This window comes from Hyperoodon ampullatus (genome assembly GCF_949752795.1).
Source record: "Hyperoodon ampullatus genome assembly, chromosome: X".
NCBI classification, from domain to species: domain Eukaryota; kingdom Metazoa; phylum Chordata; class Mammalia; order Artiodactyla; family Ziphiidae; genus Hyperoodon; species Hyperoodon ampullatus.
In genome coordinates, this window is record NC_136913.1 from 35,104,050 (window position 1) to 35,248,228 (window position 144,179).

A 144,179-nucleotide genomic window follows, 5' to 3' on the forward strand; every position below is an offset into this window, starting at 1 on the left:
AACATTGACAGTGTATTCTAAGAATGGAAGTGGTAGATTTTACCAGAAAATATAGTTGAGATGGGGTGGGAGGAGGGGTGTGTATGGGTAGAGAAATCATATTTGGAATCTAGCCATCAAATAATGATGTTCCAGGGTTCAAAAATAGACTTCAAATCTAAACATACTTTTATCTGGATTATAAAAGCCAAAGTTCAGCAACAGCCCACTTGGTAAACACAGACCAAGAGAGATCATATGAAATATATTTATTTAATTCAAGTGTCAGAATATAGACAAATCCATTGATATATCCTCCCAAGATCTCTGTATAGAGAGCAATAGATTTTAGTCTCCTAGTGTGAAATTATATTAACATTAGCATATGATTTAAAAATTTGAAGTTAATTTCATTTAAATCAAGTGATACGATATCAGGGATGAATATTCAAAGTAGTAAGGGCCTGATACAAAATAGGCATTTTCCCCCAACTTTCAACAAGTAATGGTGTATTCAAAGATGTCTGTACCTATAAATAAATACATAATTTTTAAGTTATAAATTTTGGCTGGAACTAGAAATGTATTAAAACATTTTTTTTGACAAAGAATCACTGTCCTCTAATTGAGAGACCAGCTCAGGAAAAGTAACTTAACTACAAGGAAGTTGTCAGTAACATGGAAAAAAAAAAAAGACTGGGATGTTCTCTTTGTAGTAGCCATGTTCCAGAAGGAAGAATTTAACCTACTTCAAACCATTCACAGCTGTCATCTAATTTTGTTGGCTATTACTGAGTTTGAGCTCTAAACACGGGAAGGTTATTTCTAAATCAGTTATACACAACAAATGAAACAGCTATTGATTTTCTTTCAAGTGAATTCCTGTTTGTCTCATTGTTTTTATGAGTAATAGTTATATATTTGCCTTTATACTTAAGCACAGTAGGATATAGCTAAATATTAGCACCACTCAGATCTACAGAATAGGTTCCTGAACAATGAAGATAAAATCCAGTGGTGGTATGTGATTGATTATAGTGTGAAAACTATTGAGCCTGGGTCAGCAAACATAAAATGTGGGTCCAGTACTGCCACCAATAATAATAGTAACTCTTCATCCTTCCTGAGGATTTCCTATGACCTAAGGACTATTCACACACTTTCCATGTAACCAAGATCATGTCTTGGTTCAGTCATGTCTCCAAGATCCGGTGTCTAACAAATTTCAGAGCCTGGATTTGAACCAGAGTCCCTATTCTGTGCCAGAGTTACCTTGGTCGAGTTAAATAACTTCTAAAGGCATTTCCCTGGGATATTTTTTTCCTGCTGCCCCAATTTTTACGTTTCTCCCTAGTTCACAGGCTCACACAATCTGTGCTGGTATCTATAAAACTGTCACTGATCTGGCCCTGTGCGCTAGTGTTTCAGGGGTTGTCATCATCTCTGTGACCTTCTGTCAGGGTGGGGATGGGGGGAGGCTGCGTTCATCATTACTCAAGGCTCTTAGGTCTGCTGGCCCCTCAGCACTTCCGGTTCCCTCAGCCATTGCTAACTCCCCTCTCCCAGCTGAGCTGCTCAGACCATCCTTGCAGTAGCCCAAGTAGCATCAGGCCCTTCCTCGCCTCATTTCCCTCTACTCTCTGCACACCTTGACCACTGCTGGAGCTTTCATGTCCTTTCTTAGCCAGGAGAAGCTGCCCCAGTGTCATCTCTTATATTCCTCTCTACACTCCTATAATAAAACTCAACATTCAGGCCTCCAAGCTTTGTTCTTGGCAGAGAGAACACATAGTTTGAGGAACATCAGAAGAGAAAGAAAACATATTGCAGGTCACCTCCCAGTGTTGTTTCCCAAACTATCTGTGCTAAAGGACCAGTTTCTTTGTTTTTAATTTTCCAAGCCACCTCAAACTAATACTTCTGTAAAATTCACTGTACAGCGAGATGAGTCCACAATGACACACTCCTTTGTCGTGCCAATGTCAAATTCCTATGAAAGTTCTTAAACGCTCTCAATTTTGCACACATCTTGCCGCAGACCAATAACTAACAGTTTATGACCAGCACCAGTCCGTGAACCACATTTAGAGTAGCATTGTCATAGAGACCTCCTTTCTTGGGAAAAAAGAACAAAAGGATCTGTGTTTACTGCAGTCCATCTTTCATTCTACAGGTGTGCCTGTATGTCCATTTTTGTATGGTCCTTTGGTGCACAGATGTGTACCCTCCAAAAGCAGGAGTGCTGGGCATTGGTATAATGTTAACCAAGACAAAATTTATGTATATATAAATTTTGTATATATATGAAGAAAAGAACATACGTGTATACATACATCTGTGTGTTATATAGTATATTGTTGTATATGTATATATATGTGTGTATGTTTATAAATGTATATATTTCATTCTACGGTACAGTATGATGATCACAAACATGGTCACTAGAGGAAGACTGCGTTAGTTTGAATCTTAGCTCCACCACTTTTGAGCTTTGTGGCACTGAGCAAGTTGTTTAACCTCCTCTGCCTTATTTTCTCTATCTGTAATAATATGGGAATAGTAAAAATAACTCAAAGGGTTGATGTAAGGATTGAATGAGTTAATATATATAAAGCAACCTTAGAACAGGGCCTGGTACTTGGATATGAGTGCTGCGTGAGTGTCTACAGTCATTATTACTGTGAGCCATAAGGAAAAGGAGTTAAGGCAGGTATAATAATGGAGCAGGAGATATTCAATCCAATATAAAATATAATACAACATGGATAATAGAACAGGTATGGTTAATTATGACTTGGATAATGTGAAGTATGTCATGATTTCTTTTGGCTTTGTATTTGATGTCTGAGGCATTCCATCGTGTCACATGGAACAAGAGTGTGTGACATGGACTGTGCTAGACATTTTGCATTAGCAGTTACTTTTTATCCCCCCAGAAACCCCACGAGATGGGTATTGTTATTATCTCTACTTTACAAAAGAAGAAACTGAGGTTCAGACAGGTTAAGTAGCTTAGCTTCTGTAACACAATAAGTAGCAAAGCTGGTGTTTGAACTCAGAGCTTTCTAACTCCAAAACCTGGAGTCCTTGCAATTCTCTACTTGAGCTGTCTATTGGAAAACTATGGGAAGTTTTAAAAATGCAATGCCTCACTCCTAAACCCAAAAATTCTTTAATTTGATTTAAAAAAATAGCCTTATCAAGATATAATTCACATACCATACAGTCCACCCATTTGGAGCATAAAATTCAATGTTTTGGGCTTCCCTGGTGGCGCAGTGGTTGAGAGTCCGCCTGCCGATGCAGGGGACGCAGGTTCGTGCCCCGGTCCGGGAAGATCCCACATGCCGCGGAGCGGCTGGGCCCGTGAGCCATGGCCGCTGAGCCTGCGCGTCCGGAGCCTGTGCTCCGCAGCGGGAGAGGCCGCAACAGTGAGAGAGGCCTGCGTACCGCAAAAAAAAAAAAAAAAGATCTTCCTGGGTTGCAAGCTACTTGCCTGAGTAGCATGGATGAGTTTCCACAAAGGACCCAGTGTCTTCTCAGCTAGGTCATGTGAATAAGATTTTAGAAGCAGGATGCCCTAGGAGTAATTGGCCATCCATATAGAGAGTTTGATTAATTGGGTAACAGTTAGCTGAACTTATGGGTAGAATATTGCTTCTTCTTGCACCAACTTTAAAGCTGCTTGGCACCGAAGGGGTTTGCTCAGAGCTCTGAACTTGCAAGAGCTCTTCGACCACGCATTTTATATATATGACATTCCTGCTTATTTTTCAACACTAGCTCACTTTGGCTCCCGTGAGAAAGACCTGCGCCACCCTCATACTAGAACCTAGATGACTCTTCACAATTCTCCTGGCTTCAAGTGGTTTCCTACACCATAACCTATTGTACAGCTTCCTCCCATATGTCCATCGTGAACTACTGTTCCCTTTGGTCTTGGTCAATGACAACTTTAGGTCTCCTAACAGATGGCTGACTTTCAGGCTATCTATCTACCTTTTTTTTTTGGATGCAAGAGCTTGTCCAATAATCAACACCCACTGCAAATAATCCTTGTTACCACAAGGCCCATAACTGTGGTCAGATTTTAATATGCTCTGGGGGGGACAAGTACAAAGTATGACCTTGAAGGAATTAGATTGTCCCCCCAAATAATTGCAAGGTTTACTAATTTATATTATTAGAAACTAGGAGAGGGTCAAGGAAGATGTGATATAACACTGGATTGGGCTGAATTTACACATAGGGTGCATTTCCAAGAGTTTCTGGCTTTAGTGTGGTACCCAGAAGCTCTGGAAGTCATGTAGCCGGAGGTGTTTGTAACAGTTTACTTGAGAGGTTAATTGAAATCTGAACATAATGGTGGCCTCCACCATTATGAGTGATAGACTTGACTCCCAGTTCATTAGACTCAACTGCGTCTTTCGCTCTGTTGATTATCCCCTCCCCCAGTCTCTTTCATCAGCTCATTTGTTTCTCTGCCTCTTCTTTAAAAATGATTGTTCCTAGGGGCTTCCCTGGTGGCGCAGTGGTTGAGAGTCTGCCTGCCGATGCAGGGGACACGGGTTCGTGCCCCGGACCAGGAAGATCCCACATGCCGCGGAGCGGCTGGGCCCGTGAGCCATGGCCGCTGAGCCTGCACGTCCAGAGTCTGTGTGTCCGGAGCCTGTGCTCCACAACGGGAGAGGCCACAGCAGTGAGAGGCCCGCGTACCGCAAAAAAAAAAAAAAAAAGATTGTTCCTCATGATCTTATCCCTGGCCGTCTTCTCTTCCTGTGTATTCTCACTTGCATGATTTCAGCCATAATGTAGGTACCAGTGATTCTCAATTAAACCCCTCTAGTGTAGACTTCTCTGATAAACTCTAGTTCCATATTCCAATGCCCTTCTGGGCAGGTCTTTGACATTTGCCTCCTAAGCTCCTGGACGCCGACATATTCAAATTTTAATTAATTTTTTTCCTCTCAACCTTTTTTTTTTTTTTTTTTTTTTTGCGGTACGCGGGCCTCTCACTGTCGTGGCCTCTCCCGTTGCGGAGCACAGGCTCCGGACGCACAGGCTCAGCGGCCATGGCTCACGGGCCCAGCCGCTCCGCGGCATGTGGGATCTTCCCGGACCGGGGCACGAACCCGCATCCCCTGCATCGGCAGGCGGACTCTCAACAACTGCGCCACCAGGGAAGCCCTCCTCTCAACCTTTTTTATCTTCTATCCTCTGTCTCTGTGAATAGTATTACCATCAACGTTCCTAGGCTTTACCCCAGTCCTCTTGAATCAGGATCTCTGGAGATGGAACCTCAGGAATCTATTTTTGAACGAACACCATAGGTGGTTCTTATGTACACTAAAATGTAAGACTCTTTGCAGTTCTCCATGCCGGAAACCTCAGAGTCACTCTCTTCCCTCTTCCTCATCAGCCACATCCTGTTGGTAACTGGACCTTATTAGATCATTCCCAAACATCTGAAAAATGACGCTTTGTTCCTTTCCCACTAACACAGCTTTAGCTCCCAATCTCTCCCTGGCCCTCCTGCCCAACCAAGTCTCTTCACTGTCCCCATAACTTCTACTCTCTCAGACAATCACTCAGTACTGATGTCTTTCAAAACACACATCTAAAATAGAAATCTGAGTGTGCTATTCCTTGGCTTAAAAGCATTCAACAGTTTGATGGCATGCGAGCAGTTTTCATACTTTTTAAGGTCATGGAACTCTTTCTTCAAATAAAATCCTGCCAGAACAGATAAAAGCAGGGCTGCTCTCTTTGAAGCAGGGATCGGCATCACAGGCTTGGCCATATAACCTACCTTGCTGTGTTTCCTAAGAAACCATTCCCACAGACACAGTTTGGAAAACACTGGATAAAGTGCAGGTGCTTTATTTGGACACAAAATTCCTCCCTGGCTGGCAGCCCTTCCTCTTACCTCTCCACCGTGAACTCAGGCCCCAGCCCTGGGATTATTCACTATTCCCTGGACTAGTCATGTGTACTTGTGACTTTTCATATTTACTCTCTTCACATTGTACAGTGACCACTTTCCTTTTACCAATTGTCCTTTTCTTTGCGTTCTCAAAGCCAAGTTGGCATTTATGACTGTGTTTTTTTGTTTTGTTTTTTTAATGTTTTTGTCTGTCTCCACTACAAAATAGACAAGTTCTTTGGGAACAGAGCCCATCATCTATGTATTCCCTAGCTCCACCAGTTTATTGCACGAACATTTCTGTGCTTTGTAACCCTTTGTATCTGTTCTTTGGTTTTGTTTTTTTCCAGACTGAAAATGCCTTAGTGAATTAAGCGTTATTTAAAAAATACATTTATTAACCACAAAGCCATATGACTCTACTACTGATTTTTTTCCCTGTTCAGCAGTCAAGCAGGATCAGTGGATATATGCATTGTGTATCATGGCATATGAAGTTGAGCTAATATGGCTAGAATATAGTTTTGACAGCAATGACATTTGCTGTTTTTTTAAACTGATTTTATAAGTAATATGTATTTATTGTAGAAACATGGAAATGAAGACAATTAGAAAGAAGAAACTAAAATACAGCTCTAATATAACTAACCAGAGATAAACTTAATATTTTGACTTATTTCCTTTCATTCTATTTTCTATAATATTTAGTTGTGTAGGTATTTCCTTTAGTACATTTGGAATCATACCGTATAAGTTGCTTTATGTCCTGAGTTTTTCCACTTACCTTCATGTTATGAACCTTCCAGCATGTTATCATATGTCAAAGAATCTTAGCATTATTAAAAATCTTATTATTTTAATAAAAATTGTGGCATTTCTAAGCAATTGCTAAGAAGTTTGTAAATTCTTAATAAAAAGTCTAGGAGGCTAGAGAGGGAGACCTTTGGGAATTTTGTGAATTGAAGGGAATGGAGGTATGTTTTTACTGATCTTTTTTAATGACATTGCTAATTTCATTGTAAGAACAGAAAGGATGGAGTGGTCTAAAATGTTTTGAGCATCTGTTAGGTGTCAGATACTGTGCTAGGCACTTTGTATACATTAATTCATTTTAAGATTCACAACAAACCAAGGAAGTGCATGTTAATATTCCCATTTTACAGATGAATAAACTGAGATAACAAAAACTTAGAATAGCTTGTCTATGTTATCCTCTCAGCGAGTAGAATGAATCCCATTAGTTTCCAAAGCCCCATGTTTTCTATGACACCAACTCTGAGAGGCTACATAGAGCCAGCCTTTGATTCTGAGGCCTTTGTATTAGCATTGCTTACCCCATGGACTGTAAAATCTTCTGGTGACTACAGTTGATGAATCCCTTAAACTGTTTGTTTATAGAAGAGTTTCAAATAATTTACGCTTCTGCTGACTGTGCTACCATTTCACTGATTTATGCATCTGTGTGTGTAAAATAATAATGACTCTTGTGTTCTTATGTCTGAACAGCTGAGCATTTCAAACCTTGCTTACTTCTCTTTGTATAGCTAAAAGTGCCTACACTTGTACCGAGCCATTAACAAAAAATAGAGTCATGGTACACATGCAGTTTTTCCATTCCCATCAAGAACTGGAAGAATGCGTGATCCTTGGTCTTCAAATTCCTGGTAACCACAAACTTCCATATCCTGTAAATGAGGAAGTATGACATGGGAAACTAAAAGGGCCACAAATTCTTTGCTACTCCCATTCCTTTGGAATCTGATTCACCCCCTTCAATCTGAGATGGCTTTTGTGATTGACTTGACAAATAAAAGATGGCAGAAGTAATGGTAAGTCCTAAGATATCTTGCAGTTTCTGCTTGGGCAGAACACTTGCTCTGGGGGAAGACAGCTGCCATGTACAAAGTCTTGACTACCTAGCAACCACCATGAGGGAGAAGCTATGTATAGGTGTTGTGGTCAACAGCCCCAGCTGTGCTCCCAGCCAGTAGCTGACATCAACTGCCAGTTATGTGAGTCATCCTTAACATCCCACCTAGTCCAGCCTTCAGGTGACTTTCAGCCCCACCTGCCCTTTGACTGCAGTCTCGTAAGAGATACCAAACGTGTGCTTCCCAGTTAAGCCCAGTCAATCCACAAAACTGTAAAAAGATGAGTTTTTGTTTTAAGCTACTAAGTTTTGGGGGTGGTTTGTTACTGAGCATCAGCTAACAAACATGAAGGAATGATTGTACATGTTGTATTTGGAGCTAATAAACTCCACTTTCATTGAAGGTTTCCAAGGAAATGCCGATCATTGGTCTTCTTCCTACATTTTGTATGATGGAGGCTTCTCTTGTCCTCATATTCTCCCTGGTAATGTTTTTTTAATTGACTGAAACAGATTTTTTTCTGTTTATTTTTCATACATCTGCTCTAAGGGTGGCAATATTTAATGAAATTCTGTAACATAGAATTATTAGAAGAAGGTTAACTCTTTGTCTGATTAAAGAGAAACTACTACAGGTTAACAAGAAGGCATCCATGGTAAGGAGGCCACCATAATGTCATGTACAGTGATGTCAAGTAGTATATTCCACTCTAAATCTACTAGCAGTGCAGTGGCTGCCACAGAGCTGGAATATTGTCCAACTTCTTCATCTCAAGCATCTGCCCAGAGTTTAGTTTCTTTTTTACACTCCATTTTGACGTAGAGCATCACCTCACGCTGAGATTTTTATTTTAGGTGTTCCTTCTCAAATGTCTGATTTTTTTCATCTCATTCATTAGAAGTCTGAAATGAGTCTTATAAAGCTAAAATCATGGGTTTGGCAGGACTGTATTTCCTCTGGAGGCTCCAGGGGAGAATCCATTTCCTTGCCTTTTCCACCTTCTAGGAGCTGCCTGCATTCCTTGGCTCATGGCCCCTTTCTCCATCTTTGAAGACCATCACTCTGACCTCTGCTTATTTCATCACACTTCCTTTTCTAACTTTAACTGTACTACCTCCATCTTGTAATTACATTAGGCCCATCTGGATGATCTAGGATAATTTCCCCATCGCAAGATCCTTGACCTAGTCACATATGCAAAGGTTCTAGTGACGAGGACATAACCATCTTGGGGGCCATTATTCAGCCTCTCACAGATACCTGAGCTAGACTAAGAGGCATTTAAGCAGATACCTGTGGATGCTTAGCAGTTAGAAAATGAGGGGAGGGGGCAAGTGTTCCAGGCAGAGAGTCTTGCTAATTGGAAGATCTGGAGGTGAAGAAGACCATGGCTTCTTTAGAGGAATGAAGTGTTGAGTGTGGTTAAAGGATAGATATGAGAGAGAGGGACAGGCAAGAGCCGGATCCTGAAGGTTTTTTTTTTTTTTTTTTAAACCATATTAAGCAAGTTTGAACTTTTAAGGGCAAAGGAAAGACACTGAAGGATTTAAGCATAGGAGTGACAATGGTCTCATTTGTGATTTGGAAGAATCTGATGTAGGAGAGCAAGAATGGAGGCGGGAAACTGTGATGCTGAAGAGTCAGGGTGGTATCACCTATTTCACAACATGTCTAAAACCAAAATCGATTATCACTCACCCAAACCCACACATCTCCCCAACTTCCCTGTTGCTGGCAGTGTCACCTGTATTCTTCTAAGATCACATTTAAAAAATTATTTTTGGCTTCTCTCTCTTTTGCTTCTAACCACACCTTATCGCTTCTTAAAAATTTTTAAAGACATAAATAATATATGATTATATGAACATGTATAAAATAAAAACCAATATGTAAATAAGCCCCCTTTCATCTCTTCTCCAACCTTTGACAATCCAGCTACCATCTTTATAGGCAACATGATGAACAGATCAGTATGTATCATCCAGTGCCTTTACCTATACATTTACATGTATTATATGTGTGTATACTGGCCGCAGTACATTACATCCGTATGCATTTAAAAGCATAAATATCTTTCTGTTTTCAACTAACAATGTAGCTTAGTTATTTACATGTCAATACATATTTTTAAATACCTCACTTCAATATGGTACCATGATATTACTATAACTTTAGGCTATTTCAGAATTTTCACTCTTGATGATTACGCTGTAATGAATATCTCTACATTATCCTCATATGTACACACAGGTATTAATTTTTCTGTAAGATAGATTCTTAAGTGGTCAAAAACATTCAAAACTTAATTTAAAAAACTTTATTGAGGTACGATTGACATAAAAAAGCTGTACGTATTTAATGTATACAACTTAATGAGTTTGAAGGTAAGTATACACCTATGAAACCATCACTACAATGCCGTAAACATATCCATCACCTCCAAAAGTTTTCCCTCATCCAACTTATGTATGTATGTATGTATTGTGTATTTATGCTAACACGTAGCAAAGTTTTAAGTAAACAGCACGGTATTGTTAGCTGTGGGCACTGGGCTGTCCTGTAGATCCCTAGGAGTTAATCATCTAGCATAACTGAAATCTTGTACCCTTTGACCAATTTTGAAAAATTCAATTCATCCTCTAAAAAGGTTGACAGGAACCATAAAGGCTGTGAGATTTTACCCTACTTTCAAGCTAAGAAGTAGGCCTGTCACTATTTTATGTTTGGTGATTGAAGACACACATTCCTGGGTCATATACAATGTATTTTATTCCTCACAGCAACTCTCATGAGCTTCACGTTTGTGTTGGTTCCCCTTGCCTGCAAGTTCCCAGGTGAAAATTGTTTATGCAGTGGATTTGCGTAGCAGCTGAGGAACCCTGAACATGTATCCAAATTTTTTACAGTGGACTATAAGCAAATCTGCCGTCTGCCCTTGAGGGAGAGTTTTGCTTTATTAAACAAATTGTAAGCAAATCTTCCCTTTGCTCCAGAGAGAGACATACTATGTCTTTTACTGGTCACTCTGCAAACATTTCTGGAAGCACTCTCCAGAACAAAAGGCCATTTAGTGCCTCTGCTCACAAGACATGTAAATATGGAAGAACCCATGGAGAATTCTCTCTCAGCTAAGGGTTGAACCTATCTCCACTCCCACCAATGGGGCATGAGTATGCCCATTTCCACGCACCCTCACCAAACACTGGATGAGAATTGATTTTTGTTTTTTACATTTTCATAATCTAATAGGAAAACTAAAAAGTGTTCTTGTAATTTGCATTGAATGACTAGTGAGCTAAATAAGCATCTTTTCATGTTTATGTGAATTGCTTGTGAATTGCTAATACTGTGGATTACGTTTTTATTTTTGCCCCTTATTTTACTGGTTTATTTTCTTGTCATTTGTAGGAGCTCTATATTTTCTAGATATTAATCCTTTTTCTGGTTTATATGGAACAAATCTTATTCTCCCAGCTTGTCTCTTGTTTCTTTTCACTTTATTTATACTGGCTTCCTTTGTACAGATATTTATAATTTATATATGGTCTGTTCTGTGAAACTTTTTCGGCAATACAGAATTGTATAGGTCTTGATAGTTAAAAAGCATGCAGGGGAACTACCAGATATTATGATCTAAGTGTGTCTTCGAATTTTTCTTTCAAATCTTTGTCTCTTGAATTTATTTAGGTTTTTTCCTAACCAGTTTTTTTTTTTTTTTAGGATAGACAGTCTTCTCTTTAAAAATATCAAAATACATGATGCCAGGATTAAGAACCAATAATGGTAAATATATTTTTCCAGACTGAGGGTTCTCTGAAAATTCACAATGAACATCAGAGCATTAAAGATTCTGAGAAGTTGTGGGGTTCTATTGTTCCATGGAGGCCCTGAGAGGCAGTAACTGTCATGGTTGGAAGCAGGGTCCTTGAAACCAGACTGTTCTGAGTTACTGACTGACTGTGTGACTTTGGGCATGTTAATTAATTTCTCTCTGTCTCAATTTTCTCATCTATAAAATGGGGGTATTAGACTTTATTTTGCGAGAGGGTCATAAGGATTAGTTGAATTCTCTAAGTATTAGCTGTTGTGGGACATTTTGAGGATGCTGTTCTTGGAGCATCACTATAAAGCTGATGGTATTGTTAGTTGACCTTCCTATTACTGTTTGGAGAATCAATACCATTTTGAAAAAAATATTCAACTACTGCACTCCCATGGAATGTGCCATGCAGACTTGTCCACGTGAGAAGAAACTGCTCTATTGAAAATAAATGCCTGGGCTTCCCTCGTGGTGCAGTGGTTAATAATCTGCCCTCCAGGGACTTCCCTGGTGGTGCAGCGGTTAAGAATCCCCCTGCCAATGCAGGGGACACAGGTTTGAGCCCTGGTCCGGGAAGATCCCACAGGCCGCGGAGCAACTAAACCCATGCGCCACAACTACTGAGCCTGTGAGCCACAACTACTGAGCCCAGGTGCCACAACTACTGAAGCCCGCATGCCTAGAGCCTGTGCTCTGCAACAAGAGAAGCCACCGCAATGAGAAGCCCACACACCACAACGAAGAGTAGCCCCTGCTTGCCACAACTAGAGAAAACCCACGCGCAGCAACGAAGACCCAAGGCAACCAAAAGTAAAAAATAAAAAAAATAAAAAAAAAAAGAATCTGCCTGCCAATGCAGGGGACACGGGTTCGAGCCCTGGTCCAGGAAGATCCCACATGGCGCGGAGCAGCTAAGCCCGTGCACCACAGCTACTGAGCCTGCGCTCTAGAGCCCGCCAGCCACAACTACTGAGCCCGCGGGCCTAGAGCCCGTGCTCCGCAACAAGAGAAGCCACCTCAATGAGAAGCCTGTGCACCGCAATGAAGAGTAGCCCCCGCTTGCCGCAACTAGAGAAAGCCCGCACACAGCAACGAAGACCCAATGCAGCCAAAAATGAATAAATAAAATACATAAATTTATAAAAAAAAAGAAAATAAATGCCTGCAATTCTGTAGCATCTGCCTTTGAGTCTTTCAGCTTGGGATTCGTAGCAAAGGAACTATTCATTTCTCTCCTCACAGCATCTTTATCCCTCTGGCAGTTCTCACCTCTTGACAGTCATGTGTAGTCTTGCCTGCTCATCTATTTGAAAGGCACTCCCAAGTGAATTTTGCATGTGTTATTTAGCTGGTTTTTCTAAGCATCCTAAACATCCCTATAAGTGTGCTGAAAATCCATCTCAGTGTTGTGTTGTCACACAGTAACAGGCAAACAGGAAGTTAATTTTATTTGTATTAATTTCATCCTAAGAACACTTCCAGAAACATTCTATTTTTATTTTTTTTCAGTTGGTATGTAAGCATGTTTTATTTTTTTAAAGAAGGATTGTATGATACACGTTGTTCAATAACCTGATTTTTTAACTTGACATATAGTATGCATATTTCCACCTTAATAAATAGATTAAGTTATATCGGTGTGCCCATTTCCTGTTATCTGACATTGTTTCTAATTTTCAGCTCTCAAGCAGTGCTATGGCAAATCTCGCAAGTGTCTTACTAGTTCCTAAGGGTACATTTTATACTTGGAATTGGTGGGTCAAGTTCCTGCACATTTTAAAACATGATACATGTTGCCAAATCACCTCCAGTGGTAAGTCTTGGAGTTAATGTCCTTCATATTGCATTGGAAACAGTTGCCTGCAAAAGAGCTAAGTTATCATTGTCTCTGTTTCATAACTATTATAGTCCCTCTGGCATTACATTTTTTAAAATGAGCATGTTATTGTGGGGTCTTTTTGTGACTAGCTGAATTTATAACTAAGTAACAGTGCAATGAATTTTTTAATCTGTCTCATAATCTTCTTAAATGATGGAAGAAGCATAGCTAAAAACATTCTTCACAAAGATAAATCTTGGGATAAGACTGAGTTATAGCTTCCTTAGCAGTTATCACTGTGTATCTTATGGTTACTTTGTGAAGACGATAAAATGTATAGAGGATCATTTGTGACATGTCATCCTTCCTAGAGGTCTTGCGATATAAATTACCCACCTGAGATTAGGAAATGTTATTCAGTCATTTAAAAAATAATTTATAGGGGCCTCCCTGGTGGCGCAGTGGTTGAGAGTCCGCCTGCCGATGCAGGGGATACGGGTTCGTGCCCCGGTCTGGGAGGATCCCATATGCCGCGGAGCGGCTGGGCCCGTGGGCCATGGCTGCTGAGCCTGCGCGTCCGGGGCCTGTGCTCCGCGGCGGGAGAGGCCACAGCAGTGAGAGGCCCGCATACCACAAAAAAAAAAAAAAAAAAAAAAAAAAAAAAAAAAAAATAATTTATAGTTATTCTAATTTCTCTTTTTTAATATCTTTATTGGAGTATAATTGCTTTATATTCTAACTTCTAATGAATTTTTCTGTAGAAAATGATACACAGTATCTCAGTCTGTTTGAGCTGCTACAGCAAAAATACCATAGATTGGGTGGCTTAAACAACAAACATTAATTTCTCACAGTTCTGGTCAGGGCCCACTTCCTGGCTTTTAGATGCTGACTTCTTCCTGTGTCCTTACAGGGCAGAAGGGAGGAGGAAGCTCTTGTCATTCATGAGGGCACTAATCCCTTTCATGAGGGCTCCCCTCTCATGACCTAATCGCCTCCCAAAGGCTCTACCTCCAAATACCATCACATAGGGGATTAGGTTTCAGCATATTAATTTTGAGGGGACACATAATGTCTATAGCACACAGTGTAGTTGTCATAAATATAATTTTGAAGGCTTTCATTTACCATTATCACTTTCCCCATGTTTCCTTTCAATTTTTTAATGAAAATGTTCATACATAAAGAAATATTGAAAGAAGTACAGTGAACACTCATGGACTTGCCGACTGGGTTCTGCAGTTGTTAACATTTTGCCATATTTGCTTTATCTCTATAGTTAATACTTTTTTGAAATTATTTGAAAATAAGTTACAAATATCACACTTAGTAACTAAATACTTCATTATGCATCTTCTAAGAGTAAAAACATTTTAAACAATATTCTTATTAATAACCACAATATCATTGTCTTACTTAAAAGAGCTAGTAATTTCATAATATCTAATATCCGGTCCATATTTAAATTTCCTCATTGTCCTAAGAATGTTTTTTTTATAACTCTTGTTCTAAAGGATCTAATCTAAATAATCAAGGTTTATGTATTGTATTTAGTTATTTGGTTATATGGCTCTTTGGTCTCTTAGTCTACAACAGTTCCTCCATCATCATCTTTTTTTTTTACATCATTGACTTGGAAATGTATTGGCCAATCCAGAATATCAAGTACTCCCATTTTATATTTGTAAAACTCACTATTTTTAAAGCTGCATTTCAAGTACCCCATAATGAGATACATTCAGATATACCCTTTCCTTTGACTAAAATTCCAGCCCTCTATTAATTTTAGGTGTGTGTTACTCAAAACAGTTGCTTTTTAAGAAACTTGTGTCTTTGTGTGGTGCTGTGAGAATTTTTGATTATCTCATCTTGTGTGGCACTGAGCAGACTTAATGACCTGTCCTGAGCTATCTATGCTGAAAGGCGGCAGAATGACATGCAAACCATCTTGTCATCTTTTTAAACATTTTAGCTCAGTTTGGCAAGGCTACTGGCCAGAGAGGGAAAAATCTGTATCTGAAATGTTAAAGGAGAGAAATCTGTTTAAGTGAAGGTTTTGAAGAATAAAATAAAAATGAACTCATCTCTCCTGACTAGTGTTGGGCACATTTAACTAAAAGAATGAGAATCACCTCTAGATAAAATGCACTCGTGATTATTTTTACTCATTTTTTCACTTGATTAAAGTGTGTACATAGTGGGTAAGGGATTCAACAGGAGGGTCTATGAACTAGCTGAAAACAGGCACCCAAAAGTGGTACACACTGGGACTTCCCTGGCGGTCCAGTGGTTAAGACTCCAAGCTTCCAATGCAGGGGGCACGGGTTTAATACCTGGTCGGGGAACTAAGATCCCACATGCCGGAAAAAAAAAGGTGCATACTTAAGTATACTTAAGTAAACTCATCACAACCCAGATGCTGGTCCTCCAAAGGCTCAGAAATGTGATTTGGTCAGCATACAGAGGACGGATCAGACATGGGTTCAAACCAGACACAGAGGGTTCCATTGGCAGGACCAGGACATCCATTCCCTGAAGGGAGAGCTCTAGGGGAAGCCAACTTAAACCAGAAGTGTCCAGAAGGAAGTAAAAGTCAAGCAAGAGGAAACAGTTGTCTGCTTTGAGTGATTCATGGCATGAAAATTTGTCAGACTGAAGCCTCCTCACCCAACATGGAATGTGTACTACCAGGAATAAGTAGGTTATTTTCATTTTGAGGCCCAAATGCTTCTGCTCTGGTCGGAGTCTGGATGGGCACCATCAGCACCTAGCTCCTTGGAACGCCTCTCTCCCTGCCCAAGCTTATTGTCTCCTCTCCTCCACCCTGTATTTCTCCAGAAGGACTGGATGACCATCATTTCCATTCCATGTTAGTAAATTATACTCACAGTCCGGTCCTGGCTTCTGGAGGAAACATCCTGATTTTCTTGATAAAATTTTGGCTACTTCTGATCTCCTTGATCACTCATTTATAAATCGTCTCTAGCAATCCAGGTATAGATGGGTAAAAATCCATTTAGGGCTAATTTTGTTAATTAAGCTCTCACTGACTAATTTCATTTTTCTTATATCCATACTTCATTGCCCATCTTCTCTGTCACCTTCCTGTGCTACCCCCATGGTGTTACTATTCCCCTCCGTTTATTCTCATGAGTAGACTCTTGGATGTTTAGAGGGCAGACTTGCATAAACTTAAGCCCAAGGCAAGGAAAACCATCAGCTTCAAGTCAAGCATTTTTATAGCTCCCAACACTTTAAATAAATTCTAAATACAATTCTATAGAATATTCACATAGGACATTCTAAATCTGATGTTTCAAATACAAAATATGTCTTAAGTGAACCTGGCTGTGTTGATAAGATGCTCATTAACTGAGTTACCAAGTGCTTTTTCTATTTCTGCATGAAACCAGATAAGACACACAAGGGTTAGAAAAACAGCTGTGCTCTTTATCTGAGAGAGACCACAATTGACAGTGATGTAAAAACCAAACCTTTCTATGTCTGTGGGTCTATTTCTGTTAAATAAGTTCAGTTACCAAAGGAGAAGGGTTGGGGGGAGGGATTAATTAGGAGGATAGGATTAACATATATACAGTACTATATATAAAATAGATAACCAACAAGGACCTACTGTGTAGCACAGGGAACTATACTCAGTATTTTGTAATAACCTATATGTGAAAAGAATCTGAAAAAGAATACACACACACACACACTACATCACTGTGCTGCACACCTGAACCTAAGACGACATTGTAAATCAACTATACTTCAATTAAAAAAAAAGGAAAAATGAAACAAAACCCCCAAACCTTTCTGAAGAGCCCCTTTTACTCTTAACCTTGTTGTTTCCTCTTCATGTCAATCTTGAGATCCTCTGGGCCCTGTAGCCTCTAGAACTTTGGAGATGGAGGAAAGGACTGGAGTATATTTAGAGAGTCTACACTCTCTGAGACCTAGCCAGTTTCCTCCAAGGGGGATAGCTCTTGGTCTGTAGGAAGCAGTTCAGTTCTGAGTCATTTCAGCAAAGTTCTGGTTTCGTTATACAATGTAGAGAACAAACACATGGGGACTTTGGAAAGTTAAAGAGGCCCTGGACTAGAGCCTATCCTTTCAGATCTCAGCATTTGAGTCAACCTGACCTTATGGTAACTGGGAGGTCCCAAAGCAACCTTTGAGTAAATATCTAGTTACCCTTAGAAACCTGGCTAGAACCAACCAAACCAAGTGTAACCTGCATATGGATTGTAGTTCAGAGACCTGAAGGGAAGCTGAGGAACAGTGTCGTGGGATGATGCCAAATCACAAAACCCTGTAGGTCACACTAAGAGCCATCTTTCTTAAGAGGATGCGCAGAGAAAATACAGGTAGCAAGCCAATGAAAGAATGTGCCCAAGAGTTAATATGATGGAGAGGGCCTGGTGAGCTTATGTTGACAAAGGGATGGTTTTAAAACATCTATTTTGTGGTGTGTTAATACAGAGCTGGAATAACTCATAAACAACCATGTACATCATAAGATATAAACCTATATTGTGAATAAAACATCACCCAGTAGTTGAAGTTCCTGTGTTTTCCTCTCTGATTGCATCTCTCAGAATTCCCCATGAATTTCCTTATATTTATACTCCAAATGTATGTGGTCCTAAATTAGATGTAATGTCTTTGAAAATTATTTCCTTCATGCATATGCTATTATTCTGCATGAATTCTTCTGCAACTTAAATTTTTTTCATTCAACATGTTTGTGAGAGAGACTTAGGTTGATATGTGCAGAACTGGTTCATATTTGTTTTGCCGGCAGTGCTTTTTTATGTCGTGGTACTAGTTTTGGGGAGGGAGGGAGGGAGGGCATGATGGAGCCACTTAAGAGATCTGTCCTGTTGTGGACAGTCCAGACTGTGCTCTTAGAGTCCCAAAGCAGTGACCCATGGATCAGCTGCAAGGGTGGTAACGGGATCTGGCTGGTAGAGGAAGCTCATTATAATGGAAGAAGCAGAATTGACATAGAGAACCTGGAATCAATGAAATATAAGTACTCTTTGATGGTAATAAATACAATAAGTATTTCATAAATGCATGTTTACTGATTAAAAAGTGTTTTTTGAGTTAGGTACATCACTGTTTCAAAAATTAGACACTCTTACAAGTGCTCTGAGGAAAATGGCCTAATTTTCCTCTCCTTTGTTTTTTCCACCTTTGCAGTGTTTTCTGGATTCTGTCCCAGCAGATCTGTTTCCTGCTCTGTAACTTTCTGGGTTAACGTTGAGCATCATTAGGGAAACTTAGCTGCCACTGGACTGTACACCACCACGAAGGCTTTGGAGATCTTTTCAGTTAAAAGAATAATGATTTTTTTGAAATGTAATCCCAGTGGAGCTTGTTTTCTGTGTTGCCTGGAAGAATCCCTACCTACCATCAGCAGTTCTTCAGAGACCTTATAAAAGCCTCTGTACATCAAGCAACTGAGTGACTCTGGGTTGTTCCGGGAGACCTTAAGAATTGTGGATTTCAATTCACCTGGAAGATTCAACCAGTGCTACTCAGAGCTACTGCTGAAATACCATGTCTAAGAACTCGGAGTTCATCAACCTGTCATTTTTATTAGATCATGAGAAGGAGATGATCCTGGGAGTCCTAAAGAGAGATGAATATTTGAAAAAAGTAGAGGACAAGAGAATAAGGTAATGTTCTTTCATCTTGTCTGCCTTCCTTGACTGCTTTCTGTTTGTTTGAAGCAATTTAGATCAGAAATGGGGCAACTGCAACCACATTGGTGACAAGTGTTAGTCAGTGACTTCGTAGATTGCAAGCAGTAGCACAAATATTAGAAAACATCTTTGGCACTTTATCATTTATCTAGAAGGAAGGATGGGATTGAGCTGTAAATATGTTGATGAGAATGTCAATTTGCCAATGACATCATAACTCATAGGTAAGTGGAAGAACTGCTCAGGTTTGAGAACCAGCTCTGGGATGTACTAGTTGTGTGACCTTGCACCAGTGAATCAACTTCTCCATGCCTTGGTTTCCTCATCAATAAAACAGGGATAATAGTAGCACTCATCTTATAGGGTTGTTGCAAAGATTAAGGAAGATAATGTGTAGTGCCTGGTACTTAAGTGCACAATAAATGTTAACTATTATTTATTTGTAATGCCTTTCTTAGGTCAGTCTTAGTGGGAATTTGCCTTGACCAGAGCTGGGAGAGGAAGGAGATCTGGAAAGTGAAAAGTTCCCATTGTATCCCAGAAATCATCTGAATTTCTTGAAATAAGTTTCTGTGTGAGCAGAGTTGAGTAATGTGGGCAGAGTTGAGTTTCACATCAGTTGTAGGCAGGGTTGATATTTAGCTGAATCCCCAGGTGTGACCTCATCTGTCTTTCAGCCAGTATCCATTCTGATTGGTTACATCATCTGTTCTGAATGATCAGAGCATCATTCTGATTGGTTGCCACATTCATTCTGTTTGGTTGCTGCCTGTCCTGTCCTGCTTGTTAAATATATTTGGTTAGGGCTTCCCTGGTGGCGAGGTGGTTGAGAGTCTGCCTGCCGATGCAGGGGACACGGGTTCGTGCCCCGGTCCAGGAAGATCCCACATGCCGTAGAGCGGCTGGGCCCGTGAGCCATGGCCGCTGAGCCTGCACGTCCGGAGCCTGTGCTCCGCAACGGGAGAGGCCACGACAGTGAGAGGCCTGCGTACTGCACCCCCCCCAAAAATATATATATATTTGGTTATTATGTCTCACCTCTGAGTAGAGGAGCAAAAATAAACAGAGTTCCCTCCTCAGTCATTGCCTACTGTTGTGCAACATGTAGCTTTTGTACATCGTGTCTTTTGTCTACCAAAACTGCAATCAGAAGCTTATGTTTATTTTACTTGAGGAGAAAACTCATCATAAGATTATCTTTACATGTTGCAAAAATATTCAATGTGCCTAAAGGAACTAGGATCCTTAGAATTGGAAAGATATTGAAATATTCGTTTGTTTTTTTTTTTTTTTGCGGTACGCGGGCCTCTCACTGCTGTGGCCTCTCCCGCTGAGGAGCACAGGCTCCGGACGCGCGGGCCCAGCCGCTCCACAGCCGCTCCACAGCATGCAGGATCCTCCCGGACCGGGGCACGAACCCGCGTCCCCCACATCGGCAGGTGGACTCTCAACCACTGCGCCACCAGGGAAGCCCTGAAATATTCTTGATTGATTCTTATTTCATAGTGAAGAGCTCAGAATTTTTATTTCCATCATTTCAGGGTATTCCGCCAATCTTAAACAAAGGCTTTGATTAAAATTAGTGCACTTTTTCTGTGCTTAGAATTCAGGTGGCAATGAAATGCAGTTAATGATTTTCAAGAAATCAGTAATATTTTTGGCATTGGTAGTCCAGTCATGAAAAGTGACTAAATTTTCTAATGCGCTGCAAAAAGTTATATTGTTTATGGGGGGCAAGGTACAAAGCAATTATTGATAACATTCTCAGGTGAATTCAAAATCACCCTCTTTAGGAAAAAACAATTTAATAACCAGATCCCAGGAAAGACTGAAGTACAGTGAACAGGACTTTGTTCAGAATATTTGTTCCTGTCATTCTCAATAACTATTAGTAATAATAATCTGTTACACTCCTTCTTCCTTTTTCCCTATCTTCCCTTGCCTTCTTTCCTTATTCTCTGTAACAATTGTGTCATATACAACAGAGCTATCAAGAATAAAGCTGTTGATTTCCTGGCTCTTTAAACATTTAGAGGATAGCAGAAGAAAGGCTTTTTACAGATCTAAGATACTTTTATAGAAAATAGATTTTTTTTGAAAGTGGCAATGTCTTGTTCCCTTCTTTAATAAAAACACTGACTAATATTTAGTTCGTGCAGTTTTTTCCTGCACGAACTGTGTTAGATGCGTTGTCTCGTTTTGTTCTGAGCTACCAAGACAGGAGCCCAGGCCAAATGACTCAAGGCTCTGCCACTCTTCACAGCTTCCTGTATTGAGAAGCCACGCCAAGTGGGTGGCATGGGTTTAGAGTGCGTTGCTGTTGAATCACCCATCTATGTTTGTTGATTCAAATCTTAGTTACACCATGACTAAGAAGGTCACCTTCGTGTCACTTTAGACTAGTTGCCTCCATAGATCTAGGTTCCTCATTTGACAAAACAGAAATAATAACATTAGCTACCTCATTAGGCTGTTGTAAGGATTAAATAAGCTAATATTACCAAGAGCTTAGAACAAAGCTGGCCTACAGTAAGCACTTACTAATCGCTGGCTAACATCATTAGGCTTATCGTTGGTTTGTGTTGCCCTTGATTTATGAGTTGTGAATACCATCAGTGCTCCACTCCGATCCTTTTGAGCCCCTTTGTTGGATCTGTGCTGTCATCTCCCAGTTTCCACGTGCTTTACTTCTAAAGACTGGCACCTACTACCTTCTTTAGAGGACTACCTTTGGGTGGCTGGAGTTGCCCATAGGAGTAGAGAGCCACAAATGCCAGATAAACTTGAGTTTCTGTCCCTACTGGGCTGCCCCGGGCCAATGGCTGATGGGTACAGAAACCCTTGCCTCAAGGCAAGACCGACTCTACAGTGCAACTTCTGCTTCAGAGCTCCCCATGGGATCATGCTGAGTTTGGCCTTCAGGTAAAAATCACAGTCTTCCTTAGTCCCCCTTCTCTTCCCTTTCCTGCCTTCCCTACTCCCTTACAGATTCCTCCTGAGAGCACTTCATAAATCACTTGCACAGGTATCTACACCTCTGAGTTAGCGTCTCAAAAGCCCAACCAGGAGATTTGTCAGACCAGTCAGTGAACTTAGTCCATTTTCCTTAATATCCTCCAAAATCATCAACACAAAGAATTTATGGTGTAGCAGATTTTACTGCAACTGTAAACATTCGTGCTAGCTATTACAACCATTGTTTTCACTATGCTACAGAGGTGTAGGTTGATGTTTTGTGGGAGTCTGGAGGAATAAGTAAGTTATTATGGATAAGATAGAAATTGAAGGAATGGTTTCACAGAAGAGCTAACATTTGAGCTCAGCCTTGAAATGGGAAAAGGATTTTGACATTGGCAAGTATAGATCAACTGTGTTTCAGCTGTTTACCCACAAATTTGCCTTCAGATTCCACTAGTAAGTTTCAGAAGCAAGTGGAAGCCAAAGAAAATTTTTAAGAATTATGATGTGATTAACTAAGAAGAAACTGATCTGGAAAGTTAGTACACTGGAGTTTGGGAAGCAGTGGATTTCTTGTTTGTTTGTATATGTATTTGCTTTAGTAGGTTGTCCTTGGAGATAAGGAAAATAGAACAATGAAAGAGTGTAAAAATGGTATTGAATCAACATTTTAGGCCTGTCGCCCAACTGTGCTCCACAGTCCGTATAGCCACTGAAGTGTGTGGCATTAATTAAGGCGGTGAAGCCGAATCTGGCCTCTGTACTCCGACACCTAATTAAATCACGGAGACAGTTTTGGGTAAGGTAGAAAAGAATAACTTTATTGCAAAGGGGGCCACAATGGGCTAACGCCCTCAAAACTGTGTGTCCCGGTGCAGGGGGTGAGGGTAGGGGTTTGTGAGGTGTTTTGTAATCAGGGGGGCTGGGTTGCTGATAAGGAGCAGGGTGCGTGCCGGGCCTGCATTCCTTCAATCCAGAGATCATCTGGAGTCAGGTGGTGATGGGTGAACTGTGACCTTCTCTGGAATGAAGAGTGCTTCATCAAGTAGTTAACATCTTCCATTTGGTGGGGGTTTTAGTTCTGCAGAAGAGCTCAAAGATGCTGTTATGTGTATCCCCTGATGGGGAACCAGGACCCTGCCCCAAGGCTGCACTACTGTTTCTTGGCTGCTCCTCCCTTGTCTCTGCATCCCCCTCCCTTCCCTGGTTAGCAACTGTTTGAAAGGCTTTCCGTGCCCAGGAGCCCCACAGGGTCCTGCTCGGTTTCAGTGGGACTGACCTCTAGGTGCTTCTAAAGGTGCTCTGCAGCCAAAGGCACATGAAAAGTCTGATAATTACCTCCAGGCATGAATTGTAGGCTGGGAAGAGACATTTGCCAACTACCAGAGCATTCTAGGTTGATCCAAGAGGCTCAAATATATTTATTCTTCTCCTTCCGACTAAGAAGGAAGAAGAGGTAGGAGATATCTAGACACAGGTTTCAACTATTAGAAAGTACGTTTTTAAAATATTCTCTGTGAAGAACAAATCACTTAGATATATTGATGGCTTTAATGCAATGAAGAAAGAGGGAAGGACTGATGCAAAGAAAATTGAGCTATCAACAGTAATTGCAAATGGAAAAAAATACCGACCATTTGGAACCACAAAATAAAAATCTTCATTGATCATTTTGTTCCTTAGGTTTTCCTAACTTTGGAAGAACTCAGCCTAACAAATATGAATACATGCCGCATAGTATCTACTCCAAAAAAAAAACCTCATTAAAAATTTCTTACCCGGGGCTTCCCAGGTGGCGCAGTGGTTGGGAGTCCGCCTGCTGATGCAGGGGACACGGGTTCATGCCCCGGTCCGGGAGGATCCCACATGCTGCGGAGCGGCTGGGCCCGTGAGCCATGGCCGCTGGGCCTGCGCGTCCGGAGCCTGTGCTCCGCAACGGGAGAGGCCACAGCAGTGAGAGGCCCGCGTACCACAAAAAAAAAAAAAAAAAAAAAATTTCTTACCCTACTTGATCTTTCACACCTAAAAACAAATACTGTTCAATGTCTACTTTGTGGTATCGGCCTATATATAAGAAATCTTCAACTTATAAGTGACTGTGTTACCGAGTCCAAGCTCACTCTGCTCGCCGCACAACAGGCCAGTAAATCAGGAGACGAGGTGTTGAGGCAAGGAAGATGACTTTATTTGGAAAGCTGGGCATCCAAGAAGATGGTGGACTAATGTCCCAGAGTACCATCTTATCAGGGCCTGGAAGCCAGTTTCTTTTATAGAACAGAGCGGGGGAGGAGGTGAGGAAGTAATGTAAAAAGGCCATAAGTCTTGCAAAACATCTCCTGATTTGGCCAGCCTCAGAGAGGGGATGTGTTTATTTCTTCTTTCTTGGAGCCATTCACAGGTGGGCAGGGTCAGAATGTTTCCCTGTGAGCCGAGCAAAGGCACTTTAGTTTAACATTCAGGCAGAGGGGCAGGGTTCCCCAAGGGAGGCCATTGTGTATGCTAATAGCTATAGTCAACATCCTTCTGGTGATTATAGTAACAAAAAGCAGCAGAGAGCAAAGGTTAAAGTAGAAGAAACAGATCCAGCATGGAGTCAGATTTTGTTCTTCCCTGTTACAACTGTTCATTTCAGCAGTTCATTTGTGGGCTATATTGTCACTTAGAGGCTGTCATTTCCATTTAGCCACAATGCAGGAAAACATCTGGCCTTATGTTCTGTTTGGCACCTATTCTTGGACTTGTCTCAGTGGTGAACTTTATTGGTTGTCTTACTGTGTACATTTCTCTTTTCTTCATCCCTACCCAAAACTCAGTTTTGCTCAGCTCCAGCAATGGATTTTTTAGGACAGTCATCCCTTGACTGGGATTCCTCTGCCAATTATTATTGGTGGTGGTGGACATGAGACCAAAGATGACCCACTCAGACATATATAGCCTGAATTTATGGAAGGTTCTCTTTCTCACTGGATGGGTTCAATGAACCATGTCATCCTGGTTGCTGCTGAGTATAAAAGCCAGCACAATGATGAAGTGGAGCCAGAAGGTTGGCAGAAAATTGTTGTCAGCATCCTGATATGCTAGAACCTGCCACACTTCTGGCCTTATTCTTTAAGCAATATAATATATTTCAGTGTTATTTATAGCAGTTTGGATCAGATTTTCTGTTACATGCAGCCAAAAGCATCCTACAATCCCCAGAACTCAGGAGTAATCAACATTTGTTGAGCATGTTCTATGAGCCAAGCACTCTGTATTCATTGTTAGAATAATGGAGGTGAGCAGAGACACAAACTTAATGCTTGCTGGGTCCATAAACATAAAACAGTTTGCAGTCATGGATCAGGCTTTATCTGTGGTATAAACCAAGGGTCAGCAAACTTTCTGTAAAGGGCCAGATAGAGAATGTTTCAGGCTCTACAGGGCATATGCTCTCTGTTGTGACTATTTCACTCGGCCTTTGCAGGGTGAAAGAAGCAATAGACAATATGTAAACCAATGGATGTGGCTGTGTTCCAGTAAAGCTTTATTTATAAAAACAGGCAGTGGGCTGGATTTGGCCCAAGGGCTGTAGTTTGCTGACCTTTGGTGTTGAAACCAACACCTTGGTAAGTTCTAGCCTTGGGAATAGCTGCATACACCTGAAAGCTTGATAAGCCATCTTGGGGAGAAGCAGGACATTTATAGCCTAAGAGAGAAGATGGAGTTGGACTAGAAGCCGTCAGCTGTCAGAGGTAGAACATGGACTTCTGTCTGGGAGGTTAGATGATTTCACAGGGTCCTTCCATCTCTAGGAGATTTTGATGCCTCACCCAATTTGTAGTGGCTCATGTGCCGGACAGCTTTAATGTATCTCATTGCCTCTGTAGAACAACAAAATAATCTGGAGGTATAGAAAATAGCAAGAAATAGCAGGAGGTTCTGCACAATTGCAAGGGACAGATTACAACTCCATTTTCCCAATGAGGTAAGAAGTATTAATTTCCCTATTTATAGGTGGGGGAACTGAAGTGCAAAGTTAAATAACTCATCCGAGATCACACAGCTATTAAGTGAGTAGCAGAACTGTGATTTGCATTCCCCACAGTCTGGCTCCAGAGCTCACACTCCACTCTTAGGTCACTTTTAACTTCTGAGTGATGTATCTGACCTCTCAGGGGGGCTAGAATAAAAGAGATGTCAAACTCTTCAGTGCCTCCCTCACGCCGGAGAATGGATTACTCAATTCACAAATGGATACTCATTTAATCCTCACGTCATCCCTGAGGTGTATGTACTATTATAATGTAGTAGAGCTGTGGCAACTGAAACTTAGGTTAAATAATTTGCCCAACTGGTAAAGATGAGAGCCGAGATTCTCTCATTCCATGTTGCTTCCCTTTCCTCTGTGCCGGGATGCTTATGCGGTAACTGCACCTATTCCGACCCTGTTGAAAGCCCACAGCTTTATTAATAGCTGTCAGAGAAATGGAACAAAACAGAAAACATTTCTTTAGCCTGGTATTTACTGAAAGCTCTGACCTATAAGCTGTATAGCATTATCCAAAGTTACTACGACTTTTATTGAAGCGTTGCTTTCACACAATAAAAACTGACAAGAGTTCCTTATGTTGCTCTACCCTTTATGCTGACTGAGAACCAAAGTGCAAGCGTATAATGATTTGTTCCACACAGCTAGCCCAGCTGAGACGGGCCACCAAGCAAACCAGGGGTTAGTATCATCAAGAGACCACAGAGATCAGCCTGGGAACTGCCATCCACCTTATGGCTTTGTCTTTGGGTTTGATTCCATCATTTTACAGCAGGATGGGGGAAGAAAGAGAAGGAGGGAGAAACAAAAGGGGAAAGTGCATTGAAATTGGCTGTTTGGAATCCTGCAGATAAGCTAAATATTTGGTTGAAATGGATTTGAAGCGATTTCAAGAACTATCCATTCACCTGGGAAGTCAGGGCGACCAACAAGTGCCAAAAACAATATCTTAATACCCTACAATTGTTTGATCTGTGGGGCTGTTTTTTCAAATCTTATCACTACCACCAAGAACAGAATTGGTTTGACCTTCTCAAGAGCGTAGACTCACTGTCCCCATAGAACACCAGGAGAACTATTAGAGTGGACTTCCAGTTTGGTAAACGTCTTGTTTTAATCCTAATAGAATTGCCACAAAGCTTCTTAATGGATTAACGGAATCTCCCCGCATGAACATTGTTGTTCTGAAATGGAACCCAAACTCTTAATGAGTCACAGAGATCTGGAAGAAAAAATCTGGCTCTGCCTTAAACAAATTGAAAACCTTAGGGGTTTTCCCACTAAAGACCTTACTAATTTCAATATATACACACATATAGGGAAACTAACTTAAAATTTGATTTACAGGATTTTCCTTCAAGTAATTCTTATTGTAAGTCTTATCATAGGCACAGGGTCACAAATACCTGATATTTGGTGACATTTTAAACCCTAGATTGTCTAAATAATTGAACTTATACTTGCCAGACTGTTTTTTTTTTGTTTGTTTGAAATAACATGGTGGTCATAGTCATGAGCAAAATTGTTACCTATGTAGAGTTTGTGTGCATATATATGTATAATGTGTGTGTGTGTGTGTGTGTGTGTGTACACACACACAGTTGACCCTTGAACAATGCACGGGTTAGGGGCACTCACCCTTCATGCAGTCAAAAATCAGAGTATAACTTACAGTTGGCCCTCTGTATCCACGGTTCTGTATCCAAGGATTCAACTAACTGCACATCACGTAATACTGTAGTATTTACTATTGAAAAAAATCCACATATAAGTGGACCCATGCAGTTCAAACCCGTGTTGTTCAAGAGTCAGCTGTATATATCTCTTTCATTCTCCGAATTCCCCTTTCATTATCCTTTTCTTTCCTTGTGTACTGTCTCTGGCCAGAATTGGTATAGAGGACATCACCCCTAGGCAGCAGGGATTCACTTGCACTCACGTTCAGGAAACTACCATTCCCTTTTACTGTAAATTGAAGAAACACAGAACTATAAAGCCCATGTAATCCACAGCATGGCTGAATGTCTGTAGGGTAGCATGTCAGGGCTGAGACAGTGAATGAAGACTCATCTCCCAAAGTTAGGTCAGTTCATAAGGGAAGATCTAACTAAGCTAATAACAACTGTATTCCTGGGGAAATGGGCATTTTACTTCTAAGGAAATATAAGTGAAATCTTCACTAACAAAAATGTTACCTCGGGCTTCCCTGGTGGTGCAGTAGTTAAGAATCCACCTGCCAACCATGCAGGGGACACGGGTTCGAGCCCTAGTCCGGGAAGGTGCCATAGGCCGCGGAGCAACTAAGCCCGTGCGCCACAACTACTGAGCCTGCGCTCTAGAGCCTTCGAGCCACAGCTACTGAAGCCCGAGTGCCTTGAGCCCGTGCTCCACAGCAAGAGAAGCCACCGAAATGAGAAGCCCGTGCACAGCAACGAAGAGTAGCTCCCGCTCGCCGCAACTAGAGAAAGCCCATGCGCAGCAACGAAGACCCAACACAGCCATAAATAAATAAATAAATAAATAGTTACCTCTAACATTTTAATAAGATTTTTTTTTTTCTTTGCGTTACGCGGGCCTCCCACTGTCGCGGCCTCTCCCGTTGCGGAGCACAGGCTCCGGACGCGCAGGCTCAGCGGCCATGGCTCACTGGCCCAGCCCCTTCGCGGCACGTGGGATCTTCCTGGACCGGGGCACGAACCCGTGTCCCCTGCATCGGCAGGCAGACTCCCAACCACTGCGCCACCAGGGAAGCCCACCTCTAACATTTTAGATTTCAGGAATATGACCATTTTATATCAACAGTTTATCTGAAGGTTCCTATAGTAATAGGAGTTAGGTTTAATTGATTTAACTGTGTAATAAGATTAGGCTGACATGCATTTAATAATTTTTCTAATCATTATTTCATTGCAGAGTAATTAAGCATAACTGGTAAACATTTCATGCAAATATCTAAAATTGATAAAACTTCTAACAGCAAGAGATTTTTAAAGTTTTTAAACTCAATAATGCACTAGGATCTATAAAGGGCATCAATATCTACAATATTTTTGTATTATAAATTCTTAATTCACAATTAAAGAAATATTTACTATCTTCTGATACATTTTTCATTATGGAAGTAATGTTTATTATAGAAAATTAGAAAATACATATAATATGAACTTTATAAACTCACATGAGTTCCCTCTTCCCAGAGATATTTTCCACTTTTGTTGAATTTGCTTTCTGTTGCTTTTCTTTGTGTACATGTAATTTTCACATAATTGGAACCACATTATATATGTAACTTTGTATCCTCTATCTTTGCTTAACGTTACTTAATGAACATTTTGATGTCATTCAAAATTCTTTTGAAGCATCATTTTTATTAGCTGGATAAGATTTCATAACATGGATGTGCAATATTTTAACTATTCTAATTTCCATGAACATCCTTATTCTTAAATCTTCTGTCTTAATTTTTTATTATATTATGATTCATATTTTGATTTATACTTCCTTTAAATTGAAAAATTGTTTTCCAGAAATGTGTCCATTTCCTCTTCACTAGACTATTACATTATATCACTGCGAACATCAGAATTATTGTTATAAATCTTTACTAATTTGATAAAGTAGTGTCCTATGTTAATTTGCATTTATGTGATTATTAGTGTTTTTACATGATTGTTAGCCATTTGTATTCCCTCTTAAGTGGATTTTTTATTCACATTGTCTATTATTATTGGATGTTAGTGTTGTTTTAACATTTATTTGTATGAATTATTTTTGTCGTATATTTGGGAAATAATTTCCAAGATTCAGCAAAAATTCATTGAGTACTTATTATGTGCAAGGCATAGGAGATGGAGATGAATTAATTTCTAGTTTAACAGAAGCAAAGTTATATTTTATTGGATTGTTCAAAGTCTCCACTTTCAAAATAACTTACACAAAGAATATGTCAATTTGATTTAAAATACAAATAACTTACATCTTTGCCAGACTCTCTACAATTCATATTTTAAAGGCAGGATTTGCATTCTTCTGTACTTCTGTAACAGTATACATGCTATTTATTGGTATGGAAATTAGGGTAAGTTCAGCTCTGAGCGTCAGAAAATCAAAATGACAGTGGCTTAAGTACTGATAACTGCCTTTGCTGTGCATGTAACTCCTTTTTTGCTGCATTTAAAATTATTTAGTTTACACATATTCAATTTAGAGACAGTTGAGAAGTAAACTTCAGCTATCTCTTTATAAACATTAAAACTAGTATGTACCCGTATTCAGCAGCAGAAGTAGTTTTAAAGAATTTTTCAAGGGCAACATGTTCTCTTTAAATTATCTTTTTTGTGTGTGAATGCCCAATTTCCTCCCATCAAGTCAATTCTGTCCTTTCACTGTCATAGCAATAATCTTTAAAAGCCCAGTATTTTATCCTTTTCTTTTGTTTTTTAAAACAAATGCAGGTTTCCTACGTCTTATTGTACTGATTCTATCTCCACATCCTCTCTCTCTGAGTAATTTACCATGTGGATAACAGGACTTTCTCCTGGTTTTTAAAGAAATTTTATTGGAGTATAGTTGATTTACAGTGTTGTGTTCAATTTCTACTGTACAGCAAAGTGACTCAGTTCTACATGTATATATATTCTTTTTCATATTTTCCATTATGGTTTATCACAGGATATTGTATATGGTTCCCTATGCTATACAGTAGAACCTTGTTGTTTATACGTTCTATATATAGTAGTTTGCATCTGCTAATCCCAAACTCCCCGTCCTTCCCTCTCCCATCCTCCTCTCCCTTGGCAACCACAAGTCTGCTCTCTACATTTGTGAGTCTGTTTTTGTTTCATAGATATGTTCATTTGTGTCGTATTTTAGATTCCACATATAAGTGATGTCGAATGATATTTGTCTTTCTCTTTCTGGCTTACTTTGCTCAGTATGATAGTCTCTAGGTCCATCCATGTTGCTGCAAACGGCATTCTTTTGTTTTTTTAATGGCTGAGTAATATTCCATTGTATATATGTACCACATCTTCTTTATCCATTCATCTGTCGATGGACATTTAGGTTGTTTCCATGTCTTGGCTATTGTAAATAGTGCTGTTATGAATATCGGGGTGCATGTATCTTTTTGAATTATAGTTTTGTCTGAGTATATGCCTAGGAGTGGGATTGCTCGATCATATGGCAACTCTACTTTTAGTTTCTTGAGGACCTCCGTACTGTTCTCCATAGTGGCTGCACCAACTTACATTCCCACCAACAGTGTAAGAGGGTCCCCTTTCTCTATACCCTCTCCAGCATTTATTATTTGTAGACTTTTTTTTTTTTTTTTTTTTTTTTTTTGCGGTACGCGGGCCTCTCACTGTTGGGGCCTCTCCCGTTGCGGAGCACAGGCCCCAGACGCGCAGGCCCAGCCGCTCTGCAGCATGTGGGATCCTCCCGGACCGGGGCACGAACCCGTGTCCCCTGCATCGGCAGGCGGACTCTCAACCACTGTGCCACCAGGGAAGCCCTATTTGTAGAGTTTTTAATGATGGTCCTTCTGACTGGTGTGAGTTAGTACCTCATTGCAGTTTGGATTTGCATTTCTCTAATAATTAGCGATCATGAGCATCTTTCTACTGTTTTTGATACTCAAGAAAGGTATCCTTTGGGTTTCAGATTAGTAGAATACGTCCTTGTTCCTGGTCAGGCCAAGAAATTGAGATGATATTTATTTCAAGGTGTTCCCAGGTGGAAGACTTGGTTTGATAGTTACATATGAGATCAATTTCTGCTATGATTTTAAGACTATAGATAATAAACAGTTGCCTGTCTGTTCACATGGATTTGAGAGATCTCCTGGTATGTTCCTATGAGCCAAGTGTTTTACTACCGGAAAGTGCTTGGCATCATCTGCAGACATGAATATTTCACAGTGCCCCCTTTCCTTGAGACAATTTCTTTTCTTTTTTTCTTTCTTTGGCCTCACTGTGCAGCTTGCAGGAACTTAGTTCCTTGGCCAGGGAATTCAACCTGGGCCCAGGACAGTGAAAGCGCAGAGTCCTAACCACTGGACCACCAGGGAATTCCCGAGACAATTTCTAAACACATTAAATTGACACAAATCGCAAGTTTTCTTTCTTTCTTTTTAAAAAAGATTTATTATTTATTATTTTATTTTTTGGCTGTGTCGGGTCTTAGTTGTGGCATGCAGGATCTTCATCGAGGCATGTGGGATCTTTCGTTGCAGCATGCGGGCTCTTTGTTGCGGCACACAGGCTACTCTAGTTGTGGCGTGCAGGTTTTCTGTTCTCTAGTTGCGGCGCACAGGCTCCAGGGCGCGTGGGCTCTGTAGTTTGCAGCACGTAGGCTCTCTAGTTGAGGCACATGAGCTTAGTAGTTGTGGTGTGCGGGCTTAGTTGCCCCGAGGCATGTGGGATCTTAGTTCCCCAACCAGGGATCAAACCTGCATCCCCTACATTGTAAGGCGGATTCTTTACCACTGTACCACCAGGGAAGTCCGAAGATTTCTTTATTTAGTCAAGTGTTCTTTCAATTCTGTTCCTTATTTACGTTCTGTGAAGTAGCTTTCTATCTGAGTGAAACTTTTCCCCAATTCTTGGATGGTCTTGATTGTTTTTAATAGCCTTTGACTTGAAAACTAATCAAAAGCTTTATAAAGTTTATAGTGGTGTTTGTTGAGGAACAGTTCTGTTGGGGATTATTTGTCATGAAAGACTTTGTGATAAGAGGCGACTTGGGCAGGTGCCATTTAGTGGGAGAAGCAGGGCAGGCAGAAGAAATCCTTCATGTTTACTGAGGCTGAACTTTGAGTGTGTTCAGCCTGGCTTTGCACAACCAGGAAAGCAATAGCAGTCCTTAATATAAATACAGTGTTCTTTCTGAGCAACAGTATTTTAACACATTGAGAGGCAATGAGGGGAGCATGGTGTAGGGAAAAGAACAGATTTGGGAAAATAAAACTCTGGATCTGAATCTTGACTCTACCACTTAATAGCCCTGTGAAGTTTCCTTTCTGAGATTCGACTTTCTTACCTATAAAATCAGAATCATAATGTGTTTCTCATGGGTTACTGTCAACGTTTAAGAGCATGACACTTAAAACAGAGTGCCCATCATTATTGTGGCTAAGTGTTATGATGGTTAGCTTTTAATAATAGGTTCTACACACAGAATCTACAATCAAAATGGAAAAGTCACATTTTTGTATTCAGAGTACAGAAAGGAGGTCTGGTCACATCTGGATTTTCCTTAGGCAAATAGGAAGTAGCCCCAGTGTTGATGGCATTGCCTCTGGATGTGAACAAAAGACAGGAGTGGTAGGAGGCATGCAACCATTGGCATCAGGCTGCTGTGACGTTATTCTGCCCACATATATTATTTCAAGTGCTTTTTTTCTCATTGTTTCTGGTTCGGGCAGTATTTTTCGTTAGTCACCATGGTTTTGCTCTCTTAAAGGAATATGAAACTCTAGCTTTAGACAGGGATTTAGCTGGCAGGCACTGCAGCAGAGGCTGAAGCAAAACCTGATAGCAACATCTTTGCAAGTGTACAATAATAAAAAGCTAATATTTACAGAGTTCTTATTGTATTTGTTTGGGAAATAAGTTTGGCTGTGGGTGACAGAGACATGTTTTAATTATGGCTTAAACAATACGGAAATATAATACATTGCTCTCTAATGGAAAAGTCTGGGTTGTTTGGCAGCTTTGTGATGTTGTAAATGGTGGCTCCATTATAACATGGGTCTGGGTGCCTTGTCTTCTGTAGTTCTACCATCTTGAGAGTTTGGCTCTTCATCCAAGATGGCTCACCCCTATGTTCTCATCCCAGCCTCTGGGAAGGAAGAAGGTTCAAGGGACAGGGATACTGCTTTTCCATTAGGGGCATGACCTAGAGGTTGCCTGTATCATTTCTGATCACATCACATTGGCCAACATTTAGTCTCATGGCAAAACTAACTGCGGGTCATGCTGGGAAATATAGTCTACTTTGAGTGGCCATGAGCCTAGCTAAACATTCCACTAATAGAGAAATGGAGAACACAGATTTGGAGACGCATACTAGAACAGTCTATTCCACAACTACTGTGTGCCAAGCTGTGCTTCACACTTTACTTATGCTCATGACAGCATCATCCTACTTAATGGTCACAAGAACACTATGAGGTTGTAACTACTATGATTTTTTTTTTTTTTACACAGGGAATATTTCAAGACACAGGTTAAGTCTCTTTAAGTCTTGAGACAGAGAGGCTAAGTAATTTTCTTAAAGTCTCCAAGGAAATAAGGGGCAAGGCCAGGATTTGAACCCAGGGAGTCTGACTTCAGAGCCTTATGCTCTGGACCGCTGTATAGTCCTCGCTTGCTCATTATTTCTCTTGAGCCTTGATGTGCTCTGCTAGATGAGATTGAGGATTGTGTAAAGACGTCAAGGAATCAAAGAAGCTTTGTGAAGTTTCTGTGGCTTCCTCTTCCAGGCAGCTGATTGCTTCTCTTCTAAAATTCCTAGGTTATTTGATGCAAAATAGTGTTCAGGATAATTGGGTCTAGACAGGGTAACAAAAGAAAAATAACGCCACACACAAGTGACAGGAATTTTAATGAAAGCAATTCCTGATTTGAAAGGAATGTGTCTGTGCAGTGATAAAGCAAGCAGTCTTTGTAATGCATTGAACATTTTTGATGATGGGATATAAAAAAATGAATTCAGTATATCACTGGAATATAGAAATGAAAATATTCTATCATTCAACTACAGTTGAGATTGTTCATCTCTTCAGTCTTCAGGATTTCAACTCCATATAGGTCATCAGTTCGCATGTTAATACACATGTATCTGTGTAGCAACAAGGAAACATAAAAAATAAACTGATATTTTAAAATACAAGGGCATCCTGAGTTTATCTCAAATAAAGAATTGGTGTTAGCTGGAATTAAATGTCTTCAACAACTTTTTTCCTTTTTCTTTTTCTTTGTATTTTTTTAAATTGAAGTATAGTTGATTTATAATGTGTTAGTTTGGGTGTACAGTGTACAGCTCACCATTGGCTGATGGCTGCAATTGCTGATGACTGTGACATCCTTTGTTTACTGATACGGCAGGCAGTGTTCCATTTATTAACAGAAGAGTGCTTCAGTTATACATGTATATATGTATCCATTCTTTTTCAGATTCTTTTCCAGTATAGGTTATTACAAGATATGAATATAGTTTCCTGTGCTATACAGTACATCCTTGTTGTTTATTTTATATATAATAGTGTGTATCTGTTAATCCCAAACTCCTAATTTATCCCTACCCCGCTTTTCCCTTTGGTAGCCATAAGTTTGTTTTCTATGTCGGTCAGTTTATTTCTGTTTTGTAAATAAGTTTATTGGTATCATTTTTTAAGATTCCACATATAAGTGATATCATATGGTATTTGTCTTTCTCTGTCTGACTTACTTCACTTAGTATGATCATCTCTAGGTCCATCCATGTTGCTGCAAATGGCATTATTTCATTCTTTTTTATGGCTGAGTAATATCTTTTTCATAATATTCTTTCTCTTTGTATTCTTCATTACTTTTTAACAGTTGATTTGGGGCCATATTTACCTCTACTACACGTTTTCATCCATCTCCAGTATTCTGTGTTTCTTTTCAGGTAAAAACAAAGAGATGAAATGGTTAGACTTTGAACGTTTTCAAGAATCAAAATAGTTTCGCTTTCTCAACAAAAGTGTAGGAATGAGGTTAAGGAAGATGGAAAAAGTTCTGGAAATCCTTACCAAGTAATTAAGAACATTCTGTAGTTTTCTCAGGCTCATATTACTTTTTTGAAATGTGTTTGATTTCAGTTTTAGCAATTTTTAATTTGAGTTTATTCTTAGCAGATCTAACATTGTACATTTTTCTCTTCTCATTCTCTTTTTTAATAATAATGGCTTCATTTTGTTAAGGACTCTATAATTCATGAAGCACGCTACCTGCTTAATTGCCTCTGGCTCTCGCAAACACCCTCAGAGGAAGATAGGAAAGCAATTACCATCTTCATTTTGAAGTTCAAGTACTGAGACCCAGAGAGATTAACTGGAATGCCCAGTGATATCTAGTATGGCTGAGATTTTCTCCCCCTACCCACTCCCTTTCTTTCTCCCTTCTTCCCTCCTCCTTTCTCCTTCTCTGTCACTCACCAGCTTTTGCTTATGCTCTCTTTTATTCATTCGATTAAATGATAGCTATTATGTTCCCAGCACTGCTTATGTGCTATAAAATGCAACTGAACAAAGCATACAGTCTTACCCTCGTGGAGATTGCAGAGGAGTTGGCAAGACATTAAACCAGTAAAAACAGCCAAATAAATGTACAATTAAAAATTATGGTAAGTGCGGTGAAGAAAAAGAACACAGTTCTCTGAGTTAGAATAAGATGGGAATCTGTGGTAATCAGATTGGTAATCACAGAAAACCACTCTGGGGGAACAGCAGTAAAGCTGAAATAAAAGAATATATGGAAGCCAGCTAGATGAAGAACTAGGCTATACGTTTATCAGTCAGGGCACGCTAAGTGATGCTGTAAGAACAGCCCCAAATTCTCAGTGCCTTATAACAATGAAGCTTTGTCTCTCATGCTACATGTCCATAACAAGATGGCTAGGGACTCTATTTCATGGCATCCTCAGACCAGGACTCAAACTTACAGGGCACACACTATATGGGACATTGCCATTCTTCATGCAAAGAAGAGGGTTTGTGATAAACCATGCACTTGCTCTTAAAGCTTTTACCTGGAGTCACATGTCACATTTCATGGACCAGTGTGAGTCATGTTACCACATCTAATGTCAAGAGGGCAGGGATCTGCAGTCCCAAGTTGTTCCACCTTCCCAGCCTCCCTTGCAGCTAATGGTGATGCTGTGACAGTGTCTGGTCAAGGGAACTTAAGGAGGACTTCATTAGGGAAGGAATTCTGAATCAATTTTTGCTTTTCTATTAAGATACAGGTGTAACTGACACCCCCTCCCTATTCTTCCTGCCTTAAACTTGGATGCTCTGCTGAAGATGCCTGGCCATTTTACATAAGAATGATGACCCATACCATGAAGATAGGGGACCATCAGGATGAAATGAATTCTTAATGACCTGATTTTGCAGCTGAGCTAATACAAGCAACTACCTAATTCTGGATTTCTTGTATGTGGGGGGAAGAAATGAAACCAATTTTTTAAGCCTGTTACTTGGAACCAGAAGCATTTCTAGCTTACGTGGATGAGAGAGATGAACAGATACTGTGCTTATGTTGCAGGAAGAGGGACCCCTTCCAGGGCCCGAGAGTGGGCTCTTGTCTAACACCCGGAAATGAGTTGTCCAAGGAGACACACGTGCTGATAAAGCAAGAGACTTTATTGGGAAGGGCTGCCTGGGCGGAGAGCAGGAGGGTAAGGGAACCCAGGAGAACGGCTCTGCCACGTGGCTCACAATCTCGGGTTTTATGGTGATGGGGTTAGTTTACGGGTTGTCTTTGGCCAATCATTCTGACTCAGGGTCCTTGCTGGTGGTGCACACATCCCTCAGCCAAGATGGATTCCAGCGAGGAGGATTCTGGGAGGTTGGTAGGACATATGGACTGGCGTCTCCTTTCATCTCCTTTTGACCTTTCCCGAATTATTCCGGTTGGTGGTGGCTTGTTAATTCTGTGTTCCTTACCAGGATCTCCTGTTGTAAAATAACTCATGCAGATGGTTACTGTGGTGCCTGGCCAGGGTGGGCAGTTTCAGTCAGTGTTTCCTCTAATACTTACAGCCCAGAAACTCACCTTTCTCTGATACCTTCCTGAGACTGGACCAGCAATGCAGGAACCAAATGAGGTCCACCTTGCTTTGTGAGTGGGGGCTAGTAAAGCAGAGGAAAGAGACATCTTCCATCCTGTTCCTCTCTCCTAGCTCCCTGTACTTCCCTTTCTCCCTGGTACTTATTCTCCAATTGCACACTTTCTTTTCCTGGCTGCAGTTACCCTCCCATTATCCTTTCTCTTCTTCTTGAGCGTCTGAAAATCGTTGTGTCCATTTAAGGTGAAATTATCCTAGATATGATTGAATTAGGTCAATTTCTCAGAGATTTGAAAAACCGTAAGCTGCCTGTGAATGAAAAATGTTGCCTGCCATATCAACAAACGAAGGATGTTGCAGCCATCAAGTCACTACAGCCACCCCAATGGTGCACACTGAGGGGACTCAGGATGGGAAAGAACTGGATACTGGCCCTAGGTAGCTAAGGTGCAAATCAAAGGAATGATTTCAACGAGCCCAGACTCTTGCATCTTCCCATACATAGAAAAGCGGTAAATTCATTAACTTGAGATGTTTGGTTGGTTTTCTTTACTTAACGGTAATCTTTTAATGTTCTGACTACCTATTTTTTGTTTGTGTGTTTGTTTTTTGCAAAACTTCTATATTTCCTGAGTCCTCCCTTCCCTCTTCTGAGCAGCCCCTCAGAGCTATCTGAGAGGCTGCCTCCTGGGCTTAAATCCTCAGAAAGTCTGCCAAATAAAACAATTCTCAACTTTTAGGTTATGCATTTTCTTCAGTCGATGTGCTTAATATTTGATGCCTGCCTATGGAATTCTCCCCAGCTTTTTCCATAGTCTCAGAGATAGCTCTCAAGATATGTGGGACAATTAACACCAGTTGCCTTAGGAATTCCCAATTGGTGTGTTTGGACCTTGAAGTTCTTGCTTCCCTGTGGCCTGATTTATACAGAGTCCCAAGTCTTTTCAGACTCTAGAACTGGGAGCTCAGTGAAACCCAATTGCTAAATAAAGTCCTGTGAATAGAACACAAAGAAAGATGCAATATAAATGTTTGACTTTATGGCCATAATTTCTCCAAGTGGTCTCGCCCACTGTAGTTAAGGAGCTGCTCAGTGGTTAAACTTCAGGCACCTGATCATAGAATTTATTTCCAGAAGAGAATTAGTCTCTTGGAGTATCCTGCAATACCCACTGTTCTCAGTTTCTTATTCTTTGGCCCACCAGCCTACTGGGATAGGGCTTAGTCTAGGATTGTTCTTTGTTTTACTCATTTTGATCAAGGTGTTTCTTTATCATTGTTGCATGAATTGTTACAGATTTTGACTAGGCAGTGTTTTATTTCTCCTGTGCCCTGAGGTGTTTAAAGGTCTGTTATGCTTTTTCAAATAATACAATTGCAATCTTCAAATGAGAACTCATCCTGTTATTTTAAAACTTGTAACCTTTACAGGTTTTCAAAAGTAAATTGTGTGGAGCTTTTCTTACACTCAATTTCAAGAGCCAGTTGCTCATGAAAAAAGGACATAAAGATGCTTTGTAAGCTCTAAATAAGGGATTAGAAAAGCATGTGTTGTGGGTTCTGGTCATTTGTGTTCAGTTGGACAAGAGAGTGAGGACTCTTCTTTTCTTTTCTATTATGGTTTATTACAGGATATTGAATATAGTTCCCTGTGCTATACAGTAGGACCTTATTGTTTATCTATTTTATATATAGTACAATAGTTTCTATCTGCTAACATCAAACTCCTAATTATCCCTCCCCCATGCTTTTTTCCTTCTGGTGACCATAAGTTTGTTTTCTATGTTTGTGAGTCTGTTTCTGTTTCATAAATAAGTTCATTTGTGTCATATTTTAGATTCCATGTATAAGTGATATCATATGGTATTTGTCTTTCTGACTTACTTCACTCAGTATGATAATCTCTAGGTCCATCCATGTTGCTGCCAATGGCATTATTCTTTTTTATGGCTGAGTAGTATTCCATTGTGTGTGTGTGTATGTGTGCATGTGTGTGTGTGTGTGTGTGTGTATCACATCTTCTTTATCCATTAATCTGTCAAGGGATATTTAGGTTGCTTCCATGTCTTGCCTATTGTAAATAGTGCTGCTATGGACATTGGGGTGCATGTGTCTTTTCAAATTAGAGTTTTCATCTTTTCCAGATATATGCCCAGGAATGGGAATGCTGGATCATATGGCCACTATATTTTTAGGTTTTTTTTAAATTGAAGTACAGCTGATTTACAATGTTGTGTTAGTTTCTGCTGTACAACAAAGTGATTAAGTTATACATATATATATATATATATATATATATATTCTTTTTTACAGTCTTTTCCATTATGGTTTATCACAGGATGTGGAATATAGTTCCCTGTGCTATACAGTAGGACCTTGTTGTTTATCCTAGAGTGAGGACTTAAGAGTGCCCTGTATGGCTGCCTGTTGCAGTAGATGAATCATCTTGCATCATTTGTCCTCTTCTTGACTGACATCAAGGATACTGGGAGTCCTCAGTAGGTGTCCTGTTTTGACTCATTTTCGTATCTGAAGTCCAGAATGCCTAGCACACAATAGGCACTCAATAAATGCTCACTGGATGAATGAATGAGACAAAGAACCATAGGTTTTTGGAAACCTTACTTCTCACTTTTAAAATTCCCCATTTATGAATCTCTCATTAGGCTAGGAATTAAAAGACTTGGTTTCTGATTTTATCTCTACTGCTTACTATCTTTAACATGAGGTTCATAATATCTCATAAACTACTTTGAAGGCCCAAAAGAGGTAATAGTTTTAAACATTTAAGGATCTTATGATCTAGCACAGCATTGAGTCCTGAGCAGTGTATATAAGAAACTAAAGCCATCATTTCTGCCTTTGGGGAGATGCTAATCTAGTTGGGTATAACAAAGCAGAGAACCACACATGTAGAAGGAGGTGGTATGAGATGTGTGCCATGATCCTGGGATGTCTGGGGGTATTTTTGTTTGTCTGTTTTTGGTTTTTTCTGGAAATGTATTGAAGGAGGGAATGGAGCTGGATAACAAAAGAATGGCATGTCTGTGAAGCATTTAAGTGGGAATGAACCTATCTTCTAGAGGAGTGTTTTCCAAATCTGGCAGTATATTAGAATACATAGGGAAGCTTTAAAAAAATCATTGCATGGGCCACATCTCAAACCGATTATATCAGAATCTGTGGGGATGAGAGTTGGGAAACAGTACTTTTTTTTCTTAATACATCTTTATTGGAGTATATTTACTTTACATAGTTGTGTTAGTTTCTGCTGTATAACAAAGTAAATCAGCTATATGTATACATATATCTCCATATCCCCTCCCTCTTGCATCTCCCTCCCACCCTTCCTATCCCACCCCTCTAGGTGGACACAAAGCACTGAGCTGATCTCCCTGTGCTATGTGGCTGCTTCCCACTAGCTAGCTATTTTACATTTGGTAGTGTATATATGTCCATGCCACTCTCTCACTTCATCCCAGCCTCACTTCCCGTGCTGTGTCCTCAAGTCCATTCTCTACATCTGCGTCTTTATTCCTTCCCTGCCACTAGGTTCATCAGTACCAGTTTTCTAGATTCCATATATATGTGTTAGCATACGGTATTTGTTTTTCTCTTTCTGACTTACTTCACCCTGGATGACAGACTCTAGGTCTATCTACCTCGCTACAAATAACTCAATTTCATTCCGGAAATCAGTATTTTAAAAAAAATCTTCCCAGGTGATGCCAGTGTTTAGTCAGATTTGAGGATAAATGTTCCAAAGCTGTGCTCCTCAGACTCTAATCGCCTGGAGATTTCGTGAAAGTGCAGAATCTGATCCAGTAGGCGCAAGGTGGAGCCTGAGTTTCTGCCTTCCTAACAAGCTCTGAGATGATGCTGATGCTCCTTAAACAAGGACCACACTTTGAATAGCTATTTTCTAAAGCGTATATAAATAGATCACACTTCAGGTAGCAAAAGAAGGGACATGGAAGCAGCGTTTATTTAGTACCTGTGTGCCAGGAATCATGCTGGTATCTTTACGTATATTACCTCATTTAATCTTCTTTTCCCACATCTTTATTGGAGTATAATTGCTTTACAATGTTGTGTTAGTTTCTGCTGTACAACAAAGTGAATCAGCTATATGTATACATATATCCCCATATCCCCTCCCTCTTGAGACTCCCTCCTACCCTCCATATCCCACCCCTCTAGGTCGTCACAAAGCATTGAATTGATCTCCTTGTGCTATGCAGCAGCTTCCCACTAGCCATCCATTTACATTTGGTAGTGTATATATGCCAGTGCTACTCTCTCACTTCATCCCAGCTTCCCCTTGCCCTCAAGTCCGTTCTCTACATCTGCGTCTTTATTCCTGCCCTGCCACTATGTTCATCAGTACTGCTTTTTATATGTGTTAGCATACGGTATTTGTTTTTCTCCTTCTGACTTACTTCACTCTATAGAACAGACTCTGGCTCCATCCACCTCATTACAAATAGCTCAATTTCATTTCTTTTTATGGCTGAGTAATATTCCATTGTATATATGTGCCACATCTTCTTTATCCATTCATCTGTCGATGGACATTTAGGTTCCTTCCATGTCCTGGCTATTGTAAATAGTGCTGCAATGAACATTGTGGTACATGTGTCTTTTTGAATTATGGTTTTCTCAGGGTTTATGCCCAGAAGTGGGATTGCTTGGTCACATGGTAGTTCTATTGTTAGTTTCTTAGGGAACCTCCATACTGTTCTCCATAGTGGCTGTATCAATTTACATTCCCACCAACAGTGCAGGAGGGTTCCCTTTTCTCCACACCCTCTCCAGCATTTAGTTTCTAGATTTTTTGGTGATGGCCCTTCTCACTGGTGTGAGGTGATACCTCATTGTAGTTTTGATTTTCATTATTCTAATGATTAGTGGTGTTGAGCATCTTTTCATGTATTTGTTGCCCAGCTGTATGTCTTCTTTGGAGAAATGTGTATTTAGGTCATCTGCCCATTTTTGGATTGGGTTGTTTGTTTTTTTTGCTATTGAGCTGCATGAGCTGTTTATAAATTTTGGAGATTAATCCTTTGTCAGTTGCTTCATTTGCAAATATTTTCTCCCATTCTGAGGGTTGTCTTTTGGTCTTGTTTACAGTTTCCTTTGCTGTGCAAAACCTTTTGAATTTCATTAGGTCCCATTTGTTTATTTTTGTTTTTATTTCCATTTCTCTAGGAGGTGGGTCAAAAAGGATCTTGCTGTGATTTATGTCATAGAGTGTTCTGCCTATGTTTTCCTTTAAGAATTTGATAGTGTCTGGCCTTACATTTAGGTCTTTAATCCATTTTGAGTTTATTTTTGTGTATGGTGTCAGGGAGTGTTCTAATTTCATTCTTTTACATGTAGCTGTCCAATTTTCCCAGCACCACTTATTGAAGAGGCTGTCTTTTCTCCATTGTATATTCCTGCCTCCTTTATTAAAGATAGGGTGACCATACATGCGTGGGTTTATCTCTGGGCTTTCTGTCCTGTTCCATTGACCTATATTTTTGTTTTTGTGCCAGCACCATACTGTCTTGATAACTGTAGCTTTGTAGTGTAGTCTGAAGTCAGGGAGCCTGATTCCTCCAGCTCCGTTTTTCGTTCTCAAGATCAGCATCTTCTCATTTAATCTTAAAAACAGTCCCAGTAGAATGCTGGGCTTCCCTGGTGGCACAGTGGTTGAGAGTCCGCCTGCCGATGCAGGGGACACGGGTTCGTGCTCCGGTCCAGGAAGGTCCCACATGCCACGGAGCGGCTGGGCCCGTGAACCATGGCCGCTGAGCCTGCACGTCTGGAGCCTGTGCTCCGCAACGAGAGAGGCCACAACAGTGAGAGGCCCGCATACTACAAAAAAAAAAAAAAAAAACAGTTCCAGTAGAATGTTAATACTCCCAGTTTAGAACTGAAGAGACTGAAGTTGAGTGGGTAAATCATTGTTTAAGGTTGAACAACTAATTCATGATGGAACCTGTATTCAAAGAAAGGCATATCTGATATCAGAGCCCCCAGATCAGTGGAAATTGTTGGAAACCCTCATATGCTAGCGGAAGCGTTTCGACCTGAAATGATGGACAGTGTCTTTGCAGCAAACTCTTCATTGGCTCACTTAAGGAAAGTACCCATGTTGCCAAGCTTGATTTCACACTCTTGTCTCATGTAATATATCTAGGCAAGGAGAGAACATGGTATTGTGCATGCCTGTAGACTGGGGTTGTGTTCCCATGTTATGGTATCAAGGATACCCTGGAGAAGATAAAGTAGAATGTAAATAAATACTAATAGCAAAATAGTAGTGCTAGTGGAAGATGTCAAAAGTAAAACAGAAACATGTTTTTCCACTACTGAGATCAAAGGATTATTGATTCGGGAGGGAGAAATTGTGTTTTTTCAGTCATTTGACTCTAACTCCTTGATTCTTTCAAATATTTTTCCAAATGAAAATACCCCTTAAATGAAGCTAGCTCTGCTCCTCTGGTTTGTTTTTGGGGTATTTTTAAGTGATTTTTTTTTTCTCTTCTTCCAGGAAGCTGAAAAATGAACTCTTGGAAGCAAAACGTAGAAGTGGGAAGACTCAGCAAGAGACCAGCAGGGTCTGTCCTCACTGTCAGAGAAACCTGGGCTTGATATTCGACCGCGGAGACCCGTGCCAGGCCTGCTCACTCAGAGTGTGCAGCCAGTGCCGTGTCTCAGGCCTTGATGGCAGCTGGCGGTGCACCGTCTGTGCCAAAGTCGCGTGAGTTTCTTGCCTTTGTGTGGAAAGTCAGTTTTGATGACTGAAGGGTTTGGAGTGGGGAAAGCAGGAAGAAGAGTATTTAAAAGGTAGGGATGGAGAGTAGAACTAAAAGTGTAGCCCAGCCGCAGGCTCAGCACTGCCTTGGCAGGGTGTGGTGTGTGTGTGTGTGTGACAGAGAGAGAGAGAGGGAGGGCCAAACAGACAAAAATGGAACAATATGCTTATTTTTTAAAACTATAAAGCACAGTACAACTGGAAGCCTCACAGAACATGGTCTCTTGCTGCATCTGAAAACCACCCTCTGGCTTTCTTAGAGCCACACTTGGCTCCACATGGCTTCTCAGAAGGCACAGACAATTGCCCTTGAGACATTCTTAGACATTTGGGGTGACTGGCAAGATGAGTATGAAATATCCAGCCTGCTCTTCACATCAGCTGAAGTAGCCCCTGAATTTCCTCCCAACCTAGTTCTTGAGAAAGGGTGAAGGGAGACAGCTTTATCATTCGCCTCCATGTTTAGCCTGCGGGAATGTCATGGCTGTGGGTTTCACTCTGCCAGCCAGGGTGCAAATCAAGAGTCATTATTTTCTAAGTTCAGTTAAACTGGAGTCCAAGCACCATAAGGTCTCTACTACTCCTTGGGCGTGCCAAACTCCATCCTTTTAAGAAATCTGACCCTGGATCAACTGGTATGTTTTCTCCCTCCCAAGGTCCCTTCATCTCTTCTGCTCTGGATAGTACCTAATAATCTCATCTCAAGGCAACTCCATGTTGACCTCTCTTTCCTGCGGTTGAGGTCGGGGATCCTGGCATCACATCAGGTTTACCTGGTTTGGTTGGGTTTGGTTTATCTTTTATCCTCACTAACTCATTCTCTTATAGGAGTTAAGATGCTATCTTAGGAGGAAAAGTGAATAGTTTAGTAGTGAGAGTGAGTGACCTTCATTTCCAACTTCTCTGAATGAGGACGACTGTGTTCTATTGATGTCTCCTGTGTTCACTGATTGCATTATTTAACCAATGTTATTTCTCCTGTACTTTTTCATAAAATTGATCATAAATTGAGCAATTCATACTATGTTTCCACACTACGTTGAGATAAGCAGCTCTAAAGAAATGAACCATTTAAGTTATCTCATTACTTTCTTTGGATACATTACTTTGATTTACCTAAGCAACCATCTTCAGTTCTTTGTCTCGCATAGATTTCTCTTCATACTTGCCTCTTTGTCATTGGCAAACATCATTTACCAGATCTGGGGGAATGAGCACTGATGGAATCATTGACATAATGTGTTGCAACGTAGCTTTTGTTGATATTGGTATTCTTTTTCTAAACTGAGTTTAGTCATCTGCAAATCAAGATGCAGAAATAATCCTGGGTACCTTCCTGTTTTTCCCACGAAATCAAAGTATTTACTTTGGATATTTCTCCATATACATATACAGAAAAGTATCAATAATGCATTTTGCTTTCTACTTAAAAGAAACATGATACATCTGTGACTCATGTAAGTAATGCAAAAGTTGCTCTTTTAGACCCTGGACTCTTACTAGAAAATTTGTTTCTGTGTGGGATAATGCTTTCTCCAATTCTGCTTCCCTTTACTTGGCATTTCAGAGTTGGATATAAAGGTTCTTCCAGTATAGTCAAATAATGAGTTATAGAGGAAATAATTAATGGACAGAATTTCCTCAACTACAGTTTTGCTTGTATACAATTTTGCAGGAGCATTTGTCCCTCTCCACCCTTAGTGACCACTAGAGGACAACAAATCAAATTAACCAGAAGCAAATGAATAGAAAGAGGAAAACTTGGAAAGAGGCTAGCATCCTTTCTGTTTATGAATAAAAAACATGCACATGGCTTTTTTTAAAAACTAGAATTAACTTACACAAAAGGGCACAAATGACAAGTGTACAACAGGATTTATCAGTTTCAACATCACTGATATTTTGGACAATATGATTCTTTGTGGAGGAGGGAGGGGCTGTCCTGTGTACTGTAAGATGTTTAGCAGCATCCCTGGCCTCTACCCATTAGACGCCAGTAGCACTCTGCTCTTTTCCAGTGGTAACAATGAAAAGTTCCTCCAGACATTGCCAAATGTTCCCTGAAGAGCAAAAGTCACTTGGGGTTGAGAAGCAGTGGTGTACAGCTTTGCAAATTATCACAATTTCTGTGTAACTATCATTCAGGTGAAGAAATACAACATTACTAACACCCCAGAAACCTTTCTTCTTCCTCCTCACAAACACTAGTCCCTTCTTATTCCCCAGGTATAAATACTATCCTGCTAACACCATAGATTAACTTTGAGTTTTTATATTTTATTTAAATTGACTCATACAGGGTGTGTTTGTTTGTTTCTAAGTACTTTAGGTCAACAGCGTGTTTGTGAGACATCCATTTTTGTTGCATTTGGCAGTTGTCTACTTATTTTCACTGTTTTATAACTTATAGGTTGTTCCAGGTTATCCTCTCACTAGCAATGCCTGGAAGTTGATTACTTTATATTTTTACCAACCCTGTTTTTTGTTTTTCTATTTTCATAATTTTGTTGGGTGTGTAGTAGATTACTTTGCATTTTTCTTTATTACTATTGAGAATGAAGATATTTTCATATGTTTATTGACCATTTGAACGTCCTTTTTTGTGCAGTACTAGTTCAGGTCTCTTTTTTTCTATTAGATTGTCAGTCTTTTATTGACTAGTGTGAAGGAGTTTTTATATATCCTGCATACAAACAGTGTTGGTTCCTTGTGTTGGAGATATTTTTTCCCAACTTCTGATTTGCCTTTTTGTTCTCTTACTGGTGCCTTTGATTAACAGAAATCTCTAAGTTTTCGTAACTCAATTTGTTCATCTTTTCCTATATGAGATTAGTGGGATTTTTTTCTGTGTTCTGTTTAAAAAAAAAAAAAAAAAAACTTTTTCTAACTCCCAAATGATGAAAATATTCTCCCATGTGATCTTCTGTAATTGTTACTGTTTTAGCTTTTATCTTTACACTTACAAAAATCAGTTCCAACTAGACTGTATATGCTGTTAGTTAGGGATTCATTTTCATATTTTAATATGGTTATCTACTTGACCCAGCACCATTCACTGAAGATTATTTTTTCACTGCTGTACAGTGTTAACCTTCACAAATCAAGTATCATTTCTGAACACTCTATTATGCCTAACATTGTGCTGATGACACATTATTTTCATTATTGTACCTTTATAATAAAATTTTATATCCAGTAGACTTCCTACTTTTTTGTTTTTGTTCAAAACGCCCTGAGTATTATTGGCCTCTGGTATTTTCAAATATGTTTTAGAATCAGCTTTCCAGAAAACAAGTCCTACTGGCATTTTTAGAGGGACTGCATTACATCAGTAGATACTTCTGGAGAGAATTGATATCTTTCAGTATTTAGTCTCTCAATCGACAAACACTATGTGCCCCTTCATTTATTTGTCTTTAATTTCTCTCAATAATATTTTATAGTTTTCCTGGTCTTATACATTATTATATTTATTCCAAGTATTTGATTTTTATGTTATTGTAAATAGTATGCTTTTAAATTTTTTGTTTTCTAATTGTTGATATGTAGAAATATGAATTGATTTGGGTAGTCTCATCTGTATCCAGAGATCTTGTTAAATTCACTTCTTAATTGTAACAGTTTCTGTGGTGCCTTTCAGATTTTATTTCTGCACAATTGTACTATCTTTTCTAATACTTATATCTTTTTTTCTTGCCATATTGTATATTTTCAGTTTTATTGGTTTCTTCCTTGCTCTTTCTTTTCTTTTACTTTCTTTGAATTTAATTTATTTTTGATTAACAATTTTTTGATTCAGATATTTAGATACTTGATTTTCCAGCCTTTGCTCTTTTATGACATATACATTTAAGGTTATGAATTTCCCTGTTTTCACTGCTTTATTTAGCTGCATCCCACACATATCAATTATTTTTATGATATTCATTTTATTCTTTCTATTTGCTAATTTCCATCATCATCTTTTTCTTTAACTATGAATTATTTATGATTGTCTTTCTTAATTTATAATTTCCTAGAGATTTTCTGTATCCCTTTTTGATACTGAATTCTAGCTTAATTCCACTGTGGTCAGAGAACATACTCTGTGTGGTTTCAGTATTTGAAATTTGGCCCAGAATATGGTCAGTTTTGTTAAATATTTCCTGATTCCTTGAAAGAAAATGAATTCTGCAGGATTGATTTGAGTATCCTAGTTATGTCTTTTAATGATGTTTGTTAATTGTGTTGTCCAAATCTTCCATATCCCTACTGATTTTTTTATCTACACAGTCTGTCTGATATTGAGAGAAATATATACTAACCTCTCTCAATAATGATTGTGGATTTTCTATTTTTCCTTTTAGTTTGATAATATTTGCTTTATATATGTTGAAGTTAGAGTCTTGAGTGCTTAAATATTTAGAATTATGAGATTTTACACATGTACAGAAACCTTTATAATTATGAAAAATCTTTCCTTATCTCTAGTTATGATTTTTTCCTTGAAGTTTACTTTGCAATTAGTATGGCTGCAATAGCTTTCTTTGGCTAGTGTATGTTTGGTAAATCCTCTTTATTCTTTACTTTCAACCTCTCTGTTTCCTTATGTTTAAGGTGTGTCTCTTGTAAGCAGCATATAATTGCATGCACATGTTTTAAATCTAGTCTGACAGTTGTCATTTAATTAGTATATATGTTCCATTTGTAGTAATGAAATAACTCACATATTTTACTTAAAATCTGCCTCTCATTTACTCGTTCTCTCTTTGTCCCATCTATTCTGTTCTTTTATCTCTACTTATTTGCCTTCATTTAGGTTGTCTAAGTATTTTTCTATTTATCTCCTAATATCTATACATTATTTATCACTCATCTAAAGATTACTCTAGAGATTACAACATACATTCTTTTTTTGTTTTTTTTGTTTTTGCGGTACACGGGCCTCTCACTGCTGCGGCCCCTCCCGCCGCGGAGCACAGGCAGGCTCCAGACGCGCAGGCCCAGCGGCCATGGGTCACAGGCCCAGCCGCTCCGCGGCATGCGGTATCCTCCCGCACCGGGGCACGAACCCGCGTCCCCCGCATCGGCAGGCAGACTCCCAACCACTGCGCCACCAGGGAAGCCCCAACATACATTCTTGACTTGTTAAAATCTAATATTAATTAGTACTTTTAGTACTTCCAAGACAATACCAGGACCTTAAGACTCTTTAATTCCCTTTACTCCCCTCCTAGTGCTATTGTATAGTTTAAATATCTGTATGTCTATCTATATCTATGCACACACATATACACACATATGTATTTATACTTATAGATATATATAGCTTGTCCTAGTTCATTCAGGCAGCTGTAACAGAACACCATAGACTGGGTGGCTTTTAAACAGCAGCCATTTACTTTTCGTAGTCCTGGAGACTGGGAAGTCTAAGATCAGGGTTCTTGAAGATTTGTTGTCTGGTGAGGGTCTGCTTTCTGGTTCATAGCTATAGTCTTACTGTGTCCTCACATGGCAGAAAGGGCAAGGGAGCTCTCTGGGGTCTCTTTTATAAGGGGAGCAATCACCTCCCAAAGGCTCCACCTCCAAATACCATCACATTGGGAGTTATGTTTCAACATGAATTGTGGGGGGGATACATTCAGTCTATAACATACTTAATCCCACAAGATATTATTATTTTGTAGTCAATATTCACTTAAATTTACTACATAGTTACCCTTCTTGTTGCTCTATATTCTTTATTACTACATCTCTGTGTTTCTATCTGGAATAATTTTCCCTCTGCCTAAAGGGTAACCTTTAGCATTTCCTTTAGTGTAAGTTCTCCTAGTGATAAATACTCTCAAGTTTTGTTTTTCTTAGCATGGCTTTATTTCACTCAGTTCCAAACATGTTTTTGCCAGCTTATTCAATTCTTGGTTAAAAGTTGTTAACTTTCAGTAATTTGAAGATATTATTCCGTCGGTTTCTGGTTTCCAGTGTTTCTGTTAAAAAATCAGATGTCAATATACTGTTGCTCCTTTGAAGGTAATGATATTTTTCTTCAATTACTTTTAATATTTTCCCCTTTTCCATTGGATCTTTAACAGTTACTATACCGTACCTAGGTGTGATTTTCTTTGTATTTATCCATCTTGGAGCCTTAGTCCCTGAGAGAGCGGATCTGTTTTTGGATCACATTTATTCCTAGGGAAGAGTCCTACAAGATCTCAAAATATACCTATTAGATAAGATAGATGATTGATTTTATATATTATAAATAGTGGAAATAAGAACACTAAGAGGATAGAATGTGTGTTAGTAGAGTTGGATTGAATAAGTATCAAAGTTTGTCTGTTTGTTTTTTCCACCCAGCTCTTTTCCCACCAAACTCTGCCAAGGTGTGGTTTGCCATTTCAGGGCAGTGAAGAAAGGAAATGGGATTTTAACAAATGACTGACCTTCCAATTGCAGGGTCTGAGGACTTAAGGAATTTCTCAATAACTATTTCCTCAATTCTTTAAAAGTATTATTTTATTTGATCCCTAGTATTTAATCATTTCCATTTTTTATTCCATTACTGTTTACCTCTTCCCTACACCCTGGACCCTCATTTGCTCAGACAACAGTAACTAGGGACTGTGACTCATGGGCGTTTCAGTCAATCAGGGGTTGCCTCAAGCTGCTGTATGGGGAGAGTAATTTTGTCTTTAATTTCTAAATGCCAGTTGTAATTACTGAAACATTCTTTTCAATACAAGACCCAAGGGGCTTGTGTATCCATGCATTGCTAATTGAAAGTTTTGCCATCAACTCATCTGCTAGTCAGTATGGATGGTAACTGCGGGTCTAATTCACACAAAATTTCCCCTAAATCTTCTCAGATCAACATTAAGTTATATGTAGAGAGAGAAACTTTTAATGTGTTAAGTCAATGGAATTTGCAAGTTGTTTGTTATGGAAGTTAGCCTACCCAAACTAACATAACCCCTTCCTGTGTTTTTTCCCCTTAATATTTATATGCTATATACTTTACTTATCTTGTTTATTATCTTTCTTCCTCCACTAGGATATAAGCTTCATAACCATGAGGGCAGGGTTTTTAATCTATAATGTTCAATGAAGTAGTTCTAGTGCCTAAAAGAATCCCTATGGCAGGTACTCAATGAATATTTGTTAAATGATTAGATGGATGGATGAATAAGCAAATGAATGGATAAATGAATGAATGAATAAATGGCAGGGTCCCACTTAAAGCATGTCAGGCTTAAGCAAGTTATGGAACAAATGTGGTTTTCTTCTGTCAGGAGAATGGAATTAAAATACACACACGTACACACACACACACACGAGAGATGTGCCAAATACATTTGCCCTCTGAACAGAGTAAATTTCTAGCTGTCACTGAAAGATATAAGACAAGTTGTTGTCAGAAGGGTGTTAGAATAAATAATAACAAATTGAAGGTTCTGTGTCCTCCTTAGGAGGTGTTAATGCATCAATACAGAACTTCTGAATCACTTGTACTTCTTTTATTGGTATAACAATAACTTAATAAACCCAACTATCCACTTATCCAATTGATCTATCCTTTGACCCATCCATCCATCCTTCCTACAACATTTATTGATAACCTGTTGGTATACTAGGGGATAAGGATACAAAGATGAATAAAAAGTGTCATACATATCAAGACACTCTACATGTACTGTTTAGACAATAATAAAAAGAATATCTGTGTATTCACCACCCAGTTTAAGAATGAGAGCATTCATGTTTTGCATTTTTATTCCCTTGCTTTACTTTATGGTTTTACTGTCTACTTGGATATATCCCTAAGTAATATATTTTCTAATTTTTCATTTTTGAATTCTATAGAAATTGAAATCATACTGTGTGTATTTTTTTTAAACATCTTTATTGGAGTATAATTGCTCTACAGTAGTGTGTTAGTTTCTGCTTTATAACAAAGTGAATCAGTTATACATATACATATATCCCCATATCTCCTCCCTCTTGCATCTCCCACCCTCCCTATCCCACCCCTCTAGGTGGACACAAAGCACTGAGCTGATCTCCCTGTGCTATGCTGCTTCCCCCTAGCTATCTGTTTTACGTTTGGTAGTGTGTATATGTCCATGCCACTCTCTCACTTTGTCACAGCTTACCCTTCCCCCTCCCTATATCCTCAAGTCCATTCTCTAGTAGATCTGTGTCTTTATTCTCGTCTTGCCCCTAGGTTCTTAATGACCTTTTTAAAAAATTTTTAGATTCCATATATGTGTGTTAGCATACGGTATTTGTTTTTCTCTTTCTGACTTACTTCACTCTGTATGACAGACTCTAGGTCCATCCACCTCACTACAAATAACTCAATTTCATTTCTTTTTATGGCTGAGTAATATTCCATTGTATATATGTGCCACATCTTCTTTATCCATTCATCCGATGATGGACACTTAGGTTGCTTCCATCTCCTGGCTATTGTAAATAGAGCTGCAATGAACATTTTGGTACATGACTTTTTGAATTATGGTTTTCTCAGGGTATATGCCCAGTAGTGGGATTGCTGGGTCGTATGGTAGTTCTATTTGTAGTTTTTTAAGGAATCTCCATACTGTTCTCCATAGTGGCTGTATCAATTTACATTCCCACCAGCAGTGCAAGAGCGTTCCCTTTTCTCCACACCCTCTGTAGCATTTATTGTTTGTAGATTTTTTGATGATGGCCATTCTGACCGGTGTGAGATGATATCTCATTGTAGCTTTGATTTGCATTTCTCTAATGATTAATGATGCTGAGCATTCTTTCATGTGTTTGTTGGCCATTTGTATGTCTTCTTTGGAGAAATGTCTGTTCAGGTCTTCTGCCCATTTTTGGATTGGGTTGTTTGTTTTTTTTTGTTATTGAGCTGCATGAGCTGCTTGTATATTTTGGAGATTAATCCTTTGTCAGTTGTTTCATTTGCAAATATTTTCTCCCATTCTGAGGGTTGTCTTTTGGCCTTGTTTATGGTTTCCTTTGCTGTGCAAAAGCTTTGTGACTCTTTTGACTCAACATTTTTTGGTGAAATCTGTCCATGTTTATGTGAATACCATTCCGTTCATCTTCACTGTTGTATCATTCTATAATGTATCTGTTTTCTTGTTGATGGAGATTTTTGTTGTTTTAGTTTATAATGTTACAAAAAATTGCTGCTATGACATTCTTGTACATATGGCCTAACAAACATGTACAAGAGTTTCCTTGGGTAAAATTTTTAAAACTGTGAGTTATGACCTATTGGCGGGTCATGCCAGCATTTAAGAAAAAAAGGAAACAAAATGTCAGTATACATAAAATTATATGTATGTAAGTATATATATACTTGTGTGTGTGTGTGTAGTTATTTTCTGGATTGTGGTATAAAACATACTTTTTTCTTTCCAATTCCCCTTTCCCCCATCCCCCGCCTCCGATAACCACAAATCTGTTCTCTTTTCCTATGTGTTTGGGGTTTTTTTTGAAGTGTAATTGACCTCCAACACTGTGTTAGTTCCTGGTGCACAACAAGTCTAGTTTACATCTGTCACCATACGAAGATATTACATTATTATTGACTATATTCCCCATGCTGTACATTTCATCCCCTTGAGTCATTTATTTTGTAGTTGGAAGTTTGTACCCTCACCTATTTCACTTATCCCCTCGCCCCCCTCCCCTCTGGCAACCAGCTGTATTTCTTACTGTGACCTCTGCCAAAAATGTTTGAGAAGACTCCCGTAAGGAGTGCACCTAGGAATGAAACTGAAGGGCAAATGGTATGAGCATTTTCAGCCTTATAAGATGATAAGTTGTTTTTCATAATCGTTGTACCAATTTAAACTCCACGAACATTGTATAAAAGTTTCCTCTACCATCTTACCAACTCTTGGCATCATGAAAAATTTTAATTGTTGTCCAACTGGTAGATATAAATGGATATCTTATTATTATTTTAATTTGAATTTTTCTGATTACTAATGAGGTTGAGCATCTTTTCATAGGTTTACTGGCTGTTTTGGATTCCTCTTCTGTGATATGACTATTTATATATTGCCAAATTTTCTATTAGGCTGTTAGTCTTTACTGATTTGAAGGTGTTTTTTTATGACCCCGTTCATCTCTAGAAATGCTTTTGCCTTAAGGTCTATTTTGTCTGCTCTTCATACAACGATATCAAGTTTCTTTTGGTTAATATTTACATGGTATATATTTTTTTACCATTTGCCTTTCAACCTTTCTGTGTCCATATGCTTAAGATGACACTCTATATAGTGTATCTGCTATTTTAAATTATATGTTATATGTATTTAAATATTTGCTATACATATATGCTGTATATATAATGTGCTATATATACATATACATGCTATGCATATATGATATATAATTGCTAAAGTTTAATTTGACAATATTTTTTCTTAAACTATAGAGTTTAGTCTACTTATATTCATTGTAATTGCAATATTTACATTTGTATTGTGATTACTGTAATATTTGCTTTTATTTATATTTATGGATTGAAATACTATATTTTTCTCATTCCATTTTATCCTCTCTACTAGTGTAGATATTATATGAATTTTTATTTTTAGTGGTAACCCTGGAAATCACAATATTCATATTTAATTTTATAAATCATTAGTTATAGCCTTCTTCTAATCAGTAAAAGGAACTTGGTATTCTTAAACTCCAAATATCATCAGCCTGGCTTGTATATACTTTTTTCCTATGTTTTAGACATACCTTATTTTCATTTCAACAATTTAGATATTATCATTTTTGTTTTACATCAACATTTGTTTAGATTTATCCATGTGTTTTACCAATTTCACTTTTCACCATTCCTTTTTATATCTCAGATCTACTTTAATTAACTCTTCTTGAAGTACAGTCTTTAGAAGTTCCTTTAGTGAAACTCTATTGATGGTAAATTATCTCACTTTTTATTTTACTGAAAATTTCTTTGTTTTACTCTTATTTGTAAACAGTGTTTTCTCTGGATATACAATTCTAGATGGATAGTTATTTCTCTCAGAACTTTTTAGATATCATTTCAGTGGCTTCTGGATTTCATTATTTCTACTGAAAGTCAACTGTCATCCTAATCATCATTCCTCTGTATGTAATCTGTTTTTTTCCCCCTCTCTAGCTGTGTTTAAGATGTTCTCTTTATCTGTAGTGTTCTACACTTTCACCATAATATGCCTAGGGGTTTCTTTTTACTTTTCCTGTTGGAAGGAAAGAAAGGAATAAATATATACCATCATCTCCATAAGGCCAGGATCCTTGTCTTTTTCACATCTGTACTCTTAGCCTTAACACAGGGCTTAACACATGTAGGAATGCAATACATATTTGATGTGTAATGTATAAATTTATAAATAATTCTAGTTTCCTTATGAATAATAAGAAGGAAACTCATCTTATTTCAGCATATCTAATAAGCGTGTCTTATCTCTGATGTCTCTGGTCCCTAGTAGAAGATAAAGGAAGAAAATGAGTCTTTTGGTCACTGTTCTTCTTTTTTAGGATAAGATTACCTATTTTTCCCCTGTAAATCTAAGGAAAAGTTAACTTGACTTTACATTTAAATAAGCTTCCAAGTGAAAGTTTGAAGTCCCAAGAGTTTAATGTTAAAATTAGGGCCTAGCAAATTCTGAATACTCAGTAATCATTTATCACAAATAATGAGTGTAACTCAATTTCAGTCAAACTCACTCTTTAGAGTATGACCTATAGGAAACACATCGTCTATTCTGAGCCTTGTATTTCTGAAATATTAGATTGATGTGGCAGAGAAGAATATAACTTTTATAGTGGGTGTCATGTTTATTTTCTTTCCTCTTTTACCCCTCCTTTATTCCTATCACTCTGCCCCCAACACAGAGACACACTTGCAGGCACGTGTATATGCACACACGCACACACACACACAATCATAGCCCATCATATGAAATGCTACATGTTATTCCTTGGCTTCTGTACGTTTTCACCCTTACTCAAAGCCTTGTCATACCTGACAGCTGCAAGTTTTTTACTGACAATTTTGCCAAATATAAAGGTCTTTTGGTATAAATCCTGTTTTTGTCATAATACTGTATAACTTTGGACAAGTTATTTAACCTCTGTGAGCTTTGATTTCCTTATCTGCAAATTGAGAATAACATAGCTACTTTATGGCTTATAGTGAGGATTCTAGGTGTCATGTATAAAGTGGCTAACGTGACTTGGTGCATGGTACACACTGACTCAGTATTAGTTCCCTGTTCTTCAGCTAAGCCTTCCATCTACTTCCAGGGCTTGAGAAGGTGGCAAAGGCATAATCCCAAGAGATTGTTCTGATGTTGCAGAGTTCTGAAATGACAAATGACTCAAGTCCATATCTGAGTCAAGCAAATATAAGGATTATAGTTATTGTTCTTATAAGGATAGCAAGAAGTAATGACTAACAACTCTGGGAAGATCTTATTTGTGTTAGGTGTTGGCAGCTCTAGGCATATATGGTAAAGATGATATGGAGGCCCATTTCCTGGGGCATGTAGACCTGGTGTGGCCCTCTTTCCCCTGTCACACATGAAACGGCCATCGATGTGCCATCCACCTCACCCTATATCTCAAGAACATACCAAAAAACAAAGACAAAAAAACCAACTAAAACAAACAGAAAATACGAGCTGAGGCTTTGGCATGCCTCTCTTAGGTGGTTCTCTATCGCTGATCTGTATTATTCCCCTTGCTCTTGTTTCTTTTTGTGTCAATTCTTTGTTCTATTGCAGAGGTTGGCAAACTTTTTAAAAAATAAAATGCCAGACAGTAAGTATTTTAGACTTTGTGGGCACTGTGGTCTCTGCTGTAACTCCCCAAGTTTGCAGTTGTAGCAGAAAAGCAGCCAGAGACAATACATAAACAAATGAGCATGGCTGTGTTCCAATAAAACTTTATTAATAGACACTGAATTTTGAGTATAATTCATATTAATTTTCACATGTCATGAAATATTCTGCTTTTTATTTTCCCCAACGATTTAAATTGTAAAAACCATCTCTAGCTCGTAGGCTGTACAAAACAGGTAGTGAAGTGAATTTGGCCCACAAGCCATAGTTTGCCTACCTCTGCCTTGTTGTTCCTCTGAATTTTTCATAGGTATCTTCTTAGAACCTGTGCAATTATTTCCTGAGTTGAATACTAAAACAAATAGGTTTTTATGTTTAATGATTCTATTAGTTTTCTGTGGCCACCATCACAAATTGCCACAATTTAGCAGCTTAGAATAATGTAAATATATGATCTTGATGCTGAAAAGTTGGCCTCTGTGCACCAGTGCCGAATTGAATCTTGGAGACAGAGTTTTGGGTGAAGTAGAAAAGGATAGCTTTATTGCTTTACCAGGAAAAGGGGGACACAGCAGGCTCGTGCCCCTGAAGAACTGTTGTCCCAACCTGAGAGGATTTGGTGAGGAGGTTTATAGCAGTGGTTCAAGGACGGGGTTGCTGTTAAGATTAGGGTGTGTGCAGGGCCTGCACTCCTTAAATCTGGCCTCAGATAGTCTCTTGATGAGCTTCTCTGGTTCCTTTAATCTGGCCTCAGGTGGTCTTCTCTGGAATGAACAATGTTAACATCTTCCATTTGGTGGGGGTTTTAGTTCTGTAAAGAGCTCAAAGATGCTGTTATGTGTATCCCTTGAGGGAGCACCAGGACCCTGCCCCAAGGCTGCACTATTGTTTCTTGACTGTTCCTCCCTTGTCTCTGCATCTCCTCCCTCCTCTGATTAGCAACTGTTCGAATCTGCCCTTTGGAACTCAGGGAAGGTCACAGAGGCTGGAGTCTGCTCCCTACAAACAAGAAACGACAGAAAGGCTTCCATGCCCAGGAGCCCCACAGGGTCCTGCTCTGTTTCAGTCTCACAGTTCTGTAGCTCAGAAGTCTAGTTTGGCTTGGCTTGTTTCTCTACTCTCGGTTCACTAGGCTGAAATCAAGGTGTCTACTGGCTGAGCTCCTATCAGGAGGCTCTGGGAAGATTCCACTTCCAAGCTCATTTTGGTGGGCAGATTCTGATTCCTTGTGGCTGTAGGAACAAGGCTTCTGTTTCCCCACTGGCTGTTAGCTAAGAGCCAGCCTTTGCTCCGAGAGGCCTCTCTCTCTGATCCTTGCATATGGACCTCTGCATCTCAGAGCCCTCTTCTCACGTTTGGAATCTGACTTCCCATTCTGCAGCATCTCAGTATCCAACTTCCTCTTCTAATTCCTCTGTTTTTAAGGGCTCAGTGATTACAGTGGGCCCACCCAGATAATCCAGGACAAGCTCCCTATTTTAAGGTCAGCTGATAGGTAACTTCAGTTCCCTCTGCAATGTTCAATCACAGCAGTACCTAGATTAGCATTTGATTGAATAATTAAGGGACAGGAATCTAGAGGCAACATCTTTAGAATTTAGAATTGAACAATTACCATGTAGATTTCCAATGTAAGTACTGATGTATGAGTCTAGATCACTTAAGATGTATCCAGAAATAATTTAACCCATTCAAGTATTCAGTTTGGGTGTATTTTATACAGTTTTGGAACTAATCCAATAATCCTTGCTTCTCAATAGATGATCTAGCCACTTGAGAGGAAATTTGAGATGTACATGCTGTGGTCATTCAATGAATAATTTGCTCCAAGGATGACATTTTCACTTTTTTCCCAGTAGTAGAACTGGGTTTCATAGATAACTTACGTTTGTTTCCTACATTCAGTAGTATTTCAGGATAATTGCTGTGGAGAACAAATTGACATATTTTTCTGGAGTGATTTTTTTTTATATATTTAAGATCCAATTGTTAATTTCTAAGTCCAACCAGGTACTGAATCTCATGGATATAATACTCTAGGGCTGGAAATCTCTATTTGCCTCTTAGCTGCTTTGCTTCAGCCACCATGTCAGACTTGTCACCGATCTTGCTGATTTTCATCCTCACTTGTTACCTGAAAACTGGGTTTGCCTCTTGGTGGGTGTTGAACCAATAGACACAACCAAGCCAAAGATCGGGAGAAGAAGGAAGTATTTATTATTACTTGCAGCAAGTAAGGAGAACACCAGGGATCGTTCTCAAAAGAGTGTCTCCCCAACAGCAAAACTGGGGAAGCTTTAAGCTAAGGGTACATGCATATTCATGAGGGGGCTTCAGCATAGAATTGGGGCAAGTTGACAGAGTCCAAGCTTCAGTTGATTGAAGTCAGGAGGGTCAACATTATCATTCCATCCTCCGCCTGGGTGGGGGCCTTAGTTCCTGCAGAACTGAAAGATAGTATGTGTATTCCTTGAGGAACCAGGACCCTGCCCCAAGGCTGCACTATTGTTTCTTGACTGCTCCTCCCTAGTTTCTGCATTCCTTCCCTTAAGATCGTTAATTACTGAGACCTGTTCCAGGGCAAGTATTTTAGCCAGGCTCAGATCACAAAATGGCTTAGGCCAAAATGGGTTCTATGTCAAGAAAGCCATTCCTGGTTCTCTTTCTCCAGGGACCCCCTAACCTATCTGCTTCATAGTGGCCCAAGTATCTTTATCTTTCTTTTCACTTCTTGCCCCTATGATACCCTGATTCACATCTTCATCATTTCCTATCCTATCTGTTGCAATAACTTCTTCATTGGCCTTCCTGCTTCTGGTTTCTCCCCCTTACAATGCTCCAGAGATTCTTTGATTCAACCTGAAATTTAGAAAAACTGCCAGAGTTCCCTAGTGCCTCCAAAATGGCATTCCAACTCCTTAGCTTGACATTCAGAGATTCCCATTATGTGACCCAATCCTACCTTTCAACCTCATCATTTTCCATTACAGTCCTCCATAGAGGTGTTGGGACAAGTAGTAAGTGAACATGGGCCATGTTCTGAGAATGGTAAATAGGTCTGTGTAACTGGGGTAAAGGGTTTGTGTAACCATTGCAGATGGATGTGATTATTCAAAGGTCCTTCTTTTCCACATTCAACGTTCAATTGATTGTGAAACCCAGACAGGTCCTTCTATCACCTACATTTTTAATTTGTCTCCTCCTCTCTATTAGTCTTGCCATTGCCCTAGCTCGGGTTTTGCCATCTCTCTCCTGGACTGTTGCCATGGCCAACCTGTCTCTTTGTCCCATTCTCTCTTTACTCTAACTCAGTCATTATATTACATCAAGGTATCGTGCTAAAACAGAGTCTGATTGGGACATCCTTGCTGGTCCAGTGGTTAAGACTCCGTGCTTCCACTGCAGGGGGCACAGGTTCTATCCCTGGTCAGGGAACTAAGATCCTGCATGCTGTGCATCATGGCCAAAAAAAAAGAAAGAAAGAAAGAAAGAAAGAAAACAGAGTCTGATCATGGCCCCTTTATAATTCAAAACCTTCATTTGTTGCCCACTGTTGTCATTAAAGATTATTTGCCCACTGATGCAGTGGTTAAGAATTTGAACTATAGCATAAAAAAGAATGAAATAGTGCCATTTGCAGCAACATGGATGGATCTAGAGATTATCATACTAAGTGAAGTAAGCCAGACAAAGACAAATATCATATGATATCACTTATATGTGGAATCTAAAATATGACACAGATGAACTTATTTACAAAACAGAAACAGACTCACAGACATAGAGAACAGACTTGTGGTTGCCAAGGGAGGGGGGAGGGATGGGTTGGGAGTTTGGGATTAGCAGATGCAAACTGTTATAAATAGAATGGATAAACAAGGTCCTACTGTGTAGCACAGGGAACTATATTCAATACCCTGTGATAAGCCACAATGGAAAAGAATATGAGAAAGAATGTATATACATGTATAACTGAATCACTTTACTGTATAGCAGAAATTAACACAATTTTATAAATCAACTATACTTGGATAAAATAAATGTAAAAAAAAACCAAAAAAGAACTTGAGTTATAGGCCAGACTGCTTGGGATGGGATCCTGGCTTTACGTGTGAGACACATCATTTTATTGCTCTAAGTCTCAGTTTCCTCATCTATAAAATGGGGATAATAATGTTTACAGAGGGTTGTTATGTGGATAAAAATATACTGAGTATGAAGAGCAATTAGCAGATACCTGGTACATAGTACGTATGCAACTAACAGTGGCCATTATAATCACCATAAAATACTCCAAAGATTGAGATAGACTCTATAAATAACTGGCTATATTTTACTTAATTAAGGATTTTTGAGAGTTTATTTGGCTAAAGAATTGAATTTCAATGCTCTCCTCTTGTCTTTTGAGTAGGCAGCTAAGGATTGTAACTGGTGAATGGTTCTTTGAAGAAAAGGCAAAGCGTTTCAAGCACGTCAGTGTTCTGGGCACTGATGTTGTCCGACAGTCCATCTTAAGAAGTCCAGGTAACTAAAGCAAAACTGTTTTAATCTTCATTTTGGCAGGCTAAATAACTTCCCTGTATTATGTAGCAAATGTGAACAGTTGAATTTCCTGAATCCCTTGGGTCATTTCAAAACTGAGTGGCATGAAATCTAAATCTGCAATTCATACAAGGGAAGAGGAAGTCGGTAGAAAATAAAATCCACAGTGATTTTTCACATATGTGATACACTGAGATTTTCAGGGGAGGCATTTATCTTCATCACAGACGGGTCTTTTCCTGAATGCACTTCCAATATTTTACTGAACATTTAAGAAAGTAACATAAAACAGATGAGTTACATGATTCACATTGTGAAAGCAATCCTTGGTTTTTCAACAGGATGTATTTCAGATTTCATTTAAACGTTACTTTTTCTCATCCAGTGATTCTCAACCAGGGGCTGATATTTTGTACTGTGCCCCCCTCCATCAAGCTAGGGGAGCATTAAGATATGCAAGGGGGCATTTTTGGTTGTCCCAATGACTATGGGGGAATTAATGGCATTTAGAGATGCTGCATGGCCTGAAATTGCACAAGACGGTTTCACTCAATGAATAATTATACTGTCACCAAATGCAAATAACACCCCACCTTGAGAACATTGCTCTGTGCATTCAGACTACAATTTAATTGGTTAAATATTGAGTGAACCTGTGTTTAGGATCATGTTTCTCAGGTATGCTGTAGTAAAGGTGGAGCAGGTGTCTTTTGGTCTGTTCCTAGGGTATCTCCCCTTTCAGAGAGACTGGAGACAAATGCCCTTATTTTTAAGTCTGGCGGGTAGGGCTGGGAGGCTTGGACCTGATTCCAGTGCCACTTCTGGGTGTCACAGTAGCAAGGAAGGGCTTTCCCAGGTGGGTAACATCAGGTCTGATGCCACAGAGGGACAGAGTGGAGTTAGAAGTAAGCAGTTAGCTCTGGCTGCTTCCTCCGCTCAAACCTCAGCACCTTCCAGAGTGTGGACTGTCTCTCAGGTCACGAGGTGTGTACACAGGTGTTGGCCCTCCCAGGAAGTCTGGCTTATGTGCTCAGAAATTAGGGTATCGTTTCTAGAATCCCATGCTAGAATTCAGTCTCTAGGGATTTGGAGTTCTCATGAACCAGGCTCCTCTTCCCTAAAAATATTTGCAGAGGGATCATGTATAGTTGCTCCATTGCAGTCACCCCTAGAAAGCTGATCTCCGCAGAACTCCCACAGTTGAGTCCCAATCTTAGTCCTCATTTAACTGTGGAACACTCAACAGATTAGAAATAAGTGTGTGACCGGGAAACATGGATGGGAACATCACTGCCAATTTTTTAGACTTCTATGTCCTGTGCTAATGTAGGAAAGTGAATGAAGAATCGAAAATTGCTCTCATTTCTGGCCATTTCATATGTAAATTTGTCTTCTGTTTGTTTTTCATGAGGAGCTGAAGAAATACAAAGCCAAGAACAAACCCAGCAGAACGCAGAAAAGTCAGACACTTCGCTTTCTGCTGGGCGGAAGGCCAGCCACGATGGGCCCAGGAAAAAGGGGTAAGACCCAGCCTCTTCAAGGGAATCTTTGATGTTTGTTCCAGTCACCTGTGAAATAGATGCCTTAGTTTTTCAAGTCTAATGTCACTTAAGTGACCCAGAGAAGGTCAGAGACTCATCCGAGGTAACATTCTCCTATCATTCTCCTCAGGAAATGCAGTTTTAATTACTTTCAGTTTTAGATAAAGGTCCCTTCTGACCTGAACCTGTCAGTTTTTCTTTCACTTAACATATCTGGTCCTTTACTTCTGGGTAGAAGGTTTCATGCTAGGGCCAGTCTTGTCTGTAAGGAGGTGACATCTGCCTTTGTTGTAGGGTCAACACACCTCCCCCGCACCCAACCTGAGTGCTGATGCAAACTGAAACAGCCAAATCAGAGATTTATTAATAGGGCTTAAAACATTGTCTCCCCTGTTTGAAATGCGGGCCTCCTTAAGAAATCATTTGCCCACCTCACTGACTTCATTCAGAAAGCAAATATGTGTCAAGTGCTGAGAATAGGAATGGGAGGCACACAGGGATGCAAGATTCAGGGAGGCGCTGGGAAACTCAGAGTGAGAAGGTTCCATCAGGGAGAGTCAAGTGGCCCCCAAAATGCAGGTCATAAGGACCCAAAGGCAAACTGTTGCCTTACTGCCCTGCCTGTTGCAGTCTCCATTTCTCAGGCAACTGGTGGCCAGTTTTGTGGCCGAGGGAGTGAGAATCCTAATCTACACCAAGTGGCTTTATGGTTCTTTCTGGGTAGTGTGGCTTCGTTCTCAGCAGAAGCCAACGTGAGGGGCTGCCAGTGCCTGAGCCTTCATCTGTCGCTACGGAAAGTCCATTTTGTTCCGTTTTGTTTTGTTTTTTAAAGAATCTTGAACTGTGAGTAGACATGAAACCTAAATGTCATTTGACTCAAAGACTCATGACTAACCATGTCTTTGTTAATTAGCAGAGATGACTGAGAAAGATAGCCTAGAGGGACCATACATCCTATGTGTTGAGTCTTCCTACCACGTTAAACCCATTTGTCATTTCTCGGGGCTCCCACAGTGCCTTGTGCCCATGCGTCACTCGTTACTTGGTGCCATCTGACACAAAGCCCCTCCTTACACAAGAATGTAAAGTAAATGAACCGGTCTCACTCAATACCACCCCCCTTTAATTGTAAGCTCCTTTAGTGCTGGCCCAGTGTCTTTTTTGCTTTTGTGCTACAGTATCCAGCATGGTGCCTGGCCCATTGAAAACAATCAGTGGTCTGATTGAATTAAACTCAGAGCCCACAAGTGCTTCTAGGAGCTGTAGTGTGCAGACCCCAGGCCAGGCACCACTGTGTGGGTTACAGAATGGTGGGCTTGGAGCTAGGAGACAACAGTGAGCCCTGCTAGAACTCAAAACTGGCATCTGATGCTTCTGTCTTCAAGGAATATAACACCTAGTCGGGAAGAAAAGGTTCAAAGGTCCACACCTGAAAAGTTAATTTGTACAGAAGGATTTTAGAAAAACATAAGATGACAATATGAGCTGCCTGAAAGCTTTTCTAAAACAACAAGACAAGGAGTTAACTACAAGAGATAGACTATGGAAATAAATAAATAATTTTAAAATATTTATTTATTTATTTTTTGGCTGCATCGGGTCTGGGTCTTAGTTGTGGCATGCAGGCCCTTCCAGGCATCTCTCTAGTGGTGGCACGAGGGCTCCAGAGCGCGTGGGCTCTGTAGTTGCAGCACACGAGCTCTCTAGTTGTGGCTCACATGTTCAGTAGTTGCAGCATGCTGGCTTAGTTGCCCCACAGCATGTGGGATATTAGTTCCCTGACCAGGGATTGAACCAACGTCCCCTGCATTGGAAGGCAGATTCTTAACCACTGGACCACCAGGGAAGTCCCAATAATTAAATATTAAATAAGTGGCTTAGATCATTGATGTCGGGAGGGCACAGGGGCCATTGGGAAAGACATGAAATTCTAAGTGGGACTTGATGAGCACTTTGAAAGATGGATGGGGCCAGGATAACAAAAGAGGAGGAACAGTGATTCCAGGTGGAGGAGACACCATAAGCAGCACTGCAGAGGTAAGGACATGTACAAGGTGGTTCTCAGAGCAGCATAAATTGACATTATATTAACTGCTATTCTCACCAAAAATGTAATTTTCCAGTTAGATTGAAGCTTCTGACGCTTTGACAAGACATTCTTCTAGTGGTCTTTGAAGCAGAAACAACTTGGCAGATTCTATTAAGGTTGTCCCAGTACCTCTGGAATACTTTTTCCCCCTGAGAAAACTGGAGCCTGTAAAGTAAATGAACTGGTCTCTCCAGATACCATCACAAAAAATATAGCTTTGGTTTTTTAATCCAAGTGCATTTGGAAAGATCCATGTTTGAGGCCTTTGGTAACCTGGATTGTCACTTGAATCTTGGTTTCTGAAAAGCTCTTTTTAAGTTCCTAGTAATTTAGTGAAATGGGCATGCAATCAAATTTCATCTGGTACGAGCCATTCCATTGTTCAAACTTATTACCCCAGAGACATGGGTACCATCACTTATTCCACAAGAATTGTCTGGGTTCTAGTACGTTCCAGGCATCTCTCTAAACTCAGGGGACCTAGCAGGGAACAAGAAGCACAGAGTTGCTGCTCTCAGGGAGCTGCAGTCTAATAAGTTGCTACCTCAGTTGGTCTCAGAGGATCATCCTGGCTCTCCTCTCTGAGCAAGGTGAGTTCAAGCTCCCTTTTCTCAGCATCCTGTAAACAGGCCCTGCCCAAGCGTTGCTTCTCCATTCTCAGGTGACAGTGGCGAGTCCCCAAAGTCAATGGTCTTCTTCTTAGAAGGGACGGAGGCCTGGCTTACCAGCAACTGGTACGGCCTTGGGAGAATATCCTAACCTCCTCTACCAGAACCTTTGACACTCTACTGCAGAAGCCCTGGGGACTCCCCAGAATTTCTCAGCCCTCAAGTCTGCTTGAAAGAAGAATTATTTACTGTTGAAAGTACAAGAAATGGTATTTTTGAAATGATATGTTTAAATGCTTTCTTGTCTTGCTTTTAAATATATATATATATATATGTATAATTTCAGATTTCTTCTTAGCAAGTTCAGATCAGCAACCAGAGGAGAAATTGTAACTTCAAAAACTGAAAGTGGGCGGAGCTACAGCTTGGACTTAGACAGCCAAAATTTTCGGAGTTTAAAGTCAGCCCCTGGTTCAGACAGGTAAGACACATACAGTTTGGCCAATGGGATAGCCTGAGGATAAGGTTGATGTATTTCCATCCAAACAGTGCTTCTGGATACCTGTAAAGTATTCCCTCTCGGAGATCTAACACATAATGTGAAAAGCCAGGAGGATATTTTTTAGTTGAAATGGAAAGCACTTACACTTCTGGAATTACAGCTATTGAAACCATCTGTGTTACCTGCACGGCTGAGACTTGATGTTTTGGGACTCAGGGCTGCAGTTCAGATGGAGAGATCCAGAAAAATAAATTATTTTCATTGATTTTGTGATATTTTTCTGTTTAAGCTTCTGAAAAAGAAACCTCTAAGTGTCACACATTCCTTGCAACTTTTTTTTAATATAAATTTATTTATTTATGGCTGTGTTGGGTCTTTGATGCTGCGCACGGGCTTTCTGTAGTTGCGGCGAGCAGAGGCTACTCTTCGTTGAGGTGCACGGGCTTCTCACTGCGGTGGCTTCTCTTGTTACGGAGCACAGGCTCTAGACATGCGGGCTTCAGTAGTTGTGGCTCGTGGGCCCAGTAGTTGTGGTTCGTGGGCTGTAGAGCGCAGGCTCAGTAGTTGTGGCGCACGGGCTTAGTTGCTCTGCGGCATGTGGGATCTTCCCAGACCAGGGCTCGAACCCCTGTCCTCTGCACTGGCAGGTGGATTCTTAACCACTGCGCCACCAGGGAAGTCCCCTGCAGCTTTCCAAAAATTAAAAATAATTTCATTTGAATTGCCTCAGAGAATTTCCATAAATTCCACTTCTTTCTAGTTCCACCACCTCTAACTTGTTGTCAGTGGGCCAGCTCCTCAAATCTCCTATCCATAGAGCTATCACCTTGTCAAGAAAAGTAAAGAGAGAGAGGATAGCCAAGAGCGTAGTCATTTCATATCAGGCTTGATGTTCTTTATCCTGTTGGGGCATAAGTCAAGGCTTATTTTCATGACCGGTGTATTATCAAAGGCAACGATGAGAAAAAAGATCTACCCTCATGTTTCATTAAGAGCACAGGTACTCTCATACTGATACCTTTTTCCCTATAGCAGCTGTCCCCAGCCTTTTTTGGCACCAGGGACCGGTTTTGTGGAAGACAATTTTTCCCCGGGGGTTCCGACAGTAATGCAAGCGATGGGGAGCAGCAGATGAAGCTTCACTCGAAGCTTCACTCGCTTGCCGGCTGCTCACTCCCTGCTGTGCGGCCCGGTTCCTAACAGGCTGCGGACCGCTACTGGACCCCTGCCCTGTAGCATTCCTGCAAACTAGTGTCATTTTATGTAAAACTGCACAGAAGAAAATAAGCATAAACTAAATCACTTCTCATCCACTATCAAAAGATTATCACTGTATTCACTCTTTTCCAAATTTTTAAGAATGTAGATTTATTTCCTTTATGATAAAAAAAATACTTTAAACCCTGGTTGCGTTTGTCCTTGAAGTCGTTTCCTTTGACTTCCGTTGGGGTAGCCCCCTGTCGTGTCCCACAAAAACTTTATATAAAGAAAAAAGCTCATTTTTGGTTTTGATCGCTGAATTCCTGACTCTCAGACAGTGATCAAGATTATTTAGAGATGATAAGCAACTCGCTTAGTGTTGCTATTTTTGTTCAGCCTTGTGGGGACTCAATGGAGGAGCCCTCTTGGCTCATATTTCAAGCTGGCATTTAAAAGGGAAAATATATATATATATATAACGAGGAAAGATGGAGTCCCCCGTTAAAAACACTTAAAGTCCCCTGGCCCAACAAACATTAAATTATTCCATTTTAAATTAATTTGTCTTACAGTTACTCAACAAGAGTAAGGGGCATGCTCTGCAGTATCACGTTGCTTACGCCGTTCTTTCAGAATCTATCTGCCTAGGTTTATTCCTTGTGTCTTAACTACTGCTGGGTATAAATACAGTTGACCCTGGGATAACACAGGGGTTAGGGGCGCCGACCACCCCCCAACACACACACTTTGCCCAGTCCAAAATCCGAATATAACTTGACAGTCAGCCCTCTCTATCCATGGTTCCTCTGTATCCAAGCCTTCACCCAACTGTGTATCGTGTAGTACTATAGTATTTACTGTGGGAGAAAAGTCAGTGTATAAACGGACCCGTGCAGTTAAAGCTATAAAGCCATATGGACATGTTTCACCAAAGACTGGTGTATTGACCCAGGGGTTTTCTTGTTGTAAACTGGAAGGTCGTCCCTAAGTAGATTTTATATTTTAAATTGTAAATACCCGAGATGGTTTATAGATAGAATATAGCAGTCAGGGTGCTTTGGCTGAAGCATGCCAAGAACAATGTTTTTGCATGAAGGAAGAGAGTCAGGATGTTTGGGAGATCAGTAGAACAACATGTCCTTTTCCTAGAACATGTATTTATTGCAGTGATGACTCATTAATGGACTGCCACAGCAAGATGAATTACCTTATCCCAAAATTAATCCTTAGAAAAGTTGGGGTAGGAGGTAGCCCATCACGTAAAGATGTTAACTCCTTTTTGTTTGCTTGGAGCTGCAGTAATTCTGCAAAGCCAAGTGGTAAAACTGGCAGACTCTTTTCTCCTTAGGTTCTGCAAGCAGAATTGCAGCCTCCCCTATAAATCATTTTTAATATGGAACAGCAAGTTCCCCAAAAGAGAATTGCAAGATTCTGGTCTCTTTGGTCTATTACCTGACCTAGGTTAGCAATTAATTCCCCTTTTTCTTCCTCAGTGCGTGTCTCTTCATAGTTTGTTGCTCTTTTCCTGAAGCAGTTGGGCTTGGGCATCCTTTTTTAAAACTCATAACAAGGGCTTCCCTGGTGGCGCAGTGGTTGGGAGTCCGCCTGCCGATGCAGGGGACGTGGGTTCGTGCCCCGGTCCGGGAAGATCCCACATGCCGCGGAGCGGCTGGGCCCGTGAGCCATGGCCGCTGGGCCTGCGCGTCCGGAGCCTGTGCTCCGCAACGGGAGAGGCCACAGCAGTGAGAGGCCTGCGTACCGCCAAAAAAAAAACAAAAAAAAACTCCTAACATATCAGAGTAGAAATGATGTTTTAGTAGATGCCTGGTTAGAGTTTATTTCTTTTCAGTAGTTTCAAAGCAGGGAAATGTGTGAATGGCTTAGTCAAGCCTCAGCAGCCTCTCAGAGGAACATGGCAAATGGCTCTTCACTGGTTGCTAGGGACTTGACACATGAGGCAGATGAGATTTTTGAAAAAGAATGTAAATGTGAACTATAATTAATAAACAGAATGCTCTTCAAGGCAGTGATTCCTAATTCCTTTCTCGCTGTGATGACTTGTCGATATGGTGTGATTTGTGAGATATCTATCTTAAATCATACTCTCCTAGAAACGAGCCCTCAGGCAAGGATTCCTAAGTGAGGAATTTGTGTGTTAATTGAAATGATTCCAGGAGGAACCAGTAAGGGAATAAGAAAGACAGAATAAAGAAAAGGAGGAAGATAAGCGATGTGCTATCTCGGGTGAGGTCTGAGTTTGAGAACTCAGCTTGATCCTGCAAGGGATTCTGGAACATAAAGTGTCTCCAGGTTTTTCCATTTTGAGCAGCTGGACCATTGCACTTCTGTCCCAATCAGTCATTGTCTGTAGGTCCCCTTAGGGTTTCCATATTTAGCAAATAATGACACAGGATGCCCAGGTAAATTTTAGTTCCAGCTAAAGAACTTTTTACAAAGCATGTTTCATGAAATCTTATTTTCATATACTACGTAAATAGTAGTATATTTTTATACTAAAAACTTCTTGACTGTTTATCTGAAATTCAGATTTAACTGAGGGTCAGGGGAGGCACACCTCAAGGCATGTCTTGGCCTCCAATGCTAAAGGCAAATCTCTGAAGGTCATAGGTGCAAGCCATTAGCAGAAAAACACCCAGCAGCTAGGATGCGTGTGTGGAGCCTGGTACAACGGATCTGAGGGGACCTGGGTGGGACATCAGTAGTGTCCCCTAAAAGACAGAAAGGAAAAGTGGAACTTGGAACTGAAAATTTATTCTGTTCAGTTACGAATGGATAAAGGATGCTGCTGTGCTTCTCAGCAGCATTTCTATCATGACACTGGGGGATATGGCAAGCATTTAACCATGGGAACCTGTACCTTCTGATAACCAACCAGTTTCTCATATCCCCCACCACCACCCCCTGCCCAAGCACATTCCAGTTTTCTCCAGTTGTTCTTAATCGCTCTCTAGGAAGCCCAGGACTGACTGTCCCAGTCTCTGTGAAGCTTCACAAGCTGCTTTGGCTGGCTCTGATCCAAAAGCAGAACACACTATTCACAGCAGCCCGCAGTATTGAATCTTATCAATACTTCCATGAAGTGATGGACAGGTGATAGAAGAGGTGAGGGAATGTGGAATCATGAGAGTCTGTAGTTTACTTGAACTGTGACCATATTAGTGGGAGTTACGTGAGGTCTAGAGTTGCCAAATAATTCTTCAGCGAGAAACTTATAACTCAAGACCATCCCTTTTCAACACATCCTTTGCCCACCGTATATATCTATCTTGATTGGAATTCCTCCAGAAGAAAACCCTGATGTAAGGATTCCAAAGCAAGTAATTTATTTAGGATGTGGTCTTGGAACACACAGGGGAGTGGAGGTAGTGAACCAGGGAAGGGAGGGGAGCCAAAGAGTGTGTCATTAAGCCAGTTACCACTGCGGCAACTAGCGTTCAATCTCGGTGGACAACTGTAGGACACAGGCTAGAACACTTCTCAGAGTTATCCAGTCAAGAGATCAGGAATCTGGGGTAGTTATAAACCAGCTCCCTGTTCATCATTGGTTGAGGGCTAATTCTGGGGCACTTACTCTCGGGCACGTCTGACTTGTTCTATGCACAGGAGCTCCATGCTCTTGGGATCCGAAAAAGTCCTCAGGTGTAGAGTTGTGGGTGGGTGTTCCTAGTAAACAGGATTCTGTGGATAGAGGTGAGTGCTGAGGTGAAAGGGGCGGGGACCGATGTCTGCTACAGCATCCCTTCCTAACTGCTCTCGGACCTCCTCCAAAGGTGCAGAGTGTCAGGCCACCAGTTGCTCAGCCCCTGATTTATGTTTTCTTTATATACGTGAGACGTTCCTTAGTATAACATCAATAATGTGAGGCAGTATGGAGATCGGGAGTTCAGCCAGACCCTTGACACTATACTTAGGTTGAACTACAACTGGGTTCTTGACTTGCTCATCCTTGTGGCCAAATGATTGTAAGCCGGAAGCCACCTCCTTGTTATCTTGTCATTTCTCCAATTGTTTCCCACCTACGCATTTTATTTATACAGATGAATTCAACACAAAGCTCTGCCAACATTATTAGCCTAGTACTATATGCCAAGTGGTAAATGTGGAAGATCTTAGTTAATGCTACTTTTCCACCCGTCCGTGAACTTCCAATTTGGCAGGGAAGGTTGGGATGACTAAACAAATAATTTCAAGAAAACATGGTATCATGCTAAAAAGATACCTATGTGCTATGGGAAAACCAGAGCTAGGCATTTAACCTTCCAGAGGATTCAGGGAAGCTTCATGGAGATGGTCCCTAAGCAGTTTGAAGGAGTGAGGAGGACTTGGCCAGGTGAAGAGAGGTAAGAAGAACATTCTAGATAGAGGAACTAGAAAGTGCAAAGGAAAAGAGGCATAAAGCAATTTTGCACGTGCTAGAAAACAAACAGTTCAGGGTTTTTAGAGTGTAAAATTGAAATGTGGTTTACAAGAGATGAGATGGAGAGCTTCATTGGACCAGGATATGGATGGCTTTGGATTCCTTGGTAACTTTTTTCTTATAAGCAGCATAGCATTACAGGTAGAACAGGAGTTTAGCAAATCTCAACTACTAAGTGCAGAGTAAGTGCTTGTTGCATTTGGTTACTGAAAGCTTAGTTCTTCTAAACACTTGCTTTCCTTGCTGTCTAGCGGGGGAGGGCACTTGGTTTTCTTGCTCTGACTTCTAGTCCCCCCAAGGTTTTGCATGGCTGCTGGCCTCTCCTCCAACTGGCTTCCAGCCATTCTTTAGAAACTAGACATGGGGACAGAATTTTGTTGTGATTGTAAACGACCAAAATATTATCAGACTGAGAGTTCTACCTGTTCTTAATTTTCTTTTTCCTCATACCCAGAGTCCTTCCCTTATGATGACTGTCTGCTCCATTTTAGAGAGTCTTTTTAAAGGAAACAGATTCTTTGAGGAAACCCTAAACATTTAAAAACCATCAAACAAATCAGCTTTTGTTTTAGTAAATCAAATGATCAAGCCTCTTTATATACTTAACACTAAGATTCATCGAACAAGATTTCACTGAGCACCTACCACATTGTATTATATCTGTCCTTTCTCCAAAAAGGAAAAGGAAGGAAAATATGTGTAATTCAGCCACAGAAAGCTAGTGGCTTCAGAGGAAACTGCAGCTAGAGAAACTGCTTAATGAATTTCCACGTCTTCCATATTTATCTGCTTCTCTAATTCAGAGTTCAAGAGCTCTTAGGATGGTTCATTTGTGTGTAAGTATAACACACACACACACACACACAGAGTACCAGAAATTCATTCCTTTGGGGCGTGTTGACCTCTCCAAAGAATTTGGTTTTTAAATGGATACACACAGGGGCCAAGAAACTTTTCTGTAAAGGTACAGATAGTTAATATTTTTGGCTTTGTGAGCCAGATGGTCTCTGTCTCAACTACTCACTGTGCTGTTGTAGTGTCGACTGAAAAAAAATGCACAACATGAGAGTTGTGAGTTAAGTGTTACTGGGGGCAAAATGAGGACTATAGTCTTGGAGACGGCATTTCAGAGAGCTCTGAGGAAGTGCTCCAGAGAGGCAGGCGGAAGGTCAGTGTTATATGTGACTTTAGTGAAGGGGGGACGTGCAGTGAAGCACACATGTTGTCAGAGGCTGGCTGCTAGTCACGAGGAACAGACGTCACCATGAATGATTCTAGTGCTTTCCTAGATACAAAGAGATGCAAGAATTGGGCTCATAAAGTCTTCTCCGGAAAATATCTAACTATCTGAAGACCTGTTCTGCCAGTTTTTTCCCAGCGCACAGAGGGCCTCATTCCTGATCTCCACCTTGAATTCCTTTCAGGGGGTGTTGGAGATCAGTGGCTGCAGTGGCTAGTGACTTCATCCTTGTAGAGGCAGATGGCAAGTGCCAATTTGTAGCTGGCAGGTGCATGAAAGCAGCTGTACACAAAACAAAAAGTGAATGTGCATGCCTGCATTACAATAAAACTTTATTTATGGGCACTGAAATGTGAGTTTCACATAATTTTCACGTCACAAAACATTCTTCTTTTGAGTTTTGGGTTTTTTTTTTCCCCCAACCACTTGAAAATGTAAAACCACTCTTAGCTCGTGGGCTATACAAGAACAGGTGGTGGGCCAATTCGATACAGGGGCCATAGATTGCTGACCCCTGGTGCCATACATTCACTCACTGATACAGAAAGCGTCCTTCCATTCCTCACAATCTAAGTTGTGAGGACAGCTCCGCTCTCTTGATGCGAGCACCATGCTGAGTAAAGAAAATTGTGCTAGGAGAGGAAACGACAAGGCAGTTTGAGAGATGCCTGAGATCAGTGAATTTAAACTCATCCACAGTTTAGGCTGGTGGTAGGGGATGCGGGAGCCGTGGTAAAACACATGGATGCCTAGATTCCGTGCCCAGAGGCTCTGATGTGGTTAGTCTTGGGCGTGGCCTGGGCATGGGGATGTTTAAAACCTCCCCCGATGTTTCTGATGTGCAACCAAGGATGAGGGCCACCCAGCTCGCATAAGACAAAGACATTGCATTTGGGGATCACCAAAAACTGGAAGGGTGAGCCACGTACAGCTTTTTCCCCTTCCGTTTCTCCTTCTTAACACCTCTTTCCCATTTAACGGGCTCGCGTCACTTTCTAACTACAACCTCCCTTGCCTGTCCCTTCCATACTTATTTCAGATCTGAAATAACCAAAAGAAGTTAGGACAGCGTGTAAACTGCAGAACGAATGTTATGCCGCCTCTGTGGCTGATCGTTAGGGGAACACTCATTTACCCAGGCAGGCACAGGCTCAACCATGTCAGCCTGCTCTGGGAAGGTTGAATCCTGGGAAATTCTTTCCGGGCTCCAACTCCTGGGAGACTGCTCTGTAAACCAGAAAGGCAACTCGTTAAATTAGAGTTTCTGTCCCCTATCCTTGGATTCTTTACCTAGAAATGGATATATCTAGGAAGCCATTTTCAAGGTTTTGGGCCAGCATGAAATTAGAGATAACAAAACAGAAGGCTTTTGAAAAGCAACTCATAAGCTAAAGTAAATGACACTCTTTCTTACCCTAGGAAATGTGTCTTTCAAGTAACTCAGAATTTCCAAGCTCCCCAGACAGTGTCATATTCCCCATACTTCGGGCCCTATTAGAACGAGATAAATGTATCTTTTTCTTGTCAGTTTCCCCCTAAGCCAAGTTCAGCTTCAAGGTTTGGTAGCACTGATTTCTAATACTTCCAATTTAAATATCAGTAACAAGATATCGAGATCAGAAATAGCTCTTACTTAATTGAACTTTAAATTTCTCTAATTTAGGCTTGAGGAAGCTTTTATCCTCTTTCTGTTTAAGAGGTGAAGATTCATGTATTTTATGTCAGATTTTACATAATGTCTAAAAGAGTTGGCACCCATATATTTATGATATTCCGCCTCATTAGACTAAGTCTTTTCTAGTTTAATCAACTGAAACATTCAACTGAGAGGAAAATATTTTTAAGAAGCTCACAGTAAATGTCAGGGATAAATGTGAAAGTATATGCCATTTTTGAGATAATGCTTCTGGCAACAGTAATTTCCAGTAGCTGGCTAATGATCACAAGACTTTTTTCCTTATTACAGGATAGCCTCTTGAATGTCATCACCACAATTAATCAACTTCTGCCAGAGCTTCCACATAAGTAGGACTTTGGGTTCTAGCAAGGCTAATCCATGATGGGGACTTTTACAAAACCACCTGGGTCTGAGAGGACCTTCAGCACAGACACAAGCAGACATACCCACATAAATCCCCTTGGGTCATAAAGTCTGGGCTCCTTTCTGCAAGATTCAGTCCTAGCGCTTATTTTTTAAGGAGATTTTACCTAAAACAGGAGGGAGAGAGATTTTTGTGGTAATATTGTTATAAGAGTAGAGAACCTATGAACACAGGGCAGCATCACTGGGTAGGTCTCTAAGACCCTTCTAAGTTGGACTTCTGAGAATAAGCAGCATCACTTGGGAAAGGTATGAATATATTTAACTGTTATCAAATGTAGAACTGTAGCACCTGAGATAGGAGGAGTCAGGTAAATTACCAAGGAACTTAGAATTTCAAATTGTATCAATGTATTTAATCACAAAATTTTATTTTCTTGTTGTTAGACTCAAAAGACACAGTCATAGACCCCTCCTGAGCAGAGTCCATAGTACTATAATTTATTCAAAGTACTGCTTCTAGAAAGAAGCAGCAGGGTCTGTTTCTGTGTAGTATCGAAGGACTACTACGCAGAAAATTTTCCTAGCTCTCTTAATTGAATTGTAAGAAACTAACTCTCAGGTCTCTGATCCTTTCATTACCTTCTTTTTGATAGCATTCTTCTTCTACATTCTATCCGTGTAGAACCTGCCTGGTTGTGACAATTTGATCTTGGTGAAATGATGAATAAGCAATGTGAGAAACTTGCATGAGCATGAGTGCAGGCTTTGGATAAGCAGACAATTCTGTTTTTATCCTGACTTTGTCATATACTAACTCTGTCGTGTATGCACACACACACGCATGCGTGTATGGAATAATTGCTTAACTTCTCCAAGACTCAGTTTCTTTATCTTCAAAATAGGAATGTTAATACCTTTTTTTTTTTTTTTTTAACATGGATGTTGCGGAATGGGGAGTGTCAACCACCTAGAAAATACTCAGTAAATGCAGCTGCTAATTGCATAATTATCGAGAGTGTTGGTGGCTGCTCGTATCAATTAGGGTATATTTGGTTTTGGTGGCTTCTCTGGTGCAGAGCCTTGAAAAAACTTACAAGCTGTGGTTGACAGCTCCACTGGTCATTGCTGATTCTTTCTTCTGCCAGATTTATCTTCTAGTAATGACCCGTGCGCCATGATTCTTTTTAAAAAGTGCCCTTCCTTTATTCCTATAAGTCTCTCCTCTTATTGGCTCAACTGTGAGCTCTAATCACTTTGTGCTTTAACAAGAAGATGTTTATTATTATAGGTGCACTTATAACTTATTAAAATAGTAACTGAAGGAGTGAAATTCATTAAGGGCTTATATTTTCCCATTTAGCTTATTTTGTACTCACTGAGAAAAAAGAATAAAAGAAGAACGAACACTTCTCTTAAACTAATTTGTCAAAACTCATTTACTTATGAAGCCCCATTTAATAAGAAAATTGTGATCACCTCCAGGCAGGAACTGTTTTTTCATTAATCATTATTGAATGGAATTGAATCGGGTTTAACAAACATGAAAGTGAATCAAACCCATTTACAAAATGTCATTATTTTTATCCTACATTCATTAAATGTGCACCATGAGTCAGTCCCTAAAAACAACACTGAGAAAATATAATTGCCAATCTTTGATTACATAGGTACTGAGTGCTTCCTTTGCACCAAGATACTGTGAAGGTGCTAGAGATATCATGGTAAATATGTCATTAACTCTGTCCCCAAGGAGCTCACAGTTGAAAGAGGTACCAACGCCCACGTATCTGTTAAAGAGCCAAACAAGACATTGTGTTGGCAACTTCTACATAGTTTGGCAAAGACTGTAAATCACCAGAAATTGAGTACAGCAGAGGTTGACAAGGCCTGTGATAGACAGGGAAGGCATGACTGGGGAGGCTGGACTTCATTTGGCCCTTGAAGGATGGGGAAGATTTGGATAAACAGAGAATGGCAAATAGGGCGTATCAGGTGGGGAGAACGTGAGCAAAAGCCTTAGAAGTGGAAGCATGAGCACGAGCATGGTAAGCTGAGAAAATTGTAGGGAACCTGGGCTGGCTGGGAGTGTGCTGGTGAGCAGTGGGAAGAAAAAAGGATGGAGAGGTAAGTTCAATTACGAAGACCCTGGAGTCAGACAAATAATGTTGAACCGCATGAGCCCCTGAAGGTGTTCACGTGTTGCCATTGTTTTCTTGGAAGCTTTGCCCTGACTGTGTCTTTCGTCGCTGCTCTGCTTCCATTTTAAAGTCAGAATATTCTTTCTCATTTAGGGCAAGCACTGGTTCATCAGGTTTCACCGAGCAGGAAGCTGGTCCTGCAACTCCAAAGAGCATCCGGAGCAATGGTGTGACCCCAGTCACTCAGAGGTCACCGGCCCCAAGCACACGCAGCGTGACCTCAGTCAGCAGTCGAGTAAGTACACAGATGTGAAGGAACACTCCCTCTTCTGGGACTAAGCCTCACCACCACGGCATGGCTGGGCTTCAGCTCTCTGTACCTGAGACCATGTTGTTTATCTCGTTTAACATAGATGCTTCTTTATCAGGACTGAACCTCCTGCATCCTTAGCTCCTGGCAGGAGGCCTCAAGTGAGAAGGAAAGGGAAAGAGAAGGTTCAAAGGTGGAATTTGTTTGATGGGGGGTATCAACGGCTATATGGTTTCAATAAAATATAAATAATGTTCAGCAGTCTCTGATTTTGATCTTCCATGTTGCTTGTCAAGATCTTGACTGTTCTAAACATTTTCCAAACCAATTAAAATTAGGAAACCTAGACTCTTGAAATATTTTTATCGTTTTCTTTTCTATACATCCATTAAAATAAACACATAATGGAGACTTAAATCACATAGTGTGTGTGCGTGTGTGTGTGTGTGTGTGTGTAAGCTGTTCTTTTGAATGAATGAACATCTACTAGATTTTTTGATTAAGCAGGAAACTCCATATATATAGCTGACATCTATATTTAAGAAATCTTTATATACAAACTACAATTCTTTGATTCAGCCAGTATTTAATGAGGGCCTACTACATGCCAAGCCCTGGTCAAGCAAAGACTTGAAGGAAGTGGAAGAATTAGCCATGCAGGAGTCTGGGGCAAGGTTTTCATCCATGCTGGGACAGCACTGATATTCAACAAGTACATTACAGGAAGGTTGTTCCAGTCACTTTATGGCTGACCTCCATCTTGCATAGTCAGTGCCCTTACTTCACTAGTGTCTAAAAGATCTCTAATGCCCCTGGAGGAGCAGCCAGTGCAAAGATCCTGAGGTGAGAGCATACCTGGTGTGTTCAAGGACGAACAAGGAGGCCAGCGTGGCTGTTGTGAGTGAACGAAGGGAGGAGTACTAGGAAATGAGTTCAAAGGGTATTAGGGCCAGATAGGTTCTTGTAGACCACCGTATGCACTTTGGCATTTACTCTGGATAAGACGGGGGCAGTTGAAGGGTTTTCAGCAGACTGGTGAGATCATCTGGGTTCTGTTTATACAGGAACTGGGGGCTTTTCTGAGAAGCAGCTGTAGGGAAATAAGAGTGGAAGCCAGAAGGCCAGTTAAGAAGGAGGCCATCGCATTACTGCAGGCAAGAAACTGAGCTTTGGAACAGGGAGATAGACCTGGAGGTTGTGAGCATCCAGATTCTATAGATATTTTTAAGGAAGAGCCAAAAGGCATTCAGTCAGATTGAATAATAATTAATAAGTGTATTTAAATACTTATAGTCTAAATTAAATTTGCTGATAAGATAAAAGGCATATTTAAAATTTTATCAGTATTTATACTAAGCTCAGCAAGAAGTACTGTTCAATAGCCAGAAAAGTGCATGCATAAGTTGGTGATTGCACTCACTGCTTTGGCAACCTAACAAGGAATGGTATTCAAAATATTTAGCAACTGGTGGCATGGGCACTGAGCCATCAGAACAGACCCTGGCACAAGGTTGGGCAGCATCCTGGGGGCCCTTCCATGCCGTGCAGTATCCTGGATCGTGGAGGAGGGGAGCACAGGGAAGGGGAGGTGGACTGGGAGTAGCTCTGTTTACCAACTGATACAGAAGTATTTAAAAAATTTGAACAGCTGGTACAGCTGTGCCAACGGGTAGCAGCAGACTCTCAGTCCAGTAACTAGTAAGTTAATCAAGATGGTTCTCAAAACAAGGCTTACCTTCCTAAGTACCGTCATTGGCGGGCTGGGGGTGGGAGGGAATCACCCTTGTCATGTGCTAGTACCCTCAAAACTAACAGCCTTTACATGAATGTTTCTTTATTTTTTTATTTTATTGAAGTATGGTTGATTTACAACGTTGTGTTAATTTCTGCTGGACAGCACAGTGATTTAGTTACACACACACACACACATATACATATATATATTCTTTTTTTTATTCTTTCCCATTATAGGTTTTTTCTTTAACATCCTTATTGGAGTATAATTGCTTTACAATGGTGTGTTAGTTTCTAGTGTATAACAAAGTGAATCAGCTATACATATACATATATCCCCATATCTCCTCCGTCTTATCCCCACCCCCCCCATCCCACCCCTCTAGGTGGTCACAAAGCACCGAGCTGATCTCCCTGTGCCATGCGGCTGCTTCCCACTAGCTATCTATTTTACATTTGGTAGTGTATATATGTCCATGCCACTCTCTCACTTCATCCCAGCTTACCCTTCCCCCTCCCCATGTCCTCAAGTCCATTCTCTACGTCTGCGCCTTTATTCCTGTACTGCCCCTACGTTCTTCAGAATCTTTTTTTTTTTAGATTCCATATATATGTGTTAGCATATGGTATTTGTTTTTCTCTTTCTGACTTACTTCACTCTGTATGACAGACTCTAGGTCCATCCACCTCACTACAAATAACTCAATTTTGTTTCTTTTTATGGCGGAGTAATATTCCATTGTATATATGTGCCACATCTTCTTTACCCATTTTTCTGTCGATGGACACTTAGGTTGCTTCCATGTCCTGGCTATTGTAAATAGAGCTGCAATGAACATTGTGGTACATGACTCTTTTTGAATTATGGTTTTCTCAGGGTATATGTCCAGTGGTGGGATTGCTGGGTCGTATGGTAGTTCTATTTTTAGTTTTTTAAGGAACCTCCATACTGTTCTCCACAGTGGTTGTATCCATTTCCATTCCCACCAACAGTGAGAGAGGCTTCCCTTTTCTCCACACCCTCTCCAGCATTTATTGTTTCTAGATGTTTTGATGATGGCCATTCTGACCGGTGTGAGATGATATCTCATTGTAGTTTTGATTTGCATTTCTCTAATGATTAATGATGTTGAGCATCCTTTCATGTGTTTGTTGGCAATCTGTATATCTTCTTTGGAAAAATGTCTGTTTAGGTCTTCTGCCCATTTTTGGATTGGGTTGTTTGTTTTTTTTGATATTGAGCTGCATGAGCTGCTTGTAAATTTTGGAGATTAATCCTTTGTCAGTTGCTTCATTTGCAAATATTTTCTCCCATTCTGAGGGTTGTCTTTTGGTCTTGTTTATGGTTTCCTTTGCTGTGCAAAAGCTTTTAAGTTTCATTAGGTCCCATTTGTTTATTTTTGTTTTTATTTCCATTTCTCTAGGAGGTGGATCAAAAAGGATCTTGCTGTGATATATGTCATAGAGTGTTCTGCCTATGTTTTCCTCTAAGAGTTTGATAGTGTCTGGCCTTACATTTAGGTCTTTAATCCATTTTGAGTTGTTTTTTGTGTATGGTGTTAGGAAGTGTTCTAATTTCATTCTTTTACATGTAGCTGTCCAGTTTTCCCAGCACCACTTATTGAGGAGGCTGTCTTTTCTCCATTGTATATTCTTGCCTTCTTTATCAGAAATAAGGTGACCATATGTGCATGGGTTTATCTCTGGGCTTTCTATCCTATTCCATTGATCTATCTTTCTGTTTTTGTGCCAGTACCATACTGTCTTGATTACTGTAGCTTCGTATATTATAGTCTGAAGTCAGGGAGCCTGATTCCTCCAGCTCCATTTTTCTTTCTCAAGATTGCTTTGGCTATTCGGGGTCTTTTGTGTTTCCATACAAATTCTGTCACATGCGCAAGCATGTATTAGCAAGCAGGTTCCAAAAAAAAATAAATCACTTATTCCTGTAAGCTGGGGAAGTCCCCATTCTTTATTCTTTTATGAACTTTAGTAAGTGCCTTGCGTGAAATTTCATTCCAATAATGACGTAAGCAACCATGTTCTGATCATCCAGCCTACTAGATGGGAAAGTTGGCATGGTCTTCTGTTAAGTGAGGGGTGCTGGAAGTAAGGGGTGGTTGAGGAGAGAGCGTGTTGACAATGAGGACAAACGTGGGACCAAACAGAGTTCTAACCCTGAGCACTACTCTGAGGCTATGAAGCTTGCCAGATTCTTATACATAGTTCATTTAAGTTTGGAGGTACTTGTATTAATACCAACTTTCCTGCTAACCATGTGTTAGAACACTCACTAATTTTGTGAATGAATCATTATTTCAAACACCTTTTGTGCTAGTTAGCAAACCTCGTAGTATATATTTTAGAAGGTAATTATTGATAGTAAGTTGTAGAGTTATATGGACTCCAGATATCAGCTGGCTCCTCCTAAAGAGTAATAGACATAATGTGGTTATACTGGCATATATTTATATGGAAGGATTTGGAAGTCAATTACAGTCAATAATAATGGGTTTTGGTTTTTTTTTTTCATTTTTACTTTGTGAGAAGGAACACGGTTTTGAAAATTCCATGGAGTTGGCTGCCATTGAAAGCACCTCTGAGCATCTCACAAAAAGTCATCACCGAAGAACTTCTGGCACACCTTCCATAGCAGTGTCCAGGGCCTCCCTCTCCTCAGGTGGGTATTTGCCACATGACGACTCTGTTGTAAACATGAATCAATCGGGTGGAGTTGACTCCCTTGTGTGGCATTAAATGGATGTTTCATGCCTTAGAAAATAATCATCCATGGAGGGAGGCCCACTCCATAAGAACTGCTGAAAAGCCTCTTGCATTCCATGCAAACTCCATGAATCTTGGATTTGGCAAGAGTATACAGTATACAGTCATCACTGCCAAGTCTCCGAGTTATACCAAATGTCAGTAGAGGAGTGCAGGAAATACAGCTGGCTCATTTGATACAAAAGATAAAGAGACATGCCCCGAGTTCAAGAAAATGGTAGTTCCATTGATATGGTGGTCAGAAGTGCCCTGTATCTTGAGAGATTAATCATTATTCCATGGTTTAAATAAAGAGTTCTTTGCAAGCAACGTTAAGGGATTGTTAATAACCCTTTTCATTTGTATGATACCTTCAAAAGTATCATTTCACTTCAGTATCACAACAACCCTGTGAAGCAGAGGTTATTTATGTTGCGATTTTATTACCTATGAATAAGGAAACTCTTTAGAGAAACGTCATAATTAGGAAGTTTGTGTCCCACGTGTAGATTTGAAATCATGACAAAATCCTCAACAGGAAGAAATTGCCACTTACTTGATGATAGTTGCCTAAAGCCTAGGGCTGGATTCTCTGTGCTGAGTTGGAGAGCCTCTCCCAGCCTAGGTAGCTCTGAAGGGTTGTCTAAATGTGCATGGTTATTGTTGCATTTTGTTCAGGACTAGAAAATCGGTTCACCCGTTAAATGCAAAATTTTAAAGTAGCCTAGAAGCCAACCTCATAGAGTGCATTTCTACTACTTCTACTCAATAGCTCCTGTGTTTTGAGTACATACTCTGTGTCAGGTGCTATGCTAAGCAGTTCTGTGCCATTTATCATTTCAAACTTAATTGCTCTCTTGCTGTCTTCAATCTTTCTCATTTATAAGCCACTATTCTATCTCAGCAGGGCTTTGACATAGAACTGTTTTATGGAAATAAACTGTGTCTTGGTAAGCTATCCACAGCATTACTGAGTTTTGCATTGTTCTTTATATTTTTAAAAGCAAGAAATTCTCATGAAAGAATGTTCTGGTGCCTAAAGAAATAGAACTTCCTCTCAGTTTCCCTACAGCCACTCCCTTTTTGTGTGAAAGGAACTTGCTGTATCATTTCATTGCATTTTATGTCAAATATGAAAACACAGTAGATTCTCTAAATATTTAAATAAAGAATGGTTAATGTTTTATTTTTTTTTCTAAGCTTAAGGGCCCAAAAGTGTATGAGCAAAGCAGAAGCCTTAAACAGCTTAAAACGTTAGTATTTTATAGTAGAGCATTTGCCCTCCTATGCTCAAAGGAGAAATGAACACATCAGTGTTGGTCAGTCAGTCCAAGGAAATTTCAAAATACTGTTAAAAAATGGAAGTATGTTAGCATAAACAGCATGAAGTTACTGACTCTGTTGCTTTCATGACACTATCTATGCCCTATGCTGAGAAAGAATTGGAATAACGATGAAACATTTGCAATGAAAAGTGAACCGTTCTAACAAAACAAGATGATTCACATCTTTCCTTTTCCTTCCTCCAGACCGGAGTCGATCCGAGTTAGATTTGAGTGGGTCATTTACAGAAGACTTAGAGGATACTGTAAGCATAAGAAGCAAGTCTGTCCCTGGGGCTTTAGACAAAGACTTGGTAAGTTGGGTGTGGAAGAGAGTCTAATGATCATGAAGAAAGGGTACAGTCTTGTTCCAAACCTGTCCACTTTGAGGTGAGGATGAGTTGAGAGTGAAGTGAGGATATACAATAATTTCTTCCTATTAGTCTTCACAACTAACATATAAAAACAGCCAAAGAATGATTTAGAAAAGGTAAGAGATGGATGGGGGTGGGTGGGGGTGGGATGAATTGGGAGATGGGGATTGACATATATACACTAATATGTATAAACTAGATAACTATTAACCTGCTGTATAAAAAAAAATAAGATAATATTCAAAAAAGAAAGATTGGCGATAACAAGTGTTAGTGTGGATGTGGAGAAAAGGGAACCCTTGTGCACTGTTGGTGTGAATGTAAATTGGTGCAGCCACTATGGAAATCAGTATGGAGGTTCCTCAAAAAATTTAAAAAATTTTGAACTACCATATGCTTCAGAAATTCTACCTCTGAGTATTTATCTGAAGAAAATGAAAACACTAACTTGTAAAGATATCTGCACCCCCATGTTCATTGCAGTATTATTTACAATAGCCAAAACATGGAAACAACCTAAGTGTCCATCAATAAATAGATGAATGAGTAAAGAAGTTGTGGTATATGTATACAGTGGAATACTATTCAGCCAAAAAAAAGAATAAAATCCTGCCATTCGCAACAACATGGATGAGCCTCTAGGACGTTATGCTAACTGAAATGTCAGAAAGATGAATACCATGTGACCTCACTTATATGGAGCATCATGGAGCATCAAATAAATAAATAAATAAGAAGCAAGCTCTTAGATACAGAGAATATACTGGTGATTGCCAGAGGCGGGAGAAAGGGGTAACCTGTTTTTTTTGTTTGTTTGTTTTTAGTTCAAATAAATTGAAAAGAAAAAAGGTAACAGGTAATCAGGTTAATGAGTAAAGATTATCTCTAAGAAAACACCTGTTGGGGATGTCAGTTCCTGGTTCAAAGCACATCACTAAATCTAAGCCCCGAGAAATAAGGAACCACAACATTTCCTAAATCAAATATTACTAGACTTATCTGACTATATATTTTATATGAACATTTCTACATCTCCAGTTACCCCCATAAACTACCTTCTCCATTGAGACCAACTTATGTGAAAATTAATGTTTGAGGTGAACTCATTTATAAAATGAGAAGGTTGAATTAAATTATTGTTAAGGTTCTAATGTTCTGGTATTCCAATTTCTATAATAGCTATAATCCAATTTGAACTCCTTGGAAGAAAGAGAGAACACAAATGTTAAATGATATTAATATAATTTTTCCAACACAAACCAGGAAACTTAGTTCTAAAACTCAGTGTTATTTACTATAGTATTAAAAAACTGCAAAGTATTTTAAAATCCACCACAAAAGGGCAGGGGTGGGGGTAGGCAATGAGATCAAATGGTTTCAGTTTTTAAGGAACAGTTAATTCCAATGTTATTAAACTATTACTGATCTTAGAAAACTCTGAAAATCTTCAAATTCATATTATGAAGCCACTGTATTGACATATAACCTGAATACTCAAACTTGATTTTAAAAATAGTTTAAAAAATGAAAACTACAATAATTTATGCATATATATGCAAAACTTGAAATATAATATTAAGTAAAACCTAGCAGTGAATCAAAAATATTGCAGTAAGGATAAGTAAGTTTTATTCTAGGTATGAATGGAAGAACTAATATATATAAGAATATCTATTACATAATTAATATTTCAGTATATTGAAGGAGAAAATAAAAAACTATGTTAATAGATACTGAAAACTTTTTAAAAGGAGAATGTAATTCCAACAGGATGCAAAATATTAGTTTCACATGTGGGGGTGAGAGGAGTGCCAGGGAAGAGAGGAGAAGCAAAAAAGAAAGGTGTCCATGATTTAAAAAAAAAAAAAAAAAAAAAGAGTATGCATGATACAATCCATTTGTGTGTGTGTGTGTGTGTGTGTGTGTGTGTGTGTGTGTGTATCCTATCCATACCATCAAATTTTTGAAGTTTGATCATTAATGTTAGTGGAGATATAAGTTTTTTATATTACTTGAAATTTATCTACATTGCTTAAACTTTTTGCTATAAAAATGTATTACTTAAATAACCAGGAAAAAAACAGTGGGGGAAGAAAAGTAGAATCTGGGATTTTGGACAAGAATCTAGTATCTAAAATAGTTTATTCTATTGGAGAGATTTTCAAGATACATTTCCCCATTTTGACAGTATATATACACAGGTGTGTGTGAGCATAGACACACACACAAATGGGCCCCAATTTTTTAAATTAAAAAATAACTTTAAGTACATTGCTCAAAGTGAATCACTTTAGTGAGCAGGGAGGTAGGAATTGAAGGCCGAGGTCTGTGTGAGTCCAAATTTCGTATTCTTTCCATAAAGCAAGCATCACTAGGAAGGAGACCCCAATCCTCTGATGGTGCAGTTCAGGTACCATCAGAATGGAAGGCAAAAGAGAAAAACTTAGGAATGGGGTGATTTCTAGATACTTGTATCTGATTTTTCAAATATTTAAGAAAGAAAGTGGTTTTTTAAGTGAAAAGACTTTCTAGGAAAGAAATAAACCAAACCACTGATTTTTTTTTTCCCCCATCCTTCCTTAGGACTACTTGGAAGAGATGGAAGAAGGCATTGATGACTTAGCATCCTCTCGGTTTTCTGCAAACACCCACAGTCTAGCAAGCGGCCTGTCAACCGTAAGCAATTCTCTAGCATGCACTGGAAGAGTCTTCCTCCGTTGATTTTTTGTGCATTTCCAAAGGAGAGAATAATGTTCTTCAAAAGCTTGTGATAGTGATTTAAAAGTCATTATAGTCTCCTGCTTGCTCTTTGTCCACAGAGTAGTTTTCACTCAAATTCTGTGGTGGCTTTTCCTAAGGCTCCTGATTCCTTCCCTCTCCTACTTTAAAAACCTCTCCTCACTCAGGTTTTTTTGTTTTTTTTTCCCCTTGCGATATGCGGGCCTCTTACTGTTGTGGCCTCTCCGTTGCGGAGCACAGGCTCCGGACGCGCAGGCTCAGCGGCCATGACTCACGGACCCAGCTGCTCCGCGGCATGTGGGATCCTCCCGGACCGGGGCACGAACCCGTGTCCCCTGCATCGGCAGGCGGACTCTCAACTACTGCGCCATCAGGGAAGCCCCTCACCCAGGTTTTAAAACCTCATCACTCCCCAGTTCAGGGTCTCATCAGCGGAAGCCTATGAATTATCTCAGTTGTCAGCTGTTAAATTTCCCTGCCACCATTCTCTCAACTCCCCAACTGTCCTCCACTCTACCGCCAGTCACTTTCCTAAGACATGTACCCAAGTAGGTTTCTCTCCTACTCACACATCAAGTCCATAGCTTCCCACTGCCTACGGAATAAAATCCCTTCTTACTTTGGTGTTTGAACCCTTCTTTGAAAGAGCTTTAGGAGCGCCAGTGTCCTTATACCCATCTATATGCCTAGAAGTCTTGTCTTTGCTTCTCTGATTTCTGTCTGTTGCTCTAATACCCTTTTTTCTTTTGACCTTTGGGTGACTTCCTTAAAGAATTCTCAAGCAGGCTCTGACAGGAAGTGGACCTACCTAAGTGTGCCTGATGCTGACTCAGACACTGTGAGTGTTCAAGCTTTTCCTTTTTTCCAACCATACTTCACAAAATTCATGGTACAGGTAATCTAATTAGGTAGGCAATTTTTCCAGCATTTATCTCTTTCTGGCTTGTATACAGTTAACCAGAGGTTCTCTTTTAAAAGGTAAATAACATGATCAGAATCCAGGTATTCCAAAGAAAGAACAATTTGTTAAACATTAGAATCTGAGGAACAGTGAAAAGATACATGGTCTAAAATGATTTACCACGAACAAGGCACCTTTAGAGTAAACATCTCTGTTTAACTCACAGCATTGGCTTGGTTAAGAGCGTAAAGTTTGGTTAGTAGTAAAATTTCTGTAGCTTCTTCAGTTTCTCCCAAGCTTCAGCAGTTGTGGGTTCTTAAACTGTCTTTTCTATATATGGATGTCATGCTTACAGAGGACCCTCTTTGAAGAAGTGGCAACAGAGGAATGTGGTATAGATACAAGTCAGTGATACAAGGAGGCAGTGAGGTATGGTGGGGAGGTCCTCAGACTACAAATCTGGAAATCTTGGCTTTATGTTGTCAACCAAAAAATTAATCAGTCGGTCTAAGAAAGAAATGGGAAATTTTACTGGAGCCAAATTGGGGATTATAACCCAGAAACAGCATCTCCAAAAGCTCCAAGAACTGTTCCACCCTTGTAAACTCAAGGCACAGTTATATAAGTTTTTTGAGACAGAGGGCTGTACATTAAATGATGTATTATTGACAGTTTATACAATTCAGATCTAAGTGTCATCATGTCCCCTTAGACGAGCAAGAAGGAATGTTATCTTTTACTGAGTTTCTTATTGATGCTAGGAGAATGTTGCTTTCTATGGTTGAGCAGTTATTTCTGCCAATGGGGGAGGTCTGGTCGATGCATAATACAGATACACAATGTACAGTGTGGGGAGAGAGAGGCCAAAGGGTAAAGGAGATTTTTTATGTTTAAATTTTTCTTGTCTTGCCATAAAATATGAATTTTATGTCACAATGTCTTGGCACTGCCAACAATTTCTGTGAACCAGACTTTACTTATATGTAACATGAGGGGGTTGAGGCTTATTCCTGAAGCCCTTGAAACTCAATGCATGGTCCATGGACCAGCAGTATTGCATCACCTGGGACAGAGACTGGAAAACGCTGTCAGCTCACAGAGCCCCTAGTGTCTCAGTGATAATTTCATAGCACTCCTAGGCCAAAAGTAATACCTGACTAGCCCATTTATTAAGTAGTTAGCTTGACAAACAAATTTAATAAGCACTGGGATCCTAACAACTTAGTAGCCATTTGAAAAAATAATATACATAACTTGAAAGAAAAATAATATTTTTATTCCCGTCTTAAATAGCCCCTGATGGGATGTGCGTGCCTGGTGGGCACTACATGACTTGTCAGATCTTGGAATCTGATTGGGTAGCATCATGTTCATTTCCTGTTCCCCGTTGATTTTTGTGCAATACTTGCTTTTTGTCATAGCAACTGCCCAAAACTCAGCTTCACGTAGATAGGACTTCATTGAAAAGAATAAGGTGGAATTTAATGTTAATACTGTGAACCACTGTTTGTAGTTTGCATGGTGTCTGGTAGTTGTCGCTGTGTTTCACTTGAAATTTTAAAATATCCTGCTTTGCCCCTGTGAGTTGGCTCTGCTGCTTTGGGATGCCGAGACACACAGTTTGGGAACTGTGGACCTAGGAGTTTGTTAGAAAAGCAGAATCTCAGACCCACCCTGGGACTGAATAGATCAGAATTGTCGTTTTAACGAGATCCCCAGGTGACCTATATGCAATTAAAAATATATATATTTATTCATTTTGGCTGCACCGGGTCTTAGTTGCGGCAAGTGGGATCTTTAGCTGCAGCATGCGGACTCTTAGTTGTGGCATGCATACGGGATCTAGTTCCCTGACTAGGGATCGAACCCGGGCCCCCTGCATTGGGAGCATGGAGTCTTACCCACTGGAGCACCAGGGAAGTCCCGACCTATATGCAATTGAAGTTTGCAAAGCACTGCTCAAAGACACTTGCTATCATGAAAATTTTGATGTTTTGTTTTATGAATAAAAAAGATGAAGTGGGTCACTCACTGGCTTTCTTTAAGTTTTAATTTCCACATAATTATGGACTCCTTGGTTTGCTCTTGCCCTTGACTTAAGCTTGGAATAGATACTAGCCACATCACCCACTTCCTGCTTTTTGATCAGTCTCTACTCTGAGCAATTGGAGGAAGGTAATGACTTTTGTTTTATGTATAAACAAAAAAGTATAAAAAGTAGGAAGTCTAACCTCTCTTTGCACTCACCATAGTCCTTCCCAGTGGTTCACAGACAGGCTTTTGAAACTCCTGGGTCACTCCTGAAAGCCTTCCAGGTGGCCTTTTGTGACAGTCGTGTTGCTAAGACATAGAGTTTGTGCTGCTGGTACTACAGGATAATTTTGTTACATTTAATTTAACATATGTCTCTTGTTATTAGTGTGTCATCAGAAACTTCATTCATTCTGGTACATTTGGATAGAGTTTCTTTTTACATTTTAATTTTATTTATTGGTTACTGTGTTATTTTCTTCTTTAGCGTTCTATTTTGTGGGTTGCTATTTTATAGATGTATACAAAGCCATGGTCTTATTACTACCCATGTGGCTGTACGGCTGCTCAGGGGGGAGCCTGACAGCTATGGGCATATGACGTTCTCTTGGCATGCCCTTGTTAAAGATGCAGTTTTGTTACTGAACCAAACTTGGGTCTGCTCGCCTGGGCTCAGTAAAGGCAACCTACTGACACCAGATTGTGGTGAAGGAAAGTAAAGTGTAGATTGTAAAAGCACCAGTACAAGGAGGACAGGTGGTCGGTGCTCTATAAACCCCAGAACTCCCCAAGGGGTTTCAGCAAAGCATTTTTAAAGGCCAGGTGAGGGACGGGGGTTGCAGGCTATGTGATCAGCTTGTGCACAGTTCTCTGACTGGTTGATGGTGTGCAGTCTTTAGGCTCCAGAAGGTCTGGGGGCTTCGTGTTCATGGTCATCAAGTAGTTAGTTTCTTCCAATTTGGTGGGAGTTTTAGCATCTGTAAAACAACTCAGGAAGTGTGCACCTGATACTATTATCTGGGTGCTTCAGAGAGGTGCTATAGCAGAGGATACGGGGGCAGGTCTGTCCTGGGAAGGCCCCATAGGGTCTTGCTCGGTTAGAGTTCTGGCTTCCCAGAGGCTGATGGGATACTCTAGGTAGTTGTCAGAGAGAGAAGCTTGTGGTTTATGCTAGCACAGAAATAGGAAATGAGTTTTTCTTTGTCCTGGTCAATGCATTCTAGACCTTGAAGTAGATTGACCTTGAGTCTACCAGCGAAAAAGGAGAATGCTGCAGGGATGAGGAAAAGAGATATGATGGGACATGCCTCAATGACCCTGTATTCATTAGAAGCAGTGAATAAACAGGGTATTCACTAACTCAAAAAGACAATGCTTCCCCTCCCAGCAAGTTTCCTGACTTCCTTACTAATGGTCGTAGTTCTTGTCCTTTCTCAGGCTTGGATTTTATACAATACCAGAAAAACAAGCGATTTTTGCTTTCTTCCTTTCACCCTAAACTTCCCTGTTCATTATAGACAATGGGAATTGTAACTGAACGAAGGGAGGTAACTTCTGTGAAGAGATCACTAGCATAACACTACATGCCTCTTTTCATCTTGTTTATTCCAGACCAGCCTGAACAGCATGATGAGTGTTTACAGTGAAACAGGAGACTATGGCAACGTGAAGGTCAGTGGGGAAATCCTTCTCCGTATCAGCTACTGCTACAAAACTGGCGGGCTCTACATTTTTGTCAAGAATTGCAGAAATCTGGCCATAGGAGACGAAAAGAAACAGAGGACAGATGCGTAAGCATATACCGTATTCCTTAGACTATTTCGGTCACTGCATATGTGAGTATGTGTGTTTGTCAGCATGTGTGTTTCTTTTTCAGAAGCATCTTAGCATTCCTCTAGATTCAGAAGGTTGATCGTCACTTTCTTCCTGTGCCAAACTTCTAAATATTCTTTGATGTGCATGTATAATGGTGGCGTTCGTGGTTACCTGATTTTTACTTATTTTATTTTATTTCTATTCTATTTTATTTTATTCTGTTCTATTCTATTCTATTCTATTGTATTCTATTTTACTTTATTTTATTGTATTGTATTGTATTCTATTCTATTCTATTTTATGGCTGCACTGCACGGCTTGTGGGATCTCAGTTCCCCGACCTGGGATTGAACCCGGGCCATGGCAGTGAAAGCACCAAGTCCTGAACACTAGACTACCAGGGAACTCCAAGATTTTTAAAAAGTTATTACTCAGCATGACTCAGGACTGACAGATTTGTGGTTCACACAGAGGCAGCTAGCTCTTTGAGATAGAAGGCTGACACATTGGCACACCCCAGGATGTATAAGAGCATCCTGTTAATTTTTGTTCTGGGAAACCCTCCAGAGAAAATTACCAAGCTGTTCACCCAATTGAACAACTTGAGAGGGCAATTTTGAAGCTCTCAGGATTTCAGGGACGAGCCCGGGAGGGCAGGGATGACTATAGCACATTGGAAAGAAGCTAGATACAAAGATATGTCATGCCTTCCCAGGACCACTGCCAGGTTTGATGATTCACTAAGAGGACTCACAGGTCTCCACACGTAGTCATAATCAGCAAAGGGAAAAGGCATATGTGGCAAAGTTCTAAAGAATCCAGGCATAAGCTTCCAAGTATCCTTTGCCAGTGGAGTCACATGGGATGTGCTTAAGGTGCTTAAGTCCTCCAGCAACGAACTGTGACAACACATGTGAAGTGTTGTCTACCAGGGAAGCTCATTGAGAGACTCAACTGGGCATATAACAAATTCCCAGTCTCCCAGAAGGAAAGCAGGGGTTCAGCAGAAGCCATATTATTTCCACAAATATTTTAGTCACAGTGAGCCACTTACATCTGTTCTGGGAATGATGAGAATCCTCCTGAAATCCAGGTTCCCACATGCCAGCCAAGAGCCGAAGTTATAAGCAGGCATTTCTAAGGAGAGCAGTCTCAGACCTGCTGTTTACCTTTTTACTACATAAAAGATGACCTAGGTTCAGTAAACAACAGAGCAAAGCTGTTTCCAAATTAGACAAAGAGATGGATTCTGAGTACAGATTGGTCTACTTACCTCCTCAGCTAAATATTAGAGAGCTTCAGGACCAATATCATCATTTAGACTAGCATGGAAAGGGATCATCTAAAGCCCATCCTGAAGATATGCTTCAGGACTCTGGTAGCATCTTTGACATTTCAATCTTGGTACATTTCTGAGTCTGCCATGATGCTTCGCTCCAAGAGACTCCTGGGACAGCTCAAGGCAAGGTATTGGGTCGAATTGCTATTGTGATTTCAGGTTGTTATTTTTCATTTCCTCTTTTCACCATTTTTCTTCATCCATCCATGGCCATTGACTTCACTCATCAGAAGTCCTGACATCTGAGTGGAGAGGAAAATAACCCCATATTTTGTGAGACCATTCATCATAATAATAGATTACATTTATTGAGTAGTATAATATGTCAGCTTCTTGTATGTCTCAGCTAATTTTATCTTCACAATGCCATAAGTAAGCTCTTGAGTTCACCAAAACCAGTGAGGCCTGGAGTGATTCAAACCCAGCTGGCTTGACTCCAGAGCCCACATCCTTTACCACTAGACTTTACTGCTTCTCTCTTATTGAAGGTCCAGAGTTATATTTCAAGGTGTCCTGTTATGTAGACAACGTTCCCTTTGGTTCTGTCTCTTATACTCAATAGCCTATTCCCTTTGCCTCTTTTATTCACTGATGTCCCCGAGCATTTCTTGCAAAGTAGATGTTTCCCAAGAATTATTTTCACTTTTTTTTTTTTTTTTTACCATCTACAGTTATGTCAAGTCATACCTTCTTCCTGACAAGTCTAGAAATAATAAGCGCAAGACCAAAATCAGAACAGGCACCAATCCAGAATTCAATGAAACACTAAAGGTAAATAAATATTCTCTCAGAGTAACTTTAGTGATACATTTTACAACCTCATTGAAACTACAGAGGATTTGCATGTCAAGGCTTATATGTATTTTAGAAAAGTAGAATTTGAATCAATTCGTGTGATACCCTTGGCTTTCTGTTTCTGGAAAAGAAAAAATGTAAACCACTCTTACTCTGTTTTTCTCTGTTGCTCCTGAAATTGCACCTTAAGTAGAGACGATCCAGGAAAATTACATCTGACCTGATACATCTTGTCAAAAAGTATGTTTCACCCTTGGGAAAACTGTGTTTTTTCTAGTTTCCCCTAAAAGAAGTTTGTCACAGTTTTGATAGTAACTTAGCAGGTCTGTACCCACTCACTGTTCTGCTAACACAGCGTGAAGATGTGCTGTTTCTTGTAAGGGTTTTGGAATTTGGCTAAATTTAAGCATGTGGTTAATGAACAGTGGAGATGCAGGGCTGGATTCCAGAACTCTCAGAGACAGTGGCCTAGATAAGAGATGACCCAGGCCCCAATTCTAGAGAAATTACTTTTCCCTATAGGCTTCCATGTAACCTCTTCTCTCACCCTGGACCAATCTAGCCTGGTAAGAAAAATCCAGGGAGATGGGGATGTAGACGTTATTGCCGGTCGCAGAGTAATTTATGGATCTTGTGCCCAGAATGATGGAGTCAGAGTCCACCATAGGAGGAAGTTGGTGAGTTCGGGCATGTGTCAGTGGGGTCATGTGTAAAAGCAGGAACCAATATCAAAACAGATCAAAGTGAAAATGAATGAATATAGGCAGAGGGTGAATCCAGCAGCCATGATAAGATAGCAAAGATGAGCCCAAGCAGAAGAGAAAAACAGAGTGACATGGCAGATCCAGGAAGCAGGGAGCCAAGGTTAATCATGCCAGGAACAGCAAGGATGGGTGTAGACGCAAATCCAAGGTCAGGAGTCAGTCGGTCTGAAGCGTGTCCCAGGTGGTCATTTGCTTAGGATAATCAGGAGGTTTTGGGGGTGTATGGGCTTGTGGCCCTGGATAATGTTCTACTGGAAAAGGCAAAACCATGCCAACAGTATTTCCTTTCTGCTCAACCTACGTATATATCGATTCACCCCTGCACTTAGGCTGAACTTTATGAAGTTTGGCATTTGCAAGTTTCTCACTGTCAATACTATCCTGGATTTGGGGCTTCTTGTTATAAATAAAATAAGATAGAGAAATTAGAGAATTGACATATTAAACAGTGTGCTTACAAAGTAGTTGTTGACAAAATAATTAGGCAAATGAAAAGCAGGTAAAACTGAAAAGGGGACAAGCTTCATCACCTGACACTTTTTATACAATATCTGAAGTTTATCGACTCCCCCCCCACCAAATAGTCTGTTGATATATGGTTCAGTGCTAAGTCTCACACAAAATGATTTTATGGAATAGAACCTCAGTTGTAGCAGAAATGAAGAAAAATGAAGATTTTTTTCTCTTGGGTTTGTTTTGTTCATATTACTAATGTATTTGATCTGAAAGCTGGTGGTAGTACATTTCAACCTGTCCTAGAATTGGGCAGAGCCCTCCTTATGGAGTGTGATGTTGTAAATCTGATTTTGCAGTATACCATCAGCTATACCCAGCTGGAAACGAGAACTCTGCAGCTCTCAGTCTGGCATTACGATCGATTTGGACGGAACAGCTTCCTTGGGGAGGTGGAGATTCCTTTTGACTCATGGAACTTTGAAAATCCAAGTGATGAGTGGTTTGTGCTTCAGCCCAAGGTAGGAAATGCTTCCAGATGAGTCAAACAGTTATACAAGTAATGAGCAAAACTGATGTCACAGGCCTAAAGAATCTGAAGACTTCCAGTTGTCAAGTGATAATCTGAAAAGGTCAGTGCAGCTAATTTTGGAATAATATAATAAATGTAAATCCATTCTTTTGGAAATCCTTCTTCTTCGATACAGACTGTCTTTAAATCAAGCCATAATCATATATCTTATTAATTTATATAGTCATCATTCAAAGGTTGCCATGGATAAACAAAAGAATACATTATATGATCCTATTAGAAAGAGAAAGCGTTCATTTTCACATAGACAAAAACAGCTCCATAGAGCACGATCAGTCTCAAAACATTCTCTCTGTTCCTCGTTCTCCACAATTCAGACATGAGCAGGTGTGCTCTTGACTTGGCTCACATGAGGAAGTGGCCAGTAGGTAAAGTATCTGGTTTCCTACATTCCTACTTTTGAGATTCAGAACCCAGGTCTTGAGTTATAGTCAGAAATAGAAATCTCAAAGCTGGTTCTAGAAATTAAATGCTACTATAGTATGTTCTTTTTTTTTTTTTTTTTTTTTTTTTTTTGCGTTATGTGGGCCTCTCACTGTTGTGGCCTCTCCCGTTGCGGAGCACAGGCTCCGGACGCACAGGCCCAGCGGCCATGGCTCACAGGCCCAGCCGCTCCGCGGCATATGGGATCTTCCCAGACCGGGGCACGAACCCCTGTCCCCTGCATCGGCAGGCGGACTCTCAACCACTGCGCCACCAGGGAAGCCCTTATAGTATGTTCTAAACTAAACCAACAGTACCTGAGATTCACTCTATGCAATTGGTATCTCTACATTTACAGTAATTTTTGAAGTCAAAAGTGAGGTGGAAAAAAGGTCACATTTACGTAACCAAAGATTGTTCTTTATAGAGAGAAAGGCAAAAAGAACATGATGGTAAAGATAGTGGATGCAGATCAGACTTCCTGGATTCAATCCTGGCTTCATGACTCTGTGTAACCTTGGGCAAGTTACTTAACTTCCCAGGCCTTGGTATTCTCACTGGTGATAAAAGAATTGGACATCAGTTATAGGGATGCTTTGCAGCTTGAAGAAGCCTGCTATGTGATGCTTGCAGTATTGTGTCAGGCACATTGTAAACTTCTCACTAAATGCTAGGTAGTATTTATGTTACATTGGAGTCCTTATATCACATTTCAGAGAAACCCCAGCTCATACTACTCAAAAAAATAAAAGGAAGTTATGGGCCAGTGATTATCAAGCATGGCTTGATCCAGATACTCAGATCTTAGCAAGGCCCTGGAGTCTCTTGGTCTCTCTTCTCTGTGTTAGCTTCACTTGCAGACTTCATGCAGTGTGGGCCTCCCTCATTAGCTCCAGGTCTGCTTCTCTTGGACACCACAACAGCTGCAAACCTCTCATCCTTGCCTCACACTGTCCAGGAGAGGAGAGAGTTCCTCCTCCTCCAGTAGTCCAGCCAATGCCCTGGCCCTGGTTCCTAATTCTCATTACATTATTTGCCCATCCTGAGCCAATCACTCTGGCTAGGGAGGTGAGATACATTGAGTGGCTTAAGACAATCAGAACATAACTCTGGTCTTGAAGGTGGTATTGCCCCAAAAGAAATCCTGGTACAGTAGTACTAAAAAAAAAAAATAATAATAATAATGGTGAGTGGATGCTAGACAGCAAAAAACAAGTGACCATCATCAGTAACACTTATTGATCATCATTAGTAGCAGCATCGTTCACATCTCATGGTCACAACCATCAGTGTGGGGTTAGCATAGTTATGCCCATTTTATATAAGGAGACTGAGACTCAGAAGTTAAATACAATATTCTAGTGGATTTTATAAGTGTTCACCTTAAACTTGGTGTAAATAACTCATGGAAAATCTTTAGGAGGTTTAATTGGGCTATGGGTAAAATGGACAATGAAATAGAAATCCTCAAACAGAAAATAACCTCATTCCCATGACTAACATAAACGTGGTAGAGATAGGAAGTGCAGTGTTAACAAGTCCATGATAGCATAACATTTCTCTGACATTAAATATGAGAAATATTTGGTCATTCCAATACTAAGTTTCTTGGAATGGAATGAAAAGCCTCAACAGAAAGGATAGCAGTTAATCTAACTTAACAGTCTCCTATCACGTGCTTCCTTTTGTGTAATGGGTGAGCATCCAAGAATCATAGCAAATGTCCAACATATCATATGATGTGTGACACTGATGAAGGACAAGTAACATGTATCTTAGTCCATGAAGTTAATTTGTCTGTCAGAAATACAACATGAAAGCACAGAGGGGCTCTTTGGAAACCAGCTTGGAGGGTTTCCAGTCAGTTTCTTGGAAATGGTTGGAGAATTTGCGCTGAGATGATATCAAAGCTCTCCCAGGCCTCTCCCAAGCATCCTCTGTGCTTAGGGGTCAGCAACTTTCCATGGTAATCACCTTCACATTGACACTGAGTGGTTTGACTTTCTATCATAAGGGAGAAGCATCTCTCTGAGGCTGTTCAAGGTGGAAACATCCTGATGGTGTTTATTTAATGGCAGTGGAACTCCTTTGGTCCTCTGCCAGAGGCTCTCTCTAGAAGTCTGTCCTCAGGCTATTGTAAATTTTCCCCACATAGGCAGAGAGCCAGAAATTCCTGGGAGCTTATGTACCCCCTGCCACAAGGCAACCCTTAGCCAATAACGAATAGATGGGGGAGTTTGAAAGCTCAGTTCCATTACTGAGAGTGGGAAAAGCTCTGAGGCGTTACTTATGCTCCAGAGCTCTCCTGGATCTGGCTGCGCCTTTGCCTGGCTTCCTCCTCTTCCCCAACCCCTTCACTGGCCTGTCCTGGGAGCACTTGCTTAATAAGTGACTTGCATAAGAATCCTCACCTCGGTTGGCTTCTGGGGAACTCAACTGAAATTGGTGTCTCTAATCCATGTCATCTTTTTCCACCAAGCTCCCTCTGACACATACAGAGGAAAGGCTGCAGATTATTCAGACTTGCTTAGATACCGTGCCTTCCAAAACCAGGGAGGCGGGATACCAAAACATGCTCTGTGCGCCGCCTCCTGCTTCGTGAGTGTCTCATCCTCGGGCTGAGCTGGGCTCCATCTGGTTGATGACCAGCCGACTCTGAGAACTGTCATTTCATTCTCCGTCTGCCCCTCAGTCATTTCAACGCAGTAGTCACTGCATCAGCTGCAGCTAGAGCATGAGCAGCCTTGGAGACTTGATGCTTCTTATAGATTATCCAGCTGAGGAGCTGAAGTGTGAGCTACAGGGACCAATTTCCTTAGTAATAGAGGATCGGAATTAATAGTCTTTAAACGTTCAGAAATACTGACATCCTTTGGCAGTGGGAAGACTGGAAAGACACAGTGCCTTATTGCTTATCGACTCTGTGTTGGTGAAAAGTCCCTGGACACCTTCCTTTGTTTTTGCTAGGTCTTACAACCCATATGGAGGCCAATGCAGATGGAGAAAGAATTCAAGATGCCATGTGTACTTACTATAAAGTAGTTTCACAGTATAACTCCCATTTTACTGCATGACGTGGGACTGTTTATTAGCTGTAACTCGTTATCTTACCAGAAGGCATGTTAGGTAGTTAGAGAAGCAGAGTTTGTCAGTATAAATTGCCTTTCATGTGTTCCCAGAAGGTGTGATTATAAAAAGGACCTTTGAAAGTCAACAGCAAGCTTAAGTGGTTTTCCAAGGAAATCTTCGCCATCCCACCTTCAGGCAGAGTCAATGTAATATAAGGTCCCGTGAAATGATTGCCTAGCTAAAGGGCTCTCTCTTTATGTGGCAGTTTGGGCAGACTTGTGTCCATGATATATGACCCCACCTTAGACCTGTAAGTGTCTGAGTGGAAACTCTGCTTCCTACTCTGATGGAAAGTGGATCTCTCTCTCTTCAAAAAGCCTTCTGGAGCAGCGGAGGATTTCAGTGCTTTACCTATATCCCCATTGTCATGCATACATGGCTCCCCATGGCTGTCCCTCCTGCCAGCCAACACCTACCAATCTTTGTAGGAGAGGTGTCCTCAGGCTGCTGGAGTGGGATTGGAATGTGGGCATGGAAAGCCAGAATAGCCTAGGTATTTAAGGCTTCTGGGGCTTGAGGGCAGAGCCCTTGATCAATAACTGATGGGGGAAGGAGTGTAAACCCTCTCACTCCCTTGCCTCTGATTGGGACAGCCCTGAGGTGTGACCTGTCTTATCCTCAGAGCTCCCCGTGGGACTGAGCAAAAGTTACTCTCCATGAAACTTTGCCTGATATCTCAACCTTGGTAAACCTCTCTTCACTTTGTGGTCCCACTACCCTACTACCCACCCTAATAAAGCACAATAACAGGAATTCGTGTCTTCAGGTCTCCTCAGGACCCCAGAGTAGACAGCGTGTCTGCGTCTTCCTTGCTGCTTCTTCCCTGCACACACACCTCTGGTCACACCCGACTCCCTACCAGTCCTTAGACACATTCTGCACAAGCCCCACTGTATTTTGCTCTCTTAACCCAGACTAATCATCTCCCCCCATCCCCCTTCATATGTTATCATCTCTCCCATCCTTTAAGGACCAGACACGGGCCCCCTCTTCACCCCATTCTGGATTACTCTCTTCCCACAGTAGTTTCTTTGTACTTGTATTGGGAGCAACTGTCATCATTTGTCTGACATTGAGCTTGCTGTGTGGTAGAAGCCCTCTTCTCCCAGCAATCAGGACCAGTAATAGTAGGTCAGTTCATGGACTAAGTCACAGAAGTCAAACACATACCCACTGCCCCAGTGCATTTCTTAATCATGTATTTTAACTTAAAACAAATACATGTGCGTTCATTTTCAGGTCTTCTAATATAGGGGCACTTTGTTTTGTTTGAGTATGGTTTCAGTGATTGAAATTCTGTCATATCCTCCTAGCATAAATTCTGACCCTAATGTATCCTAATCAACAGTTGCTAGTTTGAGTTTCTCTAAAGTGAAACAAAAACTTAAGAGCGCTTTCAAAGTCAACCAAGTGCAAAGCCTTTCTAAATATTCATGATCTTGTTCCTAATCTTTTACAGCTTGGAGCCCAAATATAATCCAATAGCAAATTTATTTTCAAATCTTTAGTTCTGATTAAGTCGGTCAACCTAATTTTTATAGTAGCAGCTGTCTTTTTGGACTCTTCAATTTGTGACATTCAGTTATATAATTACAGCCACAAATATGCCTGGCATAAAGAGCTTTGAGGACTAATGCAGCTGACTTGATGAGCGTGCACTTCAGCTGATGGGAGCGGGCACACACGGTCTTTGTAGAGGATCCTGCTCTTCGCTGGGAATGGAGAGCATTCGGGCAGATGAATAGAGCTTCTGTTGAATATATATCTCCTGGATAGAATGAAAATTCATTGAAAGCCGGGTCTCTCTCCGTGTCCCCATAGCACTTAGCAAAATGCCTTAAAATCATTACTACAAGAAGCCATTCCATATGTGTTGGTAGAATTGAATTCTGCAACCTTTTTCTGAGTAGGAGTTGGTTGAGTAATGTAAAATGGTAGTATGCCAGGACAGGATGTTGCCTTGGAATTTCCTTGCAAGTGTACCAAAAATACCCCCAAGATATTAGCTATGTGCAGACTGTAAGATGACTCCCTCCTTTGGATTTCTTTTGTGTGTGATTATAATGCTATAAGACTTCACCTTTATTATTTTCTACTCCCACAAGATTTGAGGACTGTGTTTATACCAAGTCAACAGTATATTTGAATTTCAGCTAGAAAGTAATGCAACATTAATAAATCCCAATAATGCATGTTTTGATCTCTACAAATATACTACACATTAGTATCTGACACCTGCACATATAATTTTTCCTGCCAGTATATTTTCCTACCCAAAGATCTCAGCTGAAAGCAAACAGAGCTTGCACTGGTTAACTGTTGTTGTATAGAAAACTGCCTTAAATCTTAGTGGCTTAAAACAACAATTTATTACGATTGTTCTTGATTCTGTTGGGTGACTGGGCTCAGCTAGGTGGTTCTTATTTAAGGTCTCTCATACGGTTGAGGCTAGATGGTAGACTGAGGCTGAAGTCATCTGAGGGCTTGACTGGGCTGGTTGCTCCAGTTGGCTGTCTCATACTTGATGTTGGCTGCCAGCTAGGTAGGAACTCAGCTAGGCCTGCCAACTAGAGCACTGACATGTGGCTTCTCCATGTGGCTTGGACCTCACATCATGGGTTCCCAGAGGGAGAATCCCAAGAATATTCATTCCAAGAGAAGAAGTAGAAGCTGTTCATTTTAAGGCCAGAGCCCAGGAACTGGCACATTATCACTTCTGCCATATTCTACTAGTCAAAGCGATCACAGAGCCCACTCAGATCCAGAGAGGACAAATACCTCACCTCTCATTAGCCATGGTACCAAAAAAGCAGTTGATCTCTTTTATCTGTCATAATATCCATTATAATTTTCCATTTGTGACTTTCACATAAACTAAAATTTACTGAAACCATCAAAACAATTAGAAAAGTCCTCTTACGAGGCACTCAATTTAAAATAATTAAATATTAGATGGATAGTCTATTTTACCATCTAATCTCATTTGTGCCCCTGGCAAGATAGCTGAATAAAATACTTCAAATGACTTCCCCACCTTTACTAATAAGTTTTACCACCACCAAGAGGAAGGAAAGTAAGGCAAGGATTCCTTTTGTAATGGTATCAATCTTTTTCGCTGAGGCTTAAACAGCCTTGGGCTTTCTTGTGGGTTTGGGAGTTTCTGAATTCTTTCATTCTGCCCTCTCTCAGAAGAGAGCAGTTCTGAGCCCTTGACTCATTGCTCAGCGGTCAAGTTCCTGCAGGAAAAGTCTGAGGAAAGTACACTACTTTTCTTACCCTATTTATGAAAAATCAAAATTCCGTTGACTCAATGGCAAATGGGAGACCTGTAGAACAGAGGCTGTGGGTATGTGCTCACACTGCCTTTTTAAATTTTAAATTTGATTTTGAGAAGACTGTAGATCCCCATGCTATTGTAAGAAATAATACAGAGAGATCCTATATACCCTTTACCCAGTTTCCCCCAATGGTCACATCTTACAAAGCTATAGTGCAATGCCACAACCAAAGTGGTGACATTGATACAATCCACTCATCTTACACAGATTTCCTCGGTTTTCGTTTGTGTGTTTGTGTATTTATTTCTGTGCAGTTTTGTCACATGTGTAGCTTTGTATATTCACCACTACAGCCAAGATACCGAACAGGTTCGTCCCCACAAGGATCCTTCATGCTCTTTTATAACCACACCCACCTCCCCCTGCCACCCCCATTCCTAACCCCTAGCAACCATGACGCTGTTCTCCATATCTATTATTTTGTCATTTCAAGAATGTCATGTAAGTGGAATCGTATAGTATGTATCCTATTAAGCTGACTTTTTTCACTCAGCATAATTCTCTAGAGATTCACCCAAGTTGTTTTGTGTATCAATAGCCATTCCTTTTTCTTGCTGAGTAGTACTCCATGGTATGGCTGTACCACAGTTTATTTAACCAGTTATCTATGGAAGGACATCTAGGTTGTTTCCAGTTTTGTACTGTAACAAACAAAGATGATACAAATATGTATGTACAGATTTTTTTCAGTGTGCACAGTCTTTTACTTCTCTGGGATAAATGCCCAAGAGTGCAAATTGCTAGGGTGTATGGTAGTTGTATGTTTAGTCTTTTAAGAAAATGCCACACTGATTTCCAGAGTGGCTGAATCATTTTACAGTCCTACCAGCAATGTTGGAGTGAACCAGTTTTTCCTCATTTGAGTTTTAATGATGTAAATTACCAGTATAGCTTTTCATAGTTGGTGGCTGGCAGCCCAATATGAATCAGACATTACTGCCTACTTGCCCCTTCTTGGACACTTAAGAAGGCCTTGAGACATCAAGGACAGACAGAGAGAAGTATCTTCTGGGGCTGTTTTCAGTGACATCTTTATTCTTGCTTCATACCCCGAATTATTTGGGTATGTTCAATGATGGGTCCAGTTCTCAATGCATCACAGGCACTCAGTGTCCATTGATTCACCGAATGTGTGTTATATATCTCCTCTCAAATTCCTTTTACTTTAGCGTTAAATGTTATACTCAAATACCTTCATAGAGTTTTCCAGCCTCTCTCTTCTCATGCCTGAGGCATCTCTTGAACCAATAAGTGCCAACATAGTTGAATGGGAATAAATTGTCACATTTACGCTACCAAGTAAATATTGTACTTTCAAATATGGGCTACAAAATTACAAACCAAGCATTCTCACTTTTTCTTTTCACCTGTCTCCTCTTGGCCAGGTGGAATTTGCTGCTGATATTGGCCTTCAGTACAAAGGAGAGCTGACAGTCATTTTACGTTACATACCCCCAGAGGAGAACCTGCTACTTCCACTTGGACAGCTTCAAGGTAGAGAAAACAAATCCATGACTTTGATTGGGGACATTCCATTTCTAGAAGTGTGGAAATAGGGATCAGGGGTTGGGTGGACTGTGTTACTTTTACATTACACAGATGAAATGGAAAAGGTTAGGTGTCACTGTCGTTTAAGGAGAGTCGAAAAGTATATACTGTGTATGGGGAAGGGTGTCAGATTCTTACAAGGAAAGGACAGAGTTCATACTTAGAGACCAACCTTAATGTTGAGATTTGTTTCCTGGAAGTCCAGGACATATAGGATCTTCCCCCCTGCCGGGTGGAGTCGGGGGTAGGGGGAGATGGGGGATGGCCTGCTGAGAGGGGTGGTGCAGAAAGCTGCTGTCTGGATTTATGACATTCACAGCTGCTCAGGGCATCTTGAGAAAGAAATTAACCTGGAACACAGAATACAAGAATACAATACAGAATACAATCTGGAAAACTCCAGATGGAGTCAACTTTTAAATCCCTTTTGACCTTCTTCTTTCTTCAACTCCTACAGGCAGCCTCCTTTATCTTTCTTTTCCTATCACCCTTGTCATTGTGACCCTGTACAACTAAGTCTCTCGGCCTCAGTTGCCTCACTTCTTAGGGATATTGCAAGAATTAAATAGGTTCATTCATACAAAGCACTTAGAACAGTGTTAAATAAAGGTGGTGGTGGAGGCGGTCGTTATTCACGTAGAGCGTATGTCATCAGAATAAAAAAGTGATGCGGGAAGAGTTTCCTCTCACCCACAAATGTAATTGTGTCTGAGCTATAGCCTTTAGAGCTGGCCCAGCATGGAGTTGACAATGTACGTGACTAAAATATCCAAGACGGGAGTTAGGAATTTTCTCTTTGGGGGTCTTGGCACATGGGTGTGGCTTTCATTGGCGCTGTTCCTCACAGAGAGCAGGGATGTGGCCCAGGCAGCTCTCGGGGTCTTTTCTGTTTTATCCCTTTATATGTTATAGGGGAGTATTTAATATTTTAAAATTTATTTGCTTATTTTTTTCAACGAAAATGAAAGATATAGCCAGAAGGAATGGGTGTAAAAGCATTTAAGTGATTACGTGGAAAAGTATACAATAATGTAAAGACCTCATTCACTCTGAAAATGAAATGAATCTTTGTGGATTTTATTTGTAAATTTTGAAATGGAACCCGTGATCTGTCTCTTCCCTTCCCTTCTTTTCTCTTCCCCTCCCCCCATTCTCATTCTCTCCTTCTCTTTCATTCTCTCTCTTCCTCTCTCTCTCTCTCTTCCTCTCTCTCTCTCTCTCTCTCTCTCTCTCTCTCTCTCTCTCTCTCTCTCTGGCTCTCTCTGTGGCTCTCTTTCTCTCTTTTTCTCTGATGGCTGATGCAGGAAAGAAGACCTTTAAACGAGGAAAGAAGAAGGATTCTCCTGTCATCTCTGGAGGAATCCTAGAAGTGTTCATCAAAGAGGCGAAGAATTTGACAGCGGTGAAATCAGGAGGCACTTCTGATAGCTTTGTGAAGGGGTAATTTTGTTTGAGCTCATTTTCGATGGTACTTAATGGGAGATGAAGAGGTCTGTGATCCATGAGACAGTGGTGGCTGTGAGGCTTCTGTGTTGTTCTTATTCTAACTGTGTGCTAGGAAAGAACTCCCCTTCAGTGCTGGCGCTTACATTGAAAACAGTGCAACAGAGATCTGCTTATTCTAGCTCTCAGCCTGCTTCTAACATATTTCAGGATGTCCTGTGACTCTCGCCCTCAAGACTGGCAACTTTTCCTGTGAGATTAGTTTCTCACAGGAGGAGAAAGTATGATTTTCTACATGTAATATACTTGTATTGTGCTTTTTTATCATTTGGTGCTGACTATATGCAATGTCAACAAAAATATTGGATCCTTGGTATTTCGCTCTCTTAGGGGAAACTGTAAAAAGTGGAGATGCCAGAGCATCATCCCTAGAGATATCCACTGGAGAGTGCCTTGGGGAAACTCCAAGACTGCCTCTTGGGCATTTGTGCCCACTTTGTGGAGCCCTGGGCACTTTCTTGAGGGAATGCAGCCCTTTTAATGGACATTCTTACCCATTCAAGGCAACCCAAACAACAAATCCCTCCTGATTTCTATTTGAGATTTTTCTCCTATAATAGAAGAACTAGAACCAGCAGGATATTTTTCATTCATTGCAACAAATACATACATGCACACGTTCCAAGCACTAAGTCCTGCAGTTCCAAAAGTAAGACATGGTCCCTGCTCTCACAGAGCATCACAAAATGCATAAGGTAAAACAAAGTCCCGTGATGCCAGCCGTGAGGTTAATTCTTTGAGTCAGATGACAGTATCATTCCTCTCCTCAATCCTTCTTAGAAAAGTGTAATTTTTCCTACAAGGAAACGAGTCAAACCTTTATGCTCACACAGTCTAACTTTGGTAAGGGCGGTAATGAGGAGAAGCAGATGTCTGGGGCTTCCCCACTGGTGAGTGTGTGTGCCTGAATCCTGGTCCATCTGTCCTTGACTCTTTCTCCCAGGAGGTTTAAGCACAGAAGAAATGCTTTCTGTGGATCCTGCCGTTGAAATTTGCTTCCCCAGCCCTACCATCTAACTCTGGCCGCTTCCTGCTCACTGGTGGGTTAAGGGTATGGCTTCTCGCCCATGAACTCATTGTGGCCTTGCACGGATGACTTAACATCTTCTGGAATAGTTTTTACTTTATCATGTTGAACATTTATGAAGCAGAGATAATAAAGGACAGTATCTTTGTTTTATATATATATATATATATATTTTTTTTTCCTTTTTAAAGGCCAATAACTTTCTAGTAAATTCTCTCCCTAGTTACACTTAAACATTGAGCTGATTTTAAAGGGACCTCAGATTTTTTGAAAAAGAGCATGAGAGAGCAAGAATAGACCTTTGTGTAAAATTTAATATTATAAAATATATCAGTAAATATTAGGTCTGTCCGTGAGCCAACATAACAGTGGCTTAAACAAGTCAAAAGTTTTTTCTCATATGTAAATGAAGACTAAAGGTAAGGTATCCCATTGGCCAGAACTTACTCATATGGCTATATGAGCTACAAGGGAGGCTGGGGAATGTAGTCTTTATTCTGGACAATCTTGTGCCTAACTTTAAAAAAATGAGGATTTTCGTGTTTTTTTTGTTTTAGAAAAATAGGGAGAGAATGAATATTGGGAGGTAAGCAGTCTCTGTTTGGTACATGAAATGAAATCTCAAGTGTCATAATGTATCTTCTTTATCGTAAGGTCATTTGTGGTGTTTTTCATGTTTGATGTACTAATTTCATACCCATAAGTCTCCTTCCCTAAAGTCTGCTACCTGACTCATCAGGTACTATGATCAAAAACAGAGTAGAGAAAATGAGACAGGGAAGGGAGGGAAGCTGATAAAAATATGTTACTAGGCAGGTTACCACTGTGAGCAACTGGGGCTCAGTTCCACTAAGGAAGCATCAAGGAACTCTGTGGAATGTACCTTAGGATCGTCCCTTCAAGGGACAGGGAAGCTGGGAGACTAATCCACCAATTTCTAAAACTCATTGGTTGAAGGTTGCTCCTGGGGACATTAAATTCCCAGTAATCCCAGGGTTTCCTGCACAGAAGCTGAGTCAGCTCACAGAGCACCGAAGTCCTTAATTGGAGAAGCAAAGAGACACAGGCGCTTGAAGTAGGAAGCTGTCCACATGCCAGGAAGCGCTCATCGTGGCTTCATGTCAACTCAGAGGTGGGCCAAAGGTGATAGGAGGCAGAACATTATTACATAGTGTCTCCCACAGGAGGTATTTTCATTTCAGTAGGAGGGAAGAACCAATACAGGATTAGAAAGGAGAGGACGGGGGACTTGCCTGGTGGCGCAGTGGATAAGACTGAGCTCCCAATGCAGGGGGCCCGGGTTTCCATCCCTAGTCAGGGAACTAGAGCCCACATGCATGCCACAACTAAGGAGCCCGCCTGCCGCAACTAAGGAGCCCACGTGCTGCAACTAAGACCCAGTGCAACAAAATAAATAAATAATTTTAAAAAAAAAAAAGAAAAGAAAGGAGAGTGTGGGCATTTTACTATTGCCCCACTTAAAAGAAATAATAAACCATTCCACTAAATAAACCCAGATTTAAGCATATATGATGCTGGGAAAGAAAATCAAATAGACACACACAGATAAACACACACACACACACATGCATACACAGACATGAGGAATTATGGGAAGTTGACATGACTACGCAAGGGTGCCTTTTTCTGCTTTACTGTCTCACTGATGGCTTGATTGTGTTTTCTCCTGCAGCTACCTGCTCCCTGATGATAGCAAAGCCACCAAGCACAAAACTCTGGTAATAAAAAAGAGTGTTAACCCTCAGTGGAATCATACTTTCATGTTCACTGGCCTGCATCCCCAGGATATAAAGAATGTTTGCCTAGAACTTACCGTCTGGGACAAGGAGGCCTTTTCCAGCAACATCTTTCTGGGAGGAGTTCGTTTGAATTCTGGAAGCGGTGAGGGACTTGGTAAACCTGAGATAGTCTGTGACTTGGTGTGGGGCAGGGGAGTGGTTCCTGCAGGTTTGATGTGTCCTAAGTGTATATGTAGTTTCCTCTTAGCCGCCTCTCGAAATTTCCACAGATGCTCCATTACTTTAGCCAAGGATTGGTTCACTGTTAAAATTACTACTATGTGACTTTGTATCCTTCAGCTAGAAGTGTGGGGTGTATAATGCTTATATTCAGTCCTTTCATAAAATACCATTTACACTTTAGTCTAAGTGAATTTCAACTACTTTCTTGGGCCTTACTTCAGGATTTGCTCGGGAGAGGATCACCAAGACAGCACATGCTTCTGACCGGGGAGAGAAGGACTTGCAAGGCCAACTTGACTTCAACCTCTTCTCAGTTCTGTCCATGCTTGTAGCCATTACACTGCCTGAATCGAAAGGAAATCCATTTTTCCTCTAAAAAATAATGTCTCCTGTTGTTCAAACAGGTCATGGAAACACACCACTGATTCCACAAGACACAACTGTAACAGGGCGAATTGGGCGGGTGGGGGGAATTACAGCAGCAGAGCACGTGTATAGATTAGGGAGAGCCAAGACTATCTCTGCCACTAAAACAGAAACTCCCAGTTCAGCCTGTTCTTCTGTTGTGTTAACTCAGTCTAGATGAGCCAGCTTTCTACTTAAACTACCAAAGTGAGGAAGAGATGAGCCCCTAGGGCCATCCTGATTTGTTCCCCATCATCTAGGCAGAGGAGAGTAATGTAGGCTACAAAGGATGTAGTCCATGCTAACTCCACTCACTAGATATGGTGAGAACAAGCCACTGAAGGGCTCTCTGGTCAGCAGGTCCCCCTCAGAGGTTGATAGGTGTCTTTCAGAAGATCAAAGCATTTCATTTGTAAAGTGTAATGCTCCCCTTTCCCTTCTTTAGGTGTGAGCCATGGGAAGACCGTGGATTGGATGGACTCTCAGGGGGAAGAGCAACACCTCTGGCAGAAGATGGCGGACAATCCTGGGACTCCGGTAGAGGGCGTACTCATGCTCCGTGCCAGCATGGGGAAGAGTAAGCTCTGAAGGTACCAGTTCTCCAAAATGAGGCCTCTTGGGACTGTCTGGTTGTTATTTCCTACCAGTATCAGGCTTGGGACCTGGAGTCTGCTTCCCTGCTATTTCTCACCTGAGGGTATTGGCACATGAGAGGAGAGATATCAGTGTTATGAACACCTAGGGTCTGGCCAGGTGTCTAAAAAAGCATGTACCTCTATGTGCATGGGCCAGGGCTTTTTTGATTGGATGATAGAAAGTATACCACGCTGTCGTGTCAACAAGCAAATTGTGCAATGATTCGTAGGCTTTATACCATAGGGGAAATGGCACATGCTTATTTGAAGCTGCAGTTGAGATTGGGAGTCCCCAGACTTTTTCTAATTGTGAGTGACTTTAGGTTTTCTCAAGGTTTGAGGGAAAAGGGGGCCACTTGGAATGTAGACCACTTGAAGAGTAAGAAGAAGGGATAGTGGGAATCCCCATGATCCAAAGAAGGCATTGTGGGGATGGACGCTGGGGCAAGGGTGTGGCCCTCTTATTGTAGCCAACCTGTGGATTAACCAGGTAAGTTTTCAAGGTGAACTGAGGTTTTTCTGTGGTGACTATGTAATTGATACTCTAAATCATCCCACTTTTGGGAGTGAAGAGAGCTAAATCATCACACCAGAACAACAGATGTAAACCAGGATTGACCTGGCAAAATTAGGATGTAGAGTCACCCTAATTATGACCTAGCTATTAGCTCTGTTGTAAACATTTATTTTATAAAATGTTCTAAGCTATTAACTAAGAGGGAATAAGAAGCAATGCACATTTTTGAGCCCCTACTTGTGTTATGTCTACGATGTCCCATTGCTCAAAGGAAGTCATATGGCCAAGCCCAAAATCAAGAGGCAGGGGAATATACTCTACTCACATTGAAGCCATGGCAAGAGCAAGGATTCAGGAAGGAATGAAGGATTGTGGCCAGGAGTTCAATCTACCTTTTGTCACCTGGGATTCCGGAGACTTTAGCCACCAAACTTAGATATGAAGGGCGTTAAAGCTGAAAGGGACCTCAGACCTGGTTCCTCATTTTGAAGATTCCAAATTTGCAGCCCAGAAAGCAGAAATGACTTGCCCCAGATATTATAGAAGCTGTGAGTGTATGCAGACTTAAATCCAGGGTGTGACCCGTAGGCCAGTGCTCTTTTCACTGTGGTCTTTGGCGTGATCCGATGCTTATCGTGATGGACAAGAGGACATAGACCAAGGGAGGTGGAGCGGAGTCTGATTACTTGTGTATGGACGTACCTGACCCAATCTTCTCCTGGAGTCATGTTCTAGCCCCTCAGCTCATTTTTTCACTTGAGTTCATGTATTGATAAAATCCTTAAAAGGATAGATACTGAATTTTACTAGTAGGAAAGCTAGAATCATCTTCAGGCTTATTCTAGCTAATTGTTCCATATTTTGAATTTCTTCTTGAATTTTGAAAACGGGTTTAAGAATATATTTAGCATTATTCTTAGAAGGGGGAATAAGCAATCCATATTCATTATTATTAAAAAAACAGTCTCTCTAATTCTAGAAAATTGAAGTTATTAGTCTAGTGTAGCTTAGTGCATATGGTACATTTTTTTAAACTCACACCCATATCTCTATGTTGCCCTTCTTAAAAACAGAAAACAAAAAGTGTACGACCATCACTACTTCCTATATTGGAAATATAAATTGTCTTCAGACTTGATGTGACTGAGTATGTCTTCAGAGACATATTTAGGGGAGGTGAGAGAGGGTGGCGATGGTGAAGCCTGGAGACATCTCTAAAGTAGACAAAATGAGGTAGATTTATTCACTAATAATAAAAGTGGCAAAATTAATCAATTCCAAAATTTATAACTCGAACTCAAGATGAGCATGAACTTTATGTATTCAGACCTTTGCCACGGTCAGAGCAATTCTGTGTCGTGACTTCATAAAATCCAACATCTAACTGGGTATTTCCATAATGCAAGACCCAGGTGTGCCTAAGTCCATCAGAAACCTGTTGATGTGGCTCTTAAAAATAAAAGGTAAATTGATCTTTAGGTTACTCTTTTTTAAGTATAGTGTAGAAGTACAAAAAATATTTTTAATGTAAGTGATACATGTTAATGGCATAAAACTCAAATGGTTCAAAATTGTGAAAAGTAAGCCCTACCTCTTCCTCTTCCATATCAGAATATATTGACAGCCTCATTCTTTTTTATGGCAACAGGGTATTACATTATGGGATATATTAAATTTATTTAACCAGTCCTATCAAATGCCACATTAAATATGGTTAACTAAGCTATCTATGTTTGGTGGCTTTTCTAAGCAATCTTTTTTTCAAAAATAAACACTTTGAAATTCAAAATGAGATCTGTATATTGCACAGCAATTCTACTTTTGGGTATTTATCCTACAGAGATAGATACATATGTGAGAAATGAGTACATACAAGGGTATTGCTTGCAGAAGATTGGAAACAACCCCAAAGCCCTTCAATAGAGGCCTTTGGCAATATCATACATGCCTAATTTTTCTGTTTCATTAATTGTTCCCCTTCCTTCTCTGTTAAAGATTGTTAACATTGGAATCTTTGATGCTTGTTCTTTCTTTTCTCCTCACTTTATCCATCCTCTCCAGCATTATCATGTATTGTATGCTCATGGTTTTATGATTATTTATATGCTTATAACTACAGATTCACATCCCCAACCCAGATCCTTCCTCTCAGCCCCAGATCCAACCGCCTATATGATATCTCCACCAAGATAGCTCATGCTCTCGACATACTCAAAAATGAACCCTTTATTCCACCTTCTCTCTTACACCCATGTCTTTCTACTCCAGTACATCCTGTCTCAGTACCTGGTACCATCATCCACCAGCTTATGCTAACTAGACACTGGATAGTGATTTTTTTTTTTAATTGACATATAGCTGACTTAACAATATTATGTTAGTTTCAGCCGTACAACATAGTAATTTGATATTCTTATACTACAGTTATTCTAAAATGTTGAGAATATTCCATGTGCTGTACATTACATCCTTGCAACTTATTTATTTGATACCTAGTGGTTTGTACCTCTTAACTCCCTTCATCTGTTTTGCCCCTCCCCCATCCCTCTCCCCTCCGGTAACCACTACTTTGTTCTCTGTATCTGTGAACCTGTTTCTGTTTATTTTTTTAATTTAATTAATTAATTAATTTATTTTTGGCTTCGTTGCTGCGTGCGGGCTTTCTCTAGTTGTGGTGAGCGGGGGCTACTCTTCATTGCAGTGCGCGGGCTTCTCATTGCGGTGGCTCCTCTTCTTGTGGAGCACAGTCTCTAGGCATGTGGGCTTCAGTAGTTGTGGCATGCAGGCTCAGTAGTTGTGGCACACAGGCTTAGTTGCTCCATGGCATGTGGGATCTTCCTGGATCAGGGCTCGAACCCGTGTCCCCTGCATTGGCAGGTGGATTCTTAACCACTGCACCACCAGGGAAGTCCCCTGTTTCTGTTTTGTTATATTTGTTCATTCGTTTTATTTTTCAGATCCCACATATAAGTGAAAACACAGTATTTGTCTTTCTCTGACTTACTTCATTAAGCATAATGCCCTCCAAATCCATATATGTTGCTGCAAATGTAAAAATTTTGTTCTTTTTTATGGCTGAGTAATATTCCATTGTATATATCGACCATAGCTTCTTTATCCATTCATCTGTTGATGGGCACTTAGGTTGCTTTCACACCTTGGCTATTGTGAATAGTGCTGCTGTGAACATTGGGTGCATATATCTTTTCAAATTAGTGATCTTTGATTTATACCTCTTCCTTACCCCGAGGCAAAATCAATCAGGGCATCATATTGATTCTACCTCCTAAATATCTCAAAAGCCTGTCCAGTTCTCACCATCTCCATGCCACCACCCGAGTACAAGCCACCATTATGCCTCTCTACGATTATTACAGGTCTCCTAGCTGCTATCTTTGCAGCCACTCTTGCCCTCCCTCAATCCACTCTCCATACGGTGGCCAGATTTTCCCAACATGTTATTTTAAAATGTTCAAACATGCAGAGCTGAAATGACTTTACAGTGAGCACTTGTACCTACCACCTAAATTCGACTTCTACCACTAGCTATACTATCTCATCATTGTCTATCTGTCCATCCTCAGAGTGATCTTTATAAAAATGCACATCTGATCATGCTTTAAAACCCTCCGTGGCTTTCCATTGCCCTGAGAATAAAATCCAAATTCTTGCTCGGGGCCTGCCAGGCCCTGTCTGAGATGGTTGCTTCCTCCTCTCCAGCTCACCCCGGGCCATGCCTCTTTCCCTCCCCTGCTCTTCAGCCACACAGTGCATTTTTCTGCTTCTCAGTCGTGCCAGCCTTTACACCATCTCATGGCCTTTGCAAAGGAATCTGCTTGCTCGTTCTCCTCATCGGCCTGATTTCCATTCATCATCCAGGTCTTGAACGTTACCTGATCAGGGAAACCTCTCCTGACCCCCTTCTGCCTGACTAGGTCACAACAGCCTGCCTCTCTTTCCCCTTCATTACATACATCGCCATTTTCATAAATTATTCACGTAATGAGTCCTTTAATGCCTGTGTCAGTTCACTCCCCACCACATCCCTAGAATGTAAGATTCAGAAGGGCAGAGACAATATTTATATTTAAATTGTTTCACAGCTATATCCCCTGTGCTTAGTTCAGAGTAGGTAATTTAAAAATATTTGTGGATTAAGTGAAAATGAAAAAAAAAAAAAAGTAACATCAGAGAATGTGAGACCAGATAAGGAAACCGGGACCCACATAGATCAAGAAAAATCTCCGACTGTGATTGCCGATTGGTCTTTTAAAAGTAACGTTTCTATAAGTACTTTAGTTACAACCCTAAACAGCTCATTCCAGCTTCTCTTGGCATAGATAAAAGCACAGAGTGTGCTCTCCAGCCCAGCATCTCAGCTTCTCAGAAGAAGAGACCATGGCCTTGCCTGGAGGATCCTACTCCTTATTTGGAGCAGCCCTCAATTTTCCCTCAGTTGAATCAGACAAGTTGTAAAGGGACATGGGCAACCTTACAAGCTTGACTTTATCCATTCAGTTTGTAAATAGCAGCTGCAGGATATGTGGAAGATCCAGTGTATCAGCTCTCATTTTGCTTATGTTGTTATTGTCATTGGAATTATCAGGATGTAGATTTTCCAGGTCACAAAAGCACCAACAGCAAAGATATTTTGATGGGACTTTTCATTTTGGCATCCTTTTCCTTAAGAAATTTAAACAATTATATGACCAGTCATCATTAAGTATTGATACATAACTAATGTGTGAATTGAGCTCCCCCCCCCATTCATGGTAATAGCAGCAGCAGCATCACCTGCTACCCCAAGGTTTCTGTTGTGCAGGGGAGGAGAAACCTGTGGAAAAAATAAGGGCAAACCCACTTTTAGAAGCAAAGTGGATGAAGATATCAAGTCCCAGAAGCACCACAGAAAGAAATACTGTGGCATCTTGGGCTGTGATCAGTGTTTGTTTTTTCTTCCACGTAGATATTTCACACTAAACTGAGCATTGCCTTTAGAAGTTGGCAGAAGGGCTTTCCTCCCACAATGGCATATTTATGGCCTCTGAAATTAAAGAAAATAAATAGGGCGAGGAAGTTTATATAGGCAAAGCTATAACAAAAATCAGATCTTGCAAGGTTTGAGCAAGAGCTGTGGAAATTGGGCCACATCAAGGATTCCAAAAGATTATCTGAATCATCTGGGGTGTGAATTTAATACACTGATTCCAGAGCATTGCTCCAAACCTACTGAACAAAATCTCCAGAAAACTTCATCATTTTTATCAAGCTTCTTAAGTGATTCTAATAAAGTGGATCACAGCTTGAGAAAGACTGCATTAGAGGACAAATTATCTTGACTATATTATTTGGACCAACTCTACATCATGATGACAGGTTGGCTTTGGCTAACTTGGACATTATTAATTGCAAGGCAACCATGGTGAGGTGGAAGGAGCCTAAACTTGAACTCAGATTGACATAAGCTCGTCTTGACTACTTACCAGCCATGTGACCTCAGTCAAGTTAATTATCCAATCTAGGCCTTGATCTGGTTGCCTGTAAAATAGGGATAATTGGGCTGCCTTGTAGTAATTGACGATATCAAATGAGGTAATATATGTGAATATGCTTTGTAAATTTTAACCCACTGTGAAAAAAAAAGGTCATTATTAGTGATCTAGAGATAGCAATCTGTAGTTCATAATCTCTTAGGCCCTTCTTTTTCTGGGTCCTTGGCTAGGTCTTAATCATTCTATGTACAATGAAGTGGTCTCCAGTGTACAGCAACAATACAAAAAATAACCCTTACTTTGCTATGTCACGCATTGTGGAATTTCCTACTGGATCTAATTAGATAGTAAGTTTTACAAAAGTGTTTAATTTGAGGGAGAGAAAAACTGGTCATTTTTTTGTTAAGATGTTGTGGAACCCATAAGCAAACTGTCTTTCCACCCTTTTCCTTAACGTTCTTTCAGTGTAATGACCATCTCTTTCTATGGCCCATTGCTTATCCCCTATGTCAGGGAGATCAAACCTACCTTCTTCACAGGGATGTTGTTCAGAATCACACTTTTTATCTACAGAAGGAAATTTACCATTCTCTCAAAAGAAATTCCGTAGAAATACAAACTGCTGTTGTCATTATGAGGAATGCATAGTGTTTCAGAGATTAGCAATTGTACCTCATTTACCACATTAGAATTTATTGAACTATTCTGGCAGAGGGTTCCTTTCATACTTGGAAAAGGGGGGTAGAATATATAGTTAGTATTGCCTATAAGTGACAAAATATGCATATAGGGAGTAGATCATATTTTTCTTTCCAGTATTTCAGCACAAGAGGATAATTGTCTCTAATCGTTTTCCTTTTTCTCTGATTGAGGCAGACACTAATAAAACGAGTAAAATATTTTATTGTCATAGTTATAGCAAAAGTTTAAATCATGGCTGTTTGCTGAGGAAAAAAAGTCCATAGAAGGGCAGAGAACTAGATATGGGTTTGAATCAAAATATTTTCTTTTTATCCCTTTATTGTTAGATCTGCTTACTTCGGGAAAGGAATCTGATTGTTCTTTCTAAGCATGTTTTTCTACTTAGCCAGAGGTTCATTTTGTCTTCAGAAAGTTAAAGTCCATAGTTTATATTAGGGTTCATTCTTGGTGTTTTACAGTTGTATGGGTTTTAGCAAGTGCCTAATACCACGTATCCACAATTACATTATCATACAGAATCATTTTGCTGCCCTAAAAATCCCCTGTGCTCCAACCCCTTGCAACCACTGGTCTTTTTTTACTGTCTCTTTTTTTTTTTTACTGCCTCTCTATATTTTTCAGAATGTCATATAGTTGGAATCATACAGGATATAGCCTCTTCCGACTTGCTTCTTTCACTTATCAATATGCATTTAAGGTTCCTCCATGCCTTCTTGTGGCTTGGTAACTCATTTATGTCTGTTTTTCATTGTGGTAAGAGCACTTAACGTGAGACCTACCCTCTTAACAAATTTTTAAGTACAGTATCACTGTTTTTAGGGGGGGAGAGGGAGAGAGAGGGAGGGAGAGAGGGAGAGGGAGGGAGGGAGGGAGGGGGAGAGAGAGAGAGAGAGAGAGAAAGAAGGGGGGAGAGAGGGAGAGGGAGAGATGGTTGAAAGATCTAAGAAACAATAATTTTTTTTTTTTTTTTTTTTTTTTTTTTTTTTTTTTTTTTTTTTTTTTTTTTTTTTTTTTTTTGTGGTACGCGGGCCTCTCACTGTTGTGGCCTCTCCCGTTGCGGAGCACAGGCTCCGGACGCACAGGCTCAGCAGCCATGGCTCACGGGCCCAGCCGCTCCGCGGTATATGGGATCCTCCCAGACCGGGGCACGAACCCGTATCCCCTGCATCGGCAGGCGGACTCTCAACCACTGCGCCACCAGGGAGGCCCAACAATAATATTTTTTAAATTCCCTTGGGAATTCCCTGGCGGTCCAGTGGTTAGGACTCCGTGTTCTCACTGTCACGGGCCCGAGTTTGATCCCTGGTCAGGGAACTAAGATCCCACAAGCCTCACAGCCAAAAAAAAAAAGAAAAAAGAAAAAGAAAATTTCCTGGAGATGATGGGAGGTCTACATTCATTTTGCTAGTTTTCTTGGTTCTGTTTTGGCTACAAATGACTGTTCCTATTTACTTGTTTTGCCACATTTAGTACAAAATTAATAGCAATGCTTAAACACTTTACATGCCTACTTCTAAGCTTCTGTATGGAATATGCACCCAGACCAAAGCTTTGTGGCACTCTGTACTTCCTGCAAAGTGTAATGGCTTTTTCATTAAATTAACTTTCCTAAGATCTCTCCTGTGTTCTATTAAAAGTTATTCTTGGGTACTTGATGCATATCCTTGAAGATGCATTGTGTGTCACCTATTCCTTCTGTTTTTATACTTATTTGTCTTTGGAGCAAAGCTCATTTGCTGAATTGAGACACACAGATTGGATGACTATCTGGTGTCTGTTTCTAAGGCTAGATGACGTTGAACAACTCTTCATGGTGCTTAGCTGTTGAATCTAACCCTCATTTTGGTTCTTGCTCACTTATTTTCTGAACCCTGACACCATCACTCCCTTTGCCCTCCCCTCAGTAAATCATGGGTAGTAACAAGGGAAGGGATCAGAAGTGACATTTATTGAGCACCTAGTGTACTTCAGGGGCTTTACAAATTGTTATCTAATTTATTATCTGTGTTTTAAAAAGACAAAGGATCAAAAAAGAGTCATGAGTCTCAGAGATGTTAAATAACCCAACTAGTATATAATAGAGCCTCACCCTACATCTAGCTCCCCATTTCAGATCCCAAAGCCCATGCTCTTTGTTCTTCACCAAAATGTACGCCAGATAGAAATTCTGTGCTTGTTATGAGCTGGAGACTTGCTTCTTAAAGTGTGATTCATGAACCAGCAGCATTAGCTTTACCTCGGAGCTTGTTGGAAATGAAGAACGTTGGGTCCCAAGCCAGAATGAATCATAATATTCATTAGAACAAGGTCCTTAGTTGATCTGCAAGCACAATAAACTTTAAGAAGCACTGGTGTAGAGAATATGGCAGACGGGACCTTGATATTTAAGGTACTTGATACTTAAAAGACTGTTCGTTGTAGTTGATGTGAACATTGGCCTAAGACACACCCCATTTATCAGTCTTTTATTTAAAATTTTTATTGAAATATGATTGATTTACAATGTTGTGTTAGTTTCAGGTGTACAGAAAAGTGATTCAGTTGTGTGTGTATTCTTTTACATATTCTCTTCCATTATAGGTTATTATAAGATATTGAGTATAGTTCCCTGTGCTATACAGTAGGTCCTTGTTGATTATCTATTTTTATATAGTCATGTGTGTATGGTAATCTCGAGCTCCTAACATCCCTCCCCCTCTTTCCACTTTGGTAACCATAAGTTTGTTGTCTATGTCTGTGAGTCTATTTCTGTTTTGTAAATAAGTTCATTTGTATCATTTTTTTAGATTCCACATATAAATGATATCATATGATATTCATCTTTGTCTGACTTACATCCCTTAGTATGATAATCTCTAGGTCCATCCATGTTGCTGCAAATGGCATTATTTCATTCTTTTTTATGGCTGAGTAATATTCCTGTGTCTGTGTGTGTGTGTGTGTGTGTGTGTGTGTGTGTGTACCACATCTTCTTTATCCATTCATCTGTTGATGGACACTTAGCTTGCTTCCATGTCTTGGCTGTTTTAAATAGTTCTACTATGAACATTGAGGTGCATGTATCGTTCTGAATTAAAGTTTCCTCTGGAGATATGCCCAGGAGTAGGATTGCAGGATCATATGATAGCTCTATTTTTAGCTTTTTGAGGAACCTGCATACTGTCTCCATCGTGGCTGCACCAATTTACATTCCCACCAACAGTGTAGGAGGGTTCCCTTTTCTCCACACCCTCTCCAGCATTTATTATTTGTAGACTTATTGATGTTGGCCATTCTGACAGGTGTGAGGTGATACCTCACTGTAGTTTTGATTTGCAATCAGTCTTTCTTTGAGTCCTTTCTCTTCCTCAATTTTGATTTCTCCCCATAAACACATGGATGCTTACTAGCATCCTTTTTTTTCTTGTGTTCTCCTGTTACTATCCTGAAGACTTTCCCCAGTGTGTAGCTGACCTTATTTCAGAGTACGTGCAATGAAGACCTGGCTATTTTTTTTTTATTATGGATGAGTCTTCCAACCTGCTGAATCCAATGAGGACCAACTGAACCTAGATACAGTCCCCTCTAAGCCTGAGGAAGTAGAGCCCCTAAAAGCTCTATTCCATAATACCAGTCAGACAGACATCTTCTAGATGATGTCTCTTCTACTGTCAGTCAATATTTAGCACTGTGTGGCTGATGATAATCAAGTATGGAGAAAAGCATTTGGAGACCAGCTTGGCTTAGGCCAGTGAAAACTGTGAGACCTGAGTCAGGAATACATTTTTGTTCATCCTGCAGAAGGATGAAAGAGGGTAATAGCTCTGCTACTTGTTGTGGATTTTGAGCAAGACATTTCCACTCTCTGAGCCTCAGTTTTCTCATCTATAAACTGAGGGGCTTGGACTAAGTGCAATCCAACATTCCCTTGAGTTCTAAAGTTCTCTGATACCTTGTGCATGCTGAAATCCATTGACCTTAAGAAGCCATTGATTGTAAGGTGCAGCAGGGCTTCAGATACCACTAAAAAAGGGGGGAAATGCAGCCAATTATAACAGTAAGATGTTGTTCTGGATGTTCTACCTCTGTCTCTGCTTTTTTTTTCTCTTTGCCCTTCTTCACATTGCTCTGTGCCCCAAGAGGCCAACCTTAATGAACTGCTTCATTGGGGCTGTCTTGCCCTGTGGATTTGGGTTGGGATTGGCCAAAGGAAGGAACCAGTAGGAGATTGAATGGTGGGAAGAAAGTGAGATTGATACAATTCTTCCCTTGGCTCTTTCCTGCTGGGTCACAAAGTGCCAGGGGTTACATTCCTCTGCTCAGGATTATAGCTCCTGGCAGGTGGCCTTCTCCTCCAGCTGGACCTACGGTCACCACTCCCTCCCTTCACCCCTTCAGGCCTATGAGTGGTAAAGTCCTCGACTGTGGCCAGTTTCACCATCCCTCATTACTTTCCCTTAACCTTGACCACACCTTTATGAATAGTTTTTTATTAATTTTTCCTCAATGCCACAGTCACAGTTTCAGTGTTCCGTTTGTTTCTGGCTGGGGCCTTAACTGATATAGTAATTGGAATTGGGGTGTTCTTAAGAAGTAGGCTCTCAAAGTAGAATTTTAGCTTTGTGTTTGAGGAGCATTACAGGCATGCGGCAAAGTAATAGATGCTTAGTTAGTCTGTCGGAATGAATGGGAAAAAAATGATCTTCCGATCTTTGTGCCTCTAATACCCAGAAAAAAACCAGGTAGCCAGAAATTAAGAGGGATTTCTCTTTTAGGTTTCTCAGAATGTGAAAAGATGGTCATTGAAAGAAGTTATGTTCCCTTAAAAAGATTCCCTTTGGTCTCTACAATAGACACCCCTGCTTCTGATTATCTTTGCTGATAGGAATGAAAAAAAATTTTCCCAGTCAATATTTGGGTACCAGGTACTAGAGACTTTATTGCTTTGCTCTGGTAAAGACAGCACATCTGGAATAGCAAGAATGTCATCAATATGGTGGATGAGTCTGCTATTCCATATGTAAAGACAATCAAGATTCCTCTGGAGCCCATTATAACAAAGAGCCAGAGAGATGGTGATCTTTTCTTAGATAAGAGAGTAAAAGATAAACTGTTCTCTGTCATGTGAATGCACCATTATACTTAGACTCAAATAAGACATTACATGGTCTCTCCTCTGACCTAGAAACTCAATTTACAGTGAAGAAAGTGCATCTGGGAGTTCATGCTATGGAATTCACTGGTCTTACCATGTGTCTCAGCACCTGAAAATAGCTGGTTTGATAGAAGAATGGAATGGTTTACTCAAAGCTCAGTTATAGAATGAGCTGATATACAATGCTTAGTGAGGCTGGAGAGAATCTTACGTGATAGAGTATATGCTTTATATCAGCAGCCAAAATATGGTGCTGTAGCCCTTGTAGCCAAAACCCATGGGTTAAGGGACAAAGCTGTGCAAATGGGGATGGCCCTTCTCGTTGTTATACCTAATAGCCTACTTAAGTAGTTTTTCCTATATGTCTGCATGAACTTGGGTTCAGTGAGCCTAAGGGCTGTGGTGTCCAAGGAAGGCACTAGCATTTTTACATAGGAAACTGTCATGGTTCTATTATATTGGAAGCTGAGAATGCCTCTTAAATATATGGCGCGCCTCACACCATTAAAGCTACAGGTAGAGAAGAGGTTACCTGTACTAGCTCAGGTGATTATCAAGCGGAAATTGCGTTGCTCATCCACAGTGGTTACAAGGAGAACTATGGCCAGAGCTCAGGGGATTTATTGAGGCATCTCTCAGTACTCCATTGCTCAGTCATCCTGGCCAGGGGAAAACTGCAGCAACCCAATAAAAACGGCCACTGAGGAATCAGATCCTTCCCGAATGAAGGTTTGGGTCAATCCTCCAGGTAAAGCAATTCAGCTGAAGTGCTGGCAGAGAGTCAGGAGAATTTGAAATGATTATTAACGCAGATCTCATGACCAGCTACATAAGTGGGATTGAAGCATCTTTGTTTGGTCTTGATTAACTGTTTCTTCCACACTTTTTCTCCAACTAGCTTCTGGAAAGAGCACTGGTGGTAGCTAAGATTTTAAGTTTCAGGTGGGCATATGAGAGAACTGATCCAGTAGTCGACAGTCAGGAAATGTTCTGATAGTATCTGACAGATAGTAAATAGTTCAGGCTTTATGGGCCGTCCAGTCTTTGTTGCGACTACTCATCTCTGCCATTGTGGAGCAAAACCAGCCATAAACAATATGTTAAAAATGTGTGTACCTGTGTTCCAATGAGGCTATTGACAAAAACAAACAGCCCAGGCTGTTGGCTCTAGTTTGCTGACTTCAGTAGGTGATGGGGACATGAGATTTTTATTCAGACAAAAGAGTAGATGCTGAGGGTAGAAGGGATGAACTGTGCTGGGTGATCACTGTCTGCCCGACCAGAGTCCCTCTCTGCAATTTTCGAAACTGTGCTTTGCTCCTTCACCCTCTGGTTTTCAGTTGGCTTTGGCCAACTGGAGCCAATAGTGGGAGATCAGAGAACAGGAGGAGAGAAAGTTCAGGGTATTTATTCCCCATGCTCCTTCCCTGCTGAGCTGAGGGTTGTTAAAGGCTGTGTTCCTCTATCACAGCTCTGCTTAGGTGGTCTGTCCTAAAACTATACGTAGAGTTCTCTCTGAATTCCAGTAATCACTCCCTCCGCTTGCCCTTCCGGCCTAGGGTGGTAAATGTCCTTGGATGCTACTAGCTTTGGAGTGCTTCAGTATCCCTTAATGGTTCCTTTTACCATGCTCACCCATTATAAGTAATCCTCTCATTATGTCGTCTTCAATTCCCACTAGAATCTGCCATCCATTTCCCACCAGGACTTAGACTCAAAAAATGTCATTGATTGTAAGACACTCTCCACTTCAGAGATGTTAAAATGTGAGGGAAAAAAGTGCATCTCAGGATCAATGAAATATGCTAATTGCAATATACTCCTGGTGAATGAATGAATCAATGAATGATTAATATTCACAGTGCAGCTCACCTCAAAGGACAGATACAGTGGAGTGCTGTGACAGATTGTGTGTTATTCAGAATGAACTTCAAAAATCAGAATCAACATTGATTCTTCTTAAGGATTTAGATGCTCTTTCTTAGTCTTGAGACAGGTAATCAATGGCAAGGTCATATCCTTGCCCGGGACTTCTGTTACACCAGAGCTAAAACATTAGAATGCTCTTGAGTCATTCCATTTCTCTTGAAATGAGATGACTCCAAAGAAACAGCTACTGACCTGGGTACAATTTGGTTTTTGGTGAAGCAGGCCAACTGACTGTTGTTTGTGACTCTTCATGAACTGAGTTCAGAGCTTTCCACAAGAAGAGGATGGTCTGGGAACATATTAGAGTTCTCACAAGTTGCAGTTAACTCACATTCACTGCCCTACGTGACAACTGGTATATGTTCTGGCCAAGCCTATTTTAACAGCCATGGGCCTTCTTTACGGCCTAAGACATTACTTAGTCTAGGCTGCCTGTCTAGAACTTACCAACTCTTAAGCAAAACTAGTGACCCGTTCTGCATAGGCTGTCTGATTACAGAAATCTAGCAATAATTGAGGCTACTCAGACTAGTACAAGAGCTATTGTGCCTTTGGAAAAGTCTGCTGTGTTTCCTTTTTCTAATTCTTAAGTTCCTAATTGTTCCCATAGAGAGAAAGAAACAAGTGTCTCTCCTCTGGCCCTCCTCTGGAGCAAAGCAACTCAGAGCACTGGTCCATGATAAAATAAGGAGCTTACATCAGAATGTAAATCAATGCGCTGCTTCCTTTGCTGAGAAAGTTTTGCTATCAAAAAATATCAAACTAAATAATGCATTTATTGACATTACTGATTTACATTCTGGGGCCAGCTCCCTATTTCTTTGTGAACCACTAACAAATGGTCCAGGGACCAGTAGCCAGTAGGAGCATTCCTCTAGAGGGCCTTGGAAATCAGTCCCTTCACAGGATGGTCTTCTAAATTGCTGCCACTTACTGAGAAATGAGAGTATTTCTTCCCATTCCAATTTTCCAAGAAAGAGGTGACTCTTTTCTCCAAGCCTTTGAATCCATGCTTACTCTCAGAGGGCATCAGAAACCCACTTAATAGCCTGCCCAGGAGTCAAATGGAATTCCATGAGACTCACAGATGCATCGAAAGATACTCAGAGAGAAGGATTCAGATTTGATCTGTGGTCAGACAGATGACAGTGTTTCAGTTCCATTTGAAATCAGTTCGTTAGTCCCAGGGTACTGCTGCCTAAGTACAACATCATCCTACAGGGAAACTTGTCACTTCTGATGGAGAGAGACAGACAAACAAAACAAAATTCCAAACTCTGTGCACAGAAGTTAAATTTCCCCCAAGCTTCGACACAGCCATAGAACAAACAGAAAAACAAAGCCTTAGGCTGAGCATCTTCAGAAATGACATGATAATAATAGAAGTGTATTCCATTGCATGTGCACGTGCGTGTGTGTGTGGATGTATGTATACCACATCTTCTTTATCTGTTCATCGGTCAGTGGACATTTAGGTTGCTTCCATGTCTTGGCTATTGTAAATAAGGTTGCTGTGAACATTGGGGTGCGTGTATCTTTTCGAATTAGAGTATTCTCTGGATATATGCTCAGGAGTGGGATTGCTGGATCATATGGCAACTCTATTTTTAGTTTTCTAAGGAAACTCCATACTGTTTTCCATAGGGACTCCACCAGTTTACATTCCCACCAGCAGTGTAGGAGGGTTCCCTTTCTCCACACCATCTCCAACATTTGTTATTTGTAGACTTTTTAATGATGGCCATTCTGACTGGTGTAAGGTGATACCTTATTGTAGTTTTGATTTGCATTTCTCTAACAATTAGTGATGTTGAGCATCTTTTCATGTGCCTGTTGACCATCTGTATGTCTTCTTTGGAGAAATGTCTATTTAGATCTCTTGCCCATTTTTTGATTGGGTTGTTTGTTTTTTTGATATTCAGTTGTATGAGCTATTTGTATATTTTGAAAGTTAAGCCCTTGTTGGTTGCATCATTTGCAAATATTCTCTCCCAGTCCTTGGGTTTTCTTTTCGTTTTGCTTGTGGTTTCCTTTGCTGTGGAATGGAATGGAATACTACTCAGCCATAAAAAAGAATGAAACATTGCCATTTACAGCAACATGGATGGACCTAGAGATTATAATACTAAGTATACTAAGAAAGAAAGACAAATACCATATGATATCACCTATATGTGGAACCTAAAATATGATACAATTGACCATATTTACAAAATAGAAACAGACTCACAGATGTAGAAAATAAATTTATGGTTACCAAAGGGGAGAGGGGGTGGGGGAGGGATGAATTAGGAGTTTGGGGTTAGCAGACACACACTACTATATATAAAGTAGATAAACAACAAGGTCCTACTGTATAGCACAGGGAACTATATTCAATAACCGGTAATAAACTATAATGGAAAAGAACATGAAAAACTGTGTGTGTGTGTGTGTGTGTGTGTGTATGTATCTGATCACTTTGTTGTACACCAGAAGCTAATACAACATTGTAAATCAAATATACTTCAATAAAATTTTTTTTTAAATACGAGAAATCCATCTTCACGCTGCACATTCACCGGTAAAATTGATTATTATTAACAAAGATAGTTGCCTTGCATCATTTCTATGTCTTTCTCCTAAGGAGAAACAAGTGCTCTATTTTAGATGAGATAAGCATGCTTCTAACTTTGTAATGCAAACTCTAAACATTGGCCATAGGCAGAGAAGCAATGACTTTGGGAAGTGTTTATGTCAGTGGTTATACCGGCATCCTTCACACCTCATCCAAAATAGTGATTTACACTTTTGGCTGCACATGAGAATCCCCTTGTAAAGTCTCTCCAGGTCCTGTCTGCACCCAGGGAACTTTCATCATAATCTCTGGGGATGGCACCAAGGCATCAGTCTTTTTTAAAACTCCCCAAGTAATTCCATTGTGCATCCGAGGTTAAGAAAGACTGACACAGTCTGGCTAGGAAGATGGCGGAAGAGTAAGACGCGGAGATCACCTTCCTCCCCACAGATACATCAGAAATTCATCTACACGCGGAACAACTCCAACAGAACACCTACTGAACGCTGACAGAAGACCTCAGACCCCCCAAAAGGCAAGAAACTCCCCACATACCTGGGTAGGTCAAAAGAAAAAAAGAATAAACAGAGACAATAGGATATGGACGGGACCTGCACCAGTGGGAGGGAGCCGTGAAGGAGGGAAGGTTTCTACACACTACAAGCCCCTTCGAGGGCGGAGACTGCAGGTGGCGGAGGGGGAAAGCTTCGGAGTAGCGGAGGAGAGCACAGAAACAGGGGTGTGGAGGGCAAAGCAGAGAGATTTTGGCACAGAGGATCGGTGCCCTCAGGCATACACCAGCCCGAGAGACTTGTCTGCTCGGCCGCCAGGGCGGGCGGGGCTGGGAGCTGAGGCTCGGGTATCGGCTTTCAGTCGGAGCGCAGGGAGAGGACTGGGGCTGGCGGCAGGAAGAGAGCCTGAAGGGGTTAGTGCTGGCCCGGAGGGAGTCCGGGGAAAGGGTCTGGAGCTACCGGAGAGGCAAGAGACTTTTTTCCCTTTTGTTGCCTGATGCGCGAGGAGAGGGCATTCCCCTCCCTCCCCTCTGCCTGAGTGAGCCAGAGCCCCCGAATCAGCGGCTCCTTTAAACCCGTCCTGTCTGAGCGAAGAACGGACGCCCTCCGGCGACCTACGCGCAGAGGCGGGGCCAGGTCCAAGGCTGAGACCCGGGAGCTGTGAGAGCAGAGACAGGGAAATCTCTCTGTGCAGCCTCCGAGGCAGCGGATTAAAGCTCCACGGTCCATTTGATGTGCCCTGCGTCTGTGGAGTGCATGAATGGACAGCGAATCATCCCAAATTGAGGAAGTGGACCTTGAGGACAAGATTTAAGACTTCCCCCCCTTTTTTTCCTCTTTTTACAACGAATTATCTCAAATTAAGGAGGTGGACTTAGCAAGATTTCAGACTTTTCGCCCTTTTCCTCTTTTTACAACGAATTATCCCAAATCGAGGAGGTGGACTTGGAGAGCAAGATTTTTGATTTTTCCCCCTGCTCTCTTTTTGTGAATGTGTATGTGTAATCTTCTGTGTAAGATTCTCTCTGTATAGCTTTGCTTCCACCATATGTCCCAGGGTTCTTTCGGTCCGTGTTTTTTTTCAATAATTACTTTTTAATTTTAATAACGCTACTATATTTCATACTTTATTCTATTTTACTTTACCTGCTCTTTCTTTTTTTCCTCCCTTCCCTTCCTCCCTCCCTCCCTCCGCTCCTCCTTTCCTTCTTTCTTTTTCTTTCCTCCATCCCTCCCTCCCTCCCACCCTTCTTCTTTCCACTTTCTTTTTCTTTCCTTCCTCCCTCCCTCCTGTCTTTCTTTCTTTCTTTCCTTCCTCCCTCCCTCCCTCTCTTCTTCCATTCACTCTTCCTTTTGCTTTCATTCCTCCCTCCCTCCCTCCTTTCTTTCTTTTCTTTCCATCCTTCCTCCCTCCCTCCTTTCTTTCTTTCTTCATTCCTTCCTTCCTTACTTCCCTTCTTCCTTTCTTTCAATCTCTCTTTCTTTCTTCTACTAATTATTTCTTTCTACTTTTTCTCACTGTTATTCTGAGCCGGGTGGATGAAAGGCTCTTGGTGCTGCAGCCAGGAGTTAGTGCTGTGCCTCTGAAGTGGGAGAGCCAACTTCAGGACACGGGTCCACAAGAGACCTCCCAGCTCCACATAATATCAAGCAGCAAAAATCTCCCAGGGATCTCCATCTCAACACCAGCACCCAGCTTCAGTCAACGACCAGCAAGCTACAGTGCTGGTCACCCTATGCCAAGCAACTAGCAAGGCAGGAACACAACCCCACCCATTAGCAGAGAGGATACCTAAAAACATAATAAGGCCACAGGCACCCCAAAACACACCACCAGACGTGGACCTGTCCACCAGAAAGACAAGATCGAGCTTCAACCACCAGAACACAGGCATTAGTCCCCCCCACCAGGAAGCCTACACAACCTACTGAAACAACCTTAGCCACGGGGGACAGACACCAAAAACAACGGGAACTACGAATCTGCAGCCTGCAAAAAGGAGACCCCAAACACAGTAACATAAGCAAAATGAGAAAGCAGAAAAACACACAGCAGGTGAAGGAGCAAGATAAAAACCTACCAGACCTAACAAATGAAGAGGTAATAGGCAGTCTACCTGAAAAAGAATTCAGAATAATGATAGTAAAGCTGATCCAAGATTCTATTTCCCAGATCCAAAATCTTGGAAATAGAATAGACAATATGCAAGAATCAGTTAACAAGGACCTAGAAGAACTAAAGATGAATCAAGCATCGATTAAAAACACAATAAATGAAATGAAAAATACTCTAGATGGGATCAATAGCAGAATAACTGAGGCAGAAGAACGGATAAGTGAGGTGGAAGATAAAATAGTGGAAATAACTGCTGCAGAGCAAAATAAAGAAAAAAGAATGAAAAGAACAGAGGACAGTCTCAGAGACCTCTGGGACAACATTAAACGCACCAACATTCGAATTATAGGGGTTCCAGAAGAAGAAGAGAAAAAGAAAGGGACTGAGAAAATATTTGAAGAGATTATAGTTGAAAACTTCCCTAATATGGGAAAGGAAATAGTTAATCAAGTCCAGGAGGCACAGAGAGTCCCATACAGAATAAATCCAAGAAGAAATACGCCAAGACACATATTAATCAAACTGTCAAAAATTAAACACAAAGAAATCATATTAAAAGCAGCAAGGGAAAAACAACAAATAACACACAAGGGAATCCCCATCAGGTTAACAGCTGATCTCTCAGCAGAAACTCTACAAGCCAGAAGGGAGTGGCAGGACATAATTAAAGTGATGAAGGAGAGAAACCTGCAACCAAGATTACTCTACCCAGCAAGGATCTCATTCAGATTTGATGGAGAAATTAAAACGTTTACAGACAAGCAAAAGCTGAGAGAGTTCAGCACCACCAAACCAGCTTTACAACAAATGCTAAAGGAACTTCTCTAGGCAAGAAACACAACAGAAGGACTATACCTACAATAACGAACCCAAAGCCATTAAGGAAATGGGAATAGGAACATACATATCAATAATTACCTTAAATGTAAATGGACTAAATGCTCCCACCAAAAGACACAGAGTGGCTGAATGGATACAAAAACAAGACCCATATATATGCTGTCTACAAGAGACCCACTTCAGACCTAGAGACACATACAGATTGAAAGTAAGGGGATGGAAAAAGATATTCCATGCAAATGGAAATCAAAAGAAAGCTGGAGTAGCAATTCTTATATCAGACAAAATAGACTTTAAAATAAAGACTATTAGAAGAGACAAAGAAGGACACTACATAACGATAAAGGGATCGATCCAAGAAGAAGACATAACAATTGTAAATATTTATGCACCCAACATAGGAGCACCTCAATACATAAGGCAAATACTAACAGCCATAAAAGGGGAAATCGACAGTAACACAATCATAGTAGGGGACTTTAACACCCCACTTTCACCAATGGACAGATCATCCAAAATGAAAATAAATAAGGAAACACAAGCTTTAAATGATACATTAAACAAGATGGACTTAATTGATATTTATAGGACATTCCACCCAAAAACAACAGAATACACATTTTTCTCAAGTGCTCATGGAACATTCTCCAGGATAGATCATATCTTGGGTCACAAATCAAGCCTTGGTAAATTTAAGAAAATTGAAATTGTATCAAGTATCTTTTCCGACCACAATGCTATGAGACTAGACATCAATTACAGGAAAAGATCTGTAAAAAATACAAACACATGGAGGCTAAACAATACACTACTCAATAATGAAGTGATCACTGAAGAAATCAAAGAGGAAATTAAGAAATACTTAGAAACAAATGACAATGGAGACACGACGACCCAAAACCTATGGGACGCAGCAAAAGCAGTTCTAAGGGGGAAGTTTATAGCAATACAATCCCACCTTAAGAAACAGGAAACATTTCGAGTAAACAACCTGACCCTGCACCTAAAGCAATTAGAGAAAGAAGAACAAAAAACCCCCAAAGTTAGCAGAAGGAAAGAAATCATAAAGATCAGATCAGAAATAAATGAAAAAGAAATGAAGGAAACGATAGCAAAGATCAACCAAACTAAAAGCTGGTTCTTTGAGAAGATAAACAAAATTGACAAACCATTAGCCAGACTCATCAAGAAAAGAAGGGAGAAGACTCAAATCAGTAGAATTAGAAATGAAAAAGGAGAAGTAACAACTGACACTGCAGAAATACAAAAGATCATGAGAGATTACTATAAGCAACTCTATGCCAATAAAATGGACAACCTGGAAGAAATGGACAAATTCTTAGAAATGCACAACCTACCAAGACTGACTCAGGAAGAAATAGAAAATATGAATAGACCAATCACAAGCACTGAAATTGAAACTGTGATTAAAAATCTTCCATCAAACAAAAGCCCAGGACCAGATGGCTTCACAGGCGAATTCTATCAAACATTTAGAGAAGAGCTAACACCCATCCTTCTCAAACTCTTCCAAACAATATCAGAGGAAGGAACACTCCCAAACTCATTCTACGAGGCCACCATCACCTTGATACCAAAACCAGGCAAGGATGTCACAAAGAAAGAAAACTACAGGCCAATATCACTGATGAACATAGATGCAAAAATCCTCAACAAAATACTAGCAAACAGAATCCAACAGCACATTAAAAGGATCATACACCATGATCAAGTGGGGTTTATTCCAGGAATGCAAGGATTCTTCAATATACGCAAATCAATCAATGTGATACACCATATTAACAAGTTGAAGGAGAAAAACCATATGATCATCTCAATAGATGCAGAGAAAGCTTTCGACAAAATTCAACACCCATTTATGATAAAAACCCTGCAGAAAGTAGGCATAGAGGGAACTTTCCTCAACATAATAAAGGCCATATATGACAAACCCACAGCCAACATTGTCCTCAATGGTGAAAAACTGAAACCATTTCCACTAAGATCAGGAACAAGACAAGGCTGCCCACTCTCACCACTCTTATTCAACCTAGTTTTGGAAGTTTTAGCCACAGCAATCAGAGAAGAAAAGGAAATAAAAGGAATCCAAATTGGAAAAGAAGAAGTAAAGCTGTCACTGTTTGCAGATGACATGATACTATACATAGAGAATCCTAAAGATGCTACCGAAAAACTACTAGAGCTAATCAATGAATTTGGTAAAGTAGCAGGATACAAAATTAATGCACAGAAATCTCTGGCATTCCTGTACACTAATGATGAAAAATCTGAAAAGGAAATCAAGAAAACACTCCCATTTACCATTGCAACAAAAAGAATAAAATATCTAGGAATAAACCTACCTAAGGAGACAAAAGACCTGTATGCAGAAAATTATAAGACACTGATGAAAGAAATTAAAGATGATATAAATAGATGGAGAGATATACCATGCTCCTGGATTGGAAGAATCAATATTGTGAAAATGACTCTACTACCCAAAGCAATCTACAGATTCAATGCAATCCCTATCAAACTACCACTGGCATTTTTCACAGAACTAGAACAAAAAATTTCAAAATTTGTTTGGAAAAACAAAAGACCCCGAATAGCCAAAGCAATCTTGAGAACGAAAAACGGAGCTGGAGGAATCAGGCTCCCTGACTTCAGACTATACTACAAAGCTACAGTAATTAAGACAGTGTGGTACTGGCATAAAAACAGAAAGATAGATCAGTGGATCAGGATAGAAAGCCCAGAGATAAACCCACGCACATATGGCCAACTTATCTTTGATAAAGGAGGCAGGAATGTACAGTGGAGAAAGGACAGCCTCTTCAATAAGTGGTGCTGGGAAAACTGGACAGGGACATGTAAAAGTATGAGATTAGATCATTCCCTAACACCATACACAAAAATAAGCTCAAAATGGATTAAAGACCTAAATGTAAGGCCAGAAACTATCAAACTCTTAGAGGAAAACATAGGTAGAACACTCTATGACATAAATCACAGCAAGATCCTTTTGGACCCACCTCCTAGAGAAATGGAAATAAAAACAAAGATAAACAAATGGGACCTAATGAAACTTCAAAGCTTTTGCACAGCAAAGGAAACCATAAACAAGACCAAAAGACAACCCTCAGAATGGGAGAAAATATTTGCAAATGAAGCAACTGACAAAGGATTAATCTCCAAAATTTATAAACAGCTCATGCAGCTCAATAGCAAAAAAACAAACAACCCAATCCAAAAATGGGCAGAAGACTTAAATAGGCATTTCTCCAAAGAAGATATACAGACTGCCAACAAACACATGAAAGAATGCTCAACATCATTAATCATTAGAGAAATGCAAATCCAAACTACAATGAGATATCATCTCACACCAGTCAGAATGGCCATCATCAAGAAATCTAGAAACAATAAATGCTGGAGAGGGTGTGGAGAAAAGGGAACACTCTTGCACTGCTGGTGGGAATGTGAATTGGTACAGCCACTATGGAGAACAGTATGGAGGTTCCTTAAAAAACTAAAAATAGAACTACCATATGACCCAGCAATCCCACTACTAGGCATATACCCTGAGAAAACCATAATTCAAAAAGAGTCATGTACCAAAATGTTCATTGCAGCTCTATTCACAATAGCCCGGAGCTGGAAACAACCTAAGTGTCCATCATCGGATGAATGGATAAAGAAGATGTGGCACATATATACAATGGAATATTACTCAGCCATAAAAAGAAACGAAACTGAGCTATTTGTAATGAGGTGGATAGACCTAGAGTCTGTCATACAGAGTGAAGTAAGTCAGAAAGAGAAAGACAAATACCGTATGCTAACACATATATATGGAATTTAAAAAAAAAAATGTCATGAAGAACCTAGGGGTAAAACGGGAATAAAGACACAGACCTACTTGAGAATGGACTTGAGGATATGGGGAAGGGGAAGGGTAAGCTGTGACAAAGGGAAAGAGAGGCATGGACATATATACACTACCAAACGTAAGGTAGATAGATAGTGGGAAGCAGCCGCAGAGCACAGGGAGATCAGCTCGGTGCTTTGTGACCGCCTGGAGGGGTGGGATGGGGAGGGTGGGAGGGAGGGAGATGCATGAGGGAGGGGATGTGGGAACAGATGTATATGTATGACTGATTCACTTTGTTATAAAGCAGAAACTAATAAAAAAAAGTAAAAAATAAAAAAATAAAAAAAAATAAAAAAAAATAAAAAGAAAGACTGACACAAATGGTGTTGAGAGAACTGGTAGGCTAAGTATGATGTTTGCTGGAAAAGACACACCCCTTAGGGCACTAAGGTAAGGGGAACCTTCCAGTATCTCTTCTGTGACTCCAGGTTCCAAATTTAATATTGTTTAAAAGCAAGTAAAGCAGGAAGGAGAGGAAATATTCGTGATTTCTTGTGAAGATTAAATGAGATAATGTGTATGCAGTGTTTGGATTCTCGATGGGCCAAAAGAGTCCGTTCATCCCTGCTATTCATTTCTGATTAAATTAGTGAAGGATTATAGAATTTATTGATAGAAAGATAGCTGCAGGGAATTTCCTGGCGATCCAGTGGTTAGGACTCTGTGCTTTCACTGCCAAGGGTGCAAATTCAATCCCTGGTCGGGGAACTGAGATCCCACAAGCCACATGGCGTGGCCAAAAAAAAAAAGGAAAGAAAGAAAGACAGCTGCAGACCACAGGAACAAATGCAGCAAATTTGAAGGGATTCTCCCTTGCGCTTTGGGTCTCTACAAGGCACACTGTCCATGACTCCTGCCAGAGTTGAGAAAAAAGCCCAATTTTTGTTATTCTTACACGCCTTCCTACTCAAGCCTCTGTCACCATTCCAGAATTATATTCACAATCAGTGCACTTTAGTTTAAGGCAGCAGTTCACAGTGTGGTCTGCAGACCCTTGCACATTCCTAAAATCTTTTCAAGGGGTCTCCAAGGCCAAAGCTATTTTCCTTATTTACTTTTTCCTGCTGGGTTGACATTTGCTTCGATGGTCCAGAAGCAATCGTGAGTAAAACTGCAAGCACTTCAGATTCTTTGCCTAAATACACACACAGTAAGAAAATAAAACACCACTCTCATTTTTAAAAGTCCTGATGAAGCAGTAAAAATTATTAATGTCTTTAAATCTTGACCTTTAAGTACATGTGATTTTTAAGATTTTTTATGCGTGCCCAAGTTTGAGGGTTGTCTCAAGGAAAAGCACTAGTGCATTGGAGTTGCATATTGAACTGGCTGCATTTTGCAACTATTTTTATTTTAAAGAATGAATGACAGATAAACTATAGTTATCCAGGTTTGAGAACTGGGCACACGTTTTCTCAAAAATGAACAAAGTGAGCCTGTCACTTCAAGGAACAGTATGTGCTGCCAATGATAAAATTTCAGCTTTGAAGCAAAACAGCTTCCCAATACTTAGAGACATTTCTGGTAGGAGGATCGGTGATGACATTAATCAAGGTGAATTTTTGATACTGTATAACAAATTTTATCGACCTTTGGAAGATCTGCCTGACTCAGTGAACCAATATGTTCTAAATGACCAATGCATCAGTTATTGAATACAAAATCGTGCAAGGGTAAAAGATCCATTCAAAGTGCAAGATAGACCAATGGATTTTAATGCAACACAGTATACGAAGTTTTCCATAGTGACATTAATCTTTAAGGAACTACTACTTGCTGAGTTCTGGCGAAATGTAAAAGAAAACTATCCATAGTTATCTAAATAAGGCATTAAACTATTTTGCTCTTTTCCAAATGTATAATTCTGTGAAATCAGATTTTCTTCATATACTTCAATCAAAACAACATTGATATTGCAACAGACTGAATGGAAAAGCATATATGAAAATCTAGAAGTCTGCTTTTATGGCACACTTTGAAGAGACTTGCAATCATGCAAAATAATGCCACACATCTCGCTTTTTTTAAAAGTTTGAGAAGCATATGTAGTTTTTCTAAAAAAATGTGCTCTCTACATTAACATGAGTTTATTTTTTTCCTAAATGAATTGAAATATAAATTATTTAAAACTTTTTGAGTCTTAATTGAGGTACCACTGACATATTAGTTTCAGGTGTAAAACATAATGATTCAATATTTGTATATATTGTGAAATGATCACCATATGTGTAGTTAACATCTGTCACCATACATATTTACAAAAAAATTTTTTTTCTTGCAATGAGGACTTTTAAGATCCACTCTCTTAGCAACTTTCAAATGTGAAATACAATATTATTAACAATCGTCACCTTGCTGTTATTACATTTCCATGACTTATTCATTTTACAGCTGGAAGTTTGTGCCTTTTGACCCCCTTTATCCATTTTACCAACTACCTCCATCTCTCTGGTGACCACCAATCTGTTCTTGAGCTTGGGGTTTGTTTGTTTTTTAGACTTCAAGTATAAGAGGTATCATATAATATTTGTCTTTCTCGGGCTTTCTTACTTCCCTTAGTATGATAATCTCTAGGTCCATCCATGTTGCTGCAGGTGACATTATTTTATTCTTTTTTATGGTTGAATAATATTCCATTGTATTATATATACCACAGCTTTTTTATCCATTCATCCATCAGTGGACACTTAGATTGTTTCCATAGCTTGGCTATTGTAAATAATGCAGCAATGAATATGGGGGTGAATATATATTTTTTGAATTAGTGTTTTCATTTTCTTCAGATAAATAACCAGAACTGGAATTGCTGGATCATATGGTGGTTCTATTTTTAAGTTTTTGAGGAACCTTTATACTGTTTTTCATAGTGACTGCACCAATTTACATTCCCACCAATAGTGCACAGAGTTCCCTTTTCTCCACATCCTCACTAACACTTGTTATCTGTCTCATCTTTTTGATAATAGCCATTCTAACAGGTGTGAGGTGATATTTCTGTGGTTTTGATTTGCATTTCCCTGATGATTAGTAATGTTGAGCATCTTTTCATGTACCATTGGCCGTCTGTATGTCTTCCTTGGAAAAATGTCTATTCAGATCTTCTCTCTGTTTTTAATTGGATTGCTTGTTGTTTTGCTATTGAGTTGTATGATTTAATACATTTTGGATATTAACCCTTTATCAGATATACGATTTGCAAATATATTCTCCCGTTTGATAGGTTGCCTTTTCATTTTGTTGATGATATCCTTTGCTGTGCAGAAGCTTTTTAGTTTGACTCTTTTTGCTTTTGTTGATTTCACTTTTGAAGTCAGATCCAAAAAATCATTGCCAAGATGATGTAAAGAAGCTTACTGCCTATATTTTCTTCTAGGAGTTTCATGGTTTCAGGTCTCACATTCAAGTCTTTAATCCATTTTGAGTTGATTTTTGTATACAGTGTAAGATAGTGATCTAGTTTCATACTTTTGCATGTGGCTGTTCGGTTTTCCCAACACCATTTATTGAAGAGACTGTCCTTTCCCCATTGTATATTCGTGGCTCCTTTATTGTAAATTAATTGACCATACATGCATCGATTTATTTCTGGACTCCCTGTTCTGTTCCATTGGTCCGTGTGTCTGTTTTTAGGCCAATACCATACTGTTTCAATTACTATAGCTTTGTAATGTAGTTTGAAATCAGGGAGTGGAGTGTAATGCCTCCAGATTTGTTCCTTTTTCTCAAGATTGCTTTAGCTATCCAGGGTCTTTTGTAGTTCCATATGAATTTCAGAATTGTTTATTCTGCTTCTGTGAAAAATTACATTGAAATTTTGATAGAGATTGCATTGAATCTGTATATTCCATTGGGTAATGTGGAAATTTTAACAATATTCTTACAGTCGATGGGCACGGAATATCTTTTTCTTTACTTGTTCCTTCAGTTTCTTTTATCAATATCTTATAGTTTTCAGTGTACAGGTCTTTCACCTCCTTGGATAAATTTATTCCTAGGATCTTTTTGTTTCCTTCTAGTGTATTCTTCATTTCAGTTATTGTGTTGTTCATCACTGATTGTTTGTTCTTCTAGGTCCTTGTTAAGTATTTCTTGTATCTTCTCGATCTGTGCCTCTATTCTCTTTGCAAAATCTTGGATCAACTTCACTATCATTACTCTGAATTCTTTTTCAGGTAGAGTGCCTATTTCCTCTTCATTTATTTGGTCTTGGGGGATTTTACCTTGCCCCTTCGTCTGCTTTCTGTACAGTAGAAACTAACACAACATTGTAAAGCAACTATACTCCAATAAAAATTAATTTTAAACAAGTAAAAAAAAAAAGGTGCTGTGCTCAATAAATATGACACATGAATGAAAAAAAATTTATTCCTAGGTATTTTATTCTTTTTGGTGCAATTGTGAATGGGATTGATTTCTTCTCAGTTTTAATTTCTAGCACAGTAAATATTGGTAGATGTAACCAACATAAATGAAAGTGCTTTGGAGTCCTCCAAAAGTTTGAGAGCTACTGGTTTAAGGAAATGTTTACACACATAGGCTAGCCTCATTTTCGTTATTGCACAGTTAAATTACTAATTCATCAGTTTGATCTTGTGGACGTTTGGTTTTAGGCTTTGTTGAGCAGATCTATTTCAGTTTACCTTAGACCAGAGGCTTAGTCTTTACTTCTGGGTTTTCAGTGGAAGCCCAGCTTGTTCAAAGAGCCCCTTTACCTTGCTTGATTCAATCTCCGGCACCGACCAGCTACTGAGATGTCTGTTCAACTGTTCTTTCAGCTGTTGTTTTGCCCCTGGGCTCCTTGGAGCTTTGCTCTGCACATGCACACTTCAGGGGTCAGTTAAGGATTTGAGATGAATTTATAGGCATATTTGGAGCCTCCCTCCCTGTGGCTTTCTCCTCTCTCGTGTCTCCTCCTCAATTTCTAGCCTCTCTAGCCACTCTACCTCTGTCTTGTGAATCCTTAGCTCAGTAAGACTGCATCCTTCTGCTTGAGCTCCATGTCCAATTCACCAAGCAAATGGAGGAAGCTTCTGAGGAAAAGCCCACTAAATGTGGATCTCATCCAGTGTGCTTCCATTCTTTGAGGGTCGTATCTTCTGTAGTCTTTGCCTGCTTTTGGTTGAATTCCAGTGAACTCAGGCGACTTCTTTTGTTGTTGTTTTTCCAGATTTATAATTATCAGCAGGAGAGTTCGTATGGTATGAGCTACACTGCTGTTAAATGAAATGGAATTACTGTCTTTTCTCATATTTGAACCAAGATCAGCAAGGCCATGTCCTCATCTGTGGGGAGACAGCAGAGTCAATACCATGTCCTTGAAAAATATGTCCTCCTCCAGCTGTGCCGTGTTCTAGAAGCTCTATTTTCCCACAATCCACATACTGACTCTAATTTTATATTGTCTTATCTATGTGCTTCTGATGTTGGGCCAACATCATTTTCTCACAGATTACCCCTTCATCCTTGTTGGATGGTCATCTGTCTAACATCCTTTGCTCGTACTTGCATTTTGTTATTGATTCACATCATTATATGTCTTTTTAAAACATGCTTTCTGGTTTTTGACCATTTTACATCATTGTGGACTTATAGTTCCAGTTGACATTGATTGTTGTCATATTTTTGGTATTCAAACTGTAAGCAGTTGGCCTTTATTAGCTCTTTCTTCAGACTAACTTATTTATTCCTTCATTTTTTACTTTTTTGTTGAAGTATAATTTACCTACAATGAAATGTACCTATTTAAAGTGTACAGTTTGACGTGTTTTGAAAAATGTATACAGCCATGCAACCCACATCCCTATCAAGATAGAACATTTCTAACACCCCATGATGTTTCCCTTATGCTTCATTCCAATCAGTTTCTCCCCTGGTAGATGAAACCACCGTTGTGCTGATTTCTGTCACTACAGACTACTTTTGTCTGTTTGCAAATTTCATATAAAGGGAATTATACAATATGTACTCATTTGGGTCAAGCTTCTTTCACTCAAGATGATTTTGAATTTCATCTATATGTTGCACATATCAGTCGTTTGTTCATTTTTATGGCTGAGCCGTATTCCATCTTGCCAGCTTATATATTCTCTTGGGCCGTTTCCAGTGGGGATTATGATGAATAAAGCTTCAAGCCTTTTTGAAGCTTTATTTTCTGTTCTCTTAAGTAAATACCAAGGAGTGGAATTGTTGGGTCTTAGGGAAGTATGTTTAACTTTATAAGAAATTACCGTTTTTCCAAAGGTATTTTATTGTGGTTTTTATTTCCCTGATGACTAAAGATGTTGAACATCTTTTCATATGCTTTTCGGGTATTCATATGTCTTCTTTTTGAACTGATTAAATCTTTTGCTAATTTTTTAACTTTTATTATTCACTTGCAGGGGCTCCTTATCTTCACTTTAAAAAAATATTACCTCAGTTACCTCTGAAAGTATTCTGACCTTCTGAAAACAACAAGATGTCTCAGGCTCCCTTTTGAGTTTTCCTGCCCCACACATGGAACCAACTACAGTTGACCCTTGACCAACACAGATTTGAACTGTGTGGGTCCACTTATATGTGGATTTTTTTTCAATAGTAAATACTACAGAACTACATGATCTGAGGTTGGTTGAATCCATGGATGCAGAACCACAGATACAGAGGGCCCACTTTAAAGTTATATGCAGATTTTCAACTGTGGAGGGGGGCTCAGCACCCCTTACTCCTACATTGTTCAATAGTCAGCTGTACTCTCTAGGGAATCCTGTGACCTTCTTGTGGAACTCATGATGATAATCTGTGTAACCTCTCTCAGACCCTGAAACAAGAAGAGCCGGGCCCAGCCCTCACCATAGAGCCAGTTCTGACCAGGGTAGGGGGCTGGACCTAGATCTTCCTGCCTTGAAGTCTAGGACAGGATACTTAGAAATCACCATGAGAGTCAGTTCTGGCCCCAAAACATTGTACCCTAAAATGGGAACCTCAAAGCCTGTTAAGTTCATCCATGCTGATTTCTATAATCCTTCAGTTATAAGCATGAGACATCTTGCCAATCCTCTCACTAGTCTTCTGTTGTTCTGTCATTCTCATACTGCTCTGAGTATGCCCCAGCTGAACTCTCTCCCAGAGCTTTCTGTGATGCCTTCTGGACCACACACACACACATTTCATAGTAAGCTAACCTTCCTAAATCTTTGGTATCTTTTCAGAACAATCCTAAGTAAATCCTGACTTTCTCCTGCATCACTTTTCAAAGAGGATATTGTTCTTTCTTTCCTTTTTTTTTTTAACATCTTTATTGGAGTATAATTGCTTTACAATGGTGTGTTAGTTTCTGCTTTATAACAAAGTGAATCAGTTATACATATACATATGTTCCCATATCTCTTCCCTCTTGCATCTCCCTCCCTCCCACCCTCCCTATCCCACCCCTCTAGGTGGTCACAAAGCACCAAGCTGATCACCCTGTGCTATGCGGCTGCTTCCCACTAGCTATCTATATTACATTTGGTAGTGTATATATGTCCATGCCACTCTCTCACTTTGTCACAGCTTACCCTTCCCCCTCCCCATGTCCTCAAGTCCATTCTCTAGTAGGTCTGTGTCTTTATTCCTGTCTTACCCCTAGGTTCTTCATGACATTTTTTTCCCCTTAGATTCCATATATATGTGTTAGCATACGGTATTTGTCTTTCTCTTTCTGACTTGCTTCACTCTGTATGACAGACTCTAGGTCCATCCACCTCACTACAAATGACTCAATTTCGTTTCTTTTTATGGCTGAGTAATATTCCATTGTGTATATGTGCCACATCTTTATCCATTCATCCGATGATGGACACTTAGGTTGCTTCCATGTCCTGGCTATTGTAAATAGAGCTGCAATGAACATTTTGGTACATGACTCTTTTTGAATTATGGTTTTCTCAGGGTATATGCCCAGTAGTGGGATTGCTGGGTCGTATGGTACTTCTATTTGTAGTTTTTTAAGGAACCTCCATACTGTTCTCCATAGTGGCTGTACCAATTCACATTCCCACCAGCAGTGCAAGAGTGTTCCCTTTTCTCCACACCCTCTCCAGCCTTTATTGTTTGTAGATTTTTTGATGGTGGCCATTCTGACTCGTGTGAGATGATATCTCATTGTAGTTTTGATTTGCATTTCTCTAATGATTAGTGATGTTGAGTATCGTTTCATGTGTTTGTTGGCAATCTGTATATCTTCTTTGGAGAAATGTCTGTTCAGGTCTTCTGCCCATTTTGGGATTGGGTTGTTTGTTTTTTTGATATTGAGCTGCATGAGCTGCTTGTAGATTTGGGAGATTAATCCTTTGTCAGTTGCTTCATTTGCAAATATTTTCTCCCATTCTGAGGGTTGTCTTTTGGTCTTGTTTATGGTTTCCTTTGTTCCTTCTTTCATACTCCAATATTTCTTGGTTGAAGTGTACTGCCGATATCTTCCCAGTTCTCCACTGCCCTTTCCAATTGTTGTTCATTTTTAACCTAACCTAAGCAAAAGACTTTGTATGAGATTCCTGCCCCCTAGCATATGACTTTCCATCAACCTCCCCTTACAGCCACCAAACTACATTCTGTTCTCTCCTCCACACTTATATAAGCCTTTGGAACTTGAATCTCATTTATCTTCTCTGCCTTAACTCTTGCCAAGAGGTCTTATTATCCATGTGGACAACCCATCCAAGTCTCTAACATCCCAATTCCAAGGATGTTTTCCTCCATTCTTTGGCTGTCACCACCATTTTCTAAATGCCTCCTATCTTTATATTCATTACACTCAGTGTTCCACCACCTGGGGATCACTAGCCCTTCCCTGTATTCTTTCAATATGTTAGTCCCATTACTGTCCTTATTTCTTTTTAGACTGATCCTGGACCTCGTTGGGTCATCACATTTTCTCAGTCCTACAATCAACTCCCTCAACCTTGTCCTGCCACCTTTAGCACAACCTTCCACCCCTAGATCAGTTCTCCAACATGCCTTCTCTCTTCCTCCACCTGGATGATTAGCATTGCTGAAGAAAAATGGTTATTTGTGCTGATTGGTTTCATGATGGCGTGTGTGATATTCCTCCAAAAGATACTTGAATATCTCCATTAACTATAGAATTTCAAGGAAGAAAAGTCCAACAAATCTAGTGTTTGAAGACTACAGGGTTTTTTGTTGTTGTTGTTGTTTTGTTTTGTTTTTTTGCCACACAGCACAGCATGCAGGATATTAGTTCCCTGATGAGGGATCAAACCTGCACCCCTGCATTGGAAGTGTGGAGTCTTAACCACTGGAAGTCCCTGGAAACTACACTTTTTATTTTGCTGTATCACTCAAGATCTAATTTCAGAAAATAGAATCTACTACAGCTAGAATTAAACAGAAAGGATTTCCTCCTTATCTAGAGATGAAAGACTGAAGAAATATACTTTATGCTGAACTCGGAGAACACCTCCCTAAACCAGTTGGGACTGCCAAGGGAGCTGCCAAGAAGCTATAAGATCAGGAATTTGCCTACCAAATTGGGAAACTACCATTAGATTTGCTTGTTCTAGAACTATTCCATTATTGCTACCATCAAGAAGCCATGGTCCCAAGGGGAGGGGAAAGGGTAAGCTGGGAGGAAGTGAAAGTAGCATGGACATATATACACTACCAAATGTAAAATAGCTAGCTAGTGGGAAGAAGCTGCATAGCACAGGGAGATCAGCTCAGTGCTTTGTGTCCACCTAGAGGGGTGGGATAGGGAGGGTGGGAGGAAGACACAAGAGGTAGGAGATATGGGGATACATGTATACGTATAGCTGATTCACTTTGTTATACAACAGAAACTAACACACCATTGTAAAGCAATTATACTCCAATAAAGATGTTAAAAAAAAAAAACAGCAGCTATGGTCCCAATTAAGAAGCTGCCGTCAATTATTGGCAAAAAAACCCCACATTGCCTCAGCCACAATCTCCAATAATGTGCATGCTCTGCATTTATCTTCTCTTTCTACACATTGATTTAATTTCAAAGCCAAGTCACACTTGAGTGCATCTGACTGATGGAATCTTTTTTTTTGTTTCTTTTTCAATTTTTTATTGAAGTATAGTTGATTTACAGTGTTGTGTTAATTCTTGCTATACAGCAAAGTGATTCAGTTATACATATATATAGACATTCTTTTTCATATTCTTTTCCATTAGTATATTGAATATAGTTCTCTGTACTATACAGTAGGACCTTGTTGTTTATCCATCCTGTATATAATAGCTTTCATCTGCTAACGCCCAAACTCCCAATCCATCCCTCCCCCAACCTCCCCTTGACTGATGGAATCTTAATCACTTCTCAGACTGTAGCTGCAAAGGAATCTGGGGAATATAATAGTTTGTATGTCTTTCATCATCTACGTGCTAAAAAGGGTTGAATACATATTAAGCAAACCTATATACATTATCGACCATACTGCCCCTGTCCTAAAGATCATTGAATGATTCTCTAATATAAAAGATTTTAGATGCTGTAGAAGGTAGTCTTCAAACTGCCAACCCGCACCCCCCCCCCCGCCCCGCAGTGATGTTCACCTCTTGGTATCCATACCCTTGTATACTCCCCTCCCTCACTGAATAGGGCTGACCTATGTGATGAGTAGGATTCTATG

At 40.2% G+C, this 144,179-nt stretch overlaps 1 protein-coding gene across 4 annotated transcripts; it reads left to right on the forward strand.

Annotated features, from left to right (window-relative positions):
- Nucleotides 1-18,980: 18,980 nt before the first annotated feature.
- Nucleotides 18,981-109,762, forward strand: SYTL5 (synaptotagmin like 5; the record flags this gene model as incomplete). 4 transcript variants are annotated; one of them, XM_079727071.1, is made up of 17 exons in its annotated part: nucleotides 18,981-19,099; nucleotides 44,464-44,673; nucleotides 61,957-62,069; nucleotides 63,499-63,607; nucleotides 66,672-66,806; nucleotides 78,041-78,182; nucleotides 82,482-82,611; nucleotides 84,224-84,330; nucleotides 86,974-87,066; nucleotides 87,902-87,967; nucleotides 91,673-91,851; nucleotides 93,887-93,986; nucleotides 95,587-95,748; nucleotides 104,095-104,203; nucleotides 105,562-105,697; nucleotides 108,481-108,689; nucleotides 109,620-109,762. In XM_079727071.1, 17 exons carry the CDS (start codon nucleotides 18,981-18,983, stop codon nucleotides 109,760-109,762), a joined length of 2,262 nt encoding a protein of 753 aa, XP_079583197.1. The 4 variants fall into 4 exon arrangements, with proteins under 4 accessions (XP_079583197.1, XP_079583198.1, XP_079583199.1 ...); XM_079727072.1 differs by having other exon boundaries at nucleotides 84,224-84,324; XM_079727073.1 differs by lacking the exon at nucleotides 87,902-87,967.
- Between the last annotated feature and the right edge of the window lie 34,417 nt (nucleotides 109,763-144,179).